The sequence below is a fragment of the Vitis vinifera genome, chromosome 5 (assembly GCF_030704535.1).
Source record: "Vitis vinifera cultivar Pinot Noir 40024 chromosome 5, ASM3070453v1".
Taxonomy (NCBI): domain Eukaryota; kingdom Viridiplantae; phylum Streptophyta; class Magnoliopsida; order Vitales; family Vitaceae; genus Vitis; species Vitis vinifera.
The window spans coordinates 8,973,439-9,113,273 of NC_081809.1; the positions used below are offsets into that span (position 1 = coordinate 8,973,439).

The window sequence follows — 139,835 nt, forward strand, 5'->3', positions numbered from 1 at the left end:
TGTTAAGTTTTTAATTTTCTTAATATTAAACATTTGTAATGTTTTAAATATAAACTAATATTTCAAAAATGATTTAATTGTGAAGTCTTGTCAATCCAACTTAACATACCTAAGAAGAGAAGTGAATTGAGTATTGATCAATTTTAATACATCTGAACTCTTTATGGTGCAAATGATAAAATAAGTAATATATGAAGTCGATGTAGATTAAAATAGAGCAAGAATGAGAGATACAAACAATGTTTTATAATAGTTCAATGTAATCTCGACATACATCCTATCTCTTTAAGCTCCAAAACCAAGTTAAGTGTTCCACTAATCTTCCAAGATTCAATCACCTTTACACTTGGATTCTTGATTTGAAGGAACCACCTATAATACATAATTTAAAATTTCCTCCCCCTTGAACTCTCTTATACATTAGAATTCAAAGAGATGACATTACAACAACCTAGCAACAAGTTGTAGCTCAAGAATTACAATGATAAGCTAGGATTAAAAAGGGTGCACTAAGGCGTGTAAGTTTTTTTGTTCAATTTGTACTAAAAAAAACAATGTGATAGCTTCTTGGATAGATGAATAGTAAATTCATCAATGAGCTCTCTTACTAATAAATGAAAAATGAAATACTTATTTATGAAATGCATTGGGAAACTAGTCGCTCAGTTGAGGTTTTTTCCTCAAATTCATTTTCATCTAAATTTTAAAAGAAAAAAAAAAGTAGTTTAAGATCAATTTGAATAAGTATAAGGTGCCTTAAAACATATGAAGCATAGGGAATCCCTAGATTACTCTATTCTCAACCTTAGATTGATTATACATATATATATATATACATATATATATATATATATACATATATATATATATATATATATATATATAATATAGGTCTAATTTAGGTTTGTTTTATCTCAACTCTGGATGTTCTCATATCGAATCCTATCGATGAAGATGTGTTGTATGCATGGTAGATCTCGTAAACCAAGGGTCTTTTGCCCGATGGCTCTCTTTTTGGATCCTGACATAGGAGGGGTGGAGTTCTCTCAATGAGTTGATGGTTAAGGCTCTCTTTTCTCTAGAGAATGGAAGATTAAATGTATGAAGTGTAGCCCTAAACCCCTAAGGAGGGGTTTATACAGGTTTCCCATAGACTAAGTGATTTCAACCCATCTTAGACTTGGGCCACTTAATCCAACCCATTTGGGTCTTAATTGATTAATTTGTGTTATTATGCTCTAATAAATCAATTTGTTCAATCAAGAAAGATCATTCACAAACTCTTATACGATGTTACGTATTTATCAAAATGCCCTTATACACACATGTAAATAAAAAACACAACTAACCCTTAAAAATCGTGCTACCATGGAACATGAGCTCAAGAGGAGACCGGTAAGACCCATAGAAAAAATACAAGCTCCCTCAAAACTCAATTTTGAAATTGACTCAATATTCCATTACAAATAATCAACCGCACTCTAGCATGGCAGTGAGCAAACCCATCAGGCTTAACAAAAGAAAAAATGAGAAAAGAAAACCTCTGTAACATAACTTTATTTCTTAAAAAAAAAAAGAAAAAAAAATTATAACGGGGAATTCACCCCAACAACGAGATATTTATTCCATCTACCAGTGAAGCAAACCTTAGATACCTTGGGGCTTGCCCTTCTTTCCTACAACACTTAAATACTAGGGATGGTGGAGCTCTATACCCTTGGCTCATTGCCAAAAGGCCACTACAGTTGAGCCACACCCCAGCAGGATCTTTGCAACTTGACATTAAGAGCATATTATGTGTCTCCCTGAAATTGAATTAATCCTTGTGTTTTATACAACATTTAAAAATGTCATTGATAATATGATATGGAAAGGAGACACCATTATCAACCAAAGAAAATGGAGAATATCAATGGTTAGAATCTAAAATGTTCTAGAGAAAACATGAATAACACATTATAAGGCTCATTCTTAATCCTGTACAGACAAAACAGACTCATCCCAATTTCAATTAGGCAAACAAATACTCCACAAATATTTACACATAGAACAACAAACTACATTATCAATCACTCCAACCACAATTAGTAATATAATTTTATAATCAGTAAACAGTTTTACCACAAAACACATGACCAAACCAGCTATAAGATATTTTGGGGTTCAATTCATTTAGCTTCATTTTAGGCAATTGGATCAGAAAGAAATTCAACAAAATTTGGGACAAAATTGCTAATTTGGTTCCTCCTTGAGATTTAGTTGCAAAGAAGTTTAAAACAGTTCCTCTTCCCTGTATTTTAATGGGTTGCAAGCATTGTAGAGTGGTGGCTTCATACCAGTGCAGCAAAAACCCCTTGGTGGGGTTTGTACTAAAAATCAAATTTCAGAAATTGTTCTTTGAGAAATCCTGGTTGTTGAGTTACCAACTTTCCTAAAAGCTAAAGTTGTTAGAATTTAAGTTCACAATATATATCATTCTCTGAGGCCAACCCACTCATGTGGTGGAGAAACAAATAAGCAAGCAGACAAATCACATAGAAAAGAGATGAGGAAGGACTCAAAATGCAGACAGAATTAAGATTAACGGAGTTTGGCTTACGGAGGAGAATGATATTAGGGAAGGGATTGCCAATGCGTTTAAGACATTGTTGTCTAACCCGGGGGAATGGAGGCCTTCTGTTTCTGGGCTGCAGTTTGAGATGTTGGAGCCTTTGGATGCTAATGCATTGGAGACTCCTTTTACGGAAGAGGAGGTATTTGATGCTCTAGTGGGCTGTAATGGGGACAAAGCCCCGGGGCCAGATGGATTCTCTATGGCATTTTGGCTCTTTGCTTGGGATTTCGTAAAGGCTGATGTGATGGGCTTCTTTAAGGAATTTTACGAAAATGGCAAATTTATTAAAAGCCTAAATGCTACATTCTTGGTCTTAATCCCAAAAAAAGTAGGGGCTGAAGCTTTAGGGGATTATAGGCCTATAAGCTTGGTGGGAAGCTTGTACAAGTGGCTGGCCAAGGTTTTAGCCAATAGGCTAAAAAAAGTGGTTGGAAAGGTGGTCTCCAAAGCTCAAGGGGCGTTTGTGGAAGGTAGACAAATTCTAGATGCAGTGTTGATAGCCAATGAAGCCATTGATTCAACCCTTAAGAATAATGAGAGCGGCATTTTGTGTAAATTGGATATAGAGAAGGCGTATGATAAAGTGGACTGGAATTTTATTCTCACAATCATGAAGAAAATGGGCTTTGGGGAGAAATGGATTAGGTGGATTCAGTGGTGCATATCCACTGCAAGTTTCTCAGTGATGATCAATGGAACCCCTACGGGCTTTTTTCAAAGCTCCAGGGGTTTGAGGCAGGGCGATCCCCTTTCCCCCTACCTCTTTGTCATTGCTATGGAGGTCTTTAGTGTGTTCATTAAAAGGGCAGTAGAGGGTGATTTTTTATCTGGTTGTAGGGTGAAGGGTCGAAGCGAAGAAGGGGTCCTAATTTCCCACTTGTTGTTTGCTGATGACACTCTGGTGTTTTGCAAACCTTCACAAGATCAGTTGACTTATCTCAATTGGCTTCTTATGTGGTTTGAGGCGGTTTCTGGATTGAGGATAAACTTGGAAAAAAGTGAACTAATTCCAGTTGGGAGGGTGGACAGTATGGATGATCTTGATGGAGATTTTGGTTGTAGTCTGGGTAGTCTTCCAACCACCTATTTGGGGATGCCCCTGGGTGCTCCTTTCAAGTCAGTTACAGTTTGGGATGGTGTGGAGGAGCGCTTTCGAAGAAGGTTATCTATGTGGAAGAGACAATATTTATCCAATGGAGGAAGGGCGACTCTCATTCGTAGTACATTATCGAATTTACCCATCTATTTAATGTCTTTATTGTGCTTACCAAGCTCAGTTAGACGGAGATTAGAGAAAATCCAAAGGGATTTTCTATGGGGTGGGGGCAATCTGGATCATAAGCCTCATTTAGTAAGATGAGAGTTGGTGTGTTTAAGTAAGGCGAAAGGAGGTTTGGGGGTCAAAAGCCTCTCCCTCCTTAACAAGACTCTTCTTGCTAAGTGGAATTGGCGTTTCGCAAATGAAAGAGAGGCCTTGTGGAATCAAGTGATTAGAGGGAAGTATGGAGAAGCTAGAGGGGGATGGTGCTCACGGGAAGTGAGAGAGGCTCATGGGTTGGGTTTGTGGAAAGGAATTAGGGCGGACTGGAAGTTGGTGAGTGATAGGTTGGCTTTCATAGTGGGTAACGGAAGAAGGGTGAGCTTTTGGAGGGATAGATGGTGTGGGGAGTCTCCTCTGTGTATGACATTTCCCTCTCTTTTTGCTTTGACGATTGAGAAGGAAGCGTGGGTGGCAGATATTTGGGCTCCCTTGGTTGAGGGGGGAAGGGGGGGTTGGAACCCCTGTTTTTTAAGAGCTTTCAATGACTGGGAGATTGAGGAGGCGGAAAGATTTATGGAAAGGATTCAGAGTAAAAGAGTTTTTGAGGATGTGGAGGATGCGGTATCCTGGACTGAAACCAAAAGCGGTAAATTCTCGGTCAAGTCCCTATACATAGCTCTTGAGGCGGGTGGTTCATCTTTGTTTCCTTCAAGCTTTATTTGGAACGTGAGTGTGCAGCCCAAGATAAGCTTCTTCGCATGGGAGGCTACGTGGGGAAAAGCCTTAACATTGGATCTAGTCCAGAAAAGAGGATGAGCCTTGGCAAATAGATGTTTTATGTGTCTTGAGAAAGAGGAGAACATAAACCACCTTCTTCTTCATTGTTCCAGGACGAGGGCGTTATGGGATCTTCTTTTTGCTTTATTTGGGGTGTCTTGGGTTTTGCCTTTTTCAGTTAGAGAGACCCTTCTAAGTTGGAATGGTTATTTTCTAGGCAAAAATCGCAAGAAGGTGTGGAGAGCTGCTCCTCTTCACATTTTTTGGACGGTTTGGAAGGAGAGGAATAGATTGGCTTTCAAGGATGAATCGTTGTCAATTCAGAGATTGAAACACTCTTTTATTCTTACCTTATGGGCTGAGGCTAAGTTGTTCATAGACGATTGCCCTCTAACTATAGCTAATTTTATTGATTGGTTGGGGTCTAAGTAGGTTGTGGCAATCGGTTTACTTTTTTGTCTTTTGGCCTTTGATGGCGGGTGTATAGGTTTGTATACTTTGAGTCGCTACTTTAGCGCCTTTTTTTTAATGAAATTCATTTACTTATCAAAAAAAAAAAAAAAATATTCCTAAAAGTGTAAACTGGTACAATTTTCTCCCACGGTGTATATCATGCTCTAACAATGGTCAAACAGGCCTACTGAATGATCATGCTTGCATAATCATGGAGCAAAATGAATTTGGTTCTTTGCCAATCTCCGAATTAACAACCAAAATTGGTTTTTTGAAAGTCTAAGAAATATCAGTCAAAACAAAGGGCTGGTGACAACCAAAGAGCACCAACTTCCCCTAATTGCCTCTTCAATAAGATTTATTTAAAGCAAAACTACACAAGTACAAATTCAATTAGACAAGAGTTCAATCAACCAGCTGACAACACCCAAACTATTTTGGGTCACCTTTCAAGTTTTGAGATTATTCTAAAACTCTCTTTGAATTAATGGCAATTTCCTAGGAGGCTAGTCGGTAACAGGAGAAGGGATTGCCAAGAATGTTAGCCAAAACTAGTTCGCAGCTGGGAAAACCTGCGCTATTGGTTATGCAGTATAATCAGCAATCAAGAAGTAATACTTCTAGAATCCCACAGACTTGGAAAGGGTCTAGACAAAGAGCATAACAGGCCAATTTTGATACAGGGGGCAACATTGATACCACCAACTTGATTTCTATTTCTACTTTTTCATCTTCCTCAAACTACCCTAGCTCTTGTAGGATAGAATTCAGACAGCTCAGGAAATGGGTGCAAACCAGAATGCAGCACCTTCACGGGGAAGCTTCAGTTCCACACACTTGGGACACTGCAAACAACAGAATCAGAATATTGGACACAGATTAGAGCACAAGAGATCTGACTATTTTCAGGGAACAAAACAAATAATACTCAACAAGATGGTGTTTGATATGAAATGAGATATTACACAATGTCATTTGGATTCTTGAATGATAGCCAAAAAGCAAAAAAAAAATATAGATCAGTTGCCTCATCTCAGAAACCTAGCCATACCTTAATATGCAATTTCATTCCGAATAACACTAAAGTGTACACCAGGACAATATTTCTAATGATGGATGTAAAATGGTCCCTCATCCTTAAATTCTAGTATGTATCTCACATTCTGTTTTGTTGTTTTTATATGTAAGCAACAATAGAAAAATATCAAAAAGCATCAAAGAAAGTGCAACCCTGCGGAGGAAGGAAGAATGTGAATCCCCAAAAACAATTAGGTAACTGGAAAGGAATACAATCTAGAAACCCAAAAACACAGAGATAACCAAATTTAACAATGAATTCCCATGACCTGCTTCTATTATTAGAAGCAGATTCCACCGTAAATATAAAGGAAATATGGACCATTTCCTTCATCTTTCTTGCAGGTAAATCAACACCTTAAAAAATTATCCTATTTTTTTCCCTTTGGGATGTAGTTTGCTGTTCATACACCTGTCCCTGGCCACTATAAAAAGATTTCTTTTGCCAAATAGAAAGAACTTCCATCATTGAGTGAAGGAGGACACATACTAAACAAAACAAGAATCAAAGAACCAGTAATGGTAAATTGACTCTTCTGCCCTTTTGCACATGCCAAACCAGTTTGCAATGGCCCTCTCCTAGCTTCAGTTGATCCATAGTGAGAATCGTTTCTCACATTGTTGCCCAAAGTTAGAAAGCCATTTTTGGAAGGAGTTAGCATTTCCCAAATTTCTTCTGATGGAAATTTGCTTCACCCCCTTAGATATAATCCTACAAAAGATTTGAATGCATATTTTCCATTTTTCTCCCATATCCAAACTATAGCATCTACTCTCACTTGTCCACAACAAACCAGTATATTTGATTCATGAATAAATCAACCACCTCCAATCCTAGACATGAAAATTTCTAATGAACATCACAATCCAGCTTCCTGTCCACACCTGAAAATTCTCCGCTGTGACATCTCCATTTTGCACAATCCTGGAAAGCTCTATGAAACTAGTTTTTCAAAGGGTAACTACTGCATCAACAATCATGCCATAACCTTACTCTTTGACCCTCTCCCAAAATAAACTAATAAGCTTTCAAAAATTTGTCCTCCCCCCCCCAATATACTTTTCCAAAGCTCCTCTGTAAGAAATGCTTTACTAAGCAAAGGCCAACTTCTAATACCCAATCCCATACTTTTCTTTGGATGTTTATCAGATAATATGTCTGTTAATCTCATGTTTTATCTCATTTTAAGAAAATAACCAAGACTGTTAACTTCAAAAAATATGAATCTCTCAAATTTCAACCATTAATGCTCCAAATTTTCTGCTGTCAATATGATATTCTTTACACATGCCAATATTGCAGAATACAAGCAATGACTTAAAGGGTGAGCTAGGCCCCTTTAAAGGCTATTGAGGCTTACACCTTGAGACTGACCTAAAAGCGAAACTTCATGAATTAGCCTTGAGACTATAGTCATGGTACAAGGTAATTGGGGCTTGCCACCTTGAGGTCATAGCATCAAGGCTGTTGAGGCTTAAACCTTAAATATTTAAAAGGTTTTAATGAGTTTGAGGTTTTTGTGAGCTTTTAATATATGCTTTATAAGTGGCTTAAACCTAATATTCAATGGGATTTAATGGGTTTTTCTGCTTTTGTGGGATTTTGGTATACATTACATAAGTATTATTTTAATTTGAGATAAAGTTTTTACAAAACAAAAGCTTAGTTATCTTCTAATTACCTTTTAAAAGGAGGAGAAGAAAAAAAGAGAGAGAGAGATTCAGAAGAAGAAAGAGGTGTTGTTGGCTATTATAGTGGTTGGATTCATATATAATCACTACCTTGGAAAAATACCACCATAATTAATGGATGAAGAATTGGTGGACATTAGTACCCATAGGAGGATAATAGAGCAATTAGATATGATCATGGTTCCTTAGAAGATCCTATGGGTGATAGTGATGGTAATGTTGCAGAATATAATCTATGATTATAGTTCCTTCACAGCTTAGGCCTTGTTTTGCCTGGAGGTTTACTATTTACACCTTGCTTCATAGGGCAAAACGCCTCAAGACCATTTTCTTTACCCCTTTAAAACATTGTTGGAAATATGCATAATGATCAGCAGCATCCAATTAGGAATCCATGCCAAATTAACGTTCATACATTAACCTAGACTCCCATAACCCAACAGAGTATTTAACCAATATGGGCATAAGGCCTAGCATAGATTTGTACATATTCATGGAGCTAGAAGACATGGCAGCCCTAGCGGGATGCAAATGAGGAGACATGTAGGTGTCTGAAGGACCTATGACTGAAATAAGTTGGTAATGTACTGACCCTTGCTGATGGTTTATAACTCCCAATGCAATGGCCAAAATGAGAAAATTCTAGGTAATCATCACTAGATATACCCTTCACAGAGCCTAATCACTAGTTCCAACTGTAAAAAGGAGGAATAATTAACCTCATACAATATGAATGCCATTGCAGCAAAGTTGTACAAGAGCCCTATAAACCCTGCCGTATCTCATTGTCTCTTTGGCCTGTTCCGATTATGTGTGTTACAAAATTTTCTAACAGGAACATGATTTTTTTTTCTGGTTTTTTTTTTTGGTGGTGGGGCGGGGCGGGGCAAAAATGAATACACCCGCATCACTAAATTTGAAAATTTTGTTTCAGGAGCATTGTATGCATATGCACAGAGGCAACCAACCACCCATGTGGCCATGCGCATGTCAATTTTATTTTATTTTTCATTTATTTATTTATTTTTGCATTGTGGGCACCTGACTAACCAATCTCGGCCCAGTAAAAAAGCAACAAAAATAAACGTATATACAGAAAATTTTGGAAGTGGGTATAAAACTTAATCCGAAATAATCCATATAAATTGATGCCAAGAAAAACAACGCATATAAACAAATCAAGAACCATACAAGATGTCATCTTGCAAATAATTCAGGAATTCTTGTATTAAACTCGACAAAAATATAGGGGAAAACACTCGTAAATCGTAACGTAAACTTATCCCTAATTTGGTCAGCATTTCTGAAAAACTTTATTTCTCTTCATTTTACGAGTTAAAATCAATTGCAAGACCTCGAATTCAAGAATCAAGAGAAAAGCGCATCCAAAATGCGGACAAAAAAAATCGACGTCGTAAAAGCGAAATCTAAAATAGAAGAGAGAGTTCGATCGCATACTGCAGATTCGCAGGCTTTCCACATCGAACACAGGACGATATGGATTCAGTAGCACTCATTGGACCAAGCCCTCGAGCGAAATGAAGAAGGATCGTCAGATGTATTGACCAAAAAAGAGGTCAAGGTTACCGATTTTGTAATCCGATTGAGTAGATTCCAACAGTTGTGAGACTGAGAGTGGCTTCGATTGAAGAGAGAGTATGGTAGGGTTTGCCGAGAAATGGAGACGATGGTGGTGGCGGAGGAGGAAGCCACTTAACCGAAGGGAAAAGAAAAGCTAGAAAATTACAATTTTGACCTCGAGGTTGAGCTCCATCTTAAATACATGGTCTTTTTTTCAGATTTAAATTTTGATTTTTTTTTCTTTTTAAGAAAAATATGTTTGTTTTTGCATTTTCTGGTTGTATTTTTATGTTTTTACTTTTTGAAATATGCTAATAATGTTTAAAATTTTGAGAAAATGAAAAAAAATATATATTGGAATGAAACATATTTAAAAGAAAATTAGGGCTGATTTGGGGGCGCTTTTTTTAGAAAAATGTTTTTAAAAACTCCACCAAACAAGTTCTTAAAATTTGAGATTATTGTGTTTGACAATATTTTTATTTCAAATGCTTTTAATATAAATATTTTTTCAATAAGTGTTTAAAAAAATTATTAATGAAACATATCTTAAGAGAGTATTTTTAAGTGATTTTTTAATTTTTCTAATATTTGATAAAAAAAATTTCAAACACTTTATTTTTCTTCAAAAATATTTTTTATGTTAAAATAATTTTTTAAAAGTATTGTCAAATGGACTTCAAATATATTTTCTAAACTAAGAAGCAATTTTTTTGTAAATGATTTTTTTATTCTTATTTTTAAAATAAATATGACATGTTTGAATTACTGATATAAAGAATTATTAGTGAAAAATCTAATTTTGTTTTCTTTTATTAAAATGATTAAATTATTTATTAGAAATTAAAGTAAGAAAAAAATTGATGATATAAAAGTAAGTCATTCGAAAGTGATTATGGTTAAAGAGTTTTTAGAGTGCAATTAATAATATTTTTATTTGAATTGTTTTTAATGAAAATATTTTATGTGTTGAAATTTTTTAATTTTTTAAATCTCACTTACACTTTATTTACCTTAAAAAAAAATGCATATTATACTAAAAGTACTTTTTAAAATCATTGTTAGATATACTCTTAAAACACATTTAACAATATTTTTATATGAAATATTATTAACTTAAAATATTTTTAAGAAAATCATCTACCAAATATTTTTTTTAAAAATAATATAAGTGATTTTTTTATTGTTTTTAAAACGTTTTTTTTAATATTATAAGTGTTTTTTGGTCAAACTATACAATTTTTTTTAATAATGATATTAAATTATAATTATATATATTTAAATTTTTGAAAATGAAATATGTTGTCATGTCAATTAAAATCATTATTATTAATTTTAATAGGGTTCAAAATTGTCTAGAAATAAACCTGATTTAGGACGGTTTCTTTAATAAAACTGACTTCAATCTTCAATCAGTAAATGCCAAATAACGGAAAACATTCTATTTTTTATGTTTGATTATATTTTGAAAATGGGTTTTTGGAATAAAATATAATTAAGGTGGATTTTATCTCTACTTTTTGGATTTTGTAAATCAAGAAAGTATATTTGATTTTGATTACCGTTGCTTCTTTCTTCTTCTTCTTGCTTCTTCTTGCTTCTTGCTTCTTCTTCTGCTTCTTTTCTCTTTCAGAACGATGGTTGGTGGCAAGTTAAAATTGGAGTTGATCGGTAATGAAAAAATCCGGCACAGAACTTTCCAAAATAGACAAAAGGGTCTGAGGAAAAAAGTTCATGAGCTGTCAACTCTATGTGGTGTTGAAGCATGTATGATCATCTGTTGTCCAAATGGCAACGGCACCTATTCTTCTCAGTCTTGTGTTTGGCCTGAAAATCACTACGAAGTTGAACGGATAATTCTCAAGTACATCAATGAGAGGAAGGAAGAGCATGGAAAGAGGACGGTTGATTTATCTGGTGTTCTTGAAAGCAGAAAGACGAGGGCCAAATTTGAGCTCCAAAAGTTGCAGGAAAAAAATGGCGAAACCAAAGGGCAGACTTCTGAGACTGGATTGGAATTGGATGGGCTTTCCTATGAAAAGCTGATGGAAATTGTTAATAAGTTGGACAAGAAACTTGAAAGTGTGGAGAGTCTGATTGATTTGAAGAGGGGAGAAGCGGGTTGGATGAGTGAGACTCTTGTAAACTGCCCTGATCATATGCCGGGTTTGCCTACAGCTGAGCCAATTGATATCCATGTGGCCATGGATGAGTCAGCCTTTCAAGGCTCTGAAATGGTCTGGTATGATTTGGATTTTCCTGAACTAAGTGATGGAGGGGTTGAATCTGATTTGACCTGGACGATGATGAATTTGGAGAATAACGAATGTCCAGAACTTGGAGGTGGAAAGACATCCAGCAGTGAGCTCCTGTACCAAAGTGATCCTTCAACTTCATATCAGAAGATGGGGACTGTTCCTACCATGCAAGGCACTGAAACGATCTTCTATGATTTGGATTTTGCTGATCTAAGTAATGGAGGGGTTGAATTTGATTTGAATTGGATAAACATGGAGAACAACGAATACCTACAACTTGGAGGTGGAAGGGCATCCAGTAGCGACCTCCTGTACCAGAGTGATCCAGCTCATGGGATGTTCCAGAACACCGATCCTTCAACTTCATATCAGAATATGGGGACTGTTCCTACCATGCAAGGGATGTCGGTATCCGAGAATACGATGATGTTTTAACACCAGTCCCACAAATTCCATGCCGCAGATGGGGTTATCTCAGAATACGATGCCCGACATTGATCAAAGCATTTCTATGCAGCAAATAGCAGCGTATATGCAGTACCTCTTGGCATAGCTTCATTCGTTGTAGGTTGAACTTCAAACAAATTTTTGACGGTTGTTTGTTCTTTCATTCTTGTGTCTATAATGCTCTGTACCAATTTTGTTTACCTGTATTGACACGGTTCATGTACAATGTTGGCTTACCAATCAATGAAATAAAAAACATTCATAAATCAATTAGCGGATTACAAATAGATATGGTCGTGAACATTCATAAACTTAACATTTTGATGCATACCTTGCTTTTAGATTTGTGTGGCATGTCTATCTTACATATTAAATGACCCATTGTGATAATGCATTATCAATATTATCATTTTTGCATTTTTAATTTCAAAGTCCAAAATTATCATTTTTCTTCTATTTTCTCAAAACTTTTTCACTTCCCCTCCCCCTCCCTGTGTTTTTGGTATGATGTGGAATTTCTTGCTATTTTCATTTTTTTTGTTTATAATATTTAGATTTTAAGTGAAAATTTTGTTGAGCCTCCATAATTTGCAAAATCAATACTTTCTAATTGTTGATCCAATGACTTTTTATTTTTAGACCTTTTTCTTTTCTCTTTTTAGTGATAATAATTTTTTTTTTTAAACTTTTATAAAATGATACATTAAAAAGCATCTTATGTTAATAGGTATATATATATATAAAAGGAAGGAGAATTGCATTGTATTATTTTTTATTAAATTAATATTTTTCTAAATGTTTTTGTTTTTAATTCATGTGAACTTATCTTATTTCAAAATTTTATTGTTTGGAAAAAAAAATTCATTTTTTAAATATTTTTATTTTACTTCTTTTCAAAATTTTCATATGATGAATTAGAAAATGTTCCTGAAATTCAACAAAGTTTGGAAGGTGTTCTTGATAAGGTTATGTTGTTCCAGCAAAGGGAGACTAGATATTAGAGCGGACTTAATTGAAAAGAACAACTAAAATTTTCAAGCTTTAGATGAAATAAAAGCCTTGACCAATAATTTTTTTATTTATTTAGAATTTCCTCTTTTGATGGTAAAAATAAAGATGAACTTTGCATTAACATTTCTGAGTTTTATCAAATGATTTGATTGAAGATGAATTTGAGAACATTGACCTTGAACTCATTATTGTCACTGAGAAGAATCCTTTTTGTCTAGCCATGAAAGGCAATTTTAAATTATACTATGAAAGCATGGATATTAAATTGGGCTTTTTTTTTTTTTTGTTAAACATAGAAAATAATACTTTTAAAAATAATAATGGTTAATATTACTTTATTTAAAATGAACTTAAAAACAAATAAACTTTAATTTTTTTAATATATAAAGTCAAAAATTTCATTATATGTATATATTTAGTATTCAATTAGGAATGAAGTATTTTGATTAGTTATGATTTTGTATGGGAAGTTTAATTTTTTGAATTTCAGATTATTCTTAAAAAATGGAAGCATTAAGTAAATTGATTTAGAATCTATTTATTTAATGAAAAAAATTGAAAAAGTATAATTATTTGAATAAGAGAAACAACAAAGTTACAACTCATTATCGGTTTTGGTCTATTGTTTTCTATAAGTGATGGGATTTATTTTTTTGGTTCAAAATTATTTTTTGAAAATGATTAAACTCATTAATGAATTCAAAATACTAGGTAAAAATACGTGCATCACATGTAAACTAATAAAATATAATTTTTAAATATGTTATAAAACATAATATGAACAAATTTAAATCAAAGAATTTATATTAAATGAGTAATTTTTATATTAATAAATTCATATTAATATTTTTTATATTAAATAAATCATTATTAATGTATTTGTTATATTAAATACATTAATAGATTCCATTAATGTATTTTGAATAAAATCTTTATTGATATTGAAGGTTTTAAAAATATAAGTTTTATTTTAAATTCATGATTAGCAATTATTTACATAATATTAATATTATATATATTTGTAATAAATTAATATTTATTATTTTGTGTTCTTAATAATAAGTTCATATGCATGAATGTCTAAAATGATTAAAAAATATAGGTACTTATTTAACAAAAGGGAGTAAAATTTATTGGAAAGGTTTTTTAAGTATAAAACAATTAAAATATATTCTTGAATAAGTTCTTAAAGACCATGTTTTCTATTAAACATATTTTTGAGTATAAAAATAATATTTTATTATTAAGGAAAATACTATTTTTAGAAAACATTTCTCGTTTTAAAGTGGGTTTAACAATATTTTTATTAAAAGTGTTTTTGATAAAAATACTTTTTTTGAACGTATTTTCAGAGGAGTCATTCTTCATAAGTGTTTCTTAAAAATAGATATATATAAAAGTGATTTTATAATATTATAAATGATTTTTTATATTTTTAAAGGTATTTCTTAAAATTTGTTAAATATCTTTTTTTGTTTATTTATTTGAAAAACACTTTTTTAAGCTAAAAGTCATTGGTAGAAAATTGCCAAACGGGCTCTTACTCTGGTAGGTTGAATCGGATCTTCTGCAAAATTACTACAAAATAAGGAAATTAATTAGTTTTGGTGCAGGAAAGAAAGCTCAAAATGATCATGCGAACGACGCCATTTTACCAAGTTTGAAACGACGCATTTGGACAAATCTGGAATTGGAATTTCTCCCACGCATTCTCACCAACCAAAGGGCAGATAGATCGTCTCTCCCGGGTCGTAGAAACTGAGAAATCAGCAATGAGTGACATAATTTCAGGAAGCGATCCTTCGGTAATCGAAAGCAAAAGCAATTTTGATAGCGGTCGAATCTCAGATGTGAAAGCATGGCTTGCCTCTCAATTCGATGCCGCTGGCAAAGACGTCCCTGATTTCGAATACACTCCTCGAACCATCGCTCATCTCCACAACCTCTCCACTCTCTCCCAAGCCAAAACACAAGCTGCCGGCATAGTAGCCACCGATTTCCGCCAAAAAGCCGCCGAATATCGTTGCCAAGGTTCTTTTTAATTTCATTATCTGCCTTCAGTTTATATTATTTATATTATCTTGTTGTTGAAGCAACGTTTTTTGAAATTTTGGTGAATCGTAGCTGCTAGGGTTAGGGAGATATTGGAGAATGTGGGATTGGCACAAGAGGGTTTGCCTTCAAATGTGGTTGCATCGGCGCAGTGCCTTGCGAATGTGGCAAATTTGTTGAATACAAGAGATACTGAATTGAGTAGGTCGGTTGGGTTTGTGTTAATATTCCATTACCGATGTTCCTTTTTTTTTTTTCCCCTGCTTTTAGGATTTTGAGTTTTATATAAAGGGAGATGTGGATTTAGTTTTCTTGTAGCAATGGGGGACATGTCTTTGAGGAAGACTGGAGTGGAGGAGAAGAGGGCTAAAGTGCAGAAGGAGTCCAAAATTCTTCTTGATTACACCCGAAAAGCAATTGCAAGGCTGACTTATTTGAAAAGGTCAGTTCTAAAGCGTTCTGTCTATGTGTTTGTTTCAATTTGGGTTTGTTGGTGAAATTCTTCATTTATGGTTGGAAATATGCTTTTTGTAGAACTCTTGCACAGCTGGAAGATGATGTAGCTCCCTGTGAGGCTCAGATGGAAAATTGGAAGACAAACTTGGCAATAATGGTATCAAAAGAGCGACAATACCTGCAGCAATATAGTAACTATAAGGTACTACCACTTTGATTTCGGTAGTTTATTGTTGTGCCACTGAATTTCTCATTGTCTTCTTTCCTGGTTGACATAGCTTGTTTATTTAGGTTTTGGAATTATTATCAGACATGAGCTGAAAATACTGGTATGGTTCATGCAACATTGTCATGTTGATCCTTGTGTGGTTGAGTCAGCTAGGTGTCAATACATTTTTTTATCTTGAGGGTTCAATTTGGAAGTGCCTCATGCATCTGTCAGTCTTTGGGAAGAGAATTGATTAGATTACTCAATTGGAAACAAGTTGTCACTGATTTTACTAATGAGACATGGGTTGTGGGAGATTACTTTTCAAGTAATATACTGATTTTGAATTTATCCTACTTTGTGCCATTCACAACTGATAATAGTTTATTGAGATGTTTCGTAAAAGCTCAAGTTGTTAGTTATCTGGAGTCTACATCAGAAAGTTCTTATAGTAATTTTAAGGGATATTTCAGAATGCTGGGCATATAAATAGTTATTAGATCTCATGTGCTCTCTATTAGTGAGATAGGCGTACAGCGGTATGAAATATAAATCTTTATGCATGTAAGCAAACATCATACTTCACATCGTTTTATGGGCCATTCAATCACTACTGATTTCAAGTTTGGTTTGGTAGGAAATCTGTTGATCTTTTATATTAGGGTCTTCAAACATGGGCTTGATTTTCCATGTAGTTTGTAATGAGAAAAAATTGACTGGAGATGCATGTTATTTTAGGATATGTTTTAGGCCATTGCCTGTTTTTAGATCAAAATACTAGACAAGATAATCATACCATAGAAGGTTAAAAAGAAGGAAGATAAAAGTTGAGACTGTGGATCAAAATCCCAAATCTGGTATTACCACTAAGCTGGGTAGCACTGACAATTCTACTAGGGAGCAGTCGGCAGTGGCTATGTTGGACATGTGTCTGATACTTGTCCCACACATTTTCCATGATAAAAAGGGGTTTGGCATGTATGCACTGCATCACCATGTTTTCTGTGAACAGCATTAATGATCAATATCCCTTGACGTGTGCAAGCTAACTAAGGAGACAATTTATAGGAGAACTTGGTAATGAGGGTGAAGAATTTTTAGATTTATATTATAAAGTTTTGGGGCACCATTTTGCAAGCACTTTTAATATATTCTCCTAATTTACCTATTAAAAAAAAAAAAAACACTATAAAGTCTTCGGACGAAGTGATGGTCCTTGGGATTGATCAACCTGCATTGGAGCACCCTTTCCTTGATCTTACCTCTTTGGTATTCTTGAGACATGAAAATGAGTACACTCCTTGGATACACAGTGGACTATTGACTTCCTGTTTTTCTTTATTATACAAAGAGTTAAATATGATAGAGTGAAAAAGCAGTGAGTGCGTGTGTATGAGTATGTGAGAGAGTGAAAAAGCAGCAAGTGTCTATGAGTATGCATGAAAGAGAGAGAGAGTGGCATTCTTGAAACATGAAAATGAGTACACTCCTTGGATACACACTGGACTTTTGACTCTATGTCTTCCTATTATACAAAGAGTTAAATAAAATGAAGTGAAAAAACAGTGAGTGTGTGTATGAGTATGTGAGAGAGAGCATGAATTCTTCCTTTGTGAAATTTGGCAAGGCAAATAAAACAAATTTGTTGTTCCCTTCTTAGAGAGAGAGAGAGAAAGAGAAAGAGTCATGCAAAAAAAAAACTTTGATACTCTTTTTTTTTTTTTGGATAGGCAAAAGGAGAAAAAAATATATATATTAAAGGCACCTAAGCAAATGACACAACAAAGTAAATGCTATGAATGCATTTGATGCCACTTGTTCTGTAGGTGGAAGCATCAATGCTAACATATTTGTAGAAGAACATAAAGACAAAATTATTTACACAAATGTGGTTTTTACGCAGTTTGGCTAACTGTATTTACATTCACAGGTAAGAGAGAATCATTTTACTTTACCATAGAGAATATTACAAAGTACCCCCCCAAAAAAAAGGAAAAAAAAAAAAACACGTACGACTATTGAATCATGAAACATTATGTATTTCCTTGCTTTTTGTATCTACATTGGAATTGCAAGCTCTTGTTCACTAAGCATCTCTTACTCTTCTTTACATCTCTACCTACTTGATATATGCTTTACTTGCCCATTTCTATATAATAACTTTTTTTCCCTCATAACCTACAATATTAATAGAATCTATCTAATAATTTCCTAATTCTATAAGTAAACTAATTTTATAAGGAAATACAAATATATAAAAAACTCTATTTCACATCTCCACCTACTATTGATGCCTAAAACATCCTTAAGTTTTCCTGCTCTTTGTATCTACACCCTAAACCACGAGCTCTTGCTTCATTAAGTGCTTTTCAATCTTCTTCGCATCTTTGCCTACTCAATATAGGCTTTACATGCTTATCTTTATTTAACGATTTTTTTTCTCTCATTACTTATAATATTTATAAAGTATTCCAAACAATTTTCCTTACTATATAAGAAACTTATTTCCATATTGAATTGTAAATAAATAAAATATTTTATTCAATATTCTTTTACCTAAAAGAATGTGTACCAAACAAAAATTTGAGAGACTTTCTAATAATTTCCACCTTGAATCAAATTCCATCTAATCAATTGTCCATCTTTATGTAATGTTTGTGCAATGCACGCTTGCCTTTATAGATGCACATAACTAATCTAATATACCACAATGAGAGTAGTTGCCTAATGTACCCCGTTAGGAAACTTATTTGAATTAAATCCTTACTCCATACCACGACTTTTTGGTGCACCACAATCTCTTTTATGCAAGCCATAGACACTCCATATTCAACGGATTCAAACTATTCAACCGCTTCACTATTCTACCTTTAAAAATCTAGTAAGTGTGTGGGAAATACTACACTTGTTCTGGATAATAAAATACGTACTCTATGTATCACTTTTCAATGAAAGAACAATCGACTCCACCATTAACCAAAATTTCTTTTGCAATCCTCTTGTGTATTATGTTCCTCTTGATTTTTCTAGAGTCTCAATCTTATGTTCTTTTGGAAATTTGGACTTGGGCTTTGATACCATTTTTTTTATTGATTTTTTTTTTCCTTTTTTAAGGATGTATTCAAGTGTCCATGTCTGTTATTGATGTCCTTTCTAGGAGAGTCCATATTTTTTTTTAAAGGTAAATTTTTGTCCTCATTGGGTTTGAACCTGGAACCTCCCACAAACCCTCCTCATCCCTTTACCACTTGAGCCCGGCCTCAAGGGCAGCAGAGTCCTTGTATTCTAAAACTTGTAGGTGTGAATGATGAACCTAGACGCATACATGTAGCTGAGACCCACACCAAATTCATGCAATAAAGCTCTCTATCATATAGAGAGTTTAATATGGTCCGTCTCTCTCCCACTCTCTCTCTCATACACACACATAATGCTCTCTCTCTCATACACATACATACTCATTGCAATTTTTTAAGAATTCATTCTATTAGTTTGTCTATTAGTTCCTTGTCTGTGTGCATGCAACAGATTCCCTCCCAAACAAGTTTGAGCTTTCATTGATATCGAATCTTCTGTATCATTGAAATCCTTTAGGAGGTAATTTTTTTATTTTAATGTGTAATCAAACTTGGAATCTTGCCCCAAACTCTTGGAACCTGAAGACCAGTAAGTACTTAATTTTGCTTATGTAAAAGTTGTTTGATTTTCCAGGCCATTTTTGGTTGCCATTAAATTATTGTTTATCTATTTATTGAGCATGCTTAGTTGAATTTGTATCTTACAAGATCTTCATGTCTAAATTTATTTTGTGCATTTTCATACTAAATAGCTCTCTGTGAGCAGGCATTACTTAATCGTGTGGGCTACACCCCAGAGATCAGCCATGGGGTGTTGGTTGAAATGGCCGAGCACAGGAAGGACTTGGAGAAGAAAACGAAGCCCATCCTTGATACTTTGAGAAGCTACCAGGACTTGCCTCCTGTAAGCAATTCATGGCTATGATCAACAAAGCTTCACTTTTACACATCTCTTGCATATTTTTTACAGGAAAATAGTCAGATTAAATTCTTGCTTTTTCTGCAGGATAAAGCCTTGGCTGCTCTAGCCATTGAGGACAAGAAAAGGCAGTATGCTGCTGCAGAGAAGCACCTTGAAGATGTGTTGCATTCAGCTCTTGCCACTTCTGAGTAACATGCCAGAGCATGTTCCTCCTGTATCACATGATTCCCTAACACATACATTTATAATCTCATTTAGGAGAGTTCATATAGTAGTGAGCTTGTTGTTATTGAATTGATGATTTCTGTTTATAATGGTATCTTGTAATGTACAAACCTTTTTTTATATAATCAATATTTGGTTAATGTGTTGGAAGGGACATCAAGGCGAAGGAGACTGTCTTATAGTCTTTAAGTCACAATCACACTTGACCTCTACAAATAAATTCACTTATGGATTAGGAGGTGAAGATTTTGTTTATTGTCTTGCTGACAAATACTGGACTCAGGTTGCTGACTTGGCTTCGTCTGTCCAGCCAAGCTAATGCAGGTGTTCACTCTTGATCCCCAACAATCTTCTTCGTTGAAGATTTTGTTTCTTTCTCCATCGCTTGTTGAAATCCATCATGTAAAAATCCCAACTTTCTGGTATAGAAGTTCAACACAAGCACAATGGTACATTAGTTACGGGTTGCCACTTATATTAGGTACCCAGTGATTGGGACGACATCAAACATAACATGTCGTTGTTCTCCCATTTTTTAGGAAGATTAGCCATTTCTGTCCAATTGACAATAATAAAGAATTCTAATTGCATGGCACCCACTTAGAAAGTTGCCTTAAGGCAGTTTATATTTGGCAGTCGAGTTCCACACTATTGTTGTAGGACTCTGAAATGAAACATTGATAACGCTAAGAGCTCCAACATTTGCCCCTCCGACCAAAACATTTTTACTTAACCCAAATACTAATTTTCAGCATATAAGGGAGATGGGGAATTAGAATGTCAGATGTGATTTTAAGTCCTTGGAACTTTTGCAGCCCATTTGGGAGAAGATTGGAATTCCGCTTGTATTCAGTAAAAAACCAGCACAAATTTTCTTTTTTCGTTATTTGTCACCCGGCTTTGTATTCTTCTTGTCAAGTCCCAAGCACAATGACTAGTACCCAATGAGTATTTAGGTTTCAAACCCAAGAGAGTGACTGAAAAATGAGTTTTAGGAGATAGACAATTTTTGGAATTTCTGTTGTTAATATACAAGAGATAAAGCTAGAAACCAGGTATTTAAAGAAAGTAAGAAAATCACCAAGGTTTCAGACTAACTTAAAGTGTCCTCCATTCCAACAATCTCCAGGATATCATTGTGATGAACAATCCATCATCACAACTGCAACGCCACAGCATTCAATGCATTCCTTCAGCAATTTACAACCCAAAGACACACAAATGAGATTCTACTTCCCTTCATCATTCCAAACCAATCTACCATATGGTAAGGATCAAATCAACACCTCAAACTAAGGCATTCCAAGAAGCTTAAGGTTTATAATAACAACATGAAGGGTGAACTATAAAACTTTCCGTAAGCAAGCTAGTTCCTAGGATGAGACGAGATATGTCAGAAACAAGTACAAAGTAACTAAGCTTTTCCGTACCTTGGAAATTTAGCCACTCATTGTGGTAATACAAGAGGATTAAAATTAAACACTAAAACTGAAAACTGAAACTAAATGAAAAAGCAAATATAACTATACTACTCTACTTGCTCTTGAAGAGGACAACTACAAGCTACTACTACATTTCTTCCTCCACTTCTCCATGTATTGGGGAAGTCTTCACCTCCCTCACATAGTCATTTCCACACTTTCTTCTAAAGGATAGAAGACAAAAGAGAAGCATGGACGTAAGGGCACAGTTGGCAACAACTTTTCTCAATTAACAACCACTAACATAAAAATATGGCAAGAAAATACGAAAAAAAACACATTAATCCCAAAAATAGGGACTTGGCAATAAAACTAGGTAAAGTGATGAAATTTGAGAACTCAATATTAAATAGAAATGCTCAAGTTTAAGCACAAAAATATAATTATGTGATTCTAATCGATAGTGATTAATCCATTTTTTCCTATCATTCAGATGGTATTGTCTAATGATCATTAACTGAAAAGAAGGAACAATAATTTGTTGAAATCCCCAAACAAGAGCCTAGAATATTAAATTAACTTGTCTAGATGCAATAATAACCACAAAATAGACTCCGTTCAAGTCATATATAGAATAAAAGGGTACTCATTCAGCTTCTATGGGATACCTCAACTATTGAGATAATGTTTTTTTTAGTACAATAGACAATGCCAAATTGTTATTAGTTGTAAAAGATTTTATAAATACAATTTCAACTTTTTGTGCACAAAAAACATTGAACTGCATTTCTCCCAAAGACTGACTTCTTACTATTTGTTGCATCCTTTACACCTGAGCAAATAATTATGATATTTTCAATATTTTTTCATCTAATAGGATGCCATTGAAAGATGCTATCTACAACTCAGTTAATGATTTCAAATAAGAAGTGCAGGTGAAAAATCTTATAGTTCTTGTTTACGGTTCCCATCTCCTGCTTGATCTTCATTTTTTTCTCCATTGAGTTGAAGGAAAAGAAAGGGAATGCAGCCAATAGAAACATAAATTCCTAGAGAAGTTTGGGCGAATAAAAAACATCAATTCAGTGCCCCATTATCGCATGTAAAAGGTTATTCATAGAGCCTGTAGTAACAAAACTATTCATTCAAACAGAAAAATTGCAATGTAACAAAAAACAAAATGCTGTACCAACACAGTTGATGGCAAAAGAGTTAGGCCATCCATTATTCCTTGCGAAGATCTATCCCAGCCTTCTTAGCAACAGCATCCAGTCCATTCTTCTCTATAGTCTTCAACGCCTTGGTCGACAAACGTAGTTTCACATAGCGCTTCCCTGCTTCCCACCAGATCTTCTTGTACTGTAGGTTTACAAACTGCAACTTTTTCGTCTTGTGGTTTGAGAAGGAAACCTTGTTTGCCTTGTTTGCTTTCTTCCCAGTGAAGGGGCACACTCTACCTGAAGAATAAACCAATCATGAGATTAATCAAATAGTTCACAAACTGATTAAACAGATACCGTTTGCTGTCATAATGGTTAAAACAATTTTACAACCCTGCCTGTGCTGAGTTAAGTGTTGTTATTTTTCATGTAGTTCTCTTATGCCTGGAGAAAAAGAAGAGGGTTGTAGTAGGTAAAAGGCTAGCAAAATACTTACCATCACACATTATGAACATCAATTGAGCCCTTTTTTGGTTGAGTTAATTAAACATTGCTCCATTATAAAAACATAGAAAAACCCCATAATGAAAGAGGTCAATTATCATATCATACTAATAAATTACAGTGGAAGGAAAGGGATGAAAAGATTATAAAGTGTTTAATATAAGAATCAATAAAAGGGCAAGGCACTGGTTGATCCATGATGCATAGGTTGAGAAGCATGTTAATCAACTTGTTCTAATGCACTCCCTACCAACTGAAGAACAAAAGCAAAACAGAGAACAGAACTGTGTTCATAAAACACCATACAGATAAATCTACCCCACCATTTGTATAACTGAGTCTCAGTTTCCCAAACCTTTCCATCCCTCATCTCATTAAATACCCTAATCTATAAAGGAAAGAATTAAATCTCACTCATGTTCGTAGTTCCTGTAAACCTAACCTTTTTTCTGCTTCAATAAAACCAATAATGTAAACCTAATCAAAGTTAAATGATGAATGCACAGATAATGTTTCACAACACCATTCTATTCTGTTGAATCTGTAATTTTGCAGGTAAAATTATAATGGGGAGGCACCATTCCCATATTTTCATACACCAATTTGAAGAAGCAGAAGTATATATCAAGCATAAGCCAATGTAGTTCATGAAACCAACCAATATTAAGTGAGAACCCCTGAACAAATTCCCACCCCCACCAAGAAAAAAAAAACAAGACACTATTAAAGGAAAATTATGGGAAATCCATGATTGCCCAGTACTTATGTTCATTCACAATGCATGTGTCATTGCATTACCCATCGGAAATCCACCAGACAGGTTTACAGCTTCCTAAACCATACTAAAGCAGCAACCATTATAGGAGGCTTCAGGCATTAATGCATCTGAAAGAATCATTAATCCGTCAAATTAAACATGTGTTGTACATCAATTTCAATCAGATTTGCATGCTATATGTAGCTACACCATGGGGCAATTCAACAAAGCATACAATACTGAACATAATGTTCCCTTTAGCACTTGAAAAGGCACCCATTTCTAAGGCTTTTTTCTTTTTGGTCATTTCTCTCATTCTTCCCAAAATTCAAAGTTCAAACAAATCCAACAAATAGATACACCCATATGCGCATTAATGCTGCGCTTGGTTGCCAACAAAATGTATGGAAAAAAGAAAAACTCAAAATTTTCAATATTTGGCACACCAGAGAATCAAAAAAAGGATTTCCTTTTCACTTCTTTTCGTCAATTTTCACATTAACCAAACAAAAGAAAGAAGAAGACAAAGAAAAAGAGAAATTACGGGCGACAGGTCGAAGAGGAAGTGTGAGAGGAGCAGAAGGGATGGGATTCGGCAATTGAAGGTGGGTGCATGAAATTTTGATGCCTCCAAACTGGGAGGTAACAAATGCTAAGTCTGAAGCCATCTTGGCCTTCTTCAAACTCGGAAGCCGTAGTTTATGGGAGGAATTGCACACCACTAGTCCTCCTCCTGCTACTGCTGCTGCCATTTCTTTATGTGGCTCACTCTGCCTTCTGTCTTCCCCCTTATCTACTTTCCCAAAATGTTTTCATTTGGGTATTTATTTTTTTAAAATAAAAAAAAATATATCAAAATAAATGTTTTCATATCAACTTGCCTCCCCTTTTCATAAAACTAATTTCAGAAGCATGGCTTTGAAAATAAATTATTTATTTTTCTAAAAATTAATTTCAAAAAGGCATTTTCTAAGTAAATTATTCATTCTTTTAAAAAACAAAATATTGTTTTTTAACTAATATTTTAACTATTAATAAATTAAGGAGTAATTTCATCAAGACCCTTAGGTTTAATGTAAGTTACAATAAGTTTCCAATTTTATTAATTAGCATTTTATATATTTAAAATAATAAAATTTAATTTTTAGAAAATTGTTATACACTCCTATTTAAAATATTTTTACTTAAAATTTCTTTTTAAAAAATAAATATGATAAATGGAATAACTTTTATAGAAATGTTAATCTACAAAATTTGAAATCAATCAAGTATATTTATACCAAACCTCGAAAAAGTCTCAATAAAATTAACCAATAAATTAATAAAATAATATCAAAATATTAAAGGTTAAATGAATTTTAGTCTGACAATTATTTTGAATTTCCCCCCTTAAATATTATATTTTGTGTCCTTATATTCAAAATCAAATAATTAACACTTAAAATTGTCCAAAATTATTAAATAATGTTATTTTATATATTTTGTAATGAGGTCTATTTTTTTACTTTCTTAATTACAACAAAAATAAAAGTAAAAATCTAAATATTTTATTTTTATTACAAATTAGAAGTAATGTAAAAAGATTTATTTTTTATTTCATACATCAAAGATAATATCAAAACATAATAATGAAGACTATACTAAAAAAATTAAAAATAAAATGAAATAATTACAAAAGCAATGAACCAAACAAGGAAAAATGGTTAGCCTATACGTTGACTAGACCGAGGCTAGGTAGGGATAGGATTGAAATTAGCAGGTAATGGTGGCCCTATTGAGTTACTAGCACACCCAAATGAGATTTTAGACCAAAGCAAGCAATTCAATTATTGAGTGACTCAAGTTTGTATTCAAGCACTAAGCAAGCTAGCGATAGTCTTACACGAACCATGTTGTGCATCCTTGATCACAATTCACAAGTCAGTTCGTAGATTTGAATAAGATGATCGATCATGTAGCATAACGTTTAGAATGTTAGACGACATGACTGCAACATTATTTGCTTCTTGGATTTTAAGATAAAAGGCTCTATGATATTTTTCAATGCTCAAATTTAATATGAAAATCAAATGTTATCTAGATAATTTTACTATATCTTGTTAGCAACAAGTGAGAAAACCAAAAGTGGTTCTAAAGTTGAAAAGTCAATTGAATAACAATTACTAAACCGATTCTTTGTTCATCTGATGAAGGGAACCCATCTGTTTTCGAGACTTTATAGTCTAATCATTTGTTCGTCTCAGATCCAATTAAATAGTAATTATTATGATTTTTAAAAATTATAAATTTTAATATTTTTATTTTAAAATTGTGAAATTTTTAAAAAATTGTAGCAATTTTTTATTTAAAAGCTACAACGAAAATGTTTTCATAGTATTTATTTAAAAATTTTAAATTAATGAATATAAGTGGATGGAGAGGACCTTAATATAACTTTAGTGAAAAGTTAGGTGAATATAGTTGTACTAATAAGAATTTGGATAATTTTTAATTTAAAGTTATTTGCTTCCAAGACATTATTGCATATATTTTTATTCTAAGTATTTTAATGTAGTGAATCTTGAATATGGTTTTTAAAAAACGTTTCGAGGTGCAAAATATTTTTCAAATTTGGAGGGTAATTCTCCTTGCATTCAACCTACATCATCAGCTAGGCAACATGGTGTGCCCATGCACCCTCAGCTATTCCAGAATTCAAAGGAGGAGCCTGATGCATATAAAGATGAGTCCTTTTAAGCGCATTTGACCTCTGCTAAGTGATGTTGTGTGTCCATCCCTTTGATGTTCTCGAGGAGGACCTTGGCATGCAGGAGAAGGGTTCACCTCGACATCTTACATATCTGTATTGCCAACTAGGCCTTGCAACAAGAAGAGATGTGAGACCAATCGCTTGATACACAATAATACATGAGATAGTGAAACATACATCACTATTTATCTTTTGTTGCATTATCATAGGGTGAAAAGTGTTTGTAATTTTATATTTATTTATGTTATAAGAAAAGTTATTAAGAGTATCTTTATAAATATTATAGGTTATGAGGGGAAAATGATTATGAGATGAAAATGGAATTGTAAAGACTATACGAGACGGATATAGATATGAGTAAGAATGAGATACCAATTGGAACAAAGAGGTTCATGGTTTGGGGTGTGGATATAAGGAGTGGGGAAAGATGTTTCAGGAACCCAATAATCGTATCTAATTCTATCATTTTTAATTTTCTCTATGATAAGATGGAAAGATTCTTTCTCATTCGTAGATGTATGAAAAATTGGTCAAACCACATTAAAACCTTATGTACGGTTATGTTGATTGCTTTATCTTTGTGTTTTTGAACTAACATTTTTTGCTTTAAAGCTTCCATTGACACAACATCATACATGACCAACATGTTAGTGTTCTAAGCATGAACATATGAACATATCCCTCTATTTCAATCTCACCGAAAGATGTGAATTTAGTTTACATGAGAGAGAGAGAGAGAGAGAGAGAGTAGATCATCCTTTATGCACTTAAAAGGGCATGCATGCAAGAGCAATTGAACATGCCTTCAGATAATGTAAGAAATTGTCATTGGATTTATTTTCTTATTTCTTGTACTTACACATGATATGATTTGATGTAACATACATGCATCTTTCAGGTAATCTGAGATCCGTATATAACTAATCCGATCTTAGTTTCCTAGGCCTTAAATTTTGTATTGCATAAAGCCGTACCATCTAGAAAGAGTGCTTAAGATAATTTGGAATCATGCAGACCATATCGAAAGCGCATTTTTCATCTTTGACTGTCGTCAAGATGTGAGAACTACACAGTATAAAGTTATGAATTCGTACTTTGACAGATGCCAAATCCATTGTTGAGACGTCATAATCAAAATTTAGGGTGGTATTGAATTGGCTACAGCTTCCGCATCCCTACTATTCCAACATTTTTTTTTATGAACAGTCTGAAGTTAGACAAATTGTAATACAACAAAATTTGAAAATAGTAAAGAATGTTAAACCAGGCTCTCGTGTCATTATAAGATTGGTGCTGGACAACACCATCGAAAAACTTACAAGGACCAAACCTTATGACCAATTATATCACCAGCTGCAGTTATCCAAGCACATTCATCTAGGAAACTTCATCCGGTAAAGATCGAGAGCAACATACCCCACGACCACAACCCGGTCATCAAAATATCGTCCATGCAAACAATGTGCTGCCATGCAAGAGGCTTCTGTTCTTCCATACTCCACCAGAACACAGCCTACCTCAAACATGTCGTCAAGATCACACAACCCTTTCTCACTGTCGTTCTTCCCAGTAAAATCTGATTTTATTCCTGGGGAACTATCCAATTCAGCAGAAGTTCCCAACAACTTCCTATTGGTTTCCTCTTCCACAGTCATCAATTTGTTTTTGATGATAAAATCCTCTTGAATAACATCAGCAGCCTTGTCATTACGGAGTTCCACTTCATGTTTCATATTGTTAAGCTGGTCGGGGAGTCCTCTAGGAATATCATCAGACCCATCCGGGCAGCCTGGTTCTTTAACAGCCGTGTTACTATCAATATGACTTGGTTCACAAAGTTCGTTCTTTATAAGATCAGTCAAAGATTTATCATCAGAAATGCTGTTACGTTCCACAACTTCATCAACTTCTTTAAGGTCTTTGACATCAGTAGGAGGCTTTATGCCACTAATATCACTAGAGCCATTATCAGTACCTCCTCCTAAGGTTTCTGCCTTCATGCTATTGCCATCACAACCCAAGTTAGAACCTGTATTGTCAGCAGCTTCATATACTTCTAGGGTGCTTACATGACTGTTGTTGTACTTGACAATGTTAACAGATTTAACAGTGCCAAACCTGCAGGATTGGGTACATTTTAACAGATAATTCAAGGTCACTACAACGAAACAAATTTAAAATTTACAGAGGTATAACTCAAACCAAAGACAGTCTTAGACCTGGTGCACTCCAACCGAATGTCTTCCAATATTTCTTCCAATTCTGCTTCAGAAAGTGATGAAAGGTCATCTGGATTTACCTGAATTGCATTTCAAAAATGAGGGAAAAAAAACAGAAAAACAAAACTATAAAACATCAATCCAATATGAACTAGCTAATCTATACTCTAGAAAGAAACAATGGATGACATGATTACCAAAATAAATACAATCTAAATTTAACCACAAATGCCATACCACATTTTTAAGCTTCAGAACTTGGGTGGGCCTCTCAAGTAATGGCTTTGCATGCTCGGGGATCCCATAAAATGGCAGGTTTCCAGTATTTTCCTAGCATATGTGGTTTTTTTGGTAAATACATATCCATATAGAAAGAAAGATAACAGAAATAATTTATTTTGGTCAGAGATTGTTTACAGATTTAGAAAGAAGTGAGAGTGCAGAAATACCATAGCCAATGCATTTGGAATAGCTTGAACTACTGTTAAAACTTGTCCTCCCAACTTCATACCATTCAGACCCGCACAAGCCTTAAGAGTAACTGACTGGTCAACATACTGAAACATTATAAATCAACTGTCATCACACTCAAGCCCAGAAGAAAAAGTGGCTAATGTGCAAACATATAAGAAAGCTCACAACACCAAATCCACAGGTAAAATAAAATACATATTTGAAAAGCTCTAGCATTTGAAATAAGTCCCGACCCTATACAAGAAGGAAAACTGGTGCAAGCAAAGGTATCCAATATGCATATAGACAACATGGTGAACCTCAAATGAAAAATAAATACATGAAATATCTGACTCTTGTTGGTGCTGAAAAAAGCTCTCCAACAAGCATGCATCTCAGTGAGCCCCACATGGCAAAATAAGTTAGGAGTGACTTGCTACAAAACTATGACCAGGAACATTAATAACCAAATCAAAGGATAGAACAAACAAAAAATGGGGCACTTGATGGTAATTGGAACATGCTGGACCGAAATCACAGAGGGACAAGTATGAATGCAATTTTCAATAAAATTCAAGTTAATTTAGGTTGACCACTAGATTACTAACTCCTATATTTGAAAGGTTAAACCCCATCAGTCTCTTTAGAATTTTTAACTTTCATTAACCTACCATCTTCTCTCTTTAGAAGTTCAAATCTCATAATCAAATCCAGTTTTATGCAACCAAATGCAGAAATGCAGCCAAAAGAAATATTGCAAAATACAATACAACCCAAAGTGATATAAACACTGTGAATCCATTTAGAAATGCCTCCATGTTCTCACTTGTTTTTCATGCTTTTCATTGATTAACAGGTCTAAGAGATATGAGATCTTAAATTGCTTTCAAAGGTTTGCTTTTTTGCTTGGAAAGCAGTTTGGGGGAGAATCCTAACAGTTGATCATTTTATTGTTAGCCCAATGTTTTTACATATTAAATTTTGGTGATTACAAAACAAAGAATAAATAATTATTTAATCATGTGCCTAATTGTTTTTTATCAAGTTTAAAATTGACAAGCCAATCAAAAAGATCAATTTGAAGAAAGGATGCTAGATCATGCACCAAGTACATCTTATTGAGCTTAAAGACTATTTTCAGGATTTTAAAATTTTAAGGTTGAAGTATGCTAAACAAGGAATGCATAAAAAGGGAGATTGTTAGCCCAAGCTTAGCCCACAATTGATTTTGATGATCACAAAACAAAGGGTGGTTATTTAATCATATTCCCAAGTGTTTTATATTGATTTTAAAATTGATAAGCCAATTGAAAAGATCAATTTGAAGAAAGGACACTAGATCATGCAACATGGACATCTCATTGAGCTTAGAGACTACTTTTAGGATCTTAAAATTGTACAAGTTATGAATGCATAAAAATGGTTTGAGGCACCAAACATTTAAAAGTTTGATTCAAAACTCATCCAATCAATTTTTAATTGACTTAAATCCTTCAAAAATTGGATGATGAGAAAACCAGTTTTAAATCAGTGCAATTATCCCTTAAGAGGTTTTCTAAAATTGCAAGGAGTCTGACATAGTTGATTTCCCCAACTCTGGTTGAGTTTAAAATAGCAAAATTACAAAATTTTGGAAATATGGGGTGAACCGGTCAACCACTCGATCAACTGGATGAGGGTGTTTTTCAGATGCAAATCAAGCAGTATCTAACAGTTTAGGAGCAGTTGAGGTTTGACCTCAACCAGTCAATGACCAGTCAATTGGACTTCAACAATTTGAAGTTCCAATACCCTAACAGTTGCGTGCAAATATCCAACAACTAGTTCCTGGTTCACCAATTGTGCTAAAACTATATATAATGGCTAGTTTCACTCCAAAACTCCTATTTAAAGCTATCCAAGTTCATTTATGAGTTGACCAACCTTTTGAAATCACCACAGCATCATATTAAATGGTTTTGAAAGATTTTCTAGAGTGCACCATTCATCCACATGCTAATCCTTCATTAGTGCACTTTTAACCCTAGTTTACTTAAGTATTTGAGCTTCAATTGCAAACTAGGTGATCAAAATTGAGAGTGTTTCTTCTTGTATTTTGTGAGAGATTGTTTTCAAGTGTAAGGCATCACTTGAGAGCTTGTAAAGGTTTATTGGAGACTTGAATCCAAGAGTACAAGACTTGAAGGCTTTGGTTGGAAGAAGCCTTGGTACAATGAAAGAAACCTCAAGCTCAGGTTGAAGCAAAAGGGAGTAGTGGCCATTGGCATTGTTTGCATCACTCTATCCTTCTCTTCACTTATTGTGCTTTACACTGCATTATTCCTTGTGGGCCAAAATCTTAACCATGGTTTTGAAAACTAGGCCTGACCAACCGGTCGAACCAACCATGGTACTGGTCCAAACCAGGAACAAACTGCTTGGACCATTGGTCTAACCATCAGAACCAGTGGACTGGCCGGATTTTCAAGAACCGAATGGGTCATTTTTTTCCTCCTGCAACATACCAAAAACCCACCTGTGCCATCTTTTTTTCCTTCCAAGCATCAGGGTTTGGGCCCACCTGCATCAACCCTCCTGCAACACTTGGCATCAGCTTGTTCCCTCCACTTGAAAATTCAAGTTTTTTTCTATCCATCCTGCAGTCTGGACTCGAACCCAAGACATGAAGATGTAAAATGTAACCAGCCACTAGGCTGACTATTGCTTTTGTTTTTATTTTAACAATAAATTATTTTGAATGCATATAATTTTATAATTATATTGAAACTTTGTAATATATAATTTTTTTTTTTAGGCAAATAGAGCAAATATATTAAAAGCACTAGGAAAAGGCACACAAAGGACACACAGAGTATATAAGTAGCAACCTAATATAAGCGAAAGGAAAGAGAAATCACAAACCAGCCCCCCATAGTAAAAGGAAACAGAAACCAAAACCAGCCCCCCAAAGCACAGTCTTCACCCTAAAGCTAGCAACACAAAAAACCCCAGACATAGCAAACCCTAAGGAGAAACGGCCACAACCCCTCTTCCTTGCCCTACCTGAAACCACCACCTTTTGCCCCATAGGAAATTTTATACCCCTCACTACTCGGCTCCTCTCTTTTCTGTTTGGATTGCAGTAATTGATCGAGCATTCTAAATTTCAAAGCTCCCTAACAAAGCAAGGCATGGAGGATGGCCTACTCTTCACAGCCGAAAATCTGCAACCCCTTTTGTTTTCCAACTTTCTCAGCAAGGACATAATTTCCTTCTCATGACCATCCACTGGCAATCCCAAAATACTTGCTAAAAGAGATAAATTTCTAAAAAGAAGGGTCAAAGAGGCTCTCTTCTGCCAATGGGCCCCTACTAGGACTCCTAAAACACAAATTCCCCTCCTTGCTACGCACTTCTAGGTTTGTTGTCCTGGTATCCTTGGGTTGAATCTCTGGGAAATCCTCAACCAAGCCCTCACCACAAATCATAAGCAAGGCCTATCATCACCTTTGGCCTTTGCTAAAACACCCACATCCTGCTCCCTCCAAGGAACCAAGCATTTGGTTCTCCCCTCAGAAAAACTGTTGTCTCTGGACATGGGAGAAGCAGAAGAAGAAGACCCTCCTCAACAGACAAACTGGAGACGAGAACTTACCGGAGACAAACTTAGCAGCGTCAGCTGAAGGTGCTTTCTCCTCTGAGCTCAAAGAGGTGAGAACCAGAAGAGAACCATGGTCGCAACACCTTGGGCCATTGAAAAAAGCTGGAGACTGTCCTCAATCGGGAATCAAAACTTGATCTTCTTTTCTGGACACTTCCTCCAACAGGGTCTCGTCGGTGAACGTAAGCAGAGAGGTCACTGGAAAGGACTCCAACTGCCTCGCTCAACTCTCTATCGCCTCATTCCTGCTCCACTTTTCTAACCCACCATCCACAGCAGGAGCAAGAGGCACTTTGAGAAGCCCTAAGGAACTCTTCACTCCCCCCTCCACCAGAAGAGAAGCCCAATCTGATCTTGAGCCCCCCTTTTTTGCTGGGCCTAAAGTGAGCAAGTGGCCCATTCTTGAAGCGGCCCCAAATAATGATCGGTTACTAACTGGATATAAATTATATATGCATGATATCATGCAAACATCACAATTCAACAATTGGTCCAGCCACTAAATTGTGAATAGTAACTTTTCCAATTCAATGATCAGTCTAGTTTTTGAAAACATTGATTCTAACCACTTGAGATTTGAGGTAGGTTAGTAGCTTAATATCTATTAAAAAAAATAGGTCAAAAAAACTACAAAGAACATCAATTACTCCTATAAAACACTGTTTTTTACTATGTTTCACTAAACAGTTTAATTGAAGGCACTTTTTAGGCATTCCTTTTTTTCACAATTAAGAAAAAGAACTCTCACAGAATGAAAGACATGCTCTAAATTTCTTCCAACTATGGTCAGGAATAACTCACACAAATGAGAATATTGTTGGGAAGATACCCAACTAGTTTGGCCTCTTACACAACGGCATAGAATCTATCAGAAACAAAATTACCAAGTAAGCAATAATACCTCCAGAAAAGCACAAGGCTCACCAAGATCCTCATTAACCTGAAAGCGGTAAGCCTTCAAGGGACCAAAGGCAGCAGCAATCTCCATAAGCTGGACAGCAGTAGAAAGTTTTAATTATTAAAAAATCAAAGTGAGCGAAAAAAGATATTATCATTTATGTATATGGGCTATAAGAAACAAAGAGGTAATATTGAGGCAAAGATGTCCACAATGCAGCCACACATCTAGATTATATTACCATATCAGATGAAAGAGCCCTTGAAATCCCACCAATGAAGATCTGTGGCAACAATGCACAAACATGGATCAATTTATCAAATATGAAAGGGAAAGAGAAAGACCAAAGCCAGCAAGTGGCTTATTGACACAATAAGCGCAGGCTACAGAACAAGATAAAATAAATTTAGAGCCTATTAAAAAATCTTAGGAAATTTAATTGGTGATGCTGACTGTTGAGCATTTAGGAACAGCACAATAAGATTTTTTTTATTAAGTAAAAGCAATTGTATTAAGAGTGCCTAAAGAAGAACACCTATACATGATGTATACAAGGCATTAAGGCCAACAAAGAAGAGGGAAAACACAATCATCTTCACCTTATAGCAATGCCATGTTATAGAAACTGCAATATTGAATTTCTTCAATATGTAACTTAGTACATCCTTTCCCAAAAAAGTTAACAAAGTAATGCTTGATGGAAAGTGACTAGAAACACACACATACAAGTATTGAATTTATTGTTAAGGTGCCTAGGAGAGCAAACAAAAACTAATCATTCAATAGACGTATAACTCTAAAACCATGAACCTGCTAAAAATGCAAAAATAAGGAGGATGTATGTGAATGTTCAGACCATAGCTTGATCAGCATACGAATTGGTTTGTCATTAAAATGAGCGTAGCAACAACTCCTTTGGCTGATTTTCTTTCTCCTTCGGTATGTTTCAGTGTTAATTTTTTAATGATGTGACTTGGTGATTGCATTATTATATTGTATCAAAAAATCGTGATTAGGTTTAAGTCTAATCTGCTACTAAATTACAGGAAAACTAAATGAGAGAATAAGTCAAAAGATTTTATAGATTATTGCTGCATTTCAAATTTCATTCAGTTCCTATTTTTAGGCCCAGATTTTCTCTGTACAATTGTTTCCTTTCTTGTATATCGCATGTACTTTTTAAGTATCTCTGTATACCAATTAATCATTACATTATGAGCACAAAAAATTCTGTCAAACCTGCATTCATGGTATCAGAGCTCAGTTCCCTACTGAAGTCGGCTTAAATAAAAAAATAAAAACTCTTTTTTCTCCTTTTCTTTCTTCTGGCCTTTTATGGCTGGAATCAGAGAGGAAAGTTCTTTGTTTGGTTTGCCGAGAGTTTAACCAAGCAAAAAGGGACAGGACCACATGTCTGGAGTGATTGAAGAGAACTTTCTGGAGAGTCAAGGCCAGTACCTCTTCAACAGCAGCCCTTCAGAATACCACTTATGGAACTGGTGATAATCTGAGAATTCAAATTACCACCCATAAGCTGAATGGATAGAATTTCCTTCGTTGGTTTCAATCAGTAAAACTATTCATCAAAGGTTATAAGAAATTTGGCTACTCAACCGGTGCAATCAAAGCACCAAAGGAGGATGATCCATCATTTTCTACATGGGATTCAGAGAATTCCGTGATTATATCATGGCTGGTTAATTCAATGGAGCCAAAGATCGGTCAGACATATCTATTTCAACAGCAAAGGATTATCAGATGCAGTGACTGAAACAAACTATGACTTGGGAATTCTGCACAAGTATATGAAATAAAAACCAAAATTCATGAGACTGAGCAAGGAACTCAGGATGTAACTAAATACCATACATTCTGAATAGAATTTGGCAATAATTAGATTTATTTGACAAATTTGATGCTCATGCTACGAGTGCCAGGTTCAAGAAAAAGTTGGAAAGGTATTTGAATTTCCCACAGAGCTTAACAAATAACCTGATCCGAGAGGCAGTCTCTGAAGTTAAGAGAGAGGCAAGCAGGGCACACATTAGGATGGGAAATTCAGTTATTTCTACCACAACTGAAAACTTAGCTTTACTTACTGTCGCAACCAAGACTGCAGCTGTTACTGGAGGTCCAAAAATTCAGAAGTGAAGAAAAAGGGAAGGTGTGGTGCAACCATTGCAACAAGCTGTGGCATAGCAAAGAGACTGTTGGAAAGTTCTCCTAAAAGAAATGGCCGAGGAATGCAAGCAATAGCTAAAAACCAACCTGGAACCATTAATCCTTCACCATTCAGCAAGGAACAAGAGCACTGGTACAGATTGATAAATCAGTCCTAACTCTCTCACAATCCATCACCCTCTTGCCCATTGACCCATACGTTTTGTCTCATTGAATGCCTCACATACTTTTTTGCCAAATAAAGTCCCCTGTATCATTGATTTTGGGGCATCTGACCATTTTAGTTGGTTCTCAACATATTCACCTTATTCAGGTGGTCTGAGAATAAAGGTCGTCAATGGCTCTTTATCAATTATTGCAGGGAAAGGTTTAGTTTTTTTTGTCAAAGAATTTTACCTTCAATTTTATTTTACATGCGCCTAAACTTTCATGTAATCTTTTATCTTTTAGTAAACTCAAATAAGACCTAAACTACATCATCAATTTCTCACAATTTGGCTGTGAATTTCAGGACCTATATTTGGGGAAGACAATTACCAATGCTAGGAAGATTGATTGACTACTATTTTGAAGGGAATGCTGATGTAGTGGACAAGCTAAGGCAGCAAGTAGAAGTGCTATTTCTTTTTCTGTTGACAATAAAATAATGTTTAGGCCACCTTAGTGTTTCATATTTAAAATAGTTATTTCCAGCTTTGTTTAAAAACAAGAATTCTTCAATTGTCCAAACATCACTGAGTTTTCTATCCTGCTCAATCTTACAAAGTATCTAAACCATTCTCTTTTGTGTACAGTAATATATAGGGTCCCTCACGTATCAAATATATTACAGGTACAAAATGATTCATCAAATTTATAGATGACCACATTCGAGTTTGCTGGATTTATTTTTTAAAAGAAAAATCGGAAGCTGAGAATGTTTTCAAAAATTTCCACACTACGTTAAAATTCAATTCCAAAAACAATTATAAGTTCTTCAAACTAACAATGGAAAAGAGTACTTTTATTCAATTCTTAAAAAGTCTATGTTAGAACAAGGAATCATCCATCAGTCTTCTTATTTGATGCACCTCAACAAAATGGGGTTGTGGATAGAAAAAAAAATAGACACCCTCTTGCAGTTGCTAAGCTAGAGCACTCATGTTCACCAATGAGGTTGCAAAAAATTACTGAGGATAAACTGCCCTCACTACTTATTTGATTAATCGAATGCCGTACCCAGATTCTTAAATTTGAAGCACCTCTTAACTGCTTCTCGAATTTTTATCTTCATACTAGAATATTTACATCTCTTCCTCTCAAAGTATTTGGATGTACAACCCCTTGTTAATGTTCATACATGAAATTGGTCCAAGCTTGATTCTCGTGATTTAAAACGTGTCTTTCTTAGTTATTCACCAACACAAAAGAGATGAGTGCCATGATCCTATTTCTAAGAAATTCTTTGAGTATGGATGTAACCTTCTTTGAAAATCAATCTTATTTCCATAAAACCTCTCTTTAGGGAGAGAGTTATGAGGTGGAAGATCATTTCTAGGAATTTGAGTTCAACTCAAGGAATAGTCAGCTTTCCAATATGTCCTTCAATCTGCCAGCATCAAATCCTATGGTTCCACAACATGAATATCAAAAACAAGGGGAGAAGCATTCCTAGAAAAACCTCAACCTGAGCTTAGTGCTTACTCAAGACAGCGAAACCCTTCAAAAGTGGAAAATTAGTCTTCTCAACATTGCCAAAAGCCAACTTCGAATTTAGGTAACCTAGAAGTCGCAGCAAGTAATTCTGATCCTTTTAGTGCTTCCATCTTGGTTCCAGAAATGCAGTTTGATGATCTCGATATTCCTATTGCTCACTATCTATGATAGTTCCTCACAATCTGCTCATACAAATTTGTATCTTATCATAGATCGTCTCTTTCTTACCAAACTTTTGCTAACAACCCATCAAGTGTTGAGATTCCAAATAATATACAGGAAGCGTTGCGGATAACCCAATGGAGAAAGGCAGTGTTTGAGGAGATGGATACCTAGAAGAAGAATGAAACGTGGGAACTAGTTGATTTGCTAAGAGCATAGCATCTCTTGGGCTGCAAATGGGTCTTCACCTCAAAATACAAGGTGGATGGCTCAATCAAGAGATACACAGCCAGTCTTTAGTTAAGGGTTTCACACAAATGCATGGTATTGACTACTAAGAAATTTTTTCCCCTGTGACTAAGATGAATACAATCCATGTCTTTTTATCTCTTGCAGCCAACTTTGAATGGCCCTTACACCAATTAGATGTGAAGCATGCATTCTTGAACAGTGAATTAGAGGAGGAAGTCTACATGGACTTAGCACCAGGCTTTGAGAAAATTCATGGAGGTGAGAAAGTGTGCAAACTCAAGAGACCACTCTATGGATTGAAGCAATCTCCTAGAGCTTGGTTGGATAAATTTACCAAGTCAATCCAAAGCTATGGGTAAAGTCAAGTCAACCATATTGTGTTTTTTAAATAGACACTAGGCAGCAAGATTGCTATCCTAATAGTGTATGAGATCAAGGACCTTTGGACCACTTAGATATTTTTTTGGCATGGGGATTGCTAGATCCAAAGATGCAATTTGTGTATCTCAAAGAAAGTACACTATTGATCTATTCAAGGAAAATAGTGTTTTAGGATGCAAGCCAATTGACACTCCCATAGATCAAAATTGTAAGTTGGGGCAACAAGTAATGCTGCAACTATAGACAAGAGAAAATATCAGAGGCTTGTAATGAAGCCGATTTACTTGTCACATGCATGGCTAGATATTTCCTTTGTTGTGAGTTGTTAGCTAGTTCATGCACAACCCTAATAAAGAGCATCTCAAAGCAGTGTTTGGGAAGAATGAGCATCTTCTAGTTGAGGCCTATACCAATGTTGATTGGGTTGATAATCTCACTGACCAAAGGCCAACTTCAAACTACTGCACCTTAGTTGGTATCAATCTTGTTACTTGGAAAAGTAAAACAAAATTTGGTTGCCCCGAGTAGTGCAAAAGCTAAGTTACAAGCTATATGCACATGGGATTTTTGAACATTTTTTTGATAGGTATATAAGAATATATTAAAAGCACTTGCAAAATGATGCATTGAAGTACACACAAAGTATACAAACAAAAGCCACAAGGCAAGCAAGAGGAGAAAAACGAGGCAAAAAACCTACCACCCTTAAGAAGAAAACCAACCCCCACCTAGAATCCTCTAACAACACAAAAAACAATACAACAACCTCTAGTATTGACCCCCCATTGTTCCTCCCATTTCCCCTAATAGTGCATGAAGAACTATTGTAATTAACTACACACTCAAGTTTACGCGATTCCCTCTTAAGACTAGATGTCGAGAGATGATTCCTTTTTCCACCTGAGATCTTAACCCCACGCCCTTTTCTTGGCTCCAAATTCTTTTGAGGGAGCTAATCTCTTTCTTGAATCCCATAACAAGCATCCCCACAAAGTAGCTAAAATGTACAAATTTGTTGGGAAGGCTAATAGGATCCTCTCCCTCCAAGATGCAAGCATGCTCCAAGGCCTTAGAGGGTCCCGACTCCTCATCCCTAATTGCCAACTTCTTACTCTAAGGGTCCTTAGAATCACTTCCTGAATCTCCAACACTCTACCATCATGAAGCAACACCTGAAGCAGTCGGATCCTAGAGTCCAAAAGCCCTAAGCTAGGAGAGCTAGGAAACCCATTTGCCTCCTCCTCGAGGGCTTCATCAATGAGTGCCACGCAAGAACACAGCGCTTGTAATGGAGCTTGCCTTCCACCTCATCTTCGGCACAACTCCTAAACTCGGTCTCTTCGGTCTCAACAGAAGAGACACCCCCTTCGAGAAGCCTTAGTAAACCCATCGTTCACATCCAGAGAACCCACCACTATGAATCTAGATGCCTTTTGGGCCCTAGAAGCAACAAGCCTAATAAGGCCTCCAAGGCCTTTTGGATCCTAATCCCCACTCAACTAACTGTTGAACCCTCTATTCCCTATCTTATGGGCCTCTATAATAGGCCTATTACAACCTTGGGTCTGGAGGGATGTGTGGTCAATAGGAGTCTTACCCATCCATTGGCGATCCAAAGGGGCCTAAACTCCAATCCGCCCATACCTCCTGCAACATCGGGCCCCACCAAACACACCCTTCCTTCTCCAGCTATACTCCACTCACTTCGTTCTTGGTCTTCCCCTTCTTCTGCAGCTTTTGGCCAACTTACAGCTGCATCTTCTCCTATTTGAGGATCCCTGCCAAATGTTTGCAACATGACACCGCTTGTAAGACGAGCTGGTTGTCTCTCCTTTCCCACTCTACGCTGGCACATGAACCACCCTCCACATCCTCCCTTTCCTCCTGACCACAAGGCCTGCTGCAATTGCTACTCAAGCCACCATTAAAAAACTCAATGGAGCTTCCCACTACAACTGAACGGAAAAACCGGAGCACCCCACAACAACTTGCAAAGATCCGGGCAAGACTCTCTCATCAGACTAAACCAAAATCCTCACCCACCGTAGATGAGACAAGAGCACAGTGTCCTCATCCACAGCAATAAACCCCCACAACGGTCCCCTATTTTTTTTAAAACCTACTGACCCCACACATGCAGCAGAAATCCCAGCACCCTCACCCAAAGTTCCTTAGCAGACCCCCCTTTACACAAACACCCTACCTCAAGATGCCATCTTATTAGATATAGAAAATTCTCCTTGAACCTTCTTGCCCCTCTAACGAGCACCCTTTCTGCCTCAGAGCAATCCTCAAAGTCAAACAAGAGCAGGGCTCCCCGGAAGCCTGAGATCTTCATCCTCCCTTTCAAAGACCGGAGGCTCGTCACAAAGTTTCTCAACCAAGAAAAATCTGGTAGCTGGTCCAACATCTCCTCAAACCAACCTACCATACACTAGCTCAACTTCTCCCTACACTTCACCTCACCCTCCTCCAACTAAAGTCGAACTGCTTCCCCCACCACCCATTGGTCCTTCTTAACCACTTCAACAAAGGACCCAACAATAGTCCCTTCCTTTGGAAGATTCTTCACCTCAAGAGGGGAGACCACTCCCTCAACCTCTGAAGAGGGAACGATTCCTAAAGAACAAAGCTTCTCGGCCAAAATAGACTATCCCCTAAGATGGCCCTTACCTTCAGGGAAGATCAATGAAAACCTTTTTGCCTCCCTTGTAATAACTAAACAGAAAAAAACCTCTCTACGCCATTCGAACATTGCTCCAGCTTGAACTTCCACCCACCCTCCTCCCAAGACTTATGCCACCTTGCCAAGACTTCATCTCTACAGCAAGTTTCCATCCCTTCCAATAGACAACTTAAACTCAGATCCCGAAGCCTAATTCAGGTTGTAAGACCTCTCCCTCTTTCCTCAATAATGCCTCTCAACTTCCCTCCCACCACCTCTATAGAAATAATAAAGGACTTAGTCCACAGCAAACCAACACCGCCCTCCCCGTATCGACATACTTTCAACTCCAACATACCTTCAACCCTAGCATAGAGAATCCCATGTTAAGACTCATAACAATCTAAGTTTAAACGTCTTCTAGAGGACAGTTTGGATTTGTGAACTTCTTTGGCTAAAAAGGCTTCTCAATGAGCTAAAGATTCCAATTGAAAGACCTATGAGGCTCTATTGTAATAATACGACAACAATAAACATTGCACACAATCGATACAACATGATAGAATCAAGCATGTGGAGGTAGACTGTCATTTTATCAAGGAGAAACTTAAGGACTTGTGTGCATGTTGTTTGTTCCAACAAGAAAACAGGCATCCTAACTAGGGACTGCAGAAATGGCATTTTGAAGGACTAACTAGCAAGCTAGGAATGTGTTTGTATGTGTGTATTTATATGTGATAGTAGGAATGTTTGATATATACTAACCAACTTGAGGGGGAATGTCGAAAAATCAGGAGTAGATTTGAGTCTAATTTGTTGTTGAATTAGAGGAAAATTAAATTATAGAATAAGTCAAAGATTTTATAGACTAATGCTACATTTCAAAAAATTTATTCAGTTTTTATTTTTTAGGCCCAGAATTTTTTTTCATTTTTTTTATTATTTCCTTTCTTGTATATTCCATGTACTCTTGAAACACATTTGTACACCAATTATTCATTACGAAATGAGGACGACAAATTTTCTCAAACCCGCATTCATATTGTCTAATTATATTTATCATGTTGCACCTTGTATGTGGACAATAAATCATGATCACAGACAATATGACTATACATCAAATATGAATGAATCAACACACACATATTTCAAAAGGAGGGAGACTCACTCTAATCTGGAGCACTCTCTCTAGCATGCCTATTTATTTCATATCTCTCTTTTATTTGCCCAGAAAAGTAAGGTTGAGATTGGAGAAGATTCAAAGGGATTTTTTGTGGGGTGGGGGAGTCCTTGTGCAAAGGCCACACCTTGTTAGGTGGAACCTGGTTTGCTTGGAAAAAAGGAAAGGTAGTTTGGGCGTGAGAAATTTAGCTCTAATGAATAGAGCTCTCTTAAGTAAGTGGAATTGGCACTATGCCAATGAAAGAGAGGTTTTTTGGAAGCAAGTTATCAGTGACAAATATGGTGTGGAGGAGGGGGATTGGTGCACTTGGGCCGTAAGTGGGAGGTGTGGCGTTGGGCTTTGGAAAGCAATTAGAAATAAGTGGTTGTTTCTGAATAGTAGATTAGCCTACCAAGTGGGTAGTGGTCGAAGAGTGAAATTTTGGAAGGATAAGTGGTGTGGAGATGAGCCTCTTTGTGAGTCATTCCCCTCCTTATTTTCCATCTCCCTGTCTAAAGATGCTTGGGTGTCGGATGTTTGGAACCTAGACAGTGATGGGGAGGGTTGGACCCCTCTTTTCTCAAGGGCGTTTAATGATTGGGAGATTGAGATGGTGGAGCGTTTTATGCTCAAGATCCAAGCCTTTAGGGTGCAAAGGGAGGACGAAGATAGAGTGGTTTAGACGGCTTCAAAGAGTGGTGATTTCTCAGTCAAGTCGCTTTATTCTATTTTGGAGCCTAGAGACTCTCATTTGTTCCCTTATGATAGTATTTTGGAGGGTGAATGTACCTCCTAAGGTAGCCTTCTTTGCTTGGGAGGCTTCTTGGGGTAAAACCTTAACTTTAGAGCAACTTCAGAGGAGGGGGTACTCTATGGCAAACAGGTATTTTCTATGCCTCTCTGAAGTAGAGACGGTGAATCACCTTTTACTTCATTGTGTAAAGACGCGGGTTTTGTGGAATCTTCTTTTCTCCCTATTTGGTGTGGCTTGGGTTCTCTCATGTTTAGTGAAGGAAACTCTTCTTGGGTGGCATGGAGCTTTTGTGGGGAAAACTTGTAAAAAGGCTTGGCAAATGGTCCCCTTATGTATTTTTTGGTCAATCTAGAAGGAAATGAATTTGTTAGCTTTTGGGAATGAGGAACTTTCGCTTCATAGACTGAAATATTCTTTTGTATGTAATCTTTGGTCTTGAGTTAGGGTGTCTATAGTTTTGAGCCCTTCTTCTCTTGTTAGTTTTTTGGATTGGCTAGGCTCTAAGTAGGGGTTGGTGAAGTGTTATTTCTTCCCTCCCCCCTTGGTTTTGAGTCTTTGGGCTGCTTTTCTATACTCCCTGTATACTTTGAGAGCACTATTTTTGGTGTTTCCTCTTTCTGTTGAATATATTTCCTTTTATCTATCAAAAAAAAAACACACACACACACACACATATACGCTTGGTGTACCCAACTTAACAAAGCCTTAATCCAAGTAATAAGGATCAACTAGATGAATCTTATTTTGCCATTTAGGGTCATGTCTCCAATTAAGTGATTGCAACAAATAATGTCTTTCCTCATCACCTTAACTCACATTCTTTTTTATATTTGATTAATCTTGCCACCTACAACTTGAATGAAATCCAAATTACATGGAATCTAAAACCCTTGAAAATATACATACAAGAAAAAACCATGACAAGAAAGTTCCAATATAGCACATATACAGAGGAGCACTTGTCAAATACCATATTAGATGAAGACCTCCCCCGAACGATGCTTGGACACATATTAGATATGCCATGGAGACATCCTTTTTTTATATCATATGTTAGACATGATACATTGCTGAAATGGGTCAAAAACATAGAAGACACAACATGACATTATTGTTTCAAACTTTCATGTTCATTAAAAAATTGTGAGTAAATTCTATACACATAGATACAAAGACATACCCACTTTAGGGGAAGGCTTGTGTGCAAGCTTTAGGAAGAGGTAGAAGCAATATCTTTCTAAAGGGGAAAGATTAACTCTCATCATAAGTAGCTAGTCTAACTTGTCAATCTATTACATATCTTCTTTTTTTATAAGCAATGAAAGATGCATATATACGACATAAGAATGGAGTACATCAGAGTACATAGAACATATGCAAAGCCACAAAAGAGAAAACACAAAAATAAGTCTCTCTCTCTCTCTCTCTCAACGAGTTCCTAACTAATCAATGAAAGACATTGAGCCTTCCTTAATGTACATCTCAACCCATGCTAAGAGGTTAGTTTTTGTATAGATAAGAAGCAATTGTACATGCTAAGAGGTTAGTTAGGAATAACATTTCAACTTTTGATTTGACATCTCATCGTTTTCAAATGCACATCACTTCTTTCCTTCCACAATGTCTGAAAAATGCATAAGGGAGTGGTTTTCTAAACCTTCTTTCATTTTCCTTCCACAATGTCCGAAAAATGCATAGGGGAGCGGTTCTCTAAACCTTCTTTTGTTTTTCCCCTATGAAGGAGCCAACTCAATAGAATTTCTTTGATTGTGGAATAAAGCACCCAAACTATGCCAAATAAGGAGAATAGCAACTACCATAAAACCTTTCATTTGACATAGTGAAGAAAAACATGATCATTTCCCTCAATTTTACAAAAGACATTTGTTTGTCAACAACCACCCTCTTCTTTTAAGTTAATTATCATCAATACTTTTTCGTAGGCTTCCCAAACAAAAAGGCTCATTTTAGTTCAAATCCATGAATTCTAAATAATGCTCAAAAGGAAGGGAATTGAATCTCTAGCTCCAAGACAAACTAAAGGAATTTGATAGAAAAAACTTCATTCTTTGACTCCTTCCAAATCATTATGTCAATATCTTCCCTATTCATCGACTTATCTTGCAATATTGAGAGAAAAAACTCAACAATACCCAATTTCCAATCATAAAAAGTGTCTACAAAAACACAGATTCCAGTCCCCCACCTCGGGGGCGTGTCTATCACACCCCATAAATCCAGCACCCAAGCGTCTTTGGATGATGATAAAGCATACAAGGAGGCAAAGGCCACACATACGAGCCCCTCCTCACATCATCTATCCTTCCAAAACTTTGCCCTCATTCCATTACCCCACTACAAAAGCAACCCTACAATTGATTTCATACTCCAACCCCATACCAATCTCTCACATTGTAGTAACACTAAGCCCCTTCTTCCTTCTCATACTTCTCTATATGACTTGTTTGCCATCCTTTCAAAAAAGGTGTTTGTCATATGTCCATGCTCATCATTCTTAAAGTATCTAGAAAGAGGTTAAAAAAAAAAAAAATTCAACAAGACTACTTAAAGAGAACTATGATTTAGGGAAAAAGCTATATCTTGTGAGATGGACTTTGTCATAAGAACAAGAATAGTGGGGGTGGCCTTGGCATCAAAAGTTTTGCACTTATACTTGTGTTAGCATATCATTGTTGGGAAAATGGTTGTGGAGGTTTTATAGAGAAGAAAACAATCTTGGAAAAGGGTTAACTTTGAATTTAGTGAGATAGAGGGTAGGTGGATTTCTAAGGAAGTGGGCAAAGCAATCTGTTGTGGCTCTCTCTAGAAAGCTACAAGGCACAAGTAAGTGGAGTTTTGGCTCAGGCATTGTATCTTGATTAAGAATGGCTTAAGAACCAAATTTTGGTTTCGCAGATGGTGTGGAGAGTGTCTTTGAAAGAAAGCTACCCATCCTTACTCAAAATTGTGTTAGACGGAAATCTGAAAGTAAGATACTTGTCGGTGATGGAGGGGATTGGTTGTTAGTGTCCTTGTTTTTGAAGGTTTGTCCTTGTTTTTGAAGGTCATCAAATGATTATGGTCTAGAACTAGTGTCCATGAAGGGAATGAGCACCTCAAGGTAAATTTAACAAAAGAAAACTAAGAAACAAAATGAAGATTTTAGAATTTGGGAAGTTTTAAAATCTTGTTTGTTAAGGATCTAGAAGCCTACTTGATTAGAAACTCATATTACCAAAAGTTTTTAGAAAGTCTAAGTTTCTAATTTTAAAAAGAAAAGATTCTTTTTTTCTTTTTAATTCTATTAATTGGAAGATTTAATGGTTTTATGAAAGGGAGAAGAGTCCTACTAAGTTCCTATATAGGCTATGTTTCTTTTTTCATGGTTTTATACAATTTTTAGGGTTTTATATAGCCTATAAATAAGGCTAATTGCTACAAAAAGGGATTAATACTGAATAATTAATATATATATATATAGGTATATGTATGCATTAATGGTGAGATAACATCACTTTTTTCTTTTAAGTGAGACTCTAAAATCTCTTATTTTTTCTTCATCTTTTTCTTTTTTATATTTTATTTTCTTTCACCCACTGACACATTTTTACCTTGTCGTTTCTCTCCTTAACTGCTTAGTTGATTAGAGACAATCATCCTAAGGTTGCACTACAACAGGCCAACTTGCCTAGGTGCATTCATTTAGTGCCCATGCAAAGAGAGGGGAGGACACCTTATTGTGGAGAAGGGAAAGAATGCATGTCTTTTTGTAAAACCATTCTACTATACATCTTCTGTGAGTTTCTGAGAATTTCCCTATGAAGGAAGTTTGGGTGAGTTCGGCATGTTCCACCTAGCATTTGTTTTTTTCACCTAAGACTCAAGGCAGGAAAAATCCTCATGAAAAGGGGTGGGCATTTGGTAAGTGGATACTTTTTTTGCAAAGAGAGAGCAGTCAGCAATTCATATTCTCATCCATTGCAATGGATACTTCCAAGGAATGTTAGAGGCTTGCTCTCAGGGTCACAGGGGCATGGGTTGGGTAAGAGACACAGAAAAGTGTAATGACCCTCACCTCCAGATCTGGTGCATTTGAGAAAGCACAATGGTAGAGCTTCTGGAGAAAAAGGATTTGAAGTCATGGAACATATATATGGCTCTAAGTAGACTAACCAAAGAGACCTTAATTGGATCTCTTGAAATAAAAAATAATAGTCTGTACCATGGCGAGAATAATTGCCTCATTGACCATCAAATTAAAATGAGACCACCAACACAAGAATTTAAAGAATTAAATGTGCATAACTTTCCTTGTCAAAGATTTAAAGTACTAATATCACAGCATAAGAACAATGTGAGCATGATACTACTACTTACAAAAAGCATAATGATCTTAAACAGATGGACACAATTGTACTCTCCAGCTTTACAGAACTTATCCAATAAAACCACTGATTTAGTGCAAGGAAATGTAGTGCAAGTAAGTTATGAAATAAAGGAACACTGCTATGAAACTTCATACCAGACAAAGTAGTTTTCATGACAAAAGCTAGGCAGTCAAGCCAGAAAAGAACCCTGGGTTCCAAAATTCAAGCTGAGGTATTACTTAAGGTAATCATATCATAATTACCATGTGTTTCCTCATATACATACCTTGTGAGGTGAATCCTTGACAATATCACTTATTGCATCAGGTGCAGCTACTAATTTCTCTTGAACACCAGTCTGCATGAAAATAGCAACTGTCTGAAAACCTGCTACATGAATAGTAACCACAATGTACCTCAGAAATTGCAAAGCAGCAGAAAGTACTTATTTGAACCGAACTATCTTCTGTTTAGCACATAGAAGAACTTAAACAGATACAAGAAATTGAGTCTAACTTTATGACCATTAACAAGGAAGAAAAACATAGAGCAAAAAAAATCTTGTGTTGAAATACTCTCTGTTGAAGTAAAACTATCAACAAACATTAGAACTGTAATTACGACAAAGCATTTTGACCTCACAGTACTGGTTTAAGGAGATGAAATGGTTGGAAGTTATTGAAATGTTTAACATGCTTGCTGATCCCTTATACCTGGTTTTGAGCTTCCTTAGGGATGCAATAATCTCGGATCAGCATTCTTTTTATGTAGTGTGTGTCTTGTGTCTCAACCAAACAGAAAACATGCTATCAGATTGAACTTACAAAACTAAGTGCAAGCCACAAATCCAAAGCTTGGGAGAAGTACAATTTAGGACAATAATTTCAGAACCATAAAAAACAATAGCATATTTTTCATTTAAACTTTAACAAAATCCCATTAATGTAAAGAAGAAAATTAGATTTGAGACCTCATAAGTATGAATCTGTCCGCTATGTTCCCTGCTTACACTAGGAATATGCCAACAGAGCTTTCAGAGATTATCACTCAATAAAAACTAAAACACAGGCTAATGAACATTATAAACAATTTCTAGCCTGCAGAAGGCCACACAAAGCCTACATCTTCTGAAGTGTATACAATATGCACATGATGCGTATTTCCTTTCCATCCATTTTTCCATCATTAGAATTCCACCATGCCAACCCTTTTTTGCTATGAAGTATACAAACATAAAATATGATTATTGTTTTGGGATGGTTAAAATTTTATGCGATCTATCAATACAACACACTACTACAATATGGTAAACACTAAATACAATACTGGCTAGTTGTAAGCATGGTTGCACCCATCTAGTTCATGAGAAGAAATGTAAAATTCTCAAGCTGACAGAAAATCACCAAAAACATCCTGGTTTTGGCATGAATTATTTATTTATTCACTTATCTTTTCTCACAAGTTATTAGCATGAGTTGGAACCAATGGCAAAAGTACGTAGGCCACAGAATTTCAAAGACTTCAGATATTTTCTTTTCCTTTTTGCTAGGAAGATGAATATTTAATATCTCACAGGTAATGCAATCCTAGCAACTGAATCCTACCATGTCAGACACCACTGCCATTCTCAATCCTCAAACTGGCAGATTGAAAGCTAATCGTTCTCTAATGATCACTCCTATTAAGTTGCAAGCACGAATCCACGGACCCACCATGATTCATCTATTTAGATCAAATTCCCAAAACAGAATTAAAATTTTGGATGGGTGAGCAGTAAAAGAGTTCCACATCAAATGAAAAGGAAACTCGTCATCTACAGAACATAGGTGATAGGATATGAAGTTTCAAACGACAACATTAAATGAGAGAAATTCATTACTGGATGACCTGGTTATGTGCAAGAAAGATCAAAGTTGCAGCAGTAAGATTCGCTTAGTTCAACTTGATGGAACCACACAGACCAGATGACCAGCAAAAGAACTGTGATTAAGACTTCGAGAAAAGACATAATGACATGTAATTTTGCTATTAATAAAGAAAAAAAAAAAAAGAGAGACACCGCCAAGATAAGCTCAATGGCCATAAAGATTCTCATATCCAACTGAATGTAGTTGGGTGCTTTGAGAGCTAAGTCTAGCAGAATATTGGAATTTTGGATAGCTTTCACCTATTCATTTTAAGGCCAATATTATAGCAACAAAGATTTTTGTCATTATTTTAGTTAAAACCTAAACTATGTTTATAAGATTGACAGCAAGCTATCACCAGAAGTAAATATGGACCTAACAAGGTTTCCTTCTTATTGCTCTTAGATTCCATCAGTTATGTCTTACAGTCACAGAATCTGACCCCACACAGGAATTGCAAGAGGGATAAATTATGAATGGCTAAAAGGATACTTAATTTCAACATCCATGGTGCAACCATGCCCGGATGATTGTTACAACGACGAAGGCATTATCATCATATAAAATCACCTGGTCATGTAATTAAATAAAAATGGATATAAAGCTAAGCATAACCATGAGAACATTCAGATTGCAGATATGGAGAGAACTACATCTCGTACCATTTGCAAGCTGAACATCAAATGAAAGCAAACACTAAACTACATGTCACAAGAAATAATGGTTCCAACGGCCTAGATCAATGACCCAAAACCAACTCTAGTAGAAAAAAAAAATGCAAGCACATCAAACTTGTCACTACACCTGGAAATCTTCTTATTTAGGAGTCAGCTTCATCACCATCCTGAACGTGATATATGACATACCCAACATAAACACCCTATTTAAGAGATTCCAACATGATGGTCAGAAAAGATCTCATTAAGGGGACAAATAGACATGCCTTGTGCAAGAGAAAGCTAGTGAAGCTGCATAACAGTTTCTAAAGTGGAGTCTGATAAACAATTCATATTTTCTTCTGAGGTACAAGCAAAAATAAACCCAGTGACATCAAATAGAATCTTACAATAACAAGACCCTCTTCCAGATTTAAAAATGTGTACTCATGACCAGTAGTACCATGATGTGTACTCATGACTAGTACCATGCTTTACATTTTTCTAAATTAAAATGAAAAAAAAAAGGACAGGTAGTCTTTTATGTGAAAAATTCAATTTAAGAGTAGGCTCTCCCCTTTTTGTGTCATCTATTTTCATCCATTTTAATGACACATAAAATAGGTGGGGATGGGCAAGGAGTTGAGTTGGGGATGGGTAAGCTTCTAGGTTTGAGTCCATGTGGTAGGTAGCAAGAAAGGAGGAAACAAAAGTCACATATAAAAATAAAGAAACAAAAAGTATAAACATAAATTGGTAATAGAAATTAACACTTCATTTCATGCTGTCTAGCTTTCATTTTTCTGAAACAGCATCCAACTTTTACTCAATCACAAATTTGAAAGAAAATGGATACCACATAAATAGCAGATACACTCATTTAATCATGTGCACAACTCTCTCTTTTCTCTCCCTTTTTTAGGTTTTTTGATAAGCAAGAAAATATTATTAAAAATGGGGAAAGAAGATACACACCATGGTACACAGGATGTATACAATGACTACCACAAAATATTAAAAAAACAAGGGGAAAATATAGAAGATCACAGCTCCCACTCTCATCTGGGGCACACCCAATCTACAAAGTCAATCGAAGGCATTGAGCCTTCCCCAATATACAAACTAACCGAACATACAAGATTACCAAGGAAAGCGCATTTTAACTCTTGAATAGTCCGCTCCTTACTATTGAACACCCTTTGAGTCATTTCCTTCCAAATTGTCAAGAAAATGCATAGGAGAGTGGCTCTCTCCAAACCTTCTTATGTTTTCTTCTTACAAAGGAGCCATGTCAACTTAGAAGAGTTTCCTTGATGGTAAAAGAAAGGACCCAAACAATATTGAACAAAGAGAACAAAATATGGCAAAGACTACTTCGGTGTAATGAACGAGGATGTGATCTAATGATTCCTCTTCGCCTTTGCAAAGGATACATTTGATCACCAACGACCACCCTTTCTTCTGAAGCTAATCCCCAATCAACACTTTGCCCCAACTAGCTTCCCAAGCAAAAAAACTTGCTTTTGATGAGACAAAAGAATTCCAAATGATGGCCTCTAGGAAAGGAATCGCATGCCTTGACTCTAGAATGGAGCATAAAGCTCCTAATCAGTCAAATATCTACCAAAACAAGGATTCCAATGGCATCCCTCACCCAAATCATCCCACACATCTATCACCCATGCCTCTTTTGACGAAGCTAAGCATACAAGAAGGGGAAAGCCATACAAAGTGGTTTATCCTCGCACCACCTATCCTTTCAAAACTTCACTCTCCTCCCATTTCCCATCTTAAAATAAACCCTACAACTAATCAGGTCTCATTGTTTCATCATGTTTTTGAAAAACCCCACCCCATACTCATTCCTCACTTCGCAAGAAGATCAACCCCCCTCCTCTCTCCATACTTTCCCTAAATGACCCTTTTCCAAAGGGCTTCTCCTTCAATAGCGAATCTGCAACACCATTTTCCCATGAGCAACTTATTAAGTGAAGAAAGGCTTTTGATTCCTAAGCTCTTCCTTTTCTCCTTGCAAACAATCAATTAACTCACTATGCATTTTTTTCTCTAAAGCTCCTCCTTCCCAAAAGAAATCTCTCTGAATCTTCTTAAGCCTCAATTTGACCTTTTTGAACATGCCAAACAAAGACATGGAATAAATAGGCAAATTGGATAAGGTACTTCAAACTAGGGTCAAACTTCCTCCTTTCAAAATATATTATCTTTTCCACAACAAAAGTCTTTCCATGAAATCTTCCTTGCATAATATCCCACACTGCCTCTGCTCTGAATAGAGTCCCTAGGGGAAGTCTTGAATAAGTTGGGAACTCCCTTACCCTACAACATAACTCAAGAACCAAATCTTGGACATTAGCCACCTCTCCTATTGGGATTAATTCATTTTTCTCCAGGTTAATTTTCAGTCCCACAATAGCTTCAAACCACATTAGCAACCAGCTTAAATGAATCACTTAGCCATGAGAGTTTCACAAAAAACTAGGGTCTCAATGCGAACAACAAATGAGACACCTCCCTCTACCCCAAAACCTGACAAAAGACTACCCTCCCTAGCCTTCTCTAGATGACAACTAAGTGCCTCCATCGCCAAAACAAAAAGATAAGCAGAACGGGTCCCCTTCTCAATCCTTTGGTGCTTTGAAAAAACTCGAAAAAGTGTTTGTTGACAAGCATAGAAAACTTTGTTGTTGAGATGCACCATCGTACCCATTCAGTCCATTTTTGCCCAAACCCCATCTTTCCAAGAACAACTAACCAAAAATCCCAATTGATGTGGTCATAAGACTTCTCAATATCAAGCTTGCAAATTAAACTTCCCGAACCACTCTTCAACATAGAATCTCATTAGCTATGAGTGTTGCATCAACAATTTGTCTTCCCTTCACAAATGCAATTTGGAACTCAAAAACAACCTTTCCCACCACCCTCTTTGACCTTTTAGCCAACATCTTAGCAATGAGCTTGTACAAACCACTCAACCAAGCCAATAGGTCTAAAGTTTTTCAGATCATCAGCAATGAGTTTGTAAATGATGTGGGCAACTCTTTTTGTTGCATGTATTACAATTCTAAATTCCAAGTATCTTGGAATGTCTTCATTTTTCAGCTCTTAAAATTAAACTTTCTTAAAATATTCTTGTGATAGGTTTTGTTCCTAATTAAAATATAGTGAAATCTCCCACACGATTTTTTTTCCCCAACCAATAACTAAGAAAGATATCCAATTCATAAAAAATCCCAATCACATTGGAAAGAAGAGTAAGGAGTTAGATTTCTCCTAGCAGAAGCAAGAGTAACAATATAATTCATAATGCTAAAATGGCAACTCTGGTAAGCAAAATCTTATGAAAAGAAAACGGGAAGGGATGCTACAACAATCATAGCATATGTTTTTCCACAAAATTGGAAGTAAAAACTGTGTATAGCTATATAATATATTTACATGATATTTTGATAGCATTTCCCTCCCTTAGCCACTAAAATTTAACCAAATAGAGAAATTCAAAACTGTAAAGTTTTTATTTTTTCTTTTTTTAGTAGATAAAATGAAGTAGCCTAGACTAAAGGAAGTATACAAGGACACATCCAAAAGAAACAAGCAAACCAGAGCAAAAGCTAACCCAAGAAAATCAGGCCGACAAGCTAGACTAGAAATAAGATCTCCACTCAGTTAAATTAACAGAAGCAACTCTAGATTTTGCACCCAAAAAAGGAATAAACAAGATCTAAAACTTTGTAATATGAACCTTAGACAAAGCAACAATTCAGCTCTAGAAGACTGGAACAGTGGTTTTGTAGTTTCGATTCTTTCAACAAGGAACCCAGTAGGACTTACATTCTATCTTATTGAAACACAAATTGGCTTAAAACAAATTCAAACACTCAAGAAACTCATTTTCTTTGAATTTTACAGCATAGTTTACAAGCTAATGGCAGAACAGAAGGCAAGAGAGGATCAGAAATCATCAGCTGATTCTAAATTTGAAATTTTTATTGCAGAAAACAAAATGCAACATTTAATTGATTTTCAAACATATTTTTTTTCTCCCAACTACATTTAATATCTAGAATTTTTTTTTTTTTAAAGAAAAAATTTATCAGCACTTTTTGATAGGTAAGCAAAGATATATGAAAGCACTTGCAAAAAAATAATAATAATAATTATCAGCACTTCAATGTTATCAAAATGTGTTTTTGATCTTTAGCCTCAATTCTCAAGGCACAACCTACAAAAGGTCAATCCTCCAAGTCACTCAAGGACCTATTGAACTTAAATTGGTCACTCAACCCTAGACTATTACCAGATCTACATTAAATTGATCTCCTTCAAGTTTTTTCCAAAGCTCTAGAGGTTTGAGACAAAGGAAACCCTTTGCCTCCTTGTTTGTTTATCTTAGTGATGGAGACCCTCTCCCACTTGCTATCTAGGGCAAAGAAAGGTGGTTTTATTGATGGATTCCTAGTTAAAGGAAGATATGACCTGGTAATGGAGGTCTTCCATTTGTTATTTATAGATGATACTCTCATCCTTTGTGATGCTAGAGCAAGGAAAGAGCACTTGAGTTAGGTCTTCATGTGGTTTGAGGCATGTTCAAGGCTAAAGATTAATTTGGAGAAGAGTGAATTAATTCCAGTTGGGGATGTCCCAAATTTGGAGGAGCTTGCTAAGGTTTTAGATTGCAAGGTGGGTACCCTCCCAACCTTCCTTTGGGTGCTCCTTACAAGTCTACTACGGTTTGGGAAGCGGTGAAAGAGCGGTTTTAAAAAAAGGCTTGCTTTATGGAAGAGTTATTATCGTTCAAAATGTGGAACACAAACTTTGATTAAAAGCACTTTATCCAAATTACCCATTTACTACATCTTCCTCTTTGTCATCCCTAAAAGAGTGGCAACTAGACTGGAAAAGATTCAAAGGAACTTTCTTTAGAAAGGAGGGGCTTTGGTTAACAAGCCACAATTGGTGAATTGGTCAATTGTTTGCTTGGAAAAACAAAAAGGGGGGCTTGGGTTTTAGAAGTCTTTCGATTCTCAACAAGGCTCTTTTGGGAATTTGGTCTTGGAGATTTATGAGTGAAAAGAATCCTCTTTGGAAACGGGTGATTTTTGGTAAGTATGGGCTAGAGGCGGGGGGTTGGTGCACAAAAGAGGTGATAGAGAGGTGTGGAATAGGGATATGGGAAGCAATTAGAAATGGATGGGAGGCTTTCAAAGATAAAACTAGCTTTCAGGTTGGCTCAGGGAACAAGGTGAAGTTTTGGAAGGATACATGGTGTAGGGATTTGTCTTTGATGGATTCTTTCTTGGACCTTTATTCTATAGCCTCTTGCCTCTTCTAAAGATGCTTGGGTGGTTGATGTTTAGGATAGGGGTAGTTGGGGTTCAATGTTTATTGGACAGTTCAATTACTAGGAGTTAGAGGAAGTAGATGTCTTTTTTGGGAGGTTGCATAATCACTTCATCTCTTTGGGTACTGATGATGTTATGATTTGGTTGAAGACAAAAAACGGTGTTTTTATAGTTAAGTCCTACTCCTCCTTGGCAAGTAGGAGAGCGAAGCTTTTCCCTCATAGTATAGTTTGGAACTCTTGGACTCCTATAAAAGTTAACTTTTTTGCTTGGGAAGCAACTTGGGTTAAGATATTGACTCAGGGTAAGCTCAAAAGAGGGGTTGCAAGATGCCTAACAGATGTTGTATATGTAAAGTAGAAGAAAAAACGGGTAATCATATTCTCCTTCACTATTCGAAAGCTCGCATTTTGCGGCAACTAATTTTTGCTCTTTTTGATGTATAATGGGTGATGCACTCTTCTATGAAAGGGGTGCTCTTGAGTTGGGGCGGCTCCTTCGTTGGTGAAAAAGGGAAAAAGGCTTGAAAAGTTGCTCTTTTATGCCTTTTTTGGTCCATTTGGAGGGAAAGAAATAAGAGAGGCCTTTGAGAATTGTGAAAGTTTGGACCAAACAATTAAAAATTCTCTTTCACATCTACTTTAGGATTGGGTTAGATTGTACATTGAGGATGGTTCCATGTGACCATTAAATTTTGTGGATTGGTTAGCTTAGCCCTTTTTAGTCCATTTGGAGAGAGAGAAATAAGAGAGGCCTTTGAAAATTGTGAAAGTTTGGACCAAACAATTAAAAGTTCTTTTTCACATCTATTTTGGGATTGAGTTAGATTGTACATTGAGGATGATTCTATCTCACTATTAAATTTTGTGGATTGGTTAGGTTCCCCATAGGGTGTGGTTACTTGTTTTTGTTTATTCACTCCCTTCTGCCTTTTGGTTGCTTTGTATACACCATATATACTTTCTATTTTTAATACAATCTCCTTTTACCCATCAAATATATATATATATATATATATTATAAAAGGAAGGAGAAAGTGAGACAACATTTTCAGGTTAATAAGATGGACTCAAGTGTACAGCTCTCTAGATGGACTCTAGTGTGGTTTGAGGCCATTTCGGGGTTGAGAATTAATTTGGATAAAATCGAGTTAATCCTGGTGGGATGTGTGGAAAATGTGGAGGCTTTGGCTGCAGAACTTGGTTGTAAGATCAGGAGTCTCCCCTCCTCTTATTTGGGATTACCTTTAAGAGCTTCTTTTAAGTCTGTGGTTGTCTAGGATGGAGTGGAGGAGAGGTTTCAAAAGAGATTGGCAATGTGGAAAAGACAATATATCTCCAAAAGAGAGAGGCTCACTTTGATCTGGAGTACTTTGGTTAGCTTGCCCATTTATTTCATGTATGTGCTTACTTTGCCTAGGACGGTCATATTAAGGTTGGAGCAGATTTAGAGAGATTTTTTGTGGGGTGGTGGGGCTCTTGAGCGGAAACCTTATCTTGTAAGATGGGCGCTTGTTTGCTTAGACAAAAGAAAAGGGGGGGTTTGGGGGTGAAGTGTCTTTCTTCTCTTAATAAGGTGCTTTTGTGCAAATGAAGTTGGAGGTTTGCAAATGAGAGAGGGGCCTGTGGAATCAAGTGATTAGGGGAAAGTATGGGGAGGAGCAAGAGGGTTGGTGCTCCAAGGAAGTGAGGGGTGGATATGGCGTGGGGTTGTGGAAAGCAATTAGGAGGGAGTGGCATGTTGTAAGTAGTAGTCTCTCCTTTGTGGTGGACAATGGTCAGAGGGTGAGATTTTGGAAGGATAGATGATGTGGAGATTCGCCTTTTTGTGTTGTTTTTCCTACTTTGTTTGCTTTAGCTGCGTCCAAGGACACCTGGGTAAAAGATGTGTGGAGTTTCACTGAGGGAGGGGGGAGTTGGAGCCCACATTTCTCTAGACCCTTCAATGATTAGGAGATGGATGAGGTGCACAGTTTTTTATTGGGTCTTAATGGGAAGAGTGTTCAGCAGGATGTGGAAGATAGGGTGCTTTGGATAGAGACTAAATGTGGGAAGTTCTTAGTTAAGTCTCTCTACAAAGCCCTAGAATTTGGACCATCAGCCTCTTTCCCATTGAATGTCATTTGGAAATCATGTGTGCAGCCCAAAGTGAGTTTTTTTGGGTGGGAAGGCCCTTACTTCGGACCAACTTCAAAAAAGAGGATGGCCTTTAGCAAATAGATGCTACCTTTGCCAAATGCATGAGGAATCGATAGATCATATCCTACTTCACTGTGCCAAGACAAGGACTCTTTGGGCGTTGTTTTTCACTCTATTTGGGGTGCAATGGGTGCTGCCAGCCTCTGTTAAAACAACGCTCTTGAGTTGGAACGGGTCTTTTGTGGAAAAAAAAGAGAAAGGAAGTTTGGAGAGCAAACCCTTCATGTATTTTTTGGACGGTTTGGAAGGCAAGGAACAAAATTGTATTTGAAGATGATGTGTTGTCCATTCAAAGACTTAAGAGTTCTTTTATTTATTTTCTTTGGTTGGAGACAAAATTGTTCATAAAAGATGGTCCTCCGTCTTTAGCAGGTTTCATTGATTGGGTAGGTTCTCGATGAGGGTGGGTTTTTTTGGCCCCTCCGCTTTTCAAGGCCTTTTTTGTCCTAGCCGGGGAGGGGGGTGTTCCTATGCTGTATCTTTTTGAGTCACTATTTTAGCGTCTCTTTTCAATACAATTTCTTCTCTTTTACTCAACAAAAAAAGAATTAGAGGTTACATTCCTCATATAAAGGGCACGGAATATGTCAATCAATGAGACCAGCACCTTGAGCCACTCTAAGAAGAACTCAAGGTCAATGCATGGAGTATACAAAGATTCAATCCCTTGAGGCTTCTGCCATGAAGTATGAGACATATATCTAGAGCCTAAGGATACAAGTTAGGCGGGTTGAGCCCAATCAACCCAACCAATGGGCAATGGTTGGCTAGAGTTTCTTCAAATTAATAGGCTTAGTTTTATGTTGAGTAATGCTAAACCAACCTAAGGTTTGGCTGGTCTATGAAACAGGCTTGGAGCAAGCAACCCAACATGTTTACCAATTATAATCAGGAGAAAAAATATACTCACCCTGACTCCCCGAGTATAACAAAATTTCATTCTTTTATATAATTGTAATAAGATCGTGTAACTTCATCTTGTAACTCAAAATTTTCCTTCTAACCCCACTTTTCATTCTCTGCAAGTCCTGTCAAGCCTACTTGCTCGATATCTTATATTGTTAAACCAGCCATGAGATCTTTCATTGACAGGAAGTGTCAGGGACACTTCCGCTGATTAATCAAGGTAATACCAAATAAACGAGTCGGCTTAATATATGATGGTATAGATGTCCCTAAAAGTTAAATTTTCACCTGATCTGAACAACCCAACATAACTCAAGAGGTAAGATGTAAGTTCTAACAATGTAAAACATGCAATCAACCTGGAACCAGAGATGTTTTTCCAACAATGTCAACTATATCAAGTAAGGAACCATGACAGCTGAATTAGGTAATTTATCTTATTTACCCCAACACACAATTTGACACATAAAAATATGTAATATAACTGAGGCTTTATATGTTTAAGAAAGATTACTCATTCAAGCTTTTTTATCTCCGCCAGTGATTTTTGCAACTATAACATACATTCTTCCATCAATACAAATCACAAAAAGAGTCAATGTGCCACGAGATACTTAAATATGCTGCCCCATAGGCAAAAGGAGAACATTTCAACTAATTTCCCCTCAATTTGATAAGTATTCCATCAATAGAAACAGGAAAAAGATGATTCTTCACTTCATTTCCCAAAACTAAATATTTCTAAAGTCTTGAAATCAACTATATTATCCCACTAAAATAAATAAACAATGCAATTAAAAGTCACAAAGCCACACCTCTCACTAGTTTCAAACCCAGTCTTTCCTTTCTTACATCCTGAAGACAACTGCCACATGTCAAGCTTATTAGGGTTGACAAGCCACCCCAACCTCATATTACAGAACAATAGCCTACAGGCCTTTTGTATGCCGCTGGCATGGAAGAAGCCTTCTAGACAAGCACCAAATTAATTTGGGTTCATGAACAAATTTAGCTGGTTTTGACATTTAAGGCTGCTGAGCCTTCTCTCAAGGACCAGGACATTTGACGTTCATATTTTTCTCAAATGAGTGCAACTTTGACCATTAAATTAGCCTCTGTTTAGTAGAAGTTACTGAAATTCAACTGCCACAAGGTCACCAGCCCCCCTTTTTCCTACTAGTTGACAAGGAAAACCCATCCAAGCTTGTTTGAAAGAATATCAAGATTTCATGGATAAATCAACTCCTACGTCACAGCTGCCCTAATCATGCAGCACATTTTAACAGATAGCACTAAAGAATGAAATATTTGATTTCAATACTGCCATCAAACATTGAATGGAAACATACTACAAGGAAGAATATAAACATGTGAATTGGTATTATATCATCAACAAATAGGAAACAGAAATGATCAACAAGTTTGATCCAGTTTTGTTCAACATTTTTTTCATACCTTTGAAAGAGAACCATCAAAAACATTTTTTTTTTTTATCAGTAAAGAGAAAAAGAGAACCATTAAAAACATCTAAAGTGAATCAACAAATATTAAAAGAAAAGGCAACATGAAATCATTTTAAAGACAGAAGCAAGAAAAGAAGGCATCAATCGTGATTATCATTCTTACTACCATGTCAACAAAGTCTTTTGGGCGTCTAATCTTGAGAATGGACCCAGAGAAGGATATGCCATCAAAAGAAAGAGCTGCTGAAGCATCCTCAGGTGTGAGAAACTCCACGAGAGCTTGGCCTTTCTCTTTGTGAATCTGCAGTTAAATATGGTAAGGGCCAAAAGCATGTTAAATCCCCTATACTTCTATCAGATGCACATTATGAATAAAATGAATATATAAAATCAATCACAAACTTACAATGCAGCTGATACATGGCGGGGTTCCTTGGACATGGTTAATACCCGAAGACAGCAAAAAGTTATTAAGGCATTCCATTAGAGCTTTCTCAGAGGATGAAACTGGTAAATTTTCCACATAAAGCCTCCTCATAGGGCGGGTGGCCTGTGTTAGTTGAATGGAGTCAATGGAGACATTCTTGTTTTTTGATACAGCATCCGAATAAATTCTAGGGAGGGGGGGCTTTGCTGTAGTTGCAGTGACTGGAACAGCAACTGGCACAGCACTAGGCAATTCGTCTGCATTTGATGATACAGTTGGTTTTAAAACCTGCAAACTAGAAAGAACTGAACCAGCATTCATGCCATCTGTTCTAGAAGGTGGGAGATCCCAACCAGCACTTTTCTTCTCTGGCGAGCGATTAGTTGGGGAAGGAGTCTTAATAGCAGCCTCAGTTCTTCTCTTCCTTGGTGAATAGCCACCAAGCCCACTTGCAGACCCACCATGTCGTCGGAAATGGCTGCTTGAACCATTATTTGATATTCTATTCCTGTCAGCATCAGAATGCTGTCTTCCTGACCTATCTTTAAGAGAGTGCAATGAAAGCTCTGCATGCTCCCTCCCATGATGAGATGTACGTTTCTGTGCCCTTGGTGAAAGAGAACTGGACCTTTTATCTCTATCCTTATCACGCTCTCGGCTCCTTGACCTTCTTCTTTTAGGCCTTGATTCTTCATAACGAGATGGCGGTGATTCCCTCCTTTCCTTTCTATCCAGAAATTCAGATTCATGCCGTTTTCCAGGATCATGTTTCTTCATAGAATTCCTTTCTCTATTTTTCTCATCTTCTCCAGTTCGGTGTTTCCTTTTGCTTTCTTTTTCAGATTTTCTGCTTCTGTCTGCATATCTATCCTTCCCAACTGAATCTCTTGAAAACTTCTTTTCAGGTTCACTTTCAGAATCATCACTTGATCGCCTTGATCTCTCATCAATTTTTTTCCTTCCATGAACCCTTTGGTTAATCTTTCCTTCTTTAGATTTGTCAGTCATGCCTTTGTTTGGTTTTGCCTTCAATTTGTCTTCTGAATTATGACTTTCCTTATCTTTTACGTTACCTAAATTGCCTTCCTTCATGGAAGTGTTCTCATCCTTCTTTCTGGAACTTACCTTCACAAAATCCTCTGAAGAATGATTTATGGCACCAGGGAAGGAATCCTCATTATGTTTATAACCTTTGTCAGATTCATAACAATCAGAAACGTTCTTCACAATATCTTTCCTTGATATATTCCCTTCTTCTCCAGCTCCATCTTTAACATCTCCATACAGTTTCTTGTTTTTCCTTCTAAGCATTATTTCATCAAAGCTGAAAGGTCTTGTCCTAGCAGCAGTTCCCTCTTTGAAATTATCCAGGTAAAGCTCAGTACTTTTACCGTACTTCTCTTTTGGCCGATTAGATCTGCTCATCCTACTTAATAGAAACTTCCTAGAATAAGTAAATCTGATGTCGTGGCATAATATGGAAAATGTTTAGACAGGCGACCAAAGATAGGTAACATACAGGTCAGTAGCCAAAGATACAACTTGATAAAAGTTGAGGCTGTCTCTAAATAGCACTGCAGAAAAAAAGCCAAAAATACCAAATTAAAAATCTCACCTTCAATTGTAAATATTAAGTTGGTATTAGTCATCAACCCACATGACTTCAACGAGTTACTAGCCATACAACTAAAGGCCGATATGTTCAAAAACATACAACCAACTATCAGACCAGTGAATAACAAAAGAGCATAAAAAAGAATATGTTGGACTGCTAAAATGATATTCTTAATTAAGGTGCATATGTGTTTGAAAAGTTCAGCAGCTAAACGCAATATAACTATCTCAATAGTGTTTTTTTTTTATGGGTAAACACAGAAGAGAATATATTAAATAGAAAAAGGAAGCCCGGAGGGCAACCCAAGGCATACAGACTATCTCAATAGTGTTTTAGCTGCCTCATACATGATCCAGATGCAATCCAAGACACATTGCCATCAGAAAGCATGACTTGCTGGGCTCAGGGCTTAAAGATGCATATGAGACAATTTTAAAAAATTTGATAACAAAATCAACAAAAATTCTGATAAGAAAATCGTCAAAATCTGTTCTCCTTTTCTTTCTTCTTTATGAAACCAACTATTTGAAATTTCCAAAAGCAGACAGGAAACAGTTTCTAAAAATCATAATTACATGCTTTTTCTGCATCATTCATTTCTTTTGTTTTGAGGAAACAGAAATCAGACTCCAAAAATACACCAAAGACAACCTAGATAGATTTTCCGAGTAGACACATTAAGAGAGCAGAATGCTTCAAGCGTCTAACCATCCCTTTAGAAAACAAGGATTATCAGATCAATTTCTTCCAGTTAAAATTGGCATTCAGCGAAAAAAGAATTACATTCACAACTAAAAGAAAAACAATCAATACAAGCGAGGAAAAAAATCTTTGCTGGAAAAAAACAGCAGTAACAAGCCAATCCATGATAAGTATTCTATCCTTCTCTCTCTCAAGTTGCCTCAGAACAAACAAGGCCCATCCAACCCCATCTCTCACCTTTGTCTTACGTGGATGTCTTCTGGTTCAAACTTAAAAATGTCAACAGTAGATGATTTCTTTTTGTTTGAACCTACTGTTGGAACTGCAAGTATTACTTTTTTTTCTTCCCAATTATCAAAACCTGGATTAGCAACAGCTCTCAAATCTTAATTCCACTCTCAAGCTTAAGTAGGTTTTGCTCAGGGGAAGAAGTTAAAACACAGATCATCAAGTAGAGAGGGACAGATGAAGTAGCATGGATATCTATGTTACGAGCTGGCAATCTTCTTTCTTATCCCCAAATCTCTACATCTGAAGGAGAAAGGAGAGGTATATCAATCTATATGACTTTAACAAAGGAAATCACTTCACTGAATTAATGAGAGGCAGAAGATGAATTTCTTTGTGAAATTTTTTTTTGATAAGTGACCTTCTTCGTGAAATGTTTTCTCTGCTTTTCTATTGCACTAGCTCTAGCTTACAAACCATTTGATGACCTTGAAGTGGGGAAAAATCTTTAACCACATAGATCCCATATATCCTATGATCCCAACCAGCCCCATGGGAAACCAAAAGTAGGCCAAGCACCTGATGTAGATCACTTTCAGCCCCACTGGTTAAGAGGAAACCGAATTTAATAGTTTGTGTTTGATCGTTTTTTACTTTTATAATTAACTAATCCTAGTCAAACACAGTGGATCTTTGGTCATATTTATCATCATATAACTGACATGTTTTTTTGGTTGAAAAATTAGTTTTTACCAACTGAAATTTATTCACATACTATATTTGTAAACCCTGGAAAGACATTAGGAGGGGATGGAAAAAGTTCAGCCTCAGAACTTCAATTTTGGTCACAAATGGTGGAAGGACTAAATTCTGGTTGGATAAATGAGTGGGGGGCAAGACCTTCCCTGTGTTGTTTAACCTAGCAGTTTCTAGAAAAATTAGAGTCTAGATTATGGGAGTCCGAGGCAGATGGCAGCCACTGGTCCTTGCATTTTGGTAGGCACTTCCACAATTGGAAAGCAGAGGAAGTGGGCCAGTTTTTGGAGCTTATAAATGCTGTTAAGAGTTCAAGAGGCAGGGGAGAATTCTTTATTTTGGAAGGACAAAAGGACGGGATTCTAGGTGAAATTCTTTTATTGTTCCTTACACATATTGAGGAGAAGACTATGTCCTGCTCAAGAAGTTTGGGGTTCTGGTGCCCCACTGAGAACTTGTTTTTCCACATGGGAGGTGATGTTGAGGAAAATCTTAACCATCTATTTGCTTATGAGGCAAGGGTAGAAGTTGCTTAATAGGTGTAACCTTTGTAAAGCTAGTGAAGAATTAGTCGATCCTATTCTAATTTACAGTAGTAGATCCAGATGGTTGTGGGATATGTTGCTTACAATTTTTGAGGTGCAATAAGTCTTTCCTTTCTCGGTTAAAGATCTTTTATTGGCTGGAAGTTTGAAAGGTTCAATTAGCAATGAGGGAAGGCTGGCAATAAGCTCCCCTTTTTTTGTTTTAGTGCATCTGGAGAGGGCAAAATAATCATATTTTAACAGTAGAGAACACTCAGAATCCCAAATCAAAAAGCTAAATAAGAAATCTGTATAGAGTGTTGTTGGATATGAAAATTTGTATGTTGTTGGGTTCATTGACAATCTAAACCATAGATAGCAATTGAGTTTGGTTAGTATTTTGGGTGGGGAGTTTGTGCTCCTTTTTTGCGTGCCTCCTATATACCCTTGTGCACATAGGGTGTGCCTCCATTTTGTCAAGTGCATTTTTTTATCATAATTTGTGTTTGCCTATAATATGTGTATCATTGATAGTCTGAACTGTAGATAGCCAGTTGGCTTTGTTGGTATTTTGGGTGAAGAGTTTGGTGCTCCTTTTTTGTGTGCCTCCTATATACCCTTGTGTACATAAGGTGTGCCCCCTTTTTGTTAAGGAAAATGATGATTCAAGCTACTAAAAGCCTCAATTCATCATTAGGATAATGTGGTGAAGAAAAACTTGAGACCTGATTATATGCCTTAAAATCCCCAATATAGAGCAAATTCAGTAAATCTCAGACCCATTTGGGTGACTACTTTTGATTTGATACTTAGAATCACAAATGCAGAACACATTCAGTGCCTTTCAGCACCATTTCAGTAAAAGTCAAAATTTCAGTGATTACCCTTAACATGTTGCTCAACAACAATTGAACAACCTGAAGTTGCGTTTTAGTTTCATTCAACCTCAATCGGTTAGAGAATATCAATAACTGGGTAGCGCAATAATAGTTATATTTGCTTTAATTTTACTAATTTTGAGTGACCGAAAAGAAAATTATTGTTCAATTTCATTTCCTCAAAAAATAAAAAAATAAAAAATAAATGGAAAAAGTTTTCAAAATTATTCTGCAGGGTTTAGGAACCTAATAAGAATCTTCAAAACTAGTGATTTGCACAATATGCCTGTGAACCCAAGAGTTTAGAAAACCTCATTAGCACTACAAACTCAATAACACTGAAACGGCTGTCCAGATTTTAACATTATAACCTAGGTTAATCTAAAAGCCTGAGAAAGATGAAGAAGAACACGAAGACGGATAAAAATAAAAAATAAAAAAGGGGACTGGGCTTAAGGCCAATGTTAGGGTTAGGGTTAGCGTTAGGGTTTGGGGACAGAGTGAGTGTTACCTGGGACGATAACGCGGCCGCAACTTCTCTCTGCAATGAGGCGAACGGCGAAAGCATAAACATATAGACGTTTTATCATATTTATTTATTTATTGCATGACATCCCTTTATTTTTAGTATTAAAAAAATAAATAAAAAATAAAAATAACTATGTTTTCGGTACATCCCTAATTTTCTAAAATAGAAAATAATAATAATTTTTATATAAAATACAATAACTTTTAAAACCAAATTAAAAATATAAATTTAAAAAAATTAATTAAAAAATTATATATTAAAAAATTTTACTTTCTCGAATTTTAAAACTTTAAAAAAATAAAATAAATTATAATTAGTTATAAGAATTTGGGTTAAATATATTTTATCCTTCAATCTTTTAATTTTTTACCTTTTGTTGTCATATGTTTTTTATCCTTTGCTTTGATATTTAAAACTCAATGTTTTATTTTCGTAAATTTAATAAAAATGTTTAATTTAAAAAAAAAATCACTTTTTTCATATTTTGATTTGAAAATATATAAAACCACTGTTAAATTAATAATCTTAAAGTACAATTTCTCAAACACCTTCAAAGTATAATAAGTTACCAATTTCAATTTTTTATTTTCAAGAGATGTTCATATTGCTATTCCTAATTTTTTCATTCAATTGTGAAGTATGACAACTTTTAACTTTGACAATAATCATTTTTTTTTTTCACATTTCGTTTTTATTATTACTCTTTAACAAATTTAAAGAATAAAATATTAAATTTTGGATGTGAGAGGATAAAGTGTAAAATATTTCAAAGATTGAAAAAGGCTATTATGATAGACTCAAAGCTCTACCCACCTCGTCATGGATTTGATTTGGTAAAATTCTAGTGTTTACTTGCCCATATTTAATTAATTTGCACTCACAGTAAATAATTTTTGGGAAAATTACCCTTTAGGGTAGGCTGAGGAAAAATATAACTGAAAAGGATAGATAAATTTGATAATTCTTATGAAAGGTAGGGTGAAATTATAATAATTCTTCCAAATGTCTTATTTTGTTTAAATGCCAATACTACTCTTAATAAGTGAAAAGTAACATAAAAAAAAAAAAAAAAAAAAAGTCTTCTTTAACCCAACTACAGCTTGTTGGTATTAAAGAAGAAAAAATGGAGAGAAGAAAAAGTTTTAGCACTTCAGGTCATGATCTGAAACCATCTTCAAGAAATCCATTAAAGGTAAGATTTAAAAAAAAATGCCAAAAAACAAAAACAAAAATATGTCAGTTTATGCAAATAAATAAATAAATAATTTAAAATTTGGATTGAAGGAACAAAATGTTAATAATTTTAACAATGTAGATCTAAAATATTAGATCTGAAATATTGAATGAGGTTCTGAGAAAGAAATTACGTTCATTGTGTAAAATTTTATTTAATTTTATTTTTTTGAATTTTTTTATATTAATTTGGTCATATTGAAAATGTGTTTTTATTTTTAATTTATTTTCCGGGTGGGTTGTTTGATATGATTATTATTGATTTCCATTGAAAATGTTTGCACTTTAGTTTTGTTGTTGAGACTTGTTTGATATGATAGAAAAATATTTTTTAGTTGTTTCATATTTGTTTGGGACCACTTTGTTTGTATATTTATGAACATATTTGGATTTTCATTGAAAACAGAAATCCCTTTTGTATGGGACCACTTTGTCTTTTATTATGAATTTTGTATAAATATTATTTTGGTATGATGTGTTGAATGCCTAGTAATTTGAAGGTTGTGTAAAAGAATCATTACTTCAGTTATAAAGTACAAGTACAATACAAATGCAATATAGTTATAATGAAAACACATTTACATTATGATACATTACAATATACAAAAATGACAAAATATTGAATTCGTTTTTTACTGAACTAGCATTTCTAGGCTATCATGTTGTATTCCTATCATAAAGCATCCTTGCAAGCCCAAATTATAAAAAGACAACAAAAATACATTATTGTAATTTCAATACATGAAGTTGTTGATAAAAAAATCTATAAAATTAATTTTTTTATATAAAAATATAGAAGTACGATAAAAATACACGACAATTACAATACAAATACAATAACATTATGATACAGTACGATAAGGTAAAATTTTGAAATTTTCAAATTTCTTATGAAATTGGCAGTTATGGGTTTTTGGCATATCCCTAACATGTCTAATATACAACAAATATTGTTATTTATTATACAAAATATGTCTCAATTGATTATAATTTTCATTTGTTTATTTTGTATTTGTTGTAAAATTTTCTTTGGTTGTAATATTGTGAAATAGATTTATTTGATTGTCGGTGAAAGAAGACGTACTTCTCAATTGGTTAATGGAGTTGGGAAATTTAGGGTAAATTGGTCTAATAAAAATATTAGGTCTTCATAAGAATTATCAAATCTACCCACCCTTCTCGGTAATTTTTTTTCCCAGTATACCCTTAAGGGTAATTCTCGCATAATTTTTCCAATCTTGTATAATAAAGAAGCACTTTTTAAGGTCAAACATTATACTAAAAGTTTTCACTGTTTTTACCAAAATTATTAGCATATGAAATTTATACAATATAAAATATAGGGTCTTGTTTGGAGACATTTTTTATTTTTTGCCTTTAAAAAAAGAAAATAATAATAATTGTCTATCCAAAATGTAAGATTTTTTTTTTTTTAAATATATAGATTTACTTTATATTCTTAAAAATTAATTTAATTTTTTTAAAAAAATTAAGGTAATAAAAAGTTTTTAAGACCTCAATTTTTAAAGAGTCTTTAGAAATCATTATTTTTTTGAATAAGTCTTTAAAATTTTTATATTTTATATAGAAATTACTATCATTTTAACTTTAGAAAATAGAGTTAATAAGGCTAATTTTATGAATATTATTTTATATATCATTGAGTCTATGGTAACAATAAATGTGCAAAGGAATTTCATAAATGAAAATTTTTAGTTGAGAAATGGTTTTTTTTTCTCCAAATGCATTAATTGAGACAAAAATAATAATGAATATTATATTATAGAAACATGTGTTAAAGCCCATGGAAAGTAGGAAATCATTAAAAAAAAAATAGAACTTTATAAAATGGAGAGATAAAAAAGGAGTTTGATTAAAGTACTTGTAACAAGCACAACTTTTTAATTTTCTCAAAACATATAAAAGGCATTAAAAAAAGGGATAGATCCAAGGTTGTGTTGAAAATGAATTTTTTTATATATAAATATAATTCAGAAAAAAAAATATCTATCAATTTTGTCATAAAATAAAATTAAAAATTCAAAGAAAAGAAAATAAGATGAGTAAAAATAACTTAGTCATTTGATTTCTCTTTATTAATTTGTAAACCACTATTTACAAGTTAAGAGGTAATACCGACATGATAAAAGTACAAGCATGATAATAGTGTAGTCATCAATACACAAAAATTTATATCACTTCTACTCAAATGACAATCATTCTTAGATATCTCATTAAAAGCTTGCTAGGAAAAAACCATGTGGAAAAAATCCTAGCAAAAGAAAAATGATATAATATTCTTTTAATGTTTTTGGATTATTACAATTGCCTCATTTAAAACCTTAAAAGTAAAACTCGGTGGAACAAAACCTAGATAAAAGGAAAAAGAAAAAATAAAGTAGTGACATCCTTATTAATTTTTCTCCCCCTGATGCTAACATGATTATACTTTATCTAGTAACTCGACATAAAAATCTGAGTCGACACATTTTAATATCATATATGAGCTCCTTGAGTATTGTAGTTGACAATATTTTTATGAATAGGTTTGTTAAATTGTTGTTTGATCTTACTTGTTGAAAGGTAAGTTCATCACATTTTGGAGCTTATGGTGTAAAACAACTTAAGCCATATATGCTTACTTTTGTCACCCTTAATGAATCATTTTTTTTTAATATATACAATGCATTAATCATTATCTCCATGTAGCATTATTGAATTGTTTTTAGTAGAAGGTGCTATATATGATTCTCGAATATATTGGATTATAGATCGCAACCACATTTTCTCGACTTACAAAATACAAATATTTTTTAGTGATTTGAAAAAGTATCTACCACTATCCACTTTAATAAATTTGACTTATAAAAGTGACAACTTAGTATATAGGCCAATAGCCATTACTTGCTCATTTCCCTTATACTCCCATGTCTTCAAGTTAGTATAGAACTATATCTTTCTATTAAATTCTCATAAAATAATATATTTGATCTTATACAATTTGTTAGATACATCAATGCACTAATTGCATTGAGGTATAATACTTCTAAACTAAACAATTCTTCATTATCTTTTTTGAGATGAAATAAGCTTTTGTTCACTTCAAGTGAACATAGAATCATGGGGGACTTAATGGATGTTATTTATCCATGTAAAAGTATTTCAAGACTTTTTATGTATATATTGATTGATGAACTAATACTCCATTTGAAAAGTGTTCGATTTGTAGGCTAAGATAAAATTTTGTTTTCCATTTTAAATTCCATTTTTAGATAGTCAAATGTTCTTGTAAGCTCTTTAGGAATTCTAACAAGATTTAGATTTGTGAATTTGTTTGTCGATTTCTTAATAAATAAGCATGAGTAAATAAAATTATACGCATATCCTTCTCTCGATAAATATTCATTGAGGCGATTATGTCATATGCATTTAGATTGCTTGATCCATATATAGATCTTTGTTGCTTATTGAATATATGATACAAGGTAAATTATGTGCTTTAGGCATCTTACATCATTTAGAAATTTATTTACTTCAACATTTTAAATCCTTCAAGGACTTGGTTGTTTCATGTATTTAGAATCCTTTTAGGAATTTTAACATGTTCATGGATCTATATACATACATACATACATACATACATACATACATACATACATACATATCATGGATGACTAATATGGATAGTTAGGAATATCATTAAGTCATTACAAGAGTTGATACAAGATTTCTATAGGCAACTTTACACTATTATTTTACATTGTCTCAAATACACTTTTGGAAAATAACTTATTAGTATCAAACATTTTTTACATCTTTAGATGCTAGACTTCAAGTTCATCTATGTTCAACAAGCTCGACATCTTTTGGTGTTTGAACTATAGGTCGAAATATTCTTCATTTTATCAACCAGTCTAGCTTGCTTGTATTGCATCTTTTCATTTTAGCCAATTATTTTTATATCGACATTCTTGTATAATTCATGATTTGGAATATTTATAACTTTTTATGATGTCAAAGGCCATCTAAAAGTAAGATAAATGAATCATTAATGACAATATTATTTCAATATCATTTTCCTTGTGTTATGTATATAACTAATAGAGTTATCTTTATCTTTAAATATATATATATATATACCTTTTTGGGAACTATTCGTTCAATTTATACCTCTTTAAGGGTTACTTATGCTGGGATTGAATCTTAGAAAACATGACATGATATAATAGATAAAGATTCATTTATAAATTTATTGATTTATGTTTCTTGGTTTCCCTTTATTATCATATTTGCATTAATTGATTATTTGAGCATACATATCACACATCATTTGTATATATATGCCTTTGTGGGGATTATTAATTCAATTTGTACCTCTTTAGGGGTTACTTCTATTGGGATTGAATCCTAGAAAGCATGACATGATATGACAAATATAAATTTATTTATTTATGTTTCTTTGTTTTCTTTTATTATCTCATTTGCATTAATTGATTATTTAAACATACATGCCACACATCATTTGCATTGTACATGACTTAGGTACATTAGGAGTTGTGCAAAAGATCCAAGTCATGGGCTCCTTGTAAAGTGATGAGTAATCCACAATTGGTTCATGGATTTGTACAATCCATCTGAAATGTAGTGCACTACCTCATAATTGGAATGGTGATTTGTCTTGAGTAAGATGGTTTTCCCATGGTGAGTGCACTAATGTTTGTGGTGCACATTAAACATGACCTATGGTGTATCATGATGTAAGGCTATCAAATGTCATGATTCACCAAGCTGCCATGCTACATGAACTCTTAACCTTGAGGGGATATTGACTTTATGCCAAAGTCAACAAAAGACTTTGACCTATGGGTGAGACCTTAAGGTGGGTCATATATCCCTATGGAATAGGTCATTGTTGATGAAGATTAGTGCCAACAAGTATTCTCAATAGAGGGATCATGATAACTTATAGGATTGAGATAGTGTATCATCTTGGGTGATCCAAAGGACATGTGATCTAGAAGACTATGACCATAACATTTCCTTTAATGCAAATTTGAAATATGTTTCTTAAAGTTAGAGTATATCAATTGATCACATAATAAGTGAGATTTGTAACTTAAGGATTGGAAATGTAATCTTGATGGGTGATAACACTACCTTGGAATATTACGGATATCAGCTCATAAGAAGTCTGCATGTAATGGATAGAAGGTCACAAACTCAAGTTTTGTCTCATTGTTATTTATATAGGGTATTGGAGTGCAATTGATTCTCTTTAGTAGAATGTTGAATCAACTTCAGAATTGGATTATGAGAGAATCAATACTCTTATGGATCCCAATGGTCTTCACTTTGAGCTCATTTACCATGATGACATGGTTTATGATGGATAGATTGGTTCTAGATTCACTCTTGTGCATAAAGGTATTTTAGTAATTATACAAGGTTGCATAGGGGATAGTGAACAAATAATCTGGATTGAACTAATTGATCAATTAGATGGTCATGTGTGGTTAATTAATCAATTAGGACTCATTTTGGGCTAGATTACATGACCCAAGCCTTAATGGGCTCAAGTCACTTAAACCCAGTAGAGGAACCCTATAAATACCTTATTAGGGGTTAGAGCTTCTATTACTTTTTTTGAGACAGTCGTCTTCCACCTTTAGAGAGATAGAACTTAGGATTCTTCATTTCCAAAGCCCACACTTTGGAGTGGTAAGATCATGATTTAAGTCTACATCGGTGTATGATTACTATCTTCTTTAGTTTATTATTCTAAATGGTTTTAAAAGTCATTGTTTCCGTTGTAATAGTTTTTAGAGAAGCTTAGGGTAGATTTTCATGTGCTTATTTGATTCAGGGTTTGGAAAATAGAGAGATTTAAGGTTTCAACATCTTCTTTAATATATGCTTATTCAGTAGCTATTTGTTTCATTTATACATCTTCAAGAGCTATTTGAGATTGATTAGTCATTTTGTGGCCTTTTGTATAATACCAAGTTTTTATGTGTTTTCCTTGTATGCTTTTCTTTTGGGAAATTACACCCTTTAAGTTGATACATTTGTTGGGAAATTTGGATTACTCCATTCCTATGGCCTTAATCTCGTAGGATGCATGCAAACTATCCTAGGCTTTTTTAAACCTATCAATACAAAAACATATGGCTACAAAAACCATACTAAGATAAAGATTTAGAGAAAAAAAAACTTGAGAAAATAAAGGCTAATCTTAATAGGGAAAACACCCAAGAGGAAGGGTGAATTGGGTTTCTAAAAAATCTTTTTCAAACATGATAAATTCAAGCAAAAGAATGACAAATATAAAAAGATAAGGTTAAAGAGAGCAAACTTAGATTTTATAGTGGTTTGGCACCCCTTACCTATGTCTACTCTCCTCAAGCTCGTAATCGAGTGAGGGTTCCACTATACTTGAAGCTTCAACCAAGCTTTTAATACCTTTACACTTGGATTTTGGTACCAATGGACTTTTACATAATCTCTTCAAGTTTCTACTCACTTGAAACTTTTAGTGCTCAAATAACAAATTTAATTCACTCAACTTAGCTCAACGAAGGCTCAAATACAACTCAAATGCTATGATGAATAACAAGGGTGCACTAAGGAATATGCAAGTGGAGATTTAATGCATCAAGAAAAGAATGAGAGCTTTTGAGTCAAGAGCAAGTAGGTAAACAAATAAATGTAGGTGTTTTTATCTTCATAAATGAAGTAAAGCTCTCAATTTTATAGGTTTCTAGCTTTAGGAGTCAAAATGCCAAAAAACAACCTCTACCAGTTGAGCTAGGGGTCGACCAATTAACTAGCCATTGGACAATAAATGCATGACAGGTGATCATTAGGCCTCGACTAGACCTTGATCAAACCTTGACTGAAAAAACATAACCTTTGATTAATAATGCAAGGCTATTAGAAGAGAGAAAAAATATTTTCATCTCTCGATTGGACCTCGACCGAAAATGTATAACCAGTCGACCGGTACCCTAATCGGTTAAGGCAATTGACCAGTGCCTCAATCGGTTCACCATTTTTTGCTCGTAAACCTATCTATTTTTTGTTTTTTCACTTCTAACACTCAGGCAAGGTCTTTAGGTCAATGAGTAAGCCAATTTTGAAACGATTTGCCTAAGGTTCATTTGATAAAACTCGGGTTTTAATGATAATCTAACTTTAATGCATAAATCAAGTTTTTAAAATGCATGAAAAAATATGAAAATCCTAAGTGCACCCATGCATTTATCTTACATATGTTTCCTATGATTAAAAGGTTTTCCATTTGTCTTGATCTTGCATCTATTAGGTCATTTGATGAATTTCTTGGATATCATTTTGAATTTCTAAACTAAAACCTAAAATTTTTTATAATTCAAACTGATTAACAACTTAATCATGACCTATTATCATCAAAACACAATTAGGAGAACCCTTGGGCTAACAAGACTTATACCTAGATTTGGTTGTTCCTAGATTAATTCCACATGAAAAGAAAAAAGAAAAAAAGTCTTAAGGTCTTGTGCACCCAAGATCTTTTGCTTGATGACTCAAACCATGATCCCAACCATCCAAAGTGTGGATAATGGAAAAGACTAAACTTTGACTATCCCTCTCTCTCTCTTTGGAGGTGAAAGATGACGTTCACCAAAAAGTGATGGAAACCTTAACCCCCTAAAGGGGTATTTATAGGGTTCTCTTACTAGGCTTTTGTGAATTGAGCCTACCAAGGCTTCGACCACTTAATCTAACTTAAAACAGGTTTTAATTGATTAATTAATCACATAGCACTTTCTAATCAATCAATTAGCCCAGTCCAGAGACCTTGTTCATTTTTTTCTTATGTAACTTTGTGTAATTACCAAAACACCCTTATGCATAAGAATGAACCTAGAGCCAATTCAACTCTTATAAACCATGTCATCATGATATATGAACTCAAAACAAGGACCACCCATAGAAGCATTGACTTCCTCATAATCTAATTTTGAAGTTGATTTAACATTTCACTAAAGATAATCAACTACATTCCAATACCTTATATAAATAACAAGACGAAATTCGAGTCCGTGACATACTATTTACTATATGTAAATTCCCTATGGAACTAGAGTCTATAATCTAATAAGATTGTGCTATCACCTATCAAGATTATATATTCAATCCTTTAGTTACAAATCCTATTTATTATATGATCAAATGACATACTCTAACTCATAAAGAGCATATGTCAAATTCCACTTAAAGAATGACTATGACGTCATAGATTTCATAATCACATGTCCTTTGGATCACCCAATGGGATGCAATGTCTCAATCCTATGCAATATTATGGTGTATCTATTAAAAATACCTGTTGTCACTAGTCTCCATTAACAATGACTCGATTCTAAGGAATATATGACCATTTTAGGGTCTCACCTATATGTCAAAGCCTCCTGTTGATTTTGGCATAGACTCAATATTCTCTAAAGGTTGAAAATCCATATAGTCTAGTAGTTTGATGAATCATGACAATTGATAGTCTTATGTCATGATTCACCATAGGTCAAATCTAATGTGTATCACATGCACAAATATACTTACCATGGGAAAACCACCTTGATGGCTAAGATAAGTTATCCCTCCAATTATGAGGTAGTGTACTACAGTTTCAAACAATGATAAAATATCGGTAATCATGGATATATCGGTAGTTTGATTTTACGGATATATCGGAGATATATTAGCAGATATTTTGATACAAAATATCGATTGACCTAAAATTGATCAAAACTTACGAAAATGTAAAATAAAACTCTTAGAAATGAAATTGTAAGTATAATAGACATTTTAAAGTTGTTTTGCTAAAGAAATTAATATATATATAAATAATTCGATAATAATATTGTGATATTTGATTATAATATGTCTAATTTTAAAATATATTTAATATTAAAATTATGACATATTTAATTTAATTGTATTAAATGATATAAAATAAATTATGATAAATGTATAATTTTTTAATATTTAATTAATATATTAATGATATTAAAATTTTTTTTTCTAATTAATTAAATAAAAAAAATTCATTTAATTATAAAATAATTATAATTAATTTGTTGTTTAAAGTATTGTTTTAATATTTTGTGTATATGAAATCTTTTAATATATATATATATAGTTGTGGTGCAAAATAATTAACAAAGGGCATACTTGCCTCGGTGGTAAGGTGGGTGCTTGCCTAACCTTCTGTTAGGGGTTCGACTCCTTCAAGCGGTAGAGAAACAGTTGACCGCCAGATATATCATTTCCAAGTGCACCGAGACACAATATTTCTGATTATAAGGAACCTAAGTCATGTACAATTTAAAAAATATGAGGTAAATGCTTAAATCAATGTCAATACACCAAAGGGATAACAAGAGGATATTCAAGTTTGACTTTGTTACATCATGTCTTGTTTTTAGGGGTTCAATTCCAATAAAGTCTATCATATTTTAGGTGTACCTTATATTTATTTGTTCTAGACTAGTTTTTTGGCAACTAGTTAATCATCCTTTAAGGATATCAAATCATATTCCCTTATATCATAAAAAATAAAAATAAAAACTTTTTGAGAGATTTCATGTTATACTTTCGGAATTGATTTTTCTCCCCTTAACAACACGAAAATTGTCAAATCAAAATGATCATTTGCATAACATTTCATACTACCTTGTAAGCATATAGATAGACTAGTTATTGGATAAAAACTTACAATTTTATAATGTAAGTCCATATGACTTTATAATGAGTTAATGTATCATTATTTACCCCATAGGACAAGTTGCCGTTGCAAGATTGTTTTGAATCTAACATGGTATAACTGTCATACACATGAAATCAAATGCTACTGTTGGCATAGTGTGAGCTCTTTTAGATAAAAACTTTGCTCTTATAGGGTTGAAGAAATCTTATTATAGAGGAAGAGTTAAAATCAACAGAAAAAATCCTAATCACCGATAATGACCTAACTTAATAAATTGTGTAAAAGTAATGAAAATATTTATAACACAACAAAAAAATATGTAAAAGAGAATTTAAAGGTATATATATCTTAAACCTCTCACACATTTGATTTCATAATTGTAAAGTAATTACATGAAATAATTAAAAATTATTCCATAATCAAACTAATTATAATGATGGATCAATACCTTGTATTTATATAGTATTATGGTCTAAACTAATGTGCAAAAATTAATTCATAGATCAAAATTTCAAGGGAACTTATCATGGTATAAAACATTTTATAATTTGTCTATGACTCAAAACTTTTAATTGAAACACCATGAATCTATCTTAAAATAATACATGTAAAAATATAACAAAATATAATTAAAACAATAGTTAAATCTAATGTAATCAACTACACCAAATTGCATATTAATGAAATGGCATTTTCCTCAAGTGGAGGGATGTGGTTGTAGCTTTAAAAGTTTGGTGAGTGATGAGACCCTAAACTTAGAATCTTAGCAAGCTTAATTGGACTTATTTTGATAAAGTAAGGAGGCCCCAAAGCTAGTCCCAAGCTAGATCTCTTATTTTGTAAATTGACGAATTTTGGAGTTAAATGCAAGTATTTTTAAGTGTTTTTTGGCAAAGAATGCAAAACCTTGAGACTGGGGTGTAAAAGACTAAAGGTAAAATTCTCTAAGGGAATAAGCTTGTGCACATGTTCAGTGCACACTCCTAATCTTGCATATCGCTTAAGTACGCAATCTTAATCTTATGCATTGCTTAAGTGCGAATCCCAACAATGCCAATCTAGCTCTAAAATAGTAGACCAAGAAGTGCACCCAACCAAATAAGATAGCGGAGCATGCAATTTCACTGTACAATTTTCTTGATTCTTTAATACGCAACTACTTAAGGCTTCAGTGTTTAAAAGGCTCCCTTGCACTATCATAAGAACACCTAGTGATCAACTTCCACTATGCAATCTTTCAAGTATCCATTATGCTACTTCAAATGTCAATTCTCAAACTTAAGAGCACTCCACCTACACAAACCTAAAAAGTTCAAGTATGAAATCTCAAGAGTGCACAATTCGGGGAACACATACTTGATAAATAATCAATTCTAGATTTAACGAAAGTCGTCTATTCATTGCATTTGTCATGATCACCACTCATTGAACTTCACTGACCTAATTTCTATAGGTACACACATAATTGATGAGGAAAGAGAAGTTTTATACTTCAATTGTCAATTCACAAACCCAAGAGCACTCATCCTACACAAACATAAAGAGCTCAAGTACGAAATCTCAAGAGTGCACAATTTAGGGAACACACACTTAATAAACAATCACATCTAGATCTGACGATAGTCGTCTACTTATTGCATTTGTCATGATTACCACTCATTGAGCTTCATTGACCCACTTTCGATAGGTACACATAATTTATAAGGAAATAAAAGTTCTATAAGAAAGAAGAGACCGGATGGAGAAGATGATGGATTGATTTATCTTTTTTTCTTATATATTGGATTTTTATTTTTTTTTTAGGGGTGAAAGGTTGAAAGGGCATGGTGGCAATACTAATACCAAGTTAAAAAGAATATCTTGTAATCAAAATTTGTTTCTAACTTTTCAATGATATAATTTTCTTTGAAGAATTCTTTTCTACTCACATGTGCAACAATTTAGCATTTCTATTGTGTTTCTTTTGTTATTATGCTATGCTTAGCTAAATTAGCTAGGTGTCATGAGTAGGATAAAGAGAATGTTTGCCTAGTTGAATGAAATCCTTTACTTGTTAATGTTAATATAGAAGGGGATGATGAAGCTAATGGTTGTAGCAAATGAATATTGGAATGCCCACGAGGGCCACAAGTCAAGCATTTTTTGGAATATGTTTGAACCTTAATTGAAATGGTTTAAATCTCCTTGTAATCTAGTACTTTGGAAAAGGTTGAAGTAGGTTCTTGCTAGGATAATTGCTCACTACAATGAGGATGAATCACACAATCTTGGGAGTGAGCTTGAGCAAGGAGAGTTATGGTCTGACTTTACCTATTATAGAACTTAAGTACCTCATTAGACTAGAGTACTAAGAAAGGATGGTCTATCTAGACTCAACCTTCTATAAAATATGCTTCCTAGTGTGCATTAAAAAGAAAATAGAAGGTGTATACGGGAGACTGAGATGCTTGTAAAGCATGCAAGAAGATAAGGTTGCTAACAATTTTAAAATATAGGAGCCAAACATCTTTATTACTAACTTGCTTTTCTCCAAGTACACAAAAAAATCCTTGAAAGAATATTTAACTAATGAAAGTTTCCTTAACTTAAATAAACTTTTTGATAGGACTCTAGGAGGTAAATTGCAAGTGGAAATAGACTCTCAAAAGTAAGGGCTTGAGAAAACTTGAGGCAATAAATGGTCCTATGAATAAAAGAAAAATGATGGGGCTCCCATACAAACCACCTTTATCACACAATTAAAACATTCAGATGACAAACAATTGACCAAACAATTATGAGGGTTGCATACAAAACATCATGTTCAAGGTTTAAACATGCAAACTATGAGGAGCTTTGAATTAGGTTCCTCCATGTTCAATGTCTTCCCATTGGCAAGAGATCGACAAGTAACCTTTCTTCTCTCATTCTTTATCACGCTCAAGAAGTTCAAATACTTGACCTTTGGCACTCGAGTTGGGAGCCAAGTGCCAATTGAGACTATTATGAAACTTCATTAAGTATAAGAACATTAAGATTTTGTTTTGGAAATGTTTTTTAAAATAGTTCTCAAAAATAGTTTTTGGGAACTATTTTTGAAAATTGTTCTCTAATATTTTGTATAACAAAGGTTATTTGGGAACTTGAAATATTTTTAACCTATCTTTTGTATTTTTAAATATTTTTTTAAACATAACTTTCATTTGTAGTACTTTATTTTCAATTATTCTCCATATTTGTATAATTATTTTTTAAAATAACCTTCAGAAAACAATTGAAAACAACTAAAATATATTCTTAGAAAACATCATTTTTTTTTTGTTGTCAAACACATTTTTTATTTATTTTGAAGAACAAAAAATTGTTTTAAAAAACAATTTCCAAATGAGGTCTATTTATGGGAATGTTTTAGAAATTATTCTTACAAAACAATTTTTGAGAACAATTTTAAAAAACTATTCTTTGATTTTTTTCTAGAATAAAAGTTTGTTTTGAAATTTGAAATATTTTTAATTTCTTTTTTATGTTTCCAAATATTTTAAAAAAATAAATTTTATATAAATTTTTTTATTTTCAATTATTCTTCATATTTGGCCAATTATTTCTTAAAAAAAAAAGTGAAAACAATTTAAAATAACTAAAATATATTAATAGAAAATACTTTATTTTCTATTTTCTAGTTGTCAAATATGTTTTCCTATTTTTTGATTCTCAAAAATAAAAAACTATTTTTGAGAATAACTGACAAACATGTCCTAGTCTTCCCTAGGCTTATGTATTAATTCTCCATTGAGTTTAATACTGTCACGCACATCAAGAGATGAATAACATTATGACAAACCCTAGAGAGATGAACCTAATTGTAGGACCTCAGACATTAGCAACTCTCCTAAAAACAATTGCTCACTTAAGCGCCCACGACATTCGAACATAAGAGGAGTTGATAGATGCAGTCAACTCTCTGATCTACCAACAATCTCCTCTCTAGCAACACCCCTAGAGTTCGAACCCGTGACCTTGACTTTGATACCACTTGTAGAACCTCAGGCGTTACAAACTCTCTTAAAACAATTGTTGTTAGGAAATACGCATACCTTAACCTTATAGTGCATTCACCTAAGTGCCCACAACATTTGAACACAAGGGGAGTTGATGGACGCAACCAACCCTCCGATATGCTAACACTAATAAATCCTTCAAAATGATGGATGATTGCACACATGTGGCAATTAAAAACTAGTTAAGCCAAAAAGACGAAAACATCATCCCATTTTGAAATCTCTTGTACTTGTTTTTAAGGAAATAAGTCACTCAACATCATACCTTCTAGAATATGAAATCCCTTAGAGCATTTGACCAAAAATTTTATATTCTTAGACATTGCCTTTATAGAGAGAGGAGACCTTAGTAAAGCGTGATGAAGGAGAATGGGAAAATAGATAAAGAAAGCATAACAAAAGAGAGAAGAATACCTACCAAATGGAGAGAGTAGACCCTTAAGTATGATGGGCATTGAGAAGAACATGATGAGACATAGGAAATGGAAGACACGTAACTATCCTCATTATGTAGCTAAACCATCTTTTCAAAACCTACACATATTTGCACTTTTTCCCCTCTACATGGCACAAGTAGAGAAAATAAAGGGGGAAGATGTAGGGGATTTGCACCTTAAACCACCACATAGACGAAAATGAAAGAGTGAATAAGTCCCTTTTTACCATCAATAAGTTTAGAGATCTCAAACTCCAATGCTTTTATTTACAATGAGCATTAAATATTCATTGAATGATAACTCTTCCATACACACATTTCTTATCTTTGTCACGCCTCAACCATACCTGTATAAGGAATACTAAGCAACGTTTAAAAATGCCTCCGAACATTATCCTCTTATCTAATGTTTGTCAATTCCTTGTTTCCAACATAGACATTGAAGGTCATATCATCACCAAAGACCAAAGGGTATACTTTGTGTAGACCCCCGTTTGGGATTCATTATACCTCATTTTTCCTACAACTCATCTTTGCAAGTGGAAGGCTCTCAAGGTGCCACATGCTGTCTCCTGATTGACTAGTAAGGAATCACAATAGTGCTTTTGAAGAAGCAACCAAAAGGAGACACCTGGCAAGGAACCTGCAGGAGCGTATTCTTTCTGTTATGGAGAGGGCCAGTTGCCAGAAGTGGGGAACCTATTTTCTTCAAGCTAGCTACATGAAACACGTGTCGGAGCAACTGACCGTGGCCATGGCGTTAGTTGGGATGGTGACCAACTGAGTAAGGAATAAGAGAGCAGTTGGGAAAGAAAAAGGACACGAAGAAAGAAAGGAAGGAAAAAGCATTTTTTGGTCTTCGTGACGTGGAGCTGGGTTTTAGGGAGTGAGGGGAGGAGAGCATTCGAGTTTTCCTGGTGTTTGGCTGGAGATATTTGAAAAGGGGAAGAACGAGAGGAATGGATGAGGAGTTCGAGGGGGAGCCTAAAAAAAGGAGGTCCTGATTTGGGCATCTTCCAAAGGGGTCATAAAAACAGGGGCTCGAAGTCAGGTGAGCTTCGATCTGCGAGGAAGCTTTTCAGGTATGGACCCTGTTCATTACCTTCTCTATTTTGTTTTTGGATATCGATAAGACTCTATTTTGGTGTTTGGATGTGAGCATTGGAGATTTTATTATGTTCTTATGGAATCTGAGTTCGTTTGCCTCCATGTTGTGCTTGATTTCTAACTTGGCTTTCAACTTGTTTACATCGACTATTTTAAACTGCTCTCCTCTGTTTCTTGATTGTTTGCGGGTTATCCTTGATGCCTGGAGTATACTTACTCATTCTCTCTGTTCTGGAAAATTTTGAGAGAAGATTCATCACATGCTTTTGATTTATGGGGTCGTGCCTGCATTTCTTTTCATTTATTTATTTATTTATCATTCCACCCGGGGAAGATTTCTGTCCGGCCAACGTCCCACCTTCTCCGGATGTCTCACATCCGGAATTCTGTTCGGCCGTCGTCCTGCCTTCTCCGGATGTCTCACATCCGGAATTCTGTTCCGCTGACATCCCACCTTCTCCGGATGTCTCACATCCGGAATTCTGTCCGGTCGCCGTCCTACCTTCTCTGAATGTCTCACATCCGGAATTCTGTCAGCCGACATCCCGCCTTCTCCGGATGTCTCACATCCGGAATTCTGTCCGGCCGACGTCCCACCTTCTCCGGATGTCTCACATCCAGAATTCTGTCCGACCGACGTCCCACCTTCTCCGGATGTCTCACAACCGGAATTCTGTCCGGCCGACGTTCCACCTTCCTCGCGTATTTCACATCCGGTGCCTGACGCCGGATGGGAAAGGGCGATTCAACTTTCCCCATCAGACATGTCCGAATCCTCTGATGGCGCTTACCCGGAGAGCATTCGCAACCGACAATTCAGATTCCCTGGACAACTTGGTTCGTCAGACACTCGCGATCCGCCGAATCCATTTCCTCCCAGAATCAAAAAGCAAACTCCGATAATATTGACGACCAAGTCTCCTGAACTGTCATTCTCTCTATGTCTCATCCTTATTTGTTTTTTTATGAATAATCTCTCATACTCCTATTTTCTTACATCTTTTTCAAGTTCAAGCTATTAAATAGTTTTCCAATCTCCTAACCCTTTCAATAATTTTAGTTTTTTTTAATTCTCATCCTTAGGGTTTTAGGTCCTAAAAATCGCATTTTTAATAAAAATTGGATGCCACCTTCTTTCTGGCAAACCATTTTCACACCTCCTCTGTTTTAAAAAAATGTTTTGAAATAAGCAAAGAATCAAATTTTGTAATTCTAAATAATGGAATTTACGAATTTAATTCATGCAAAATAAATGGGCTTTGGTGGGACCCCACATACATGATCTTATGATCAATTGATTGATTTGATTGATTGACTTGGTTATCATACATGATTTATTTATCCTGCTCTCTGGCATGCATGTTATTATTCCTTAATTGTGCATTAACCCTCTCTCTTGATAGTGCATGGTGGCTTATTGCCGAGGTACGTACCCACTTTCCATCTGATCATTGTTTATGCATATTCGAACTCTCATACGTGCATGATCACTTTGGGTATTCATTGATTTACTCATCAATTGTCATGATTGCTTCACTTTATTAGTAGAGACCCGACTTTAGGGGCTTAGAGGGGTGTTACGGTTTTTACCGTACCTTCCCGATAAGTAACCTGACCTCCGAACCCGATCCGGTTTTTCACAGACCATCTTTTCCAAAACAAGGAGTCACACTTAGGGTTTTTTTTTCTTATTTTGTTTACCCTTTAAAAATAAAACAAAAATAAGTGGCGACTCCAAGTCATTTTTCTAATCAATAAAATCATTTTTCAGAACCAAAATCGAGCTCGCCATCGAGTGGGAAACGCATGAGCTGAAATGCGGGGTTCACACTTTGGTTCTACAATTATAGGATTAAATAAACAGAATGAACAACTTAATGCTGAAAAGGAGTTCGCAAATGATCATTCATCAAATATGCATGATTAACTTACAAATATCAATAAAAAACTATTTGACCTGTTGATGACATGGACAACAATTTTATAATAATCCTTAGATTTTTTTTTTAATTACAATACTATTTAGTCCATGGTAGACTATTACTCAAATCTTCGCACTTGCTATGATAAATGCATTGTAGCGAATCGATTAATTATGGTTTGACCAAAATTCACCCTAGGTTGCCCAAGTTTTCTGACCCATTTTTCACTTCCTTCCAAGCCCATTTACTTCCTCCAATGGCAATGCACTTTCTCTTGTGATGTGAAGGTATAAATACTACAAAAATACTTTGTAGAATTCCAATGTGGGATAAATTAGACCTTAGTAATAATAAAATAAGCTTCACATGGAGGGGATTTGGTCCTGGGACATGTGGTTTACATAATGAGTGATCGACTAATGAGTTACACAACTATTTGGTCAACAACATAGAAAATATGTATATATCCCATTTTAAATTTTTATCAAACATTTAAATAAATATAAATATTTATATCTATCAATATTTTTATAATGATTATTAATTATAAAATATAAAAATAATATAATTTAATTAATATAATAGTTTTTAAAATTTTAAAATAACAAAATACATATATATGTAATTAATTTAAATATTATAATTTTTTTATCTTAAATATATCCTCATATTTAAATATATATTATATTTAATATAATTTAATGTATTAATACATTTATATTTATATTTATCATTTAATATTTAATTTGACATATTAAATATAAAATACAAAATATTATTAAAAAATTTAAGATTCTAAAAACATTGGATAAATGCATGTCCCACCTGCAACAAGAAGAATCGTACTCGCGGAGTTTGGTTTGGCGATGTCACCCACAAAACAGGGCCAACCCGACCCGATCTCCAAAATATAAACCCAAAAAGCAACGATAAATACCCCCAATCTTCCACCCCAAAACCCTCACTCTAGCTCTCAGCATGGCGGCGGCTGTAGCTCCAGCCATCAACACCACCATGTCTCCCCTCGTACTCTCTAAACGCTTCGTCTCTTCTACTTCTCATCCTAGGTTACTCCTCACTCGTAGGCCTTCGGTTCAGTTCTCCCGTGCCCTTCGAGTGGTTTCACCCGGCTCAGCAGGTTCGAGCCGCTTCACACCGGTACGCTGCCGGGTGAATCGGTCCGGCGACTCCTACTCGCCGCTCAACTCCGGCTCCAACTTCAGCGACCGGCCTCCGACCGAGATGGCGCCGCTGTTTCCCGGCTGCGACTACGAGCACTGGCTCATCGTCATGGATAAGCCTGGCGGGGAGGGCGCAACTAAGCAGCAGATGATTGATTGCTACATTCAAACCCTAGCTAAAGTTGTTGGAAGGTAGCAGATATTTGCCCTCTGTTTGGTTCCCGAGAAAATGTAACAAAGAAAATCTGAAAGGTTTTCCTGTAGGTTGTTTTGGTTTCTATAGAATGGAAACTTACCTCAACTGCACCGGACGGTTCTAGTGGTCTCCATTTACTGAGCATTTTTGTTTTATTAGATCTCAAAAAGTTAGGAAGACTCTCTAACAGTTAGAAATTTAATTTATTTATTTTTATTTTCTCGGAAGCTAAAATGTTTTAATTTTTTTTTCTTTCTAAAGTCATATGAATAGGATTTGGGTTCTAAAGCTCTTTCCTGACTTTGTTCCTTTTTAGTATTCATCTCTTCTGAAACAGAGTAGTTCACACCCTGAAAGGTTTTCAAATGGAGCCTTAGGATGTGAAGTGTTGTTTGATGCACACTATTTTCTTGTTGTTAATGTATATCTACATGCCTGCTTTCACTTGCTTGTGTATTTTATTTTAGTGTTTTTTTTTTGGTATAATTAATTAATGAAAATATTTGAGACTTTATGAATCATGCCTGGTTTTTCGTGTTTATGTTGAACCAGTGAAGAGGAAGCAAAGAAGAAGATTTACAATGTTTCATGTGAAAGATATTTTGGATTCGGTTGTGAGATTGATGAGGAGACCTCAAATAAGCTCGAAGGTGTGTATTAAATTGATCTAATTTGTGGGTATTTATTTTGTTTCCAAAATTTTATAAGTGATTGCCACGACTATCTTTTTGTTTTTGACTGATATATTGACTTCTGTTTGAAGGCTTGCCTGGTGTCCTGTTTGTGCTCCCAGATTCATACGTTGATCCTGAGTATAAGGACTATGGAGGTAAGCTTTTGATACTATAATAGTTCTCTGCTTATGCTCCTCCAGCTCACATGCCTTGCTTTTTTTGCTGTATCTTTTCCTAACTTACGATTTGATGGTGGAGGTCAAAAGAATTTTAATGCTTATTAGTATTCTATTTCTCTCTAATGTTGCTACTAAATTTGTGAAAATACTGATTCTTGCTCATTTGAGCTCCTACCCTCGGCCTAAAGAAAGGGAATGATCAATTAGTGTGAAATTTATTTTTTAGTTTTAAGTTTGAATAGGTCTGAATTTATCTGAAATATAAATAGAAATGCAAATGGTAACATAATATTTGTAGTCCATTAAGACTTCAGATAAGAAAACAAACAGGGCCTTAGTCTTCATTTGGATTGAAGTATGTATGAGGGAAAATATGAGGGGAAGGAAGAGGGGAAATGATGGAAAAAGGAAAAGGGTAGGAAGGAAAAAAAAAAGTTCTACTTCAATAGAATTTTTCTCTGATCTTTGTTTTATTCCTCTTCTTTTTTAGGGAGCAAAGATTTAAAATGTGCAAGTTTTTAAATAATTTTTGTTATATGTTACGTTTCTTCATATTTTCATTGTACAAAATATCTTCCTTTTTTTCCTTCTTTTTTTTTTTACCTTTTTAGTACTTTCTGATATTCAAATGGGCATCACATGCAGCTTTTTAATTTTGCATTTGTGCCCTAAAGTTTAAGATTGGTCACAATGTTCTGAACTTATCCTAAAAGCGTGCAATTTTATGAGAATGCTTTTAGAAGTCTGCATCATTTATTGTATGACCTGCAGAAGTCCAGCGCTAATAGTGCCCTTGACCTCCTTTTGCGCTGGGATTGCAGATCGGCAGAGATGGGACATAAAACTGCTGCCTTTGTTTGATAATTTGATTGGTCATGGGATAATTATTTATTCATTTGTAGTGTCAAACACTAGGGATTGAATAAACCATCAAAGCAACACTGCTCTTATATATGAAAATGCATAAAAATCATGAGGGATCACATTAAATATTATACTTGTTTTAAAAAAATGATAAAACCAGTCCATCTTGGCAAAGCTGAAGAGTCATATAGGCAATGTTTAGCTTTGAATGCTAATGGACTCACATCAAATGTCTCTCTTGACTGTTCTGTGCTTTGTATATTTTGTGGAGTTGCGGATCAGTGGAGATGAAACATGAATATTACAGCATTTGAATGATAACATATCTAGGGTTTGGGGAATCAACTTCTTGTTTGTGTCTATGTAGGGCCTTACAGAAGTCTTGAAACAACTGCAATATGCACCACTTCCTATTGAAAAACAAGTTCTAGTCATTTATGCAGCAGCTGTCAATGGATTCTGTGATCGAATGCCACTAGGCAGAATTTCTCAATGTGAGAGAGCCATTCCAAGTAGTATAAAACCAGAATTACTACAATCCCTTTTAGGAAAGGGTGGGTTAACTAGTGAAAGAAAGATGGAACCAGATGCCATTCTTAAAAGAAAGCACCTATAAAATCAACCATTTCTCACTTTCAAAGTCCCCAGTCCATCTTGGCAAAGCTGAAGAGTCATATAGGCAATGTTTAGCTTTGAATGCTAATGGACTCACAGCAAATGTCTCTCTTGACTGTTCTGCACTTTTGTGTATTTTGTGAAGTTGCAGATCAGTGGAGATGAAACATGAATATTACAGCATTTGAATGATTACATATCTAGGGTTTTTGGGAATCAGCTTCCATGTTTGTCTATCAATCTCTATATGGGGTCTATTCCCAAGTCCCCAGTCCATCTTGGCAAAGCTGAAGAGTCATATAGGCAATGTTTAGCTTTGAATGCTAATGGACTCACAGCAAACGTCTCTCTTGACTGTTCTGTGCTTTGTGTATTTTGTGGAGTGGCAGATCAGTGGAGATGAAACATGAATATTACAGCGTTTGAATGATAACATGCCTAGGGTTTTTGGGGAATCAACTTCCATGTTTGTCTATCAATCTCTGTATAGGGTCTAATAAATCAACCATTTTTTTCTTCAAAAGTCCACAGTCCATCTTGGCAAAGCTGAAGAGTCATATAGGCAATGTTTAGCTTTGAATGCTAATGGACTCACAACAAATGTTTCTCTTGACTGTTCTGTGCTTTGTTTATTTTGTGGAGTAGCAGATCAGTGGAGATGAAACATGAATATCACAGTGTTTGAATGATAACAAATCTAGGGTTTTCCAGAATCAACTTCCATGTTTGTCTATCAATCTCTGCATAGGGTCTAGTAAATCACCCATTCTTTTCTTCCAAAGTCCCCAGTCCATCTTGGCAAAGCTGAAGAGTCATATAGGCAATGTTTAGCTTTGACTGCTAATGGACTCACAACAAATGTCTCTCTTGACTGTTCTGTGCTTTGTGTATTTTGTGGAGTAGCAGATCAGTGGAGATGAAACATGAATATCACAGTGTTTGAATAATAACATATCTAGAGTTTTCTGGAATCAACTTCCATGTTTGTCTATCAATCTCTGTGCAGGGTCTATTATATCAACCATTTTTCACTTTCAAAGTCCCCAGTCCATCTTGGCAAAGCTGAAGAGTCATATAGGCAATGTTTAGCTTTGAATGCTAATGGACTCACAGCAAATGTCTCTCGACTGTTCTGTGCTTTGTGTATTTTGTGGAGTAGTAGATCAGTGGAGATGGAACATGAATATTACCGCATTTGAATAACATATCTAGGGTTTGGATTATCAACTTCCTTCCTTGTATGTTAAATGCATGCATGTTTCAAATGTATGTGCATTTATTCATGTATGCCTCAAATGAATCTCAAGTTCATCTTGGCAATGCTGGAGAGTTTTAAAAGAAATATGCAGCTTTGAATGTTAATGGACTCACCAGATGTCTTCAGGGTTTTGTTCTTTATATAGGATAAGTGGATTTGAAACAAGAATTTTATGCTCTTTATATATATATATATATATATATATAGAGAGAGAGAGAGAGAGAGAGAGAGAGAGTAAACCTTCTCTATTATTTAGTTCATCTTGGCAAAGTTGAAGAGCCATATAGGCAAAATGTTTAGCTTTGAATTGGAATGGACTCGTATCAAATGCCTCTCAACTGTTCTATTCTTTGCATATATTGTGGGGTATCAGATCAGTGGTGATGAAACTTGAATATTAAGGCTCTGAATGACACATATTGGATACATAGGATTTGGGGAATTAAACCATTTGTTTCAAGCATATTAATGCAAGTTTTTAACGCACGTTTCAAATATATGTCCATGAGCATTTCAAATATATGTTTGTTTGTATGTTTTGTATGCATCCCAAGTCCAGCTTATGCTAAGTTGAGGAGTCTCTGTTAATCTTTAAACTCTAATGGGCTGATGTCAAACGTCCCTGTTAACTTGTTCTATGGTCTGTGTATTTTCTTAAGTTGCAGATTGGTAGAGATAAAACAATAATTTTTATGAACTCTGGATGTTAAAATATCTATAGATGGGGTCTAGTGAATTGATGGTTTTCCCCCTTCCAAAGTTCCCTGTCTTTTTTAGCAGAGTTGAAGAAGACTGATTTGAATGTTAATCCTCTTGCATGAGGTGTCTCCCCGGACTGTTCTGTGCCTCGTATAGTTTATGTAGTTTCCAATCACCCTACCTCCTCCTGTAAGTTACATGAAAGTTGTTTTGATTTTCCCCCCATTTTTTATACCAAGTCATAGGACAATCATTGTAAATTTATTAATTTTTTTATCAAATGATAGGATCAATTGTTCAATGCTCTAAATGCAATACAAAAGTTGAAGGTACTACTTGGTGTACTCATTTGTCCATAGCCTAGGTGCCTAAACACCAAGCCAAGGTGCCTCGATGATCTTTAGATGTGATTCTGAAAACACTGCATCTTCATGATATAGGTTATTAAGTGAAACAGTAATTTGGAGTAATTTATGCATTTATGTTACGTGTGTGCACGAGGATAAATGAACAGAAGGGAAGAGATTTAATAATGTAACTAGTGCCTAACCAAAGAGCATGCTTGTTCAACATGGTTTTGGAACTGGAATGGGGCTTGTGATTTGTTCCCTTTATGTGGTTATTAAGTTCATTTTTTATTTGATTGTGTTGCAGCTGAGTTGTTCGTGAATGGGGAGATCGTACAAAGATCTCCTGAAAGACAGAGGAGGGTTGAACCAGCTCCCCAAAGAGCTCAAGACAGACCAAGATACAATGACAAAACCCGGTACGTGAGGCGAAGAGAAAACATGCGGTGAAATGGGAATGAAAAAACTAACTGTATATTTTTGTGTTCGATGAAAGGGAGTACAAATTCTATGGAGGTTGTGGGTATTGGATCCTGGATAATTATAACCGTATTTAGGTTAACAAGTGCTGTGTACCAGTTGACCTAATTGAAAGATCTTATGTTTCTATGCGGTCCCTTCTGCCAACAAATTTTGTATTAGTGTGGTGGATTACCATAAATCCTAAAGCTTTATGCTATGTTTGATTCCGGAAAATTTAGGGGAAAATGAAAGGGAAATAAAATATAAAGGAAAAGTAGAAGGAAAGAAAAAGTGAAGGAAAATAAAAAATAGAATGAAAGTGGATAAATTATTTTTTTTGTTACTTCAAACTCATTTTATTTATTTTAATTCGTCAATATAAAGATTAAATAATTTAAAAATATATAAGTTTTTAATTAGTTTTAATTATATTTGATTTTTTTTATATTTTTTATAAGACATGAAAAAATAATTTTTTTTTATCATTTTTTTTATTTTCTTAGTATTTTTCGGAATAGACATAACCTTACGGTTTCCATATTTTCCACATTTTTAATATTGAAGTCCTAAAATTTTCCACATTTTTAATATTGAAGTCCTAAAATTAGGGTTGCAACTTCTTGTAGTGGTTGGTTGGGCCCAAACCAAATTATGAAGTAATGAACCCAGGCTCTAACCGAAGATATTCAAACTCATGTTGAAGCCAATCTAATTTTTTTAAACTCGGCTTAATGGGGTTAAATTTGGGTTGATTAGATTAATTAAGTTACATGATTTAAAATCCATTCATAATGTTTTTTAGTTTATTTTATTTTTTTAAATGTATTTGTACTAAATATGTATACAAAATTTCATTGGATATGTTTTTTTATTTCTTATTTTAGAAATAGAATATGATAATAAATTTTACATTGAAAGTAGAACATTTTTCTTTATAAAAAATATAGATTTATTTTTTATTTTTTAAAAATATATTTGTGTATCATTATGAGCTATATATTTAATCAATTTTGGACTCATCATTAGCCAGTGATCCTTAAAAATATGAAATAACCATGTGTGTTACTCAAATATAAGAAGTAAGATATTTGTTACCAAAATATGTATGAAATAAGATGTTTGTATATGAAAATGTTTTGTTACATAAGTATATGAAATAAGATGTTTATTGTTGGAATATGTTAGAATATGAGAACTTGTGAACCATATTTGGTATAATATAAGTAATTTGTAACTAGAATTATGATATGATTATTATTATATTTAATTTGTTTAATATGTTCTTCTATATGTGACTTTTTATATCTTATTATTTGTTAGATTTAATTGTTTTATTATTGAATATAGAAGGTTAAAAATAAGAAAATAGAAAAAAAGAAAAAAAAAGTGTGAAATGATAGACTTCTTATAAAAAGAAATTTTTTGCAACAGGAAATTTGTATTTTCAAAATTTTATTCATTAATCTAATTTTGGCTTAAAAGTTTGATATTTGAATTTGAAAAGTAACTTTTTATAATAAAGATTGCTTATTGTAAATAGGTGTAAAAAGTTATTTTTTCATACTAAAATATAATACTTTATAATTCAAAATTAAATTAATTTATAAAATTTGGAAAAACAAGAACTTTGTTGATAACTGTATTTAAAAAATAATTCTGAAAAATAATTTTTAAGAATAATTTTTTAAAATTATCCTTCAATTTTTATAAAATAAAAGTATATTTGAAAATAAAAATATTTTTAATATTTTTAAATATGTTTTAAAAATAATTTTAATATCTAATGTTTTATTTTTAATCATCTTACATATTTATATAATTATTTCTTAAAATAATACTAACAAAACAAATAAAAAAATCATAAAATATGTTCTATAAAAGCACTTTATTTTTTATTCTTAAGAACAAAAAATAATTTTTTATTATCAAATATAATTTTATATTTTTTATTCTTAAAAATAAAAAACTGTTTTTAAAAATAGTCCTAGATCTCTATTTTCCTTTGTTGAGAAGAGGTCTAGTTTTCTAGTAGGTGCAGAAAAAGTAAGTCTTCAAAGTAGTGCTACAGAAGGTCTAAAGCAGTCCACCTATCTAATCCTATTTACCAGAACCAGGGCCGTCATCCATGAGTATAAGATATGATGATCTGCTTTTAAACAAAATTACATCAGGGGCTACGCTAAGATTAAAAAATGCATCAGATTTCAGGGGTCTAGTATAGTTGGATGGATACCTCCCATATAATATTTATTCAGATGTCCTCTTCAAGATAACATACTGATACAAGCACCAACTTCACACAGCTGGATTTTATTTCAACAAAGCCTGGTGGCTATGAAACTCGCATGGTTTCATTCATATAATGGACTCAGAACAGAGCGTCTACGGTGCTACCTTATGATGAGGATGTTCAGTAAACTCCCCGCACCAACCATATGCTCCTAGCCTCGTGATGAGGAAGTCCTTTAATCTCCCTGCAGCCTTAGCCTTGAAACCATATGCTCCGATTTCTGCCCAGAAAAAGAAAGAAATTCATGCATGCTTATACGCATTTCTAAAACGAAACAATCCACAGAGCCTATGAGAAGATTGCTGGTTTAAATCACTGGAAAATCTTAACAAAAAATGATGGGTGAATTGGCTTATACAAAGATGTAAGCATAGTAGAACGCTTAAAGCACCAATAACCAATTTTTCTAAAAGCTTAAATTACCTCTTGTGGGGTTGCATCTGGCTAAATAAATTAGGGAAATAAATATTCAATGAGTTTTGAACACATGACCTCGCACTAACAGGGTTAAAAAATGTAAGTATCCTTGACTTCAAGACAGTAGCTAATTAGATTAAGGACAGCTAGTAACTCGCAAATTCCAATGTTTTTATAAAGTCAATTTGGATAAAACCTTAAATTTTCCTTGTTCTCCATACCTCAAAATTAAATTTAAAAAATATAAAAGAATAAAACCTCAAAACCAAAAGGTGACTTTTTTTAAAAAATAAATAAAGAAAGAAAGAAGGAAGGATGAAGGAAGAAAGAAAAAATCAATCTGAGTTCATGGAAGATTTTTTTTCAAGTTCTCTTGCTGAATGCTGATATCATTCACTACTAATGTTCAACTAATTTTCATTTTTCTTATTTTTTATTTTATGATTCAGTGTATGCCAACAACAATTTCTAACTGTACGAAAATGCAACTGACCTGCTCTGTATGAGGCAAATACTTCCCATCAAACGTCAAGACCACACGATCCTTTCCATCCACACCTTTAACTTTGTCAACTGAGCAGTAGAAGTCTATGGCTGACATACTGGACATCAGAAACAATTAAGTTAAAAATCAAATGACTACATAGTAGTCTTTTGTAGCAACCAAAGTTTTCCCTTTTTTGGATATGAATTCAATATTGTTAGTCATCTCTAGCTCAAGTCGGAAAAACAACAATTTTCTGAACATCAAAGCATTAGCAGTAGATCATCGGTGAAATAATTTACTAAATTAGTTTCTATCTCTAATCTTGACATTATATAAGGTGCATGCATTGTCCCAAGACATCATCTTGACGATTGAGAAAAAAAATTCAGCACACCCAAATAGTTGTTGACAATAGGAGGCTTTGAACAATGAACATTAGGAGTGCCAAATATGTTTTAGGAAACTCCAATGTGTAAGGTTATTCTTGAGATATGATTCATGAAAGAAAAGGGGAAAAAGGGAGAGAGTGAACAAACTTGCTTTGCTGATATTTAGGCTTCTTGCAATGCTACCAAGGGTTAACTGCAGAGTTTCCTCATCTTCCATCTTGGAAACCACCAATGCAATCAATGCTATAGAGATAGATTGTTGAAAAGGTCCAGAAACTTGCATTTTTTGTCCACAAAACAAACAGATTGATGCATTATAGGAAGGAAACCATTCTCACTAGTTTCTATGAGATGATGCTATAGAGATAGATTGTTGAAAAGGTCCAGAAACTTGCAATTTTTTGTCCACAAAACAAACAGATTGATGCATTAAAGGAAGGAAATTGCTCTCACTATTTTCTATGAGATGACACTCCGGGAAATAATCTTGTTAAAGATGTCTAATTCATCTCATAGTATTTAAATCATTCAATACTACAATAGTATTCACTTCATATGAAGTGAACATCTTAATGAATGGAGCTATACAAAAAGGTACATAGGTTGTATACAAAGGGAAAAGAAAAGGTATAGGTTGACAGAGAAAATACAAAAAGGCGCTCCCTCCCTCATCTAAATCCCATCCCATCTGCAAAATCGAATAAAGGCATTGTTCTTTCTACTATGCACATCCTTACACAAAATGACGAACTTTTAACAAAGGAGCTCTTCAATGACTAAGCTGATTGCTTTGCATTTTAAAGGCTCTTCAGTTTCCATTAAGTCCAGAAGGAAGGAGCTTCTTTTGCTTAGCTCTCTAGACCTTCTTTTGCTTTGTTCCCACAATCAAACTGTGACAACTTAAGAGGATCTCCCTAACCCAAAAAGGAAGGACCTAAATGACTCCAATAGAGAAAATAGCCAGTGCCATGACTCCTTAACTTCAGAGCAATGAAGAAGGATGTGGTTAATAGATTCCACCTGGCTTTCACAGGGGTAACATCCGTTTGCCAAAGACCATCCTCTCCTTTGAAGCTGATCTAAGTCAAAACCTTTATCCAACATGCGTCCCAAGCAAAAAGGCTCACTTTAGTCAAAACCCACAAATTCCAAATAATGCCTTATGGGAAAGGGATTGAGCACTCTGGCTCTAACATAGAATAAAGAGATTTCACTAAAAATGCACCATTCCTGTAGCTTGTCCACAACACCCTGTCTTTCTCTCCCCTCTTCACAACTTTCCCCTGAAACCTAAAGAAAAAAGAAGCCAAAATTTCCAACTCCTAATCATTCAGATGTCTAGCAAAACACAGATTCTAGTGTCCCCCATCCCCTTGCACTTCCTAAACATTTGCTACCCAAGCCTCCTTATCCAAAGCAACAACATGTAGAGTAGGAAAAGACAAGCATAAGGTTCCTCCCTCTACCATCTATCCTTCCAAAACTTCACCCTCCTTTCATTCTCCATCTCAAAAGAAGTATTGCTGATGAAAAGGTTCCACCCTTTACTAATAGCTTTCCAAAGCACGACCATGACAACTCCATAGCCACCTCTCCTTATGCAAGACCTTCAATCCCCTTCCTCCTCTCCATACTTTTCCTTAATAACCTGCTTCAAAAATGTCTCTCCTTTTGAGACATATCTTTGACTCTACTAACCCAAAAGAGCCTTATTAAAGAGTAGGAAGACACCTAATGTCAAGCCCTCGCTCTCTCTTTTCTTTGCAAATGATTTGACCATTTCACCAAATATAACTTTTTCTCCAAAGCACTTCCTCCTCAGAAGAAATCCCTTTGAATCTTCTCATACCTCAAACTGAATTTTCTAGGAAGGTTGAACGAAGACATAAAACAAATAGGCAAACTAGATAAGGTACTGCAAATCAGAGCATAGGCAAACTCGATAAGATATTGCAAATCAAAGTAAGTGGAGCACTTTGGAAATATACTGCCTTTTCCACATTGAAAGCTTATAACAAAACCTTTCCTCCACCCTATCCCTCAACGTTTCTGCCTTGAATGGAGCTCTTGAAGGAAGACCTAAGTAGACAGAAGGTTTCTCACCCAATGTTCCAGCTCTGCCGCCAAATCCCCTGCATTGACAACCCTGTGTCTAAGAGGATTAATTCACTTTTCTCAAGGTTGATTTTTAAACCTGAGACAGCTCCAAACCACATAAGTAGCTAGCTTAGATGGACCATTTGAGAATGAGATGCCTCACAAAAGATAAGGGTATCATTAGCAAACAATAAACGAAAAACCTTACTCCTTTGCCCTCCCTACTCGTTGCATTGACACGCGACAAAAAGATGCCCTCTTTAGCCCTCTCTAAAAGACAATTGAGTGCCTTTATAGGTAACATAAACAAACAGGGAGAAAGAAGGTCCCCTTGTCTTAGCCCTCTAGAACTTTGGAAAAAGTCAGTTGGGGTACCTTTTACCTTAGTTTCTTGAGGTTGGGCACATGGTTCTGATTGATTATCCACCTTTGTTAATTTTATCGTGTAAAGTTTGACAGGTCTTGCAAAGCCACCCCTTTCCTTGCTTACTCATATGTTTGTATTCCTTGTATATTAATGCAGTTGATTGGTTGTAATGAAAAGGTTCTAAGATTAAATTTTCTAACCAAACTCATGCTTTCAATAAAAATTTGATTGGTTAAGACCTATAATTCAATCGACAACCATCATGAGTCATTTGAAAACCAATTGTTGACCTTTCTACAACTTAAACCTCTTGTATTTTTCATGAGTTTCCATGAGTCTCCTGAAGTTGTTAACACATAAATGTTCAAGGTCCCATTCAAATCCTACTAAGGATGGCAATTCAACTACATATGCATCATTTTGCCACTCTTAAAGTCTCCCTTAGTCTTTGATTTGGCATCCCTTCCTCACAAAAAATCCTTCAATTAGGCTCTTTTCAAATGTACCAAAATAAACATAGGGGAACCATGCATCAAACCTTCCTTGGCCTTTTTGGCCTTCCATCCAGGGAAAAGGTTTTTCCCTGCGCCTGGAAACACCCATTTCAACATGAAATTGATAAAATTAGATTCCACAACATTTTAATCCTATCACAATGAATTAGAATGTGACATTGTTCCTTCATTGTCTTTGCAGAGGCTACATCTATTTCCATTGTCCACCCTCTTCTCATGAGGATCTCTATGGTCAGGATCTTCACCCAAGTTGCTTCCCAAGCAAAAAGAAAAAAAAAAAAACAGGTTCTCACAGGGGCATGGGCCTCCAAATTTCTTTAGCTGGGAACATTTGTTTACTCCCATAACATAAAGATCTATAGGAGGACTTAATACAGAATCTTCCTTTCCGACCTTCACTCTATTGCAAGCTATCCATCCCTCCTTGCACTCTCATTGAATGAATGAGCTTGAAGAATAGAACCACTGCATCTATTTCCCAATCCTCAAAGTGCCTTCTAAACTGTATAAACAAATTGTCTCCATTCCTTCCCCTTTCCCACAAAACCTGCTATTTTAGCATACTTGTTAGAGGCTAAACTTGAAAAGCATTGAGGATACCACTTTCAATGGACTCTCCTCCACCCATCTGTCCCCCAAAATTTAGTATTTATACCATTTCTAACGTGGATAGCTGTCTTGATTTTAAAATCATCCCATCCTCTTCTAATGTTTTTCACAAGCTTACTCCAAAAGACCCCCTCACCTCTAGGGTGCTCCATCCCCCATCCGTTTCCCCATATTAGGCTAGGATGAACTTTCTCCACAAATTGTCATGCTCTTTGGCAAACCTCCACAATCATTTAGCTAGTAAGGCCTGGTTTAATACTTCAAATCTCCTAATTCCTAACCACCAAACTTCTTATCCTCACAAACAGTTCCCCATTTCACTAGATGCATTTTCCTTCCTTACAAGTGGCTATCCCACAGAAAATCTCTCTGAATTTTTTCCAATCTAATCCTTACCCTTTTGGGAATTGAAACGAGGAATATGAAGTAAATTGGAAGATTCAATACTGTGCAAACCTTTTCTAGCACCATTTAACATTTGATCCTTAATACAAAGAAATCAAATCAACAGAAATAATAATAAAAAAAGACATCAAAGTCCTAAAACACTTTCTCCACTATATGTAACCATCCTATTGGAAGAACCCATGCTTACTCAAGAGTCCAGAAAGTGAAGAATGCAGGAACTACATGCTTGCTTTCAATAAGTATGGTAGTTAACAATGGAGCAAAAAAACATCCTATCAGAAGAAGCAATGCTTACTCAAGAGTCCAGAAAGTGAAGGAAAGCAGGAAGTAAACGCTAGCTTTCAGTATGGTAGTCAACAATGGTGCAAAAAAGGTATCCGGTGATATACATACAGCTTTTGCGCAAACCAGTCTTAGCTTTCAGGTCATACTGAAAAGGTTACAACACCTCTAGTATAAACCTATCCGGGCAAAACTTGAATTTGTGATTCTACTCAGATCATAAAATCACATTTTGGGACATGTTTTTGTAGATTCCTGAATAACTTGAAGATCTGCTACTGATTGCATAACTAACAGTTTGTCTTCAAATTTTCAAATTAAATAGGAGAAATCCTGTTAATTTACACACAATTATCCTGCATATGCACCACAAAAATATGCAAGTTCACATGTCTTTTGGACATACTTTTACATACAAAGAACACTATTATGATAAGTCACAGTGATACATGGTTTTGTAAACAATCAGTGAGGGACCATAGGAAAATGCAAATAAAACAGACAGAAATAAAAGGCTTGTCCACACCATCTTATCAAAACTTCAGCATATGTGTGGATGTATGCATATAGATATACATATGTATATGCATGCATACACTGATTTTACATAGACAAGAGGCCAATATCATCTGAAATGTTGGAAAGGAAATTGGCCCATGGTGGTGAATTTGGTTATGAACTGAGAACTTAGTGGCAATCAAAAGGCAGACAGTGATTTAAAACCCTTTTCATATTTCTTTAAACTCCTAAAGACATATGATCATGTAAACATGAAATAGCCATGGTTTTCTAGATGGTTGATCTCTAATAGGCTGATCTTGAATCCTTATGTTAAAATTCAAGGATTTCTTTGGAACGTTTTTAAAATAGTTCTCAAAAAACAGTTTTTTGATATTTTCAAGAACAAAAATCTGTTTGGGAACTTGCAAGGTTCCAACCTATTTATGTCTCCAAATATTTCTAAAAGATAACTTTCATTTGCAATACTTTATTTTCGATCGTTTTCTATAATTGTAAAATTATTTTTTAAACCAATCATAGAAAAACAAGTGAAAGCAACCGAAAATAATTAAAATGTATTCTACGAGAGTATCCGCTTTTAGAAAAAGATCTCCAGAAAAAAACAAAAAAAGTCCCAAAAAGAAAAGGTTTTTGAAATTTGGGAAACCTGTTTTCAGAAACCGTTGTCAAACAGGCTCAAAAGTACATGTGTGGCAAGCAAACAGAGAAATTGGGAGACCAAAAAGACTTACATGCCATCGCCAAACTCCTCATTGATAATTTCCTTGATGCTCTCACCAAAATGCATCACGGCTTCATTCAATCTTCAAAGTTGGAAAGTCAGCAAATGGAAACACGCCAGTCAGAAAATTCAGAGATTTGTATGCTTATGCAAAACCTTACTTAGATGACAAATTGCTTCTGCAAATGATTCAATGGCATAGCATGTAAATATTTTCAAACATAGAGACAATTATAACACTTGCGGTACACCGTTTGTGATATACTACTGCGAAAACAGGTCTCACATGGCTCTCAGGTACTTTTCAAACAAAAAGAAAAGAAAAGAAAAATATCAACACTTCAAATAACTTTAAAATACGATTTATTTTCTAAAGAAAGTATAATTTCTACACAAAACCTCAAATCTATTAAAAGACAAGGAATTCAAGTTTCTGATGAGAGGCGAACAGAGGAGAGGGACCTGTAAACAGTGGGTTCCTGGATCAAATGGGGGTCGTAGGACCTCAGTGGAGGTTTCATCATCTCTTGAAGGAGTTCATCGGTTAGCTCCGGGAGGGCTGCCTGTAACTTAGGGGCAGTATCGGCCTTCAGCTGAGCTTGACGTCGCAGGAGCTGGGCAACGTACACGTTGGTAAGGCCCGTCTCTTCTGCTATCCGTCCGTACGACTTCCCCGACGTGCGTTTCACGCTCATCAGCCGACTCGCCACGCTTGACTTGCTCTCTTCCATGTCTGCTGTTGTTCCAATTCTCTCTACTCTCTTGTCCTTCAAGGTTTTCTATTCAGAAATAGGGTTGGGATTCGTTGGAGTCGTTTGGGTGGTCAGAAAATGTTTCGAGAAGATTCTAGAGATTAATTGGATTATTAATTTTTCGACGCTTATTATGTAAAAGAAAAAAAAAATTAATCGAAAAGAAATAAAAGTTAAATTTTATTCGCTTTGTGATGGAAAAAAATTTGAAATACTTTTAGCAAAGAGGGGTTCTAAAAATTAGGTCGAAATAATTAACATTTTGTTGCATTGTGAAGATATGCTTTTGACCATATTTTGAGAAGCTAAAGGCATGTTTGGGAATTGTTTCAATTAATTTTAAAAGTAAAATTGCCTTTGAGAAAATAGTTTTTACTTTAAAAAAGAATATTTGAATGAGTTAATATAAAACACTTTTTGGAAATAAATAAAATAAAAAACTTGTTTTCAAGTCGGTTATTTTAATTAAGTGTTCTCTTCCATAATTTTTAGACTCATATTTTATTAAAATTAAAAAAATTATTTCATTTTGAAAATTATTTGCATTGATTTTAATTTTTTTTTAAACAAATCATTACTTTACAAATATGTTTAATTATATTTAATTTCATTAATATTTTATTAATACTTGGTAAACTCTTTAATTGTTTTGAAAGCTTTTTTTAATTATAAATGGATTATACTAATACATGTTTTTATTTAAAAAATCATTTAAATTGTTGTATACTATGCAAACAATATTAATACAATATAATACTATAAGTATTATGACACCAACATCATATTTTAATAAAATATATTAAAGTTTCAAAGTTTATAAATGATAATTTTTTAAATTATATATACATTCGCTTAGTAGTAATTAAAATAGTACAAGTCAATGCACCATGGATTGACACTGATATAATTTGTCCACATCACTTGAGCAATTTGATCTCTATAAATTGTCATAGTTGCAACATTCTCATTTGATAAATCAATTGAATGACTTGTACTACCTGTGTTATTTTCTTCACTTTGGACTAAAAAATCTTATGCCTCCTATTCCCTAAACAATTAATTGTTTTGTGACAATAGACAAATCTAATTATGAAGGTTACATCAATGTAGTCCTACAAATAATATATATATATATATATATATATATATATATATATTAAGGAGAGAAAACAATGACCATGAAAACTTCTAATGTACATGAGTTTCAAATTTATAAAATCTTACTTTAAACAACATAAAATATTTAGGAATATTGACAACATATGTAGCCATATTGCTAGGATGTATGAGAATTTTGCTTAGTCGATATAATACTTGTTTAACTTCTTTAAAGTGTCAAACAATAGTCTATACAGAGTGTTGAAAATGGTCCGCTACAACTCTCATTTTCATATTATGTCCTATTATTAGTAAGAACGTAACAATTATCTCTTTCATTGTCATTGATCCTATATCCTTTAAGTTTTCATGTCTCTTGAGATGATTACAAAGGTTTTGAAAGGTTTTTTTTTGTCTATTTGAAATAATTCATAGTATGTCTAAGGGTGACTATCTATCATATCTCTCACAAGTTGTATACCACTTAACATTGATGTCCTTTGAGATGTCTTACATAAAAATATTTTCTCATACTTATTTATTATGTGAGTAATAAAAAAATCATATACATCATTATCCCCTTCAAAAATGAAGCTGACTCATATATGAACCACTACTTGTGTTGTTACCATCCATTAGTTACTATACATAGTAAATTAACTCACAATATAAAATAATATCAAATGAACATTGAAATGGATATAATATAAGTTTCATAACTATGAATAAAATTCACATAATGTGAAGGTAAAAAAATACGACAAAAAAGTCTAAACAAAAGAGAAATAATACATATTACAATGTCACTATAATACTAATTCATACAAATGTGCTCATATTTAAAGACTATCAAGTCATGCCCTTTTCCTCTCATTAGACATATTCAAAAGTCCTTTTTTTAGTCTAAAGATGTGATTTTCTCAATAAACTTCAAATATTTGTCATTATCTAGAAAGTCGATTTATAAGGCTGTCATGCACTTTGTTATGCTAAAATCACTAGTACCTACACTAGTAGATTCACTCCACTGTTATATCTCTCAACTCTACCCAACAACGTTTCAGTTATAACTTTAGATGTCTCAACTCTAGCCTAATTGCCTTAACCCAAGCTTTCAAAGCATCCCCTATTTGACTTTATCTCAATTCTTTCTTGCCTTTACGATCTAATGAAGAATAAGTTGTACGCTTTTTAGAATGAGTGGTCACTCCTCCTAAAACATCTAGTCGTAGAGGATCCTCAAGAATCTAATAGTCTACATCCACATGCACTCCACCATGTTCAAGATTGTCATTCATCTCATGTTCATCATCAGTGTTTGGTAGATCTTAGGTGAAAGAGTAGTGAAGGGCACTAGTTGTTGTTGACAGATTAAAGATCAATTCTAGCAACTTGTAGTGTGGATATCCTTTTGAGCGATTTTTTATTTATTTTTATTTGGATGTGCCTAGTAGAGAAAAAAAGCCACCACCCTTTAGTGTATACCAAAATTTTGAAATAAAAAATTATTAGTTTAGATGTTGTTTTTATCCGAATGTAATTTTGCTAGGTTTACTTTGGAGCATGCACCGTGATAGTTTCAACATCCCAACCAAATCCAATATGCCTTAGAGGATCAGATAACTCATGGTGCGTTGCAAGTAATTTGTTAAGCTTTTGATTAAGCTGTTTTAAATTGAAATTTCTTTTCCTTTAACTATTTACTCCAAGTAACATCTTCCTCCATGTGTTGGTATTAAATGTACCACTATCCATGTCACTTTTGTTAATTTCATTTTTCATTATGTCAACAAATATTTTCTTTATATTACCTCTCCGCGTTCTTGCATTCTCAACATTTGTTATCTTAGTTTCTGTTTATACATTTCCAAGACAAAATTTGAACATTTTTATTTTATTCATTAAATAAGCAGATATAATAGTTATAATGAACAATATAAATTAAATACAAGATGAAATACAAGCTTGTATCAAACCTTATTCAAATACATTTCCAATAAGTTTTAACAAAAATTTTATTGTGTTTGTGGGAGAATTGGAGATGCCTTTTAGTTGTTTAATGAGATTCCTCTGAAAATTGATTCAGTTTCATGGAACAATTTGTTAGGTGGCTATCCTCACATGTCTCACTCCACTATGGTCACCTGTTTATTCTAAGGAATGTGAGGGAAAGGTATGAAATTTAGCACTATAACAATTCCTAGTGTTTTGTGTGCTATGGGTGATTTGAGAAACATTGTTGGTGGAGTAGCTTTTCATGGGCATTACAGTGTGCAGTCTTGAGATGTTACAAGAGATTGGTTTCACTAGATGCTATTCTAATTTAGCATCGTTTAGGATCTAACAAAATGACCATTTGACTTAGCTTATTTTAACCAAGATTCTTATTTTCTAAGAAAAACAAAAATGGGAATTGAAGTTGAGAGTGTGAGCATGTATTTGAACTGAAGAGAAGAAAAAACATTAGAATGAATAAGGTTGATTGCAAAAAAAAAAAAAAAGAGGCAAGAAACGGGTTTTGTAAGGGCACCACCTTAACCTGATGTCATTAATTCTCTTAAAGAGTTTAGAATTTCTAACCTCTCTCCCAACCCGTAACCCATACAATTAGACTAGTGACTTTTCGGTCCAATTGAAGATGAAAACAACACCAAATAGTCAATTAAGTGTCATAAATCATAGATGGATAATTTTTCCCACCTAATAGTAAGCAACTCAAGGTAAAATTATATCCATATAAATCCAATTAATTCAAAGACACCCATCTATAAGGAACAATTCATAATAAAAATAGGAACACATCTTAATAATAGCAAAATGAAATAAAATCCACTAGGCCATTAAGGAAACTAATGGAAAGAAAAGAAAATGACAAAATCAAACTCAATGAAATGTCAGCTATGTATCAATTTTTCAATTTCCCATAAATTTCTCGCATCAATAATTTATCAACAATTTGTTAATATAGAAGTAGAATTACAATTACATGCTACTATATAGTACTTTTCAATCCTCCAATCCAAATCGAACCACCTAACAATCAAAATCCACTCATCCTCATCATCTATGACCATATCCTCATTTTCTTCTTCATATCCTTTGGGTACCCTACTCAACAACACCTTTCATTCCTCCATTGATATTTTAACCTCTCATTCTCCTTTACCCATTAACGTCAAGCCAACCCCCATCTTTACCACCACTCAAACTCATCACTACCATTCATATAAGGCCTTAGAGAATTTGGTGGGTCTTTGTCACGCCCCAAAACCCACTTTAAGGACATGATGGTCATTTCACACTTCAAGCCCAAAAGCTCAAAGTGGAAACGACACAAACATTTATCTTATAACTGGAAATTATCAATTACAAAATTCCTATTCAGAGTAGTAGAACAAAAATGCTAAAATATTCAAATCTCAACTTTTAAATCGACATATCAACCATGGTATTTTTGTCCAAGTAATTTCAAACTTAAACAATAGCTAATAATAATCAAATTCTAACATTTAACAAAGTCCCAAAAAGAGAGTTTAAACAAACGTCCTAATAAAGCCAAATTCTCATCCTAACCATCACTTCTTGCCTAAACTAAGGGTACTTGAAAAATTAACAACAAATGAGGATGAACTTAAAGTCCAATAAGGAATATTAATACAGTTTCATGGATCAAATACTTTCATTCATGCTTACAAATAGGAGATATAAGGTATAATCATTTTCATAAAATGTTTGAGTTCAAACTTGCTAATACATTTTAAATTGTTCAACCAAACAATTTCATATATATCAAAACCATTTCATATCAAATCCAAATCAAATACATTTCAATTATTCTTACTCTGGTTCTCAAATAACAAATGGTGTCTAATTAATTGGGACTTTACAGATGGGTGACTAGTATTAAATTTGTTCATTTTAAGGTGAACATAACCAAACACTACTAGTACTAGTAACCTCTAACCAAACCTTTAGAGGCTAGGGTCCAAATCAATTGCATTTTCCACCATGAAAATGTAAAGGTCCACTAGTAACCTCTAACTAAACCCTTAGAGGCTGAGATTTAAATCAATTACATTTCCCACCATGAAAATATAAAAGTCAACTATTATATTTCGTTGACAAGGGCTGAAAAGTTAACTATTATATCTCGTTGACAAGGACCAAACAAACCAGAGTCAAATTATTTGTTTTATTTATTCAAACTTATGAAAGCATAACATCTCCATATGTTTTGTTATTAACAAGAGAAATATTGTAATATATTTTTCATGTAAAAATATATTCGATCCATGCATAAAAGCAAAAATAACATTTACACATTTCAAACAACATGTATAAAAAAATTATTTTTTTTTTACAGAGTTTGCATTAATTTCCCTTACCCTAAAAAAAGTCCTAAAAAACATTGGAGAAAATAATTTTAAAGAATCCATTCTTCACATAACATAACATAAGAGAAATAACTATTACTATTTATCTAAAATTATAGATTTGACAATCCTAAAAATTTTAAATATTCAAATTACTATTTTTAATTATGAGAGAAAATTTAATTAATTTATTCCTTGTCTAAGTAAAATTAATAAATTTCAAATTCATATAAAACCTTTTTTTCCAATTTGTTTTAAGGGACACTACATAATTTAATTCACTAATTAAATTCTATATTCTATTTATTAACTTAACATCCATCATTAATATAATTATAATACCATAAACTTAATCAACCTTGTACTTCACCTTATTCTATTTATATATTTTATTTTCTAACTTTCACATTTTCCCACCAAACATATCTAGTACCATAAGAACTCTCTCTCATTGTTTATATAAGTTATATATATATATATATATTCTCACACATAGCATGTATTCCTTTATTATTATTAATATTTTTTCTCTTTTTTCCAACACACTTAATTCTTCCACACAAGCACACCCATTCTCTCTTTTCTTTTTAATGGTCACTATGCACATGATCACAAAACCTATTTTTCATTTTATTTTTTAACACTTCTAAAAATCACATAAACCTTATGTTATTTTATTTTATTTTTAAAATTCCATTGCTTAGATCTATTCATCTAAACAAATTTGAATTTCCCTATTTTCATCAATAAAACAATTTATATTAATAATTTCCAATATTTTGATCTAAAATTTTCAAATAAACTAACCCTAGCCTAGATCGAAATCTTCCAAATATTTTTTTTTTTGTTTTTGTTTAAAGATTGAAAACTAATTAACAAATTTAAAATAATAGTTTAAGGGTTAAAATCTTAATTGGAAAATCTAGACTTCAAACCATAGACCTCCAAACTTTCAACCCCATGTTCTCCATTTCTTTGATTTTTCTATCAATAAGGTTTTTTGAATGGAGAAGACAAAAAAGAAAAAAAAAATCTAATTTATAACTAGGATTGTTCATTGCAAAATGACTTTTCTACCCTCATTAAAAATATTTAATTATTCTTTTTACTACTTTACCCCCAAAATTAATTTGAGGTATTACATCATTCCCTCATTTTCCCAAATTCTTTTTCCTGATAATGGTAATGAAGTTTATAACTTGTAGAAAATAAGTAGAGTTATTCAATGCCTTTCTTTACCAACATGTCTTGCTAGGTCCTTCTAGTTGCATTTTTTTTTAATGCACATTTTGTTCTTAAAACTGAAAATAGAAGGAAAATATTCTCGTACAGTTAAGTTTTTTGAAACCAAAAATGTTGAAGGCAAGTAAAATAAAACCAAAATCACAAAATAAAAACATAGAACATTGTCAACTAGGTCTTTACTTTTTATGGACTATTTTTTAAAGCCTGATGTGTAGTCTCAGGGATTTATAGCTCAGTGGGCCATTTATCTAGTTTTAGATGTTCACATTTCAACACAATTGTATTCTTTCTGTTAATATATGAAACAATTCCACTGAGTGAAGAATGTAGCTTTAGTAATTCCATAGCAATTATAATATTACTTTATATACTTGTTTGGAAACTAATATTGGCAGCTTTGTACTATAAAGGAAGCTTACAAACAAAGTTGCCAAGTTAACCTTAGATTTTTGTTCATTTTTTTTAAAATTTCCTTATGGATTTCATTATTATGTTTTGATTTTTTTTATTAGAAATTATTGCAAAATTATAAGATTATGAAAAAAATTTCATGCTTGACTACATTGTAATTGAGGCGAAGAATGATGAATTGATTGAGGCAATAAATGAAAAATGTAGTACCCAATGGTCATAAGGTAGTACCCAAGGGTCACTAAGGTAGTAACCTAAGGTCGCTACGTAAGATTCACTAAGATAGTACCTAAGGTTCACTAAAGTGAACCAATTGACTAACCTATTAAAACATAATGCCATGCTCATATCTAAATGCAACAAAAGAAGTTGTGTATTGAGTAGACAAGTTCCACACTTTCTCAATTGATTTTCAAATTATGGATTCCATCTTGATTGAATGCCGAAAGTAGGCCCTATGGTTGAGAAAAGTATTACCTAATATTGACAAAGGAACCACCTAAGGTTCATAAATAAAGTACCTAAGGTCTACAATGGTAGTACCCAAGGTTCACCATGGTAGTACCTTAGGTTCATTAAGGTAGCACCTAAGGTTCACTAAGGTAGTACCTAAGGTTTACCAAGGTAGCACCTAAGGTTCCGTAAGATAGTACCTAAGGTGAACCGACTAACTAACATATTAAAACATGATAATGTCTTACTCATATCTAAAATGCAATTAGTGAAGTTGTATATTGAGTAGACAAGTTTTGCACTTTCTCAATTGATCTTCAAATTATTGATTCTATCCTAATTGAATGCCAAAGGTAGGTCCTATGGTTGAGAAAGGTAGTACCTAAGGTTGACAAATAAACCACATCCACAAAGGTAGTACCCAAGGTTCATTAAGGTAGTACCTAAGGTTGACAAAGGAACCACCTAAGGTTCACAAATGAAGTACCTAAGGCTCATAAAGGTAGTACCCAAGGTTCACTATGATAGTACCCAAGATTCATTAAGGTAGTACCTAAGTTGCATTACGGTAGTACCTAAGGTTCATTAAGATAGTACCTAAGGTTCACTAAGGTAGCACCTAAGGTTCAGTAAGCTAATACTTAAGGTGAACCAACTGACTAACCTATTAAAACATGATAATGTCTTGCTCATATCTAAAATTCAATTAAATTGTATATTAAATAGACAAGTTCAACACTTTCTTAATTGATCTTGAAATTATGGATTTCATCCTAATTGAATGCCAAAGGTAGGTCCTATGGTTGAGAAAAGTAGTACCTAAGGTTGACAGAGGAACCACCTAAGGTTGACAAAGGAACCACCTAAGGTTGACAAATGAAGTACCTAAGGTTCATAAGGATAGTACCCAAGTTTTACTATGGTAGTACCCAAGGTTCATTAAGGTAGTACTCAATGTGCATTAAGGTAGTACCCAAGGTGCATTAAGGTAGTACATAAGGTTAACTTATCAAAAAAATATAGTACCTAAGGTTTATTAAGGTAGTACCTAAGATTCACTAAGGTAGTACTGAAGGTTCAGTAAGCTAGTACCTAAGGTGAACCAACTAACTAACCTATTAAAACATAATAATGTCGTGCTCATATCTAAAATGCAATTACAGTTGTATATTAAGTAAATAACCTTGGGTACTACTTTAGTGAACCTTAGATACTACTTTAGTGAATCTTAGGTACTACCTTTGTGGACTATGGGTATTTCCTTTTCCTTCCTTAGGTAGTACATTTTCTTTCTTTAGGTACTATCTTAGTGAACCTTAGGTACTACTTTAGTAAACCTTGGGTACTACCATAGTAGACCTTGAGTACTACCATAGTGAACCTTAAGTACTACCATAGTGAACCTTAGGTACTATCTTAGTGAACTTGGAGCAATGGGTTCAAGCTTTAATTAAGTCATTTCTTTGTTCTCTTTTCTTGTGGTCTAAAAAGTCTTTGGATGTGGATCCTAAGTCTTTGTTGGGTTTAATTCATTGTTTAAGTCCTTACTAAGATTTTGGTATTGGTTTGTTAATCACCTTTAGGTGATTTTTGTATACCTTTGTTGTACATGCACTACAAGAAATAGGATTTTAGGTGACGGTCATCAACTGTCACCAAATCTTATATATCTGTGACCAAAACCTATTGTCATGGTCTTATGAAACCGTGACCAAGTGTCATTGTACGAGGCGTAGCTAAAGGTATTGGTCACAGTTTCCTAAGTGATTGTGACCATATGATTTCTTGTTTTGTGACGGCCATACAAAAACTATGACCAAAAGTTAGGAATACTTTGTTGTTTTTTAGTTGATTTAGTCACGATCGGGTAATAAACCATGACTATATGTTTAACCTATAGTCATGGTCAAGTAATAAATCGTGACTAAATGTACACTTATAGTCACGGGTAAAGTTAGCAACCGTGACTATATGTAAGCTTATGGTCATGGTCATGGTCAAGTAAGTTACCTTGACTAAATGTCAACTTATGGATTAATGTAAACTTATGGTCATGGTCGATTCCTTAATCATGACTAAATGTATGTCTATAGTCATGGTTCATTAAATGACTATGACTAAATGTAATCTTATGGTCACGGTCAATCCCCTAACCGTGACTAAATGTATCTTATGGTTACGGTCAATTCATTAATCGTGATTAAATGTAGGTCTATGGTCACGACTATTAATGATCGTGACTAAAATTAATCATATGATGTTCTTCGTATCTCTAAATTTTGGTGATGATTTATTTTTCTGATCGTGACTAAAAGTAAACTTATAGTCATAATTTTTTAACGGTCGTGACCAAAATTTGTTATATTTAGACATTGGTCTTTTACAAATTTAGATTTTCCAAACCTGTTATAAACCTGATTAAACTCATTTTAGACCTGTATATGCTAAACAATTAAAACAATTTCAAATTTTCAATATGGTACAATATATTACAATCAATTATCCCAAGCTAGTTAAAAACTTATATATCAATATAAGTCATTATATAATAAAAACATAGTATAAAAAAAAAAAACCAAACAAACAAAGAACAAAAGATATTCAAATTTAGTTTCACATTCTAACATAATATAACAAATCAACCAACCACACATCACATAATAGTCATAGAAAGCAAAAAAAGTTAGGAGAATCTATCATATAAATAGGTAGCATAATCTTCAAAAAAGTTAAGAGAATTTATCATTTAAAGATGTAGCATAATCTTCAAATTTCTACTGTTTTTTGCTGAAATTGTTGCATCATTTGCATAATCTATTCTTGAATTTGTGCTTGTATTTTTCTTTGCATTTCCATAATTTTTTCTTCAAACTCTTTTTTCACTTATTCTCGTGGCTTCTTTTGAACTTCTATCAACCTCTCTTCAAATGTTTCTTTCACATGTGAGAGTTCATCTTTCACATTTGAGAGTTCTTCAGTTGTAGTTGTAAACTTTTGTTCTGCAGCTAATAACATTTCTTGGGCGTTTTCAAGTTGTGTTGAAAGAATAGCTCCTGATCGCCTTTTACTAGTAGAACCAAAGACTAAGGTAGGAGTAGGACCAAATCCATACCCTCGAACACGGTGATGCCTCTCTGGACCCATGACTTGAGTATATATCTCATCTACAGATGTAGATGCTCCAGTTGATGCAGAAGCAGAAGAAGATGTCCCCTCAGGTTGGGATCGTAATTGCTGAAATTGATCCTGGAATTATAAAAAACAAATATAATAGTTAGACTTTTAAAATAATTTTAGTATGTGGCTATGATTGAAATAAAAGTATATAAAATTTATTTACTTCATTACCATAATCTCCTTAGAATGATCATCAACAGGAGTCCCATCTTTTTTTGTGTGTGTTAGGGCTAACATCTCAATTCTATTAGGCTTACTTCAATCCTCCTTCTTTTGTGCCTATTCTTACAAGTAAAACAATTGAGTTATTTATGATGAATTATTTATGTACAAACAAATCATATTAATAATAAATTTCCAACCTGTTCTTATCGAATTTGAGCATAACTTTTTGATCCCGATGTATGCTTTATCACTTGCTTTGCCTTATTTGCCTTGTTTTTTTCTAAGATATCCTACATCAATTAAAAAATAGCAAGTCACCTATATAGGTAATAGAAGCATAATAAAAGTTATATACATGAAGTATTAGGTTAGATATAATTAATAAATATCATTTTATGTGAATATGAGTATCATATGATACACAATCAAGAAAAGATCATTATCTTTACCTTGGCCTCAGGTGTACCCCAAAAGTGGATGAGCCACCTCCAATCATCATCCGATAAGTGTGGAGGTTGATGGCGTAATCTCTCATCATCTGTATTATAAGGGTTATAATACTTGGCCTTCATTTTATTTCTATAGCTTCTAAACAAATTTCCACAACATTGAAGAATGTAGCTCTTACATGTTTCTTCTAGTTCATATTTTTCCTATATTGCATTAAAATGTCATGTATAAATAAGAGGTATCATTTTTAAACAATAACATTACAATTTAGATTGAATGGTAACTATCATATACCAATATTAAGGCCCAAATCTTTTCCTTCACATTTTCACTAACATGATTCCAATCTTGAACTTGGATGGGTACATTGTGTTGAGATCACACCAATGTTCCCATATAGCTTGACAATCTTTCCCATTTTCCATCATAAACAACTTGCCATCTGGTATTGAATTGTGTAGTTTTTCTTTCCTGGGTTTCATACTAAGTAAATCTAAGTTACGTGTTGGGCCACGTGTCCTCTTTTTGCTAGAGGAGGAACCTATTAAGAGTAATAATGAAATTAAAAGAAACATAATTTACTTATCTTATATAAAATTAAACATTAAAAACCTATCATTCCAAAAATTAAACATATGTAAACACATTTATCATATGTAAAGTTAAACATAATCTTCTTAATCATACCAACAACAGAGGGATCTGAAGAATCAGAAGGACCAAAACTACTAGGAGTAGTAGTTGCAGTAGGCTGTATGTCTGAAAGTTGTTGTAGATTATCCAACTTATCTTCTGGAAACACTATTTGTACTCTTCTTATTTGATGTGACATTTCCTACATAATAAAGTAAATTAGAAAAAGTAATACAAAATAAGTTACATAAATAATATGAAATAAATTACAATTTGTATATCTGGTAAGTATATATTTATGTACTTACCAATATTATTAGCTACACATCATCTATATCATCATCATGAATAAATTCATTATCTCTTTTAACAATGTTTTCTTGTTGTGATAGTAGAACATCTGTTTGGATAGTTTCTCCTACAATATCATTTCTATCCCAATTGATTAAATCATTCTCAACCAACTCATGCACATCACGTTAACTATGAAGTGTTATAAACTATTGATATGGCTCTGGATCATTAGTAGATACTTTTTGACTCATATCATAAACCCCGCAAGTCTGTATCTCTACAACGGTGTGCCAATTTTCCTCATTTGAATTTTGAATATAGAAGACTTGTTTTGCTTGAGATGCAAGCACAAATGATTCATCTGTGCATATGGTATGTTTAAAATTCAAACACGTGAACCCATATTCATCATTCTTTATCCCCATTCCACTATTGATTACATCCCACCAGTCACACTTGAATAAAATAACTCTATTTTCACTAAGGTAATGTAACTCAATTACATCAGTTAGCACACCATAGTAAGAAACATGACTAAGAATTGGGTTCGTATATCTTGCACTTGCAAAGATTGATACATCTGCGATCACAACAACTCCACTATTTTGAGTTTTTTTTTCTTTTTTCTCATTTTCTTGTGTGAAATCTGAACCCATTAATGATGTATCCTCTATAACATGTAACTAATGTACTTGGTCCACGAGAAAATGATAGCATGTGTTAAAAAATTGGACCTTCATGTCGCATTTGTATAATCTATAGATTCAAATATAATATGTTAATATATACATGTGTATTAGATAATAGAACAATTTATGTAGTGAATGAACTTACACGTTCTTCAAACCAACTAATGAATTCTCTTGTGCGAATCAAATCTACATCTCGTGCACGAATGCGAGGCTTAACCCTTATAGATTGCTTATGCTCTCTGATAAAAAAGAAAAAATTAATTTTAATGCTCACAAAGACCAAAATTAAATTTTTGCATGAGAATTAGTATAAAATTTTATTCAAATAAGTGTCTTACTCAATAAATGACATCACTTCCTCACAATTAGTCAACACATATAAATGTGCTTGGGACCATTCTTCTGTGCTAAGAACATGAGATGTTGACTTTCTTATTGTACATCCCATGAATTTGAAAATGGTTAACCCTCCATTTGTTATGTTATTTTCAATGACATAATTTCTTTCTTCACAGTCATGCTTTGTTTCAACATCATGCATATCTTGAACAAAAGGTTATACATTCTTCTACTATGTACCCCTCTGCAATAGAACCTTCTGGATGACTCTTATTACGGACATAAGACTTTAATGTACATAAATACTTGTCATTCCACAACATGATAGATTTGTTTCATGAACTATATGAAACCTAATATACATAAGATTAATTGAATGAGAACATATCGCTCGGTTAGATACATCCATCGATATTGCATTGGTCCAACGACCTTTGCCTCACTTGCAAGATGAATAGGTAAATGCACCATAACATCAAATAATGATGGAAAAAATATTCTTTCTAATTTGCAAAGTGTGACTATTATGTCATTCTCAAGGTGCTCCAATTGATTAGTCTTTAACACTTTAGAACACAACTGTCTGAAGAAACTACATAGTTCAACTATAACAACACAAACATTCTTATGTAGAACTCCTCAAATTGCAAGTGGAAGGAGTTGTTGCATGAGAACATGACAATCATGAGACTTCCATCCAAATATCTTTCTTTCATTCACTTGTACACACTGAGAGATGTTAGAAGCATAACCATCTGAAACCTTTACTTCTTTAAAAAATTTATAGATTTTTTTTTTCATTTGAAATTAGTGAATAGCATGCAATAGACAATATAACCTTATTCCCTCTTTGTATGAAGTGAAGTTGATCTCTAATACCCATAGCTAGCAAGTCAAGACGACTATTGAAGTTATCCTTCGATTTACCATTGATACTCAACAAGGTGCCAACTATACTGTCACATATATTCTTTTCAATATGCATTACATCCAAATTGTGATGCAAAATGAGGGTTTTCCAATATGGCAATTGAATTTTTTTTTTTCCAATTGTACTCAAGTTCAACGTGTTCTTTTTTTTTTTTTTGCTAACATATTATTTTTTGATGTCTTCCCTAAATTAATATGTTCCATTCCATCTAATTGATGTAGAACATTTTCTCCAAACAATTGTTTTTGTGCTGCTCTATGCTCTTCATTTCCATCAAAGGATTTTTTATCACGTCGAAATCTATGATCAATCGAAAAATCGACGATGACCCATGTAACACCATATCCGTCCATTGGCAAGGGAGATAAAGGCTTTATATTGAGTGTTATGTGGGTATAAAGGCTTTATATACCCACATAAAGTTCAATGGTTAAAATGATGCAATTAGGAATTTTTTTTACATTATTTATGCATGCTGTGTATTTTAAATATTCATGCATGGTTAAAATGTTTTATTAAAATGTAACATTGAAAGTTCAATGTTATATTGGACTTTATATTGAACTATTAATTTTGAAAGTTTTTTAAGTTTTAAAATTATCAAGTTTTTAAAATTTAAAATTAATTTTGAAAGTTCAATGTTTTACTCAAAGTGTTATTTTAAAATTTTTATTAAGTTTTATCAAGTTTTTCAAGTTTAAAATTTAAAAATTTTATATTAGAAATTTATCAAGTTTTATATTTTAAAATTTTTATTTTAAATTTTTTTATCAAGTTTTAAAATTTAAAATTTTATAATTATATATGAGAAATTTATCAAGTTTTATATTTTAAAATTGTTATTTTCAAATTTTTATTTTAAAAATATTATTTTGTGGGCCTTAGGTGCTAGAAAATGTTACATGTGCATCCTACTCCTACTTTATCTTCATTATTTTCTGCCACTTGTCCCTTTATATCTTATACCAATCTATTATTATTTTATCATATGGTATTATTTTTTCATATTTGATGATATTAATTTCTACCTTATCCCATATGCTTGTAGATTAATTTCATCATACATTTAGACAACATAATTTCAAACTTCCATTTGGTACTGAATATGATAAACATAAACAGAGAATAGCGTGTTTAAGAATATTTTTCCATGACACATGCATTTATGGATTTTAACTTTATAAATTTGTTAATTTTACAAATTTAAGAATTATAAAAGTTTAGAACTTTTATTTTTAATCATGAATGTTATTTTGTTAGTTATAAATTGTTTTTGTATTGCAAAAATCATAAAGATTAAAAAATAGTTTATGATTGAAAATTAAATAAAACTATAAACAATTTTACTATTAATTGTTAATAGTAAAATTTAGTTATCACTTTTATTGATATTTTAAATATAATAAGAATTGTTTATCATATATAAAATCAAAATTGTTTTTTAATTTGCTAACTCACTTGCATTTAAACTTTTTTTATCAAATAATATCAAATTGAACCATCATATTTTTAAACTAATATATTAAATTTTATTCTACTTCTTATTAAAACATTAATCATAACAAGGAAATTAAATAATTTTAACTAAAGAAAAATAGGTAACACATTAATTTGTTTCTTAACTTAAAATAATAATAATAATATAACTTTAAACTTTTTATAATTAATAAGAACTATTATTATTACTATTAATGGTAATTTCTATAATATATATATCTAGAATATTTTCTAAAAAATTATAATAGGTAACCCAAAAATCGTTTAAAATAAATAATAGACTTTGGTCACGATTGTGTGAACCCTGTGACCATAGGTTCAAAATATTTAAAATAAACTTCTATACATTTGGTCACGGTCAATGTGAAATTTGTGACTATAGGTTCCCATATAGTCATGGTCAATCAATGGCGTGACTAAAAGTCACAATATATATATATATATATATATATATATATATATATATATATATGGTTTCACAAAAAACTATGACTAAAACATCTTTTTGTTATACTTTTTGTCACGAATGACAAAATTATCGTGACTAAATTTATTGGTGCTAAAATTTTGCTTCCTAAATTTACAAATAGTCACGATTTCAAATAAATTTGTGACTAAAATACTCTCTCATCAATCCTTTTGGTGATGGTTGATAAAATCACCGTGACTAAACATGTTTTTTTTTTTTTTTACCATAAATTGATTTTATGATTAACACATATAGTCACAATTTTACCATGGCTGTGACAAAATAATATCTTTGGTCATGATATTTGTGGTCGTGACTAAAGATTCGTCATTAAAAAACCTTTTTTTTTTTTTTTTTTTTTTTGTAGTGATGGTTTCAGTCCCTTTGGTTAAGTGTTTCTTTTGATATGTTCTTTCTTGCTTGTTAAAAAAACTATTTTTTGAAGTCCATGCATATGTGCCACTTCTGTCTCATATTTAATGAATGTAATTTTGTTTTCATAAAGTAAAAATAGTTCCAATTTTATGAAACTGATTATGGCTATTTTATTATAATTCTTGTGGTATTATCATGTTCATGATATTTCAAAAGGAGAGTGGATAACATATCTGAATCTTAGGAAACATCTTGCATATAGTAATTAGGAATTCTCTATTGTTTCAATAATGTGTTCTGGTTTCAATTATGTGAATCTTAGTTTTTTTTACAGAATATTGAGAAGAAAATTAGAAGTGAAGTAGATGATGTTGTTGCAAAATCCAAGGTAAGAAGCACCTTTCAATGTTAATCCTCATTATTCTATAGCCCCAAAAAAAGAAACACTTTCATTGTACTTGTTTAAACTGCACTATCAAAACATTTAGAACCAATATTTCAATATGTTGTCAAGAAATTTATCAAGGACTCTAATTTTCCTTAAAATCTTAGGACTCAGAATAATTTTTTTATTTTCTCAAAGTATTTTATGAGAGTATAATTGGGTATATTCCTTTTTTCACTTTGTTCTTAGTATTATTTCCAAAAGCATTCCTAATTGTTTGGATGGAACTACATGCTTGCATTGGCAAGAAGGATATGCAATTCTTGTCTCAACAGCTAGGCTTGGAGACCCTTGCCCTGGAGTGCTAAAAATCTTGGCAATTGAACCTTTCTGCAGTTACTAAAACTCTTATCTTTGTTTGCTGAAAATCAAGAAAAAGAGTATTATGGTTTTGTTTAGAATGTTGTATGCAATTCTACTTCTACCTTACCATTTTGTACATTTATTCAAACTTCAAATAAGAAATATATGTTTTAAAAAAAAAAAAAAATCAAGCCATTTAATGGAAACCTCTTCATGGACAAATTCAGTGAAGAGATTCTTTGTTCATCCACCTATGTTGGTTTCAAATTGATAGATATTTTGCATTTTGTGTTCTAGATCTTTAAAATTTCATGTTCAAAGTATAATAAACTCGAGCAACACATCTTCAATCTATGCTGGTTTTTTCATTCACCTTCAATCCTAGTGCAAGGGTAAATGGGAAGACTCAAATAAAAGAAAATACTACGTGACTACATACAAGGTTGGATTTTGGTGGAATGGTAATCTTGTCTTGACCTTTAGGGGTGCTGGTTCTGTTATTGTCATGTTCATACTGGAAAATTATTCTTTTCATGCGTCTTCTTTATAAGTTAGTATTATGATTAAGATTTAAGATACTATGGTGAAACTTGAACTTGCAATCATTTATGTCCCATGCTCAACAAAAATCAAGGAGGTTTAATTATTTACTTGTCATTTCAATCCTTTACATTTAAATATAAAAAGTAGGACAACCAAGATGATCCATTCTAAAGACTTATTGCATAAACACACTAGATTAAGAGAGTCAAAAGACACTATCTCTAATTTCTCATCTTTATGTAACCATGTAAACTAGAAAATGCAAAAGCTTTCAAAGAGTAGATAGGTGCCAAATTAGCAAAAAAAACATCATATAAAATGGTTAAAATCAATGTATTATTCTTTTTTGGGTAACTAGCATGGACAAACTGATGTACACAAACTATCAGTATTCATCTTCATAAAGCATCAAACCAATATATTTTACACAGACTATATAAGTTTTGACTGGTGTATTAAGAAACTCGAGTGTTTTCAACACAACTTAAAACATATAAGAGGATTATGTCTTCAAGATCTGTTATTAAAGTGATGCTAGGGTGCTAAGTTTCTTCCCAAACTCATATGCAATACTTTTGAGTAAAGACAAATTTTTTTTGTGCTTGTGCAGAGAAAACAATCAACAATATCAATTCATTCGCAGTGCTTTAACCAAATATAATTTAAAAAATAACAATAAAATAAAAATTAAAATAAATAAGAAAGTGAATTACAAACTCTTCCAAGCCCTTAAGTAAATCCTTGGATGCCCACTACACTATTTTTCCATGTTTCGGCCTTCCTTTTGACCAAGAATAAGAATTAAAATGGGCACATACTATAAGAACTAATTATTATAGACTGAAGTTACAGACTTCAAAATGAGACTACTTGTTTCAATAAGATCTAATTTATAACTACCCAATTCTACAACGTAATGAAGAAAAACCACCAAGCAAGTAAAAATTAAAATTAAAAACCAAAAAAAAAAGAGGAAAGAAATCTGGGCAATCATAAAAACTGTATAATATTAAACTAAAAATCTCACAAGGAAACATAGGATATGGAGAAAACAACCGAAGAGAAATGCCATAACTAGTTACTAACTTACTAATCCAGTTTAATGGTAATAAGAAAAATCAAAGAATACTAGAGAGAAGTATGGTAACAAATTTGAGGTTTGAAAGTTATTCAACCATGAATAATTACAGTGTGGAAAACAGCTAAGACCAAAATGGATGTAATTTAGAGAAAATCATGAAGAGATTTAAGAATAAGAATCATGCATTTTAAGATAGTAAATAAGGTCATGTTGTCATTCCATAATTATTCAAGGTAAATTTAAGTAATTTGGGACTTCCTAGTTATCTGCAATACTTAGAGTTTTGATTGTATAATAGAAAAAAAAATGGAAAACAAGAATAAATCAGCAATCTTGTTCGAATGACTAAAATACTAGTCAAATAAAATGAAAATCCAAGAACTTCTCATCTACAAAATGATTGTAATGGCCTCAAATGGTAGATATGGTATGAAAAATGTTAAAACATCAAAACATCATCAGATAGGGTAACCTTAACTTAGGGCAACGAGAGAAAATCCTGAGAGAAAGAGAAGATGAAAAAAAAAAACATTGAGAGAAAAACATGGATCTGAAGAGCCCAACAAGAAAGAAAAATAACCATGTGAGGAAGATATGCAATAACCCTTACTTGGGGCTTCAAACACCTTTACCTTTGCCTTTCATCCAAGGTTTTTTATTCAAATTTCTCTCATTTTCTCCCTATTTATCATTGTTTCTAGTATCTTTGAATTGAAAACATGGCAATAAATGGAGTTCTCTTATTCAATGATGTTGAATTGACTTTTGAAAACGTCGAAAAAATGTTTGACGCTTTTGGTTTATGTCTTTTTCTTTCTTGGTTTGTTTGGCTGCCTAGAAAATAATATCTCGACCCTCTAGATCTTCAAAAATATTTGGGTCGAAAGCCAAAATATTAATTAAAAAAGGGAAATAAATATTGGTTTTGATGGCTTTTTCAGAGATTTTTTTCTTTTTTCTAATTTTAGATGCGTAATGCTTGGCTAGCAAGGTGGAAAGCATTTTTGGTTTTAAAATACACATAAGTTGAAAATGCATAATTCTCCAAATATTTTCCAAGTGCTTTATTAACTTTAAAATATAAAAAATTAGGTTCCTATTTTACTAATATTTTTATATTAGCATATCAAAACATAACTTTCCTAAAAAGTAATGATAAATATGAATAGTAAATAGAATTTATAAAATATTTTAGCTATTTTTTAAATTTTCTTTAAAATTTATAAAATAATTTTTTATTTAATATATATATATATATATATATATATATATATATATATATATATATATATATATATATATATATTAAACATTGTCATCATTAAATATTACCATTGTTTAAGGTTAGTATTCTTGCCAATAATATTTCATTATTTTTTAAAAATTAAATATATTTTTTCTTTTAGCGGTTATAATTTTAATTTCTACTATCTAGTTTAAAAAAAATTATAATTAGATACGTAGTTTACATAAGTGCTTTAGATTTTTTTGAGGGCATCCTTAATCTATATTATTTATCTATAATTAGGTTAAATTAGAGTAAAAGATAGAATTTGAATTAGAGTAAAAGATAAAGTTTGAATTAGTATATAAAATGGATTGGAATATTATTTTTCTATAAATATTATCAATTATCAATGAGAACGATATGTCATATTTTCTCAATCTTATTCTTTTACTTTATATGCCTCCTTTGATCCCATATTGGCTTGGGTATATATAGTTGTATGAATTATAGTGTCTTTCAAAACCTTCTAAGTGAGTGAAAGTGAACAACTATCATTTTCTTTAAAGTTTCGACCAAAACTACTTTTTTTTTTTTAAAAAAAAAAAAAACCATAAACTAAGTTGAGGAGGAAAATAATTCTTAATCTGGTGCATTTTGACTATGCAAGCATCCACGTCATAAAATTGGTAACTAAGTTTTTAATTTTTTTTTTTAAAAAGTCAAAACCATAGTTAGCAACTAAAACTTTAAATTTAAGGTTTAAAAGTGTAGTTACTGACTACGGTTATAAACTTGACTTCAAAACCGTAGTCACCAACTGTAATTTCAAGTTTAAGTTTAAGTTGTAGTTGGTGACTATGGTTTTGAACTTGATTTTAAAGTTGTTGTCACCAACTATGCTTTATTTAAAATCATAATTATTGACTACAACTTTGAACTTGAGTTAAAAAAGTTTACATATATAAATTATGTTATTTTATTTGAAATATTTTGGGTTTTTTAAATAAATTTAATATCATAAATTTATTACATTATTTTTTATTTTCTATTTATTAATATGTAAGTGGTTAATAAATTTATGTGATTATTTTTTTTAAAAATAATATTTGAAATTAAATAATTGGTATTTTTAATTTGATATAAAAATATTTTATTTTAATTTATTAAAAAATTGGCATTACAAGTTATTATATTAATTATTTATTTTTATGTAATATAATGTAAGTGATATATAATAATTTGTCCATAATAAAAAAGTAAGCAACATAACACAAATGAAAATAAACAAAAAAAAAAAATGTAAAAAATAGTCCTCAATGAGTGTCACATGATGGGGCCTTTTTCTTCCTCTACGAATGTTGACAATACAAAGACATTTTTTAAATCTATTTGTGCAATCTAAAATGTCTCAATATGTGTGAGATGGAGCTAATGAAAACAAGGCTTGATGTTTGCATGGACCACGACATTGTCTAGGTAGGCATACATCTAGTTGTATAACATGTGTGAGGGTATGATACATGGTAGTCTTTATGGAAAGAGGTGTAAGTGATGGTAGATGGCGGGGCAATTTCTGGTATAGTGATATCTGATATGGTGGCTTTTAGGAGAGACAATATGGGATATCGTAGAATGACATCTAGTGTAGTGGTTTTCGGTGCAACGATATATGATATGATGACCTTTAAGAAAGAAGATATAGGTGATGATAGTGAGGTGGCATGTGGCATGTGGCATGTGGTCTAGTGGTCTCTAAAAGAGAAGGTAGAGGTGGTGATGGTAGATTAGTAAATGGTAGGACGGTTTCTCATGTAGTGACATTAGTTATAGTGGTCTCCATTAAAGGAAATAAAAGTGATGGTAGGGTGGTAAATGGTAAGAAGCCCTAAATATGACATGCTCTAGGAGAGAAGGTCTAGGTGAAGGTGATGGTAAGGGTGAAGGGAGACTTGTGGAAGCTTCAGGTGCAAATGGGATAGAAGATGTGAATGGTGTTAACATGGACTTAGGTGGATGCACAGATGGTCGAGACCATTGACTAGCTTGTCTACCATCTCACTTACTACCATTCCCTCGACCTATAATAGGCTACATTCTAAAAATACTAACCGACAAAGGTGGTCTCCTAGATGGGTTTGATGATATAGATGACTCATGGACTAAATGTATGCGATAGTCCTCTTTAATAACATGCAAAATATTAGTAGCAATTCAATGAATGTTTCCTAAAGCACTTGAAGTAGCCCTAACAGACTGACTAGCAATCTTAGCCATAGTAGTGATTTAAGAAAAAAAAGTTAAACATTTGAAGATGATTTTCTATTAATTATAATTTAAGAAACTATTTCTTAGTAAAAAATCTTACCAATAACTAAGCAGCTGCTAATGTATTGTAGTACTTCATCTGATCTCTACGGAAAGAGGTTGTGATAAAAGATAATGTATTATATTAGTACCACTCTATGTATGGATCATGAAACCTCATAGTTCATATCATAGGTGTCGTCATAATGTGCTCTACACAAATAGCCCATAAGGTAATATATTGTGCATGGAATGCTTCCAATCGTACTTTATGTTATCCTTGTTTATCCACAAAGTGTAGGTCCTGTTTTATCAAACAAGATAGAGTTATCCTTTATTGGAGAACAAACTATTGCAAAACTTACTCTAGCTAATGTCACTCGACAATGTCAAAGTAGATAAGATGTGGCATTGTCATTTAAATCTCTTGGTCTATTAGAGATCTCTGGACGATGGACAACCAAGTCTCCATGTAAGACTCCTAAAAAACTTGTAAATATTGATACTTTATATCAATAATGTTAAGGCTTATATGGTCAACAATAACATATTACACCTTATATGTACCTAGTCATAAGTTTGTGCGTCTAATTGGTCTCAATAAATTGTTAGCACACATGATGGGTTATGAGCCCATGATAAAGGTACTCTCTACCTACATCCTAACGAATCAACTGACAAAGCCTTGTCTAATAAAGCCTCAACTTATAATCCTTAGTCCTCAACCAATATTCCTTAGTGTACCTTAATAAGATCCTCAGCTAGTAAACAATTGGTTGCATCATGATCTAAATGATGAGTTGCTAGAGGGGCTGGTAGTTGACCAAAATTAGGTTGACCCAGATGGAGTCTCTCCTAAGACCATAATTGGATAAAATACAAAATTAATAATGTTATGCATGTTGGGATTGAGCCCCAAAAAACAATATATGATGTAACAAAGTTAGACTTAGCTATCCTCTTATTATTCCTTTGGTATGTTGACATTGATTTCAGTATTCAATCCATATCACATACATTGCACATGACTTAAGTGCATTAGGAGTTACACAAAAGATACAAGTCATGGATTCCTTGTAAGTAGATAAGTTGTCCACAGTTGGTTTATGGATTTGGGTAATCCAATAGATATTGTAGTGTACCACTTCCTAATTGAAGGGATAGCTTGTCTTGGCCGTTGGGATGAGTTTCTTGTGGTGAGTGTACTATAGTGTATGTGATGCACACTGGATATGACCTACAGTGAATCATGACACAAGACTATCAATTGTCATGATTCACTAAGCTACTATACTACATAGACTCTCAACCTTGAGAGGATATTGAGTTTATGCCAAAATCAATAGGAGGCATTGACCCATGGGTAAGACCCTAAAGTGGTCATATATTCATATGGATTTGGTTACTATTGATGGAGGCTGATGACAACATGTATTCTCAATAGAGACACCATGATATCTCATGGGAATGAGGCAATGTTTCCCTTTGGGTGATTTAAAAAACATGTGATCATGAAATCTATGGTTATAGTAATTCCTTTAGTGGAATTTGACATATGTTCGTTGGATCTAGAAAATGTCATTTCATCACACAATAAGTGGTATCTGTAACTCAAGGATTTAAGATGTAATCTTAATAGGTGATAGCGCTACCTTGTTAGATTACGAACACTAGTTCATGGGAAGTTTGCATGTAGTGGATAGTAGGTCACAGACCTGAAAGCTTAGTGTCTTGTTGTAATATACATAAGGTATTAAAGTACACTTAACTCTTTGTAGTAAGGTATTGAGTCAATTTCAAAATTTGTTTCTAAGGGAGCCAATACTATGGGTCCCAGTGGTTCCTGCTTTGAGCTCATTTTCCTTATTGGCATGGCTTATGAGAGTTGGATGGGTTTTTAGTTCACTTTTATGCATAAAAGAGTTTTGGTAATTATGCAAGGTTGCATAGGGATAAGTGAGTGGTATCTTTGGATTGGGAAAAAAATATTAATTAGGCCTTGCATGGTTCATTAATCAATTAGCAACCTTTTTGTGCTAGATTAAGTGACCCAAGCCCATGGTGGGCTTAAGTGACTTAAGCTCAATAGGAATCCTATAAATACCCCTTCAAGGGTTAGGGTTTCCAAGTTTTGTCATTCTCCCATTCAATCTAAAGAGAGAATCCTAGTCTCCATCCTTGAGATCTCCACCATCTCATTTCCTAGACACAAGGAAGAGTCATTGGTGGAAGATCATAATGTTTATGAGATCCATTATGACTTTAGAGTTATCTACATCAATTAAAATCGATCCGGGAACATCTATGTTAGCCCAAGGGTTTTCCTAATTGTGTTTTGATGATAATAAACCATAATTAAGTTACTAATTGGTTTGAATTAGAAAGAATTTCAGGTGTTAATTTGAAAATTCATCAAATGACCCAATGGATGCACGATCAAGACAATTGGAAAACTTTTAATCATATGAAACATATGTAAGATGAATGCATGGGTGCACTTGACATTTTCATATCTTTTCATGCATCTTTATAAACTTGGTTCATGCATTAAAGTAATATTTCCATCCAAATCCAAGTTCTATCAAATGAACCTTAGGCAAAACATTTCATATTAATTTACTTAAAGACCTTGCCTAAGTGTTAGAAGCAAAAAGACCAGAAAAATAGGTTTTCAGGCAAAAAATGGTGAACCAGTCGAGACATTGGCCAACCGGCTCAACCGGCTAGGGTATTGATTGACCAATTACTTATTCCCGATCGAGAGATGCAAAAAAACCTTCTCTTTTTTCCAGTAGCATTTCATTCCTGGTCGAGAGATATGCCTTCCCAGTCGAGGGTAATGGTCACCTGTCAAGCATTAAATGCTTTAATGACTAGTGAATCAATTGACCCCCAGCTCGACCGGTCAAGACTATTTTTTAGAATTTTGGTTTTTGAGATTAGAAACATATAAATTGAGAGCTCCACTTCATTTATGAAGTAGAGAACACCTGCATTTATTTGTTTACCTACTTGTTCTAGCCTTAAAAGCTCTAATTCTTTTCTTGGTGCATTAAATCTCCATTTGCATATTCTTTAGTGCACATTTGTGATTCATCCTAGCCTTGAATTGTATTTGAGCCATTGTTGAGCTAGGTTGAGAGATTCAAACTTATTATTTGAGTGTTAAAACCTTCAGGTGAGTAGAGACTTGAAGCGATTATGTAAGAGCTCATTAGAGCTAGAATCTAAGTGTAAAAGTGATTAGAAGCTTAGTTGAAGCTTCAAGTATAATGGAACCCTCACTCGGTTATGAACTTGAGGAGAATGGATGTAGGCAAGGAAGTGTGAAACCATTATAAAATTTGAGTTTGTTTTCTCTAACTCTATCTCTTTATATTTGTGCTTCTTGTGCTTAAATTTATTGTGTTCGAAAAATAATTTTTTAAACTCCAATTCACCCTCTCCTCATTCCCCCATTTTTTAGGTGTTTTTTCTATTAAGATTAGCCTTTATTTTCTCAAACTGGATTAAAGGTATGTGACTTTATTCTCTAGATCTATGTTTTCTATGGTATCCTTATTGTTTTTAAATACCTGTTTATCCGTTACAACAAATCTAGAGAGCCCTAAGGATAGTTGCATGCACCCTACGCGATTCAGGGCATGGGAATAGTGTAATCTGAGGTTCCCAACAATGCAAATTATAAACTTAAAGCAACTAGAAATTGTTGTTTAATGTGAACAAATAATTACTCTTAACAATGTTACATATTCAATAATATTAGTGGTGCCATCTAAACTCGTTTGATACCACTTCTTAAATAAGTATGCTAGGATTGCATTGCCCAATTATACATAGATGTTTGAGTCAAATCTCTTGGCAATGGGAGATAACACATATGAATGTGTACCCTTCTTTTTTGTAAATAGTGTTGAACCTAGTAGTGCTAGTATGAAAGCTCGTGCATATCACTCTAATGTGACATTATCTACATCTATTAATGGATGAGAGAACTAATGACATAGTCATCATGTCAATATCACTGACCCTTTAATCTCAAATGTTGGTGGGGTCACACCCAAAAACTCATAACATAACAATAACTAATCTAAGTCACATGTGCTAGTGATGGGAGACTTGCGAATATGAAATCTTAAGATGACAACAACATCCTATAAAGTAATTGTCATCTTCGCAATAGGTAGGTAAAATGGGTGTGTCTTAGGACACTATCTCTCAACAAGACTTATAATCAGTCCTTAATCTAATGTGACATGTCCATTATAGTATACACTATAAAATCTGGATTGAACAACATAAGGGTGAGTGTGAGGATTTATTTTCCACTCCCACATAAACTTTGATAATTGTTGTTAATAAGTCAAGACCGAAGTAAGCTGTAAAATACAGATAAATTAGATAATAAACTTGAACTTTTATCATTTTTAAAGAAATATTATGTGTTTCTATGTACATACCTAGCTAGAATCGACTATATGGGACTTGTGTCTATCATAAAGAACCAAAATAGACCTATTTGATAGATCCAAATAAGAACCTTGTCCTTTACACTCAATGTATGTGACACAATTATGAAGATAAATGCTAAAAAAAATCAAAGATACAAATTTAATAATTTTTTTAAGGCTTTTTTATTCTCAATTAATGTTCACATTCATAATAGAAAAGTAAAATTTTTTGACAAAGTTTTCCTTATCTCATGGACATTATCCTAAATACAAATAACTTGATTATGCAAATTACACTAATATTAACAAAACCAACATGTATCAATTTAATGAATTTAAGTATATCATTTTATTTTTTACCAATATATAACTCATACTAGTCCAATTAAAAATTAGACTAAAGGACATGTTAAGTATGAAAGCTTGTTATCCAATTAAAAGGCAAACTAATATATTAATCTAGACTTTTTTTTTTGTAGGAATATGTTAATCTAAACCTATGACATCCAATTTTAAGAGATAAATGAAATTTAGGATTCAATTTCTCAATCTCATTCTTTTTGTCAATCACTACTAGCTCTAGATGGTAAACCACTAAGTCTTTATGTGATTGATAACTTCAATGAAAATAGCCTTTCACACAAGGTACAATATCACAAATTAATAACAATTCAATTACCTTTTTACTTGGATATAGTGAATACACTTGTAGTTGTTGGCCTAATACCTAAACTAGAAATTCTTAAAAAGGTTGTTATTTGCTTATCCCTTGAGATATGTTTAACACAACTATAAATTTTAGTGAAACATTTATCCCAAAGATTCACATAAAGAAAGGACTTATATTGAATATGTAAAAATAAATTTAAATTCTAAAACTTCCTTCCCAAAGCTCTTTTGCAAAAGCATTCCAATTACAGCTTTACTCAAAAAATCTAAATCTCAAACCTTCTACTAGCTATAACTAATACATTATAGAATTCTTTTAATGATTTAAGGAAATTTTAGATCATCTGAAAAGCTACACTAAAAAAGGTCTTATGGCTCTAACAAGGTAAGGTTTAGTTCATCAAGCCTTGGAAACTAGATTACATCATAATAACATAATTGCAACAGTGGTGTTATACATCAACTATTAAATATTCAAATGGACTCAAAAAAATAAATTGGACTTACAAAAATATCTCACTTTTATGCAAGGTTCCTTCTAAATCCTTTACACCCCATTACTAAAAAAAACTTTTACAAATATACAAACTTAAGATGTTTTTTCATGAAAACACAACCATACATGACTACAAGATTGCATCAAATGCTTTTATTTCTATATATAATTTGAAAAAAAAAAAACACATACTCAAAATAAAAAAATAATTATAAATCTGAACAATTATCCATAAAAGAAAAACAAAAACAAAAAAAAACTATGATTTCATTCTATATCCAGACATAACACATTATCTCAAATCCTAGCTTAAGTAGGCTTTCTAATTTTTTTTAATAAAAAATTAGTAAAATAGGCTTCCTTGCGTTTTCTTTAGATTTGGCTCCTTTTTTGGCTTCCTTTAACAAAAACCTAGTATGGTCCCCTCCATTTCTAGCTTCCTTTAACAAAAACCCAACATAGTCCCCTCCTACCATGTCTGGCTTTCTTTAACAAAAACCCATTGTGGTCCCCTCCAACCCACAAACTTACAACTAGAAACAAAATATATTTAAATCATAAATCAATAAAACTTATTGCACCAACAATGGCAAAATTTTATGGAGATGCAAAAGACTTAAAAATGAAGGAGTGAAGTCCTAAACGAGAAGAAAACCAATAGAAATGAGGATATGGTAAAATAGGATTTGTGGAGATATAAAAACCAAAGATGGAGTGAAGCCTTAAATAGGAAGAAAATCAACAAAAATGGTAAAGTAGGGTTTGAAGTCGTAGTTGGTGACTACGATTTTGATCATTTTAAAAAAAGAAAATTCAAAACCACTAACTATGGTTGACATGGCTAAAATGCACTAGATTGAGAATTATTTTGCTACCCAATTTAGTTTCTAGATTTTTTTTTAAATGGATTATTTTTTGTCAATTTTTTTTTCTTCATATGAGTACATATGGATTAATATTTAGTAAATCTAGGAAAAGATAAGAACTTAATTCTTTAACAAAAAATTCTTTAAAAAAAGGAATATGAACAAGGAAATTTTTTCATCAAATCATTCGTGAAATATGTGGACCAGGGTCTGTGTTTATTTAGCAACAAACCTCATTTAGTGTCCAAATCAAATATTTGGCGTTCCCTAGTTATTTATGTTAGTTAAAGACACTTGGTCAATTGACCATGAAAGTTTGTTCTTAAGAGGAAATGAAGAGTATGAAATACAACCTTATTGTGCTTATTTAGGTGTGTATAGAAAGAACGAAAAAGAAGAATCCTTGAGTTCCATGTAAAACCTATCTATATTATTGAGCTTTTTTTCTCTAGTAGAGCATAACCTAGTTCATTTTCTTTAAAGATGTTTGAATTAAATTGAACAGAGTGATAATTAACTCTTATAGATCACAACAACCGACATCAACCAATCAATCAATAAATAATGAAAAAAAAATTAACACAGCCAAAAAAAAATAAAAATCATAGGTTTTTTCCTTTAAGATGGTTAGCTTTTCACTATATATGCAATACAAGAGCCACCTTTGTTGATTAAGCCCAAACCTATTGTTTCTCCCCTTATTTCCTTGCTCATTTATGGCATGTTTACTTTCTTTTTGAGGAATCAAATAATAGTAAGTCATTTCTTTTCTTTTCCAATCTAAGTATTTACTTACATTTAAAATTAACATTCAAATAAAAATGAGTCGTTACAATTTTGTGAAATAAGTCATAACAGGCATCGTTTCTTAATGATGAGACACAATTTCCCTATGGATTTGGACAAATCCTTGGTGTATTCTTTTGAGAAAATCTTTCTTTGAAATTTGTCCAAACTTCAACAATCGAATCAATGTATATAACTATTTGCAAGGTTTAGATCCATGGTATTAAGAATCCATGATAACACCATGTTGATGCATCATTTCCAAGAGGAGAATTTTGCATTAGTATGTGATGGCCTTATGATAGAACTTTCTATGAACTCAATCTTGTCCTTTGCACTTGGGGCTATGGTCACTGAGCGACTCCAAGTCCCATAGTTGTCTCCATCAAGTGATTTTGACACCAACATGATACTTGGATGGTCAGAGGGATGTAAGTGATAAGGATTCGAAGAGTCAATAATCTCTATGTCCTTTGATGACTCAAACACCATGATGAACAAAACAAATGAAGGAAGAAATAAAATTAGGAGACACACAAGGATTAATGCTCTGAAACCATGAAAAATTAAGAGAAGAAAGTACAATAACAAGTTAAAAGTATAGAAAAGAAAGAAAAAGATGACATAAGGATATAATGTGGTTCGATGATTTGCCTATATCCATGGGGAGGATCAAAGAGAATTTTTCACCCTTTCGGTTAAGTTAATAATCATCAAAATTTTTGAACAGAAATAATCAAAGCAAAACAAGATAAATCCCTTCAAATCAACTATTGAACGAGAAACAAATATTCAGCTCCGGATTTTACTTCTTTGGGAATATGATTCGGTCTTCTCTCCATCTTAATTTTAACATGATCAACCTCCAAGCCTTGAAATTGCTCAAAAGACATCCCTAGGTTTTCTCCCATTTTCTCACCTTTTTCTTGCCCCTATTTTCCTCTTTCACATTCTGCCCCCATATCTATTCTTTAAGCCACCAAAAGACAGCTACTGCCTATAATGGGCTTTAGAAAACAAGCTTACGGGCAGCCCAAACGTGGGTCCTTTTTAAAAGTAACTGGACTCATGGCTTGTCACCCATATATGGTCTAGCCCAATAGTACCCAGTTGTGTTAAAACATCATTTATGATATTGCACCCCATTTAGAATCCAAAAAATGCATAATTATAAACAAAATGGGTTCCAAACAACAACAAAAATTAAAGCTATGCCTTCTTTTGGAATCTTTTTCTAAATTCACATCATTATTGCAACTAAATATATTTGGTTCATGTTAACAAATCAATATCTAATATATCACATGTATCTGTTTCTCCCATGCTTACCGGAAATTACTTCAAATCCCACTTCTCATGCCCTTTCTTTTGAAACTTATAGGAACCTTTCGGGAATTCCTGGAAATCCACTTCCAATAATCATTTTTTTTATATGAATAGAGAGAATTAAGAGTGCATTTGACAATGATTATGAGAAGTTGTTTTTAATATTTTTAACACTTAAAAATATTTATTTTTCAAACATTAAAAATAATATAAACACTTTCCAAAATCACTGTCAAACATGCTCTAAATTTTATCATTATAGTTTCATCACATATATGCCACGGTGAACTTTTCAAATCGAAGACCACACTTTAACAATTGTTACCACCTTTTTCAAGTTTGTTTTTAGAATAGAAAATAATTTCTTGGTCTAGAAAATCAATTCTATTATTTTCAACGAGGATGACAAACGTTGCACAAAAAATGAATCACTTGGGGTACCACCTGACAAGATTCCTTGTATCTTGGGCTAATGGTTTTTCAATTAATGATTCTCAGTCACATTCCAAACAAATTTGAGCCTATCCAGAATTTGGTCTAACCAATAATTGTATGCAAATATTGTATTATAAGCAGATTTAATTTTTTATTGCGTATTTGTTTAATTATATGGCATCCAGACAATTTGGGTCTATGATAAGTTAAACATGGCTGGGATCATGATCTCAACTGCCCTACTCTATTAGATGAATGTGTTGGTCATCCCTGTTTGACATATTTTGATGTTTTTCATTTTTTATTTCCATTAGAAATAAAAATTAAAATGAAAACCACAATTTTAAAATATCAATATTAGTTAAGAATGACAAGAGGGTCACTCTCATCCTAACCCCACTTGGATTATTCAAAATGATTCTCATCCTTGTCCCATTAAAAAATTTAAATAAGGTGGGATAAGATACGGGTATACTAATTTTCTATACCTTTCGTTCAACTTTTTTTTTTTTGAAAAATTTTTAAAATTAGTTTCATTGAACTAATTTTTTATAAATAATTAAAATATTATATTTTTATAATTTATTTCATTGAAAAGTATTTTATTTTTATTTTTATTATTATTATATTAAAAATAAATAGTTAATTAATTAATTAATTTTATATATAATCAATATGAGAAAAGATAATACTCGAACTTGTCCAAACCTGTCCTAGGTTTTAAAAAATAATCTCAAACTTGCTTTTAACTTATTTATTTAAATTTTAAAATGAGATGGGACAGGGTGGGAGGGGTACTAAAAAAAACTCACCACATTATCATATATAATGTTAGTATATATTAAAAAAGAATTATAAGTAAAAAAAAAAAAAATGATTGGAAGAGAAAGGTGATATATCCTATTATTGGAGAAAAATGATTTAAAATCTTTTTAAAGTCAAAAACTTTTTAATAAAATAAGTTTAAAGTCTTTTATGCATCTTTAAAGAAGGTTTTAAAATCAATCTAAATGGGACTTATTATAGTTTTTTTACTTTATTTTTTTTACCTTAGACTTTGTATGATTTGTAGAAATCTTTGTAACAACATTTCTTTTCTCTCCATAGAATGTCTCCTCCATCTGCATGATTTCCATCCCATTATCTAAAAAAAATAAAAATAAATAAATTGCCCGGGCTAATGTTTGTCAAACTTTTCACCAAGTCAAATGATTAGGTAGTGGAAATATTTTCCCAAAAGTTTAAGCTTATAATCTATTGGATTTGGACTTCTCTCATATCTATTATCTACATGTGGAGAGACAAATATAATTTGGATTTAAATCCTACATATAGAATTTAAGTTCATTTGACTTTAAAAAGTGTTTTCAACTTAAAATATATTTTTAAAATAAAAAATGGTGTTTAACCAAATTTAAAACATATATTTCAAAATCTGAAAAATCACTTATAATATTGAAAAAAAAAAATCAATTATAACGTTTTTTAAGAAATATTTGATAAGTAATTCTTATAAAAACATTCGATAAATGATTCTTCTAAAAACACATTTTAAAAAAATGTTTTTATTAAAAATATTTTAAATAAAAATATTATCAAATGCACTTTTCATATATTCAATAAAATAAAACCAAACTTTGATACCAAATTAAATGAATAATTTTTTTGAAAGCTTAAATTTATAATAAGATTTGGAAAGGTACGCCCACCGTCTAAACAACACTTTCAAGTAATTAAAATGCGAATGGGTATGAACGAGGCTGATTTTCATTGTAGTTGTTTGGAAATTGGACCGCCATACGTGTAGAAGGAATTTCAATTTGTTGACAAATGCTAAAAACAAAGCATCAATTCACATTCTCAACTACAATGAACATGAAAGTGAAATTTTTTTTTTTTAAATTGTCATCATCAGAGTGTCATTATTGGTCAACATCAATTCCCGTCATCACACGGTGGAGAATGTATTTGTACCTAGTGCCATCAGTTGACTCTTGGATTTATTCATGTGTTCCCACTACAAGATATTTTTATATTATTTTTTTAATGCTTTTAAATCCATTTTCTTCTTCCTCTTGTTTGATTTCCTTATACTTTATTAGGGTGTCTAAGTCATTTTTTATATCATATGAAAAGTGCAAGCAATTAAAAATGATAACTAATAATTTTTTGGACTGTCTGCGATAATTACTATCAAATAAATTTAAAATATTACCGATATGTCCATATGAATTCGGCTACCTTGACGGGCTTATAACTAATTAATATATTTTAATTATTTAATTAAATTTAGGTATTTATTTATGAACTCTTTTATTATAAAAAGATACTATTACTATTATTATTGATATTAATATCGCTTTAATCTCATCTATAAGGTCACTTCAATGTTTATCTACGACATGATTTAATTGAATAATAATGCATATCATTAATAGATGAGGACAATGCTTCAATTCTTTTTCAAAAGATAAAATCATGATTTGAATCTGACCTTCATTACTCTTTTTTTTTTTTTTTTTTCTTTTTCTTTTTCGTTTTTTCTTTTTGTCTTTTGTCTATTTACACCATGTACGGTTTGAGTTTGCCTAATCCCCAATAATATTATCAATATTGGAGAGCAGCCGAACCCATTCACCTCTAGGTCACATCTTTCTGCAAACTCAAGACCACTAAAAGAAGAAGAAGAAGAAAAAGAATACTATGGATGAAAATATAAGTTTAGGATTTGGTGACTATTTTTTAAAATAGTTTTGAAAAATAATTTTTATATGATATTTTATAGAATAAAAATTTATTTGGAAGTTTAAAATGTTTTAAACTCATTTTTAATATTTTAAAATATGTTTTACAAATAATTTTTATATGATATTTTATAAAATAAAAATTTTTTTGAGAGCCTAAAATATTTTTAACCCATTTTTAACATTTTTTTAAAATATAATTTTTATATCTATAACTTTATTTTTAATCATTATATATTTTTGTATAATTTTTTTTAAACAATTTTTAAAAAATAAGTAAAAACAATTAAAAGATGTTATTTAAAAATAACATATATTTTATTTTTTGATAACATAAAATAAAAAGTAGTTTCTGATTATCAAACATGTTTTTTTTTTTTTTTTTTTCTAGAAAACAGAAACCTATTCTTGAAAATAGCTCCCAAACAAAACCTTATTTTTCCAATAAATATTATTTGTAAGATTTTACAAAGAGTATAATTCTCACATTTTGGACGTTATGATTTTGTTTTGGTTTTTATGTTTTAAAAATATGGATTCCTGAGTATAGAAAAAAAAGTATCATGATGGAGCTCAGATGGAAATTCTCATCAAGTTGTTAACATGTCAAATATTAGAAATGAAAGTCCAATATGTTTATATTTCGTCAAAACATAAAAATATGAATAAAAATTTTATTATTTTATTTTATTTTTATCAAAATTTTGATCATATACTATAATAAAGGATTTGATAAATTAACTTAATAATTTAAAGTGATTTAATAATATAATTTAAATAATTAAATAAATTATATTTAGTAAAATAATTTAATGATACTAGTTAGAATAAAAAACAATTTTAAGTAATAAATAAAAATAATTAACTTATTTTTAAATTCACATATTTATTTATGTTTTTATTCTAATTTATCCTAATTACATGATCTCTTTTACTATTTCATAACTTTCATTTAAATTACTTTTCAAAATATGATTTAAAATAAAAATATTAAAATTATATTTTAAATTATTTTAATATCATTTTTTTTATTTCATATAATAACAATATATATGGAATGATAAAAAATCTAAAAAAAAAACAATTACTGCTCTTTTTCAAATATATGAAAATTACGATTTAAAAAATATTATTATTATTATTAAATTTTAATGAAAGTTTTATTAATCACTTTTAGCAAGTTACTAAAATGCTATAATAATAATAATAAAATAAAATAAGGAAATAAAAATAAAACTCAAAATAAATTTAAATTATAAAAAATATTTGTTTTAATTTATTCAATTATAAAATATAAAAATTAAATTAAATTAGAAAAATAGAAAATTAAACTGCTGTTCTTTTTCAAAATTTTTTAATAAAAGAGAAATGAAAAAACATTAATATATGCTTAGAAAAAAAAAAAGGTGAAATAAATGGACACTTGAGGATTAAAAAAGACAATAAAATATTAAAAGTAAAAAAATAAAAATAAACACATTCATTTTCTTGATTTCCTTCAATAATATTTTTTATTTTTTTATATTTTGTTTTTGGCATCAATTACGCTGCTTATATTCATCATCTACTTTAATTGTCCTATCGGACGACAATTTTCCATGGCTGTCCAGCACGAGACCTTCTAGAGCGCTAACTCACCAAGTTGGGCGAGGGACCACATCCCATAGTTTCCACCAATCAACTCAATCGTTGATTTTTTGGCGTGGAATATGGAATGGGATGATCACCACTTTTTGACTTTTTTTTACAGTTCCCATTCAAACAGAACTATTCACTGAAGCGACACAGCATGTCATTTCAAAACTCGTACGCTCTTCACCTACTCTACACAATTACGTATCTAATTCTCCATCCTTCACCCGATTCATGTACGCAGTATTAATTTCCTTCCAGGAGAAGTCCCACCCTTCAATGAATGTGGGCTTCCATTTCTGGTCACCCTTTATGTCACACCTCCTCCTCCGATCCTAATTAATCACCATTAAACGAGATGTGTACGTAATATGATGTCTAATATGTCGTAGAATTTTCTGTATACTAATCTTGGATTTAGCATGAGTGGCCTGTCAATCTACTTTTCTCATCTAGAAGCCGGGGAAAAGCTGCTGGTGACTGACCCACTCAAAGACAAAAATGTCTCCTTTGTAAAATTTCCAACTATCCTCTTCTTTCCCCAAGTCAAGCTCACATGGAATCGTCCGCCTAGAGGTTCAGCTGGCCATCTCTGACCCAAAAAATCTAGAAACAAACAATAAAGCAAAGCATTTTTCTTTTTGTCTTTTTTTTCTCAAAGATTTATTTATTTATATAATTTTCATTATTTGTGTCATGTCCTATCGAATAAAAGAGAAAATTTATGTCGTTATGTATATAAAAATTCATCTTAATCAAGTAGACGCGTTTTAAAATTGTGAGAACTTTAAGTTCAAAATCAACAATACTTATATGGTTAAGAGCGATATATGTAGAGACTATTTTTAATCAAGTAAACGCGTTTACACGATATTGAGTCGTTATAATTTGGTAGGACAAAATAATTTTAATTACATGTAGTCAAACAAGTTGAAAATAAGAAAGGAATCGTTAATGCTAGATGCGACCGCGTGTGTGAATTCGTAGGAGCATGGTTGAAGAATCTGGCATTTTCTGGCATGGTGGTCCCTATTTTAAAAGGCACAGGCACTAAATCTTCGACAACGAACAAAATAAAGCCCAACTTGACCCAATTGCGGCTTCAAATGTCGTTTAGTTTACTCATCTTAGTTTGAAAATATTATATTTTGATTTTTATGGCAGAAAAATGTTTTTATTTTTTCTTTCAAAGAAGTTGCATGTGATTGGTTTAAAGACGCCTTGAGGGTTGGTTGGTGTTGATTGTTAGTCATTGAATCGGAATTCATAATTATTTTATTTTAAGGTTCTAAGTTTTTATTTATATATATATATATATAATTAATAAAGGTGGACCCCCTGACCAGGCACTTATTCATGAAATTTGAAATGAGTTTTCTTCAAAGTTATCCAAACCAAGAAAATTTGGTCAACATTTGAATTCAAAAACGAGATTCAAACCAATGGGGCCAATCAGTGATGAATCCGTGTGATTTTCATCTTCCTAAATTATCTTTCTCTCACATTATTTTATGGCTTATCCACACGTGAAGTGGAAATATCTTAAACTATCCATTAGATACCTCGTGTACTCCAGCTTCTACGTTGTTGTATTCTATAAAGAATATATCTATATCTATATATATATATATATATATATATATATATTTATTTATTTATTTATTTATTTATTTTGTATTATATAAAAATATATAAGAGTTTGTTTGATCATGTTATTAAAAAAGTAATTTGTTGTTTTTAAAAATAAAAAGTGTTTTTACAAATTTATAAGAGTGTTTGATTTTTGTTTTTTAAGAACAGTTTCTAAAAATAAAATAAAATAAAGAATAATTTTTAAAAATAAAAATAAATTATTTTTATTGAAATTTAAAAACAAAAAAAAAACCCATAAAAAACCAATATGATATCATTTTTTTTTTCTCTTGATCATCTAATACCAATGCCAAAAATTGCTTTTTTAATTTTTTTAAAAATCCCATTAAACAAATAAATTCTAAATGAAACTATAATTGATATATAAAAATTATTTTTTAAAAATAACTCATCCAAACAAGTTTTTTGTTTTTTATTTTTTAAAAATTATTTTTAAAAATAATTGTCAAACACCTTCAATTTTATACAACACTTAAAAATAATTGTTTGTTCATAAACTTAAAAACAATTTTTTAAAACAAAACTGAGAAAACATGGTCCTAAGTAATTTTTTTTCTTTCATATATTTGATTTTTTAAATACAATTTTATTTCTAAATCTAATTGAAGACGATTTTTAAAAAATGGTTTTCAAAAATGATTTTTGATAATTAATTTTGAGTTCCATAAATAGCCCTTCTATATATCCCCATAATCGTCAATGAACTTTAAAGATATTCATATTGATATAAAGGAAGGATACTATAAAGGAGATATGACATAACATAATGGTGAATCTCCACCTTTAACCAAGGTTAAAATAAAAAAGGAAAAAGTAAAAAAAGTGATAAAGTAAAAGAGGATGAGAAAAAAAGAAGGAAAATAGAGCTCTTTGGTAAGAGGATAGAGGAGTTTGCTTTGAATTTTATTCACCTTTTTGGTGCTTCTATTAACATATTTCCTATCCACAACCTAAAAAGTTTTATGGAAGAAATTGTCATTTATGAGATTATTATTATTAGCTTACCAATTTTTGTTTGATCAAAATATAAAAATCAGTTACAATATTCACATCTCTTGTAGTTCAAACATGCATTATTAATTTATCAAAAAATCACATGTCAAACAATACAATGTTAAATTTATGTAATAGAAGTTTGTCAATGTCGCGTGACTAATCATGTTTGTCAATGAAGTCTTTCATTAATATGGACCGATTAATCACGCTTCTCAACTCATTAGTAGGAATGCATGTTGCAGGATCTAAAAAAGACTATATATCATGGTCTCCACATCATTGTTAAATTTCTTAACCTACAATAGACATCAAATGTTTTAATTAAATGAATTATTATTAAATTGGTTTTTAAAATTTTTTTTCTTTATCCTATGTCATGTTTCAAGAGTGTTACACAAGGGTTGTGAAGATTGATGGTTAACTACATATACTAGGACTATTTTTTATTTTTTATTTTATTTTTTTTATAGAGAAACCAACAATATTTAGGCTTGCAGCTCCTAGATGACAAACTCAGAGTCACGATTTTCAACTGTTTCAAGTTGACATTTGTATTTGGGTGCGCACGGCAAGTTCTCAAGGAGGTAGCCACTAATAAGACTCTGGCCTTTATAGGAGGTAGCACCTATATGTTTTCCAAACTAGATAATAATTATTTCTGTTCAATTTGTTGGATAGTAGAAGATGGTCGAAGGCATTGTGGGATACTGAAGTACTGGATATACGAGTCATTGGGATTTTGAGAAGAGGCTCACATGGCTGATACAATACTAGAAGACAT

General features: G+C 33.2%; 5 protein-coding genes and 1 long non-coding RNA gene across 7 annotated transcripts; 2 read left to right on the top strand and 4 right to left on the bottom strand.

The window, feature by feature from the left end:
* Positions 1-5,392: 5,392 nt before the first annotated feature.
* LOC104879297 (uncharacterized) lies at positions 5,393-9,662 on the bottom strand. The gene is made up of 2 exons (XR_785807.3): positions 9,333-9,662; positions 5,393-5,950 (listed from the first exon to the last, which is right to left on the bottom strand). It is a non-coding gene; the product is annotated as an uncharacterized LOC104879297 (long non-coding RNA).
* Positions 9,663-14,692: 5,030 nt separating this feature from the next.
* On the top strand, positions 14,693-20,251 carry LOC100256183 (AUGMIN subunit 1). Of its 2 annotated transcripts, XM_010651821.3 has the most exons (7): positions 14,693-14,719; positions 14,785-15,202; positions 15,296-15,428; positions 15,531-15,665; positions 15,758-15,881; positions 19,731-19,868; positions 19,971-20,251. In XM_010651821.3, the coding sequence occupies exons 2-7, from the start codon at positions 14,944-14,946 to the stop codon at positions 20,076-20,078; spliced, it is 897 nt and encodes a 298-aa protein (XP_010650123.1). In that variant the 5' UTR covers positions 14,693-14,719; positions 14,785-14,943; the 3' UTR covers positions 20,079-20,251. The 2 variants fall into 2 exon arrangements, with proteins under 2 accessions (XP_010650123.1, XP_059592907.1); XM_059736924.1 differs by having other exon boundaries at positions 14,707-15,202.
* A 2,382-nt stretch (positions 20,252-22,633) lies between these two features.
* On the bottom strand, positions 22,634-24,815 carry LOC100244165 (large ribosomal subunit protein bL28c). Its single transcript, XM_002285351.4, has 2 exons — positions 24,498-24,815; positions 22,634-22,989 (listed from the first exon to the last, which is right to left on the bottom strand). Exons 1-2 carry the CDS (start codon positions 24,703-24,705, stop codon positions 22,757-22,759), a joined length of 441 nt encoding a protein of 146 aa, XP_002285387.1. The 5' UTR covers positions 24,706-24,815; the 3' UTR covers positions 22,634-22,756.
* Positions 24,816-27,819: 3,004 nt separating this feature from the next.
* Positions 27,820-65,722, bottom strand: LOC100266510 (splicing factor U2af large subunit B). The gene is made up of 11 exons (XM_010651824.3): positions 65,666-65,722; positions 61,971-62,025; positions 60,431-61,877; positions 60,191-60,325; positions 47,818-47,889; positions 34,154-34,195; positions 33,916-34,005; positions 29,371-29,478; positions 29,159-29,251; positions 28,922-29,001; positions 27,820-28,820 (listed from the first exon to the last, which is right to left on the bottom strand). Exons 3-11 carry the CDS (start codon positions 61,874-61,876, stop codon positions 28,076-28,078), a joined length of 2,811 nt encoding a protein of 936 aa, XP_010650126.1. The 5' UTR covers position 61,877; positions 61,971-62,025; positions 65,666-65,722; the 3' UTR covers positions 27,820-28,075.
* A 19,283-nt stretch (positions 65,723-85,005) lies between these two features.
* Positions 85,006-90,788, top strand: LOC100251024 (DAG protein, chloroplastic-like). The gene is made up of 4 exons (XM_002285356.5): positions 85,006-85,536; positions 86,093-86,190; positions 86,304-86,369; positions 90,484-90,788. Exons 1-4 carry the CDS (start codon positions 85,142-85,144, stop codon positions 90,624-90,626), a joined length of 702 nt encoding a protein of 233 aa, XP_002285392.1. The 5' UTR covers positions 85,006-85,141; the 3' UTR covers positions 90,627-90,788.
* Positions 90,789-92,792: 2,004 nt separating this feature from the next.
* CYN (Cyanate hydratase) lies at positions 92,793-100,506 on the bottom strand. The gene is made up of 4 exons (NM_001397917.1): positions 100,205-100,506; positions 99,753-99,824; positions 93,839-93,947; positions 92,793-93,148 (listed from the first exon to the last, which is right to left on the bottom strand). Exons 1-4 carry the CDS (start codon positions 100,471-100,473, stop codon positions 93,104-93,106), a joined length of 495 nt encoding a protein of 164 aa, NP_001384846.1. The 5' UTR covers positions 100,474-100,506; the 3' UTR covers positions 92,793-93,103.
* Between the last annotated feature and the right edge of the window lie 39,329 nt (positions 100,507-139,835).

Bases quoted from the DNA above. Each gene is read 5' to 3' on its own strand.
- LOC100244165 (XM_002285351.4), bottom strand. From the start codon at position 24,705: ATGGCAGCAGCAGTAGCAGGAGGAGGACTAGTGGTGTGCAATTCCTCC. The intron at 22,990-24,497 runs GTAATTTCTCTT...TTTATTCTTCAG, and splicing joins TCCTCTTCGACCTGTCGCCC to GTAGAGTGTGCCCCTTCACT.
- LOC100251024 (XM_002285356.5), top strand. From the start codon at position 85,142: ATGGCGGCGGCTGTAGCTCCAGCCATCAACACCACCATGTCTCCCCTC. The intron at 86,191-86,303 runs GTGTGTATTAAA...TTCTGTTTGAAG, and splicing joins GACCTCAAATAAGCTCGAAG to GCTTGCCTGGTGTCCTGTTT. The intron at 86,370-90,483 runs GTAAGCTTTTGA...ATTGTGTTGCAG, and splicing joins TGAGTATAAGGACTATGGAG to CTGAGTTGTTCGTGAATGGG.
- CYN (NM_001397917.1), bottom strand. From the start codon at position 100,473: ATGGAAGAGAGCAAGTCAAGCGTGGCGAGTCGGCTGATGAGCGTGAAA. The intron at 99,825-100,204 runs GTCCCTCTCCTC...CCAACTTTGAAG, and splicing joins CAGGAACCCACTGTTTACAG to ATTGAATGAAGCCGTGATGC. The intron at 93,948-99,752 runs GTAAGTCTTTTT...TCTGATGTCCAG, and splicing joins GAGGAGTTTGGCGATGGCAT to TATGTCAGCCATAGACTTCT.
- LOC100266510 (XM_010651824.3), bottom strand. From the start codon at position 61,876: ATGAGCAGATCTAATCGGCCAAAAGAGAAGTACGGTAAAAGTACTGAG. The intron at 60,326-60,430 runs GTAAGTTTGTGA...ATTTAACTGCAG, and splicing joins CGCCATGTATCAGCTGCATT to ATTCACAAAGAGAAAGGCCA. The intron at 29,479-33,915 runs GTATTATTGCTT...ATAATGTTTCAG, and splicing joins AGCCTTGTGCTTTTCTGGAG to TATGTTGACCAGTCAGTTAC.
- LOC100256183 (XM_010651821.3), top strand. From the start codon at position 14,944: ATGAGTGACATAATTTCAGGAAGCGATCCTTCGGTAATCGAAAGCAAA. The intron at 15,203-15,295 runs GTTCTTTTTAAT...GGTGAATCGTAG, and splicing joins CGCCGAATATCGTTGCCAAG to CTGCTAGGGTTAGGGAGATA. The intron at 15,666-15,757 runs GTCAGTTCTAAA...TGCTTTTTGTAG, and splicing joins AGGCTGACTTATTTGAAAAG to AACTCTTGCACAGCTGGAAG.